We start from the raw sequence: 144,179 nt of genomic DNA on the forward strand, positions 1-144,179 counted from the left end.
ACTCAACCTCCCCTCACCACTCACTAATCACCACTCACAATCGCCACTCACAACCGCCCTCACCATTATATTTTTGCCCCAGTCAACGCCGGATATTTCCCATTCGTAGCAGTTTATATCAACTCTATAAGCAACTTATATTAAACAGGAAGCGCGATCCTAAAGTAATTTACAACCTTCGATTAGTCCTTTGTGCGATTCAAAGAATCGATTCCTGGCATGTTGGGGGTTTACATTTTGAATGATAGAGTTTCATTTTCATTGTTCTTTTTTTCAGGAGTTTTTAATTACATTTTTGCCCCGGTCAACGCCGGATATTTCCCGTTCGTAGCAGTTTATATCGACTTTAAGCAACTTATAGTAAACGGGAATCGTCCGAATCTAAAGGAATCTACAACCTTCGATTCCTTTGCGCGATTCAGAGAATCGATTATTGGCGCGTCGGGTTTAAAAGTAATTACACAGTTGTTTTTTCATTGGTATGTAATGTTTGAAAGTTTTCATAAGCTTTTAAATGTATTTTCCCCCCGGGCAACGCTGGGTATATGGAGTTTATACCACAAATGCGTGCGCATATTTTTAACGGGAATTAAAAATGGCGTCCACCCGGCAGCGAATGCGTCGCTACCCGTTGCCAGGGGCAACCGCCGTCCAATGAAACTGCGTATGGTCCGGCGACACACAGACACACACACAGACAGACAGATTTGCGATTTTATATATATAGATGGTACCACACCTACTACTGGTATGCTAATGTGACCGCTCGTTCATTTGCAAATCACGCATACCATTATGTTAATTTTTTCCTTCCACCACGCCCACTATTTCGGCTCCAAGCAACATCCGGGTGCTCAGCCACGGGCGGACGCCCCCCCCCACAGCCTTTCCGGCATCAACCAATCACGTCAAAATCTGCTACCCCCTGGCCCTGCCCACCGCGGTGACGTCACCGCGAGGAGGCGGAGTCTGGCTGAGGAGGGGGGGGCGGGGCCGAACGGGTCAATGATGGCGGACGTGGAAATGATGGCGGGAACCGAGGCGAATAAACAGCGATCGATGGACGAGTTGAGCAACCCCGACGGCTCTGGCGACGAGAGCGTACGTGTTTCACCTCGCCGCGGTGGCGTTCGCGGGCGCTTCCCACGATCGTCGCTTGCGCCGAGAGAGGTTTTAAAGGACCACGCGAGGGGTTATTTAACACGCGCACCCACGCGGTCTCGAATTGCCTAGTGCGGATAGGCGACCCCGTTGTTTTCTGCGCTTCTCGTTGGCTCGCTGGGTCACGTGGTGGTGCCTCCGCGCGTCCGCGATTGGTGGAGCTGCTGGGGATCCTACCGGTAGGGGTTTGTCCCATGTACGGAATGTAAACACACGGGGATCAATGGTCGCGTTCTGTTGGCGAGTCAACTTTAATTCTTTGTGAGCATTAAGCTGTTGTTTTATTAACTGTTTTAATAAGGTGTGTAATTTGTGCAAACGTTACCGAAGTTATACGGAGTAATTTGTCCCGGTAGCCCATGGCATGCAATTGCTATTAACATCGCTCGCGTGCAGTAGTGCATTGGATAGAGTGGCATTCCTTTACACATTTAATGGGTTATTTAAATAATTTTGAATCATTACGTACATTGAAATGGTTTCCAGCTTTACACGCCGCCAAACTTGTGAACTCTGCCGTATGCGCCGGTCTATACACCGTTTAGTAAATGAATGGGGGAGCGGTGGTGCGGTGGTTAGCGCACTGCGTTACAGTATAAAACCCAGCCACTCGGGTTCGATTCCCTGCCTCGGCTATCGGCGAGTGGTATTTGATCCGTCCCCCCCCCCCCCCATACATAACCCACTGACCAGCGTGGTGAAGTATGGTCAAGCAATCCACGTAACCGACACGGCGTGGGGAAGCCACCGTTCAGCAAGACTTAGGGCTAAAATGTACTCAAATGTTTGTTGTACTAAGTACCGTATTCGTTATCTACGTCTTTGTTCCCATGTCTGCGCTCCCTACCTTCAATGCGCACTCACCAGAGTGGTGAAGTATGGTCGAATATACTCGTGTCCGGACCGATATGGGGAGGCCCTCATTCAGCAGTGGATGTTACATGGGCGAAATCCCGACACAATACGTGTGGAATTTGTACTACCAATGTGAATCTTGCATATTAAATGTTGATGCTGTTAAATGTAATATTATGGGTCTTTAAATCTCCGACTAAAAAAAAATAAACATTTGCCACACGTAAATGCCATTGAACAATCTAAATTACGTTAACCACCGTTATTGATTTTTTACAAACTGATACATATTTTATCGACACTCGAGAGGCGATGGTGATGATAGGCAGAGTTATAACGGTTGCTTCTTTACCCAGGAGAGCTACACTTGAGGCAGATTATTTTTTCTCAGAAGCTTCCTGTATTTAAATGTTTGGCCAACACCACTCACATTTTGTGTTTTAGATATGAGAGTAAACCAGTCAAAGCGGAGGAAACCCATACAAAACAAGGAGTGAACATACACATTCCACACAGATAGGTGCCCGAGTAGGAATCGATCCCAGGATCTACTTTGTGAGGCACAGAAAATTAGGCACAAGTCTTACCTGTTTTACGTGGCAAACCTTACCAATTGGCTCAAATATACAGTATATATTTATGTTTAAATGTATATTTACGTGATCTAACCCGAAAAAAACCCCGATGGACAAGTGCAGCGGTCCCCAACCTTTTTGGCACCAGGGAGCGGTTTCGTGGAAGACAACGTTTTTCACGGACCGGGGGGGGGGGGTCATTATTGGGTCTTTCCCCTTTTCAAAGAAGCTCTACAGCGACGTTTGTTTTTTTACTCATTTTGGCTGGGGTCAGCTTGTGGGTTTACCAAAACTGTGACTGTGACAAGTGCGTAGTGCGGGAAAGAGGCGCGGACGGAAGTGGTAAATAATAAAATGATGGGCGGGCCACGCGCGGACTCGCCGCGGCCCGGTTCCTAACAGGCCACGGACCGGCCCAGGGGTTGGGGACCCCTGGACAAGTGTTACCACTGAGCCACCCTGCCACCACCCTACAGGGCTTAGAACCCTTCGACTTCCCATTCACGCGTCGACCGTCAGAACGTCCGCTCGTGAGTCGACCGCTTTAACCGCAGCACTCCTCTCCCCCGCCTCCCTCGCCTCCACCTGTCGCTGGGCGAACGAATGTCCACCTCCGCTCACCGGCAGCCTCTTTGTCGCACTCGCAGGACGACGGCGTGAGCACGGGAAGCGGAGCGAACCCCGACCGGCCGGACACTCCGACCAACACGGCGTTTGCGCCCGGGCGCAAGAGCTGGTGCAAGGGCAAGTGGAGAGCGAAGAAGTGCAAGTTCGCCTTCAAGTGCGTCAACTCGCTCAAGGTGCGGAGACGCGCGCGGCCCGGGTCGCCATGCGCTCGCTCGCTCAGACCGCACGACAGCAAATGGCGGCCGCCGTTCACCACTGGTGGACGCGCTTCAGCCAGCAGCAGCAGAAATCGCAGGGCAATTTTCTGTCCCTATAATTTTAACTTGTAACGCGCCGTGCAAAATGTTTGCTCGCTCACGAACAGAGAAAATTTGCTCTTAAGCAGCGGGGAACCGTAGGACAAGCGGGAAAAGGCAGCCAGGCTGTGCCGGTGCCAAATTCCCCCCAAGCGCTGTCATCCTTCATATATTAAGATGTTGGCTAAATAATGAGTGCCTCCTTTGTATTATCTCTCGTGTACGGTTTTGTTACCTCAACATAAATGTAACCTCGTATAATTTTCATTGAAATAGCATAATTGCGTAAAGACATTATTCTTACACAGAGCTGAACGCATGCATCATGAGCATCATAATCAGGAATGTAACTGTTCATGAAAATATCTCCTTGATGATTATTTATTCAATTATTGCAATTCAATTCAACATTGGATAATTTTTTTTGGTACAGTCTTGCTCACTGTTCACCATTATCTCGACCACTATATTACATACAATTATTAAATAGTGCCTTTGAATATAGTGCTATTTGAATAAGGCACTATTTAATGTATATAAGATAAGTGTAACATCGTTTGCATAAAACAGGCACATATTTACATAATCCTGACATGTATGATTTGAAGTATGTGTTGTGAACTTAAGAATCTTTGTGAAATCTATTTGCATGCCATGAAAGAGTTATAGTCTTCTTTGCTAGTTCGCATACCTGTCCGTGCCTACCTTATTACAGACCAATTTCGACCTCACTGGTCACCCCGTGCCCTTATCAGTCTCAACGTTTATCCCATCACAAGGGACACACAAACAAATATACAAAAAAAATGTTGCCCGTATTGAAACGGCTGTACGCTGTATGGACCTGAAAACTCATTTCCCTATACAAGAAACAGTATGGGTTGAGGGGTATGAATTCGGCACCTTACTAACTAGTGTAGTCAAAGATGATCACGCTCAAGATGGTCTTTTAACATTAAAACTCTTCAATAATAATGAAAAATGTGAACAGCCACCAGCGCACAGCCTCGCTCCGACTCACACCATAGCTCTGCCTCCCCGTCCAAAACACGGCGGGAAGAAAACTGCTGCACCCCTTTTAACATGACGACCAAATGCAAGTATTCTACAGAGTGAACCTTTTTTTGACACGTTAAAATATCATCTTGTGTTTGCAGTCTGCCAGTGCGGCCCACTCAGGTTTCTCGTAAGCTCCTGCGGCCTTGTTTGTACTCACAAAACGTACTGATGATAGACGGACTTTGACATGCCCCCTTGATGTTTCGTCTTCATCGTCCATGTTACCCGCCACCTGCCGATCGTTGATTTTTATACGTCGGTGGCCGTGTGGTTATCGCCCGCCGGATGCACACGTGAACTCTTAATGAAACCAGGTAAATTCGTAAAGTTGTGTGTTTTTTTGTGCACAGGAGGACCATGGGCAGCCTCTGTTTGGGGTTCAGTTCAACTGGCACAGCAAGGAAGGAGATCCTCTGGTGTTTGCCACTGTGGGGAGTAACAGGGTAGGTACCATGCTGTGCATCACACCACCTTCGCCACGAGCAAACGGCACTAAACACATAACCGCTTTCAGCCTCGGTCGAAAAGCGTGAAAAAATATAGCATCACGGTACTTGTTGTAGTGGTCACCAGGCTAAGACCACCTCGCTGGATACTGCACTTACATGGTGACTGTGTTCCTTCCAGGGATCAGGATTGTTCTGCCGGTGTTTAACGTAGCCTGGCTCAATATTTAAATAGTCCCCCGGACAGTATTAATGTACATGTCATTTACTTTTTGTGAGTTCTTAAATGTATGCAATTGTTATCGTGATAAGTAACGGTGGCGAGAGGTTAACTACCTCGCCTGGTATACAGGAGGTCGTGGGTTCGATCCTGACCCTGAACGCCATGTATATATTTGGAGTTTGCATGTTCTCCCTGTGGTCGTGTGGATTTTTTTTTGATCGTCTTCGTCTGGTTTTTCCCTCCACATTTAGAAACACGCGTGTAGAGTATTTGGCTGCTATAAATTTCCACGTGGCAAGCCATGTCGTCGAGCTATCATTTGTGGGCAGGTCACTTCTGAAAAAAAGCTATAGAGCTCAGTGGGCCTTATCTGGTGAAATAAAAAATTAGTTTTATAGTTGTTGTTTTAAGTTAACAAACATCTCTAAATGTCTGTGCTCTCCGGTTGCCGGGGTAACAAGTTGGGCCATGTCCTTGCCCAATCCTGGGCCAGCGAGCTCAAACATTCAAAGAACGAGATAATGGAGAACCCGGCTTCATCACGGGTGGCTGAAATCCCAGATTTGAACCTGGGATGCCAGTGGGACAGGCCCAGAGGCGCCTTCGTGTGTGATTTCTAAGCACTACTCTGCTGTTATCCGAACAGTAAACACGTGTAATCCATTGATTTTATTTAGGAACGTGTATACCCGTGTTGCCCGTGACTAAACCAGCCGGAATGTGCCCGAACTTGTTCGCACAAGCTAAGTAGTGGACGCGCCTGGGTAGTGCCTGGATGGGTGACCACCATGCACGCCAGGTTGTCATAGGCGCTGCTACCCGGTGGACAGCAAACCCTTTCGTTGTACTCAATTCCTGTGCGCTGTCTCTCTCTACACCACCCCGCACCTTTGCCGATCGACACTCACCGGCGGTGGTGAGGTATGGCGATATAACCCGGATGGTGTGGGGAGTTCCTCTTGTACGTGCCTTTGTATGTATATATGTATGCGTGCGTACATCTGCATCTCTGTAATCCCCCCCCACCCCTCTCTGTTCCAGGTCACGCTGTACGAATGCCACTCACAGGGTGAGGTGAGGCTCATGCAGTCGTACGTTGACGTAGAGGTGAGTGGTGGACCCGGCTGCCTGACTTTAATCTTTGCGCGGGTGCCTTCACTGCTGCTGAAATGCCACTGCCAATGTCGTCATCATCGTCGTCGTCATCGCACACGCATCGTCTCCATCGATGATTGTGATCGTGATTGGCAGTCATTTCCGCCATTATCAGTCCATCGTCGTTATTGTCGTCATCATGGTAATGACATCAGTTGTCACTTTTTGATAATAACACCAGGGTTGAGCGATGGCGTGTTGGATACTGCGCCGCACTACGAATCTGATGACACGAGTTCAATTCGTCGCCAACACGAACATCAGTTGCAAGTCCATTGTATATAGTTCTGGTTGTTTATAAAATTCCCCAGCCTCCATTCTTTTCACCACCTGTAAACCTTCTCTTTCCCATGTAATGTGCATGTTACAATATCAGCCTTTTTGGCACTCATAATTTGAGTTCATATCTATATTGTAATTGCAATTGACCCCCACTTCTGGCAAAACTGATATTTATTATTATACACCCACACGTGTGTGTTCACGTGTGTGTGTTCCACTGATTGGGAGAGTGTTGGTGCAGCATTTAACGCACTGCGCTCCAAACCAATTCACCCGAGTTTGATACCCGCTCGTGATCAATAGCAGTGCCGAATATTTGAACCTGTCCTGGGCCTCCCCAAAGGTCGACTGAGTTGAAGATAACGAGTACCCGGTGCGGTGTATAAAACACCACCACTGCGGGAGACAAAGGCAGCCAGGCGTGGTGTTGGCCACCCAGCCCCCTCGTGTGCAATGCCTGCCTTCCTAGGTGCTGCTCGCTACAGCAATTGTTAGCGAGCAGCTAAAAAGTGTTCTTCGCACCTCATTGCCTCCCTAGTGACGACGTCACATTTATCCCTCTATTTAAGAACGAAACAGGAGGAGTTCTCCACAAATGTGACTGTCGCCTGATGATGCTAATTGTAATTACTGGCGAAACGTCATACTCAAATTGTAAATGTAGTGGGTTTACTCTCCAACCCATCGGTGTGCTGTACTCGCACGTTTTGTTTACGTGACAAACCTTACTAATTGGCTGTGTCTGTTGGTGGCGGGTTTAACGGCACATTTATATTTACGCGATCCAACCCAAAAAAACCTCTTCTGGATAACGGTTCTCTCCCCGACGATCCGTTAAAGGCTGCACGGGCAATCTTTGTCTTTGCGTCAGCGCCATTGCACCCGCGCGTTTGGCTTCGCGTTCGTCTGCCCGCGCGCCGCGCGTTCGTAACCGACACCGAGGGCGCACGCGCCGTCGTTTGCCCGTCGCAGGCGGACGAGAACTTCTACACGTGCGCGTGGACGTACGACCGCAACACGAGCCACCCCCTGCTGGGCATCGCCGGATCTCGCGGCATCATCCGCATCATCAACCCCATCACCATGCAGTGCGTGAAGGTGAGCGTATAGCGAGCGCCCCCCCCCGCCACCGCGTGGAGTTTTGAGTCTCACGCCGATTTTGTTGGGCCACGTGAGAAGTCGTTTGCAAGGGCGATGTTTGCCGGGTCGCGAAAACGATGAAGGAAAAACAGATAAAAGCACGGCAGTGAAGCACGATAGAAATCGGAGCAACAAAACAAGCGTGTCACATGAGAAATAGAAAATATTGAGCAAACGTAAGTCGGTGTTAAATAGTAAATTTGCTCTTGCGCAACTTGACTCGGGCAGATTATTTGTATTTTGATCGTTGCACATTCCAGTTTACTATTGTACGAATGTGTAAAAAAACCGAAACTATATGATATGAAATGCGATTGCAAATTAACTCCTAAAAAAAGTGACGGCTCCGCATGAGAATTCCAGGTGTTGTTTTGTGCCATCACCGGTGACTGTGTGTGCGTGCCACCGTTTCATTGTCGTGGGGAGCGGTGGGAGCAATGGTTAGGGCACTGCACTAACCCGGCAACCCGAGCTCAAGCCCGCTTATGAGCAACAACAGCAGCAGCGGCAGCGATATTTGAACTGGATCTGGGCCTCCCTAAGGTCGATTCAGCCTAATTTGATGAACCAGTGAAATGTGTAAACATCAGTACTTGGGAGACAAAGGCGGCTGGGCGTGGTGCTGACTACCCACCCCCTCATATGCCGTGCCGGCCTTCATAGGTGCTACTCACTAACTAACTGCACTTGCCGCGACAGTCAGTAGGGGGGATCTTTGTGGGCGGTACTGGTTGCACAGTGGTTAGCGCACTGCGCTGTGGACCAGACGACTTCATAGATTGATTCCTGGCCACGGCCAACAACGAACGATGTCGAAACCGGTCCTGAGCTTCGCCTAGGTCACCCTAGCCTCAAATGAGTACCTGGTGCGGTGTGTAAATCTCAATACTGGGGAGGTAAAGGTGACTGGGCACTGTGCTGGCTCACACGACCCTCTCGTGCACTGTGCCAACCTTAAAAGGATCCATGCTAACAGAACGTGTCCTCATGGTGTGTCATCGGTAACACATGCTCAATGTTTGACTGTATATTGTGTCTCGTTACTTTTCGTCGCGTATTTGTGCATCATTTTGCGTGTTTTGCGCGTGTCCGCACGGTTGCGACCAGCCGCCTCGCTTGCCCGTTTGTAACCGGCCGATGTAATAACCGACGCTCAATAATCCCCCAGCACTACGTGGGCCACGGCAACGCAATCAACGAATTGAAATTCCACCCCAGGGACCCCAACTTGCTCCTCTCGGTCAGCAAAGGTGAGCAAACGGAGGCGGTGGCCCAATCCCAGCGGCAGGTGGTTGCAAACCTTTCCATCGCTCGTCTTCGGGGTCTTTTCACCGCTCGCATAATTTTTGCCGCCATGGGAGACGCTTGGCTCTTGTTTCTCAACAATCCGCGTGCGGCTCTGAAGAAATTAGTTTCTCGTCTCTGTAGAGCTGCTTTTTTGTGCGTTCACTGGTCCTTCCCCCGCACCTCCGATCAGCACGGTTGCCTATGTACGGTGCGAAAGAAGTTCAACATGCAGTCCATACATATGAAGGGAGAGGGGGAGGGCTCCTCAATATTTTTAAACTCCACGGCGCGCGCACTTCCAAGCCAGCATGCGGTCCACGCCGCACGCCGTTTGCCCAGCTGCGGCGCACGTGCGACCGAGGAAGTCGAGAGGTCCGGCGGTGGGGGCTGACGGCCGACCGCTTACCCTGCCGCGCCAGGGCCACCCAATGGAGAGGGGAGGGGGCTGGGTGGGGGGGCGTGGGATGGGGGGTGGGATTGACCGCTGGCCGTCACGGAGGAGGGGGGAGTTCGTCTGCCCTCGTGAACAGTGGGGGTTCTCTCCTATACTTCCAAAACACGGCGGCACGTCAGGGAGTTGGGGGTGGGGGGGTTGCGATACGGTGCTGTTCCTCGAGGTTGGCTGCCCGACTCGCTCAGTGGGTTCGTGATGGCCATAGCAGCAGCAGCTGCTGCATATTACCAATAGCAGTAGCAGCTGCGTTATTAACGGAGCAGTTGCAATGTTACTTTCGATAGCAGCAGCGGTAGCAGCAGTGTTATCGTGAGTAGAACTATTTGTTATTCTTAGCAGCAGCATAGCCACAAGCAGTGTGTCTGAGCATAAGGATCGGTTTTCATAGATGAATTTCTACGTGCCTCTGATTAAAGGTCTACAAAGCGAGTAGCATCAGTATTACTAACAACGGTGGCGGTAGCAGTATTTTTTATCAGAGGCAATAACACGGATTATCAGTGAACGACAGTCGGAGCATCGTCGGTGTTGTCCCGTAAGTGGGTATCGGTGGCGGCAGCAGCCTTGGTCGGCGGAGCACTGACGCGTTGGGCTTTGTGGATGCCGACAGACCACGCGCTGCGGCTGTGGAACATTCAGACGGACACGATGGTGGCCGTGTTCGGCGGCGTGGAAGGACATCGCGACGAAGTCCTCAGCGCCGTGAGTTGTCGCCCTTCCTCACCCAGCGTGTGGCCCCTCCCAAACCCCGCTCGTGTCTCCCCCCCCCCCCCCCCCATGAGTTCACTCGCCAACGGCATGGTTCCCCCCCCTTCATCGCTACGCACATTCATAGTCCGCCTGGAGGAGTGGCACACGCTCGCTCGCTCACTCGCTCCTTGTTCACCCGCTCGCTCCTTGTTCATTCGCTTGCTCGCTCCTTGTTAATTCGTTCGCTCATCTTTCCACTCGCACGCTCATCCTTCCACTCGCACGCTCGTAGGTTCACACCCCGACTCAAAGAGCCACTCACCAAGTCGCTCGCTCACCCGCCCGCAAACCTCTGTAACGAGCGGCAAATGCGCGACCGCGAGGACGTGTCCGCCGCTCTCCAAAAGCGGGACGCGCGAGCGCGAGCGTTTGTTTCCACAATGCCTGCTGCGTCCGTCTATCTTCTGCGTGCCAGGACTTTGACCTCTACGGAGACAAAATCATGTCGTGTGGCATGGACCATTCTCTGAAGCTGTGGCGCCTGGATTCGGAGAGGATGCAGAGGGCGATACGCGGCTCCTATGAATACAACCCCAACAAGACCAACAGGCGAGAGCGGGGAGCGGGCCATCGCGGGGCATGTAGCGCAGTTGGTCGGTATCATGCGGTGGTGGCAATTGCTCTCGGTGTTCACCATGGCCCCTTGTCCCACCGCGGGCAGTGTCCAAACGTGGGCGGGAACCTTCGCGTATATGCCACCGTCTGTTTTTAACGGGCACTCCTTCCTATTTCCATACTCCGTAGAATACCCTCGCGGAAACTTTCTCACCAGAAAGCTACCACTGTGCCCTTGCTATCGCACACGTTTGTGGTCGAGAGATAAAATGCTTCGAGGAAATCATTGTCAGGATTTGCCACCCTGGGTGGTACTGATAAAGCAGTGTTTGGGTCCCGTGGCTCAATTCTGTTATGGCTGGCAATGGCGCCACGGTTAGCACAGAGGTCACCGGATCGATTCTGTATCTCCATGCGGAAATTTAAAACTGTGGTGAAAGTTTCTTACCCCCCCCTCTTTCCCCCCCCCAACACCGACCGTCTTTGTTTACCCAGCAGTATAAGTAGACCAAAGTCTGTCGGCAGGTTGTGTGTGGTGGGGTAAAGTATGGGTACTCCCACCTCTGCCAAGATGCCTAGCTAGCTTGGACAAGTAGGCCAAATACTGTCGACAAGTGGGGAGCTCTGTTGAGCTTTTTTAACGCGCAGTTGAGTTTTTTTTCTTCTCACAATTATCATCAATCTTGTTATTCCACTTGTTTGCGTTGGCAGGCCATTCCCGTCGCAGAAGGTTCACTACCCCGACTTCTCCACGCGAGACATCCACCGCAACTACGTGGACTGCGTGCGCTGGCTGGGTGACCTCATCCTCTCCAAGGTGCCAAGGGGGGGGGGGGCTCTCTTTTAGCTTCCCCACGAGTGGAGGCCTCTCCTCCGGCAGGGGCACGAACGAGCAATTGCAGGGCTGCACCTTTAACAAATTTTTGTTGTTGTCCATGAAGTGGCTACACTTAGGAAGCGGCTTAGGTGGTTGTGTGTCAGCCTACGCTCCCACCCGTCTGTGCTTGTGTGCGTGCGTGTGTATTGCGCTGCTCTACAAACCCGGCGACCCGAGTTCGATTCCCGCTCACGGTCAACACGAGTGACCATTATCTGAACCAGTCCTGGGCCTCCCCTCGGTCGACTCGGCCTCAAATGAGTACCTGGTGCGATGTGTGAACATGGTCACTGGGGGAGACAAAGGCGGCCGGGAGTGGTGCTGCTGGCCATCCACCCCTTCGTGTGCCGTGACAGTCTTGAGAGGTGCTGCTCGTTAACGGCACTTGCCCCAACAGTCTGTTAAGGCCACACGGATGATCTTTGTCTTCGTGTGTGTGTGTGCACGTGCGTGCGTGTGTGTTTCTCTCAGTCGTGCGAGAACGCCATCGTGTGCTGGAAGCCGGGCAAGATGGAGGAGGACGTGGACAAGATTCGTGTCAACGACTCCAACGTCACCATCCTGGGGCGCTTCGACTACACGCAGTGCGACATCTGGTACATGCGCTTCGCCATGGACTTCTGGCAGAAGGTGAGAACCACGTTCTGGCCCGTAACCCTCCCATTTCTCTGCAGACTGGAAGAATTTGCCAACCAATATTGATATATACGTGAATAAAAGATTTCCTAATTCCGGGCGCGGATGTTGCTTTTCACCGCGGGCGTGCGACAAGCGAAGGGAACGTTCACAGCGAGTTCAGTGTGCTCCTGCTGCCAACGTGAGCATCGGGTTGTCGCTGCTCACCTGCGTACAGTCGGGATGAGTCCATCCACAGGGCTGACATCGCTTTTGTGCGGTTTCCAGAATATGTGGCCAAATTCACTTCTACCCACATTTTGCTCTCTTGTGCGGTTTGAATTCATTCGACATGCGGTGGCTATGCGGTCGGACGTGGGACAGCATTGTGTACTGTGTGTGTACTGTGCGTGTGTGTGTACTGTGTGTGTGTACTGTGTGTGTGTACTGTGTGTCTGTACTGTGTGTGTGTGTACTGTGTACTTTGTGTGTGTACTGTGTGTCTGTACTGTGTGTGTGTGTACTGTGTGTGTGTGTGTGTGTACTGTGTGTGTGTGTGTACTGTGTGTGTGTGTACTGTGTGTGTGTACTGTGTGTGTGTGTACTGTGTGTGTGTGTGTACTGTGTGTGTGTGTACTGTGTGTGTGTACTGTGTGTGTGTACCGGCCTGTTTTTGATCGGAGCGCAAACTTCCGCAGAAAGCAAGGGGACCCATGCCCCCCACCTCAGTCAGGATTTTAACTCGAAGCATCCCGGGTCTCCTAATCCCCCCACCCCCCCCCCCCCCAATGGAATATTCAAGAAGAGGCAAAACAAACCCAAAGACTTGCTGATGTAAAAGTTTAGTAACTTCCACGTATCGGCTATGACTGGGCTTGTGGTGAATCTGACAAGGCGCACTCAATCTAGGCCGAGTCATCGGGTGAGTGATGCTTGTTGTCGCCACACGGACTGGCTGATGCCAACCTCACACCCCCTGCCCCCCCGTTCAGATGCTGGCACTCGGCAATCAGGTGGGCAAGCTCTTTGTGTGGGACCTGGAGGTAGAAGACCCTCACAAGGCGAAGTAAGAATCAAAATTTTTTTTTTTATCAAAGTCACAATCTTCGCTATGCTGAGTACTGTGCTTGATGACCGTAAATTATGATGAATTGATGGAATGAATGGGAAATGAGTGAGAGCCATACGATGAGCATATGAAGAGGGGACAGGAGCGGTGGCGGTTGTGAGGGGGGAGTTTTGAGTGCGGAGCGGAAACCAGTGAGGGATGGTGGCCGTTTAATGTGGAGGGGGGAGGGCAAGTTTGAGTGAAGGGAGGCAAGAAGGTGGGCTGGCGGCGTAACGGCGTCGTGAGACAAACCCGTTCGGAGCGCCTGCGGCGCAGCGCACGGCCCCCTTCCTTTGAGGCAACAGGTCTCCGGAAGCGGATCCCACAGAGCTCTTGAGCTGCGAGATCCCGTCATGTGATCTCTGGTCACGCAGCAGCAGAGGGCAGCGTTTTTCGCACCTGCTCTGCCCGCCTGTTGCGTGACCGTCAAAGCAATGTTTGGTTTTCACAGCTGGGATTTAAGCAACCGAAGTGAAGAAGCAACCTTCAGGCGGTGTCGGTGTTTTCCGTGCAGTCTTTGGTGACCTTGCCGAGACCATTGCCCCGCCGCTTTGAGGATGTGGCTTCGGGGGCGCCGCGGTGGCTAGGAGACGTTAACTCCCTCGCCTGATTGACCCTGACGCCTGCTGTGTATTTGAAGTTTGCTTGTTCTCCCTGTGGTGGCGTGCAGTCTCCTCCGGGTCCTCCGGTTTTCCCCTCTGCATTTAGAATCGACGTGTCACGCGTTGAGAGTATTTGGCTGCTATAAATGTCCACGTGATGATCAGCCGCCACTTCGTTGCGCTATCATTTGTGGCAGCCAGCCAGGTCGCCTGTGAAAGAGAGCCACGTAGCGGCTCAGTTGGGCCTCTTACCTGGTCAAATAAAATAAATAGTTTTGTAAAGTTCATCCACAAGCACCACTGAGATCTTGGGATGAGTGCTCTGATCTCTGAGCCACCTGACCACCTTCCTCAACAATAATAATAATTATTATTTCAACTTGTAACGCAAAGTGTTCGCTCGCTCTCGAAGATGGAGAACGACTCCAGAGCGGCGACGAACCGCAGACAAGCAGGGAAGGCGGTCGGACGATGAGTCGGCACCAACAGTTGCCCAGCCTCTGCCGTCCTCTGTGTATCCAGATATTTCAGCCAGTTGGTGTTTATACACGTGGGAGGAAAGCCATGCATGCGAGGGGGCCAGCACTACCCCGTACAGATGGAACGGATGGAGATCAGTCCGCACTTTTCTGAAACCGCATTCTCCTAGCAAGCCAGGGCATACCACCTGGGTGCCGCCGGGGAAGAGAGTTCCACAATAACCGTACGGTCCGCCAAGCCCTCGCTGCCGCCTCCACAGCTGCCACCGCCGTGCGGACGAACTTCCGTCGTAACCCCGTGCGCGCCACCCTCCCCCGTGCGCGCCCCACCAGGTGCTCCACGCTGGCTCACCCCAAGTGCATCTCGGCAATACGGCAGACGAGTTTCAGCCGAGACAGCTCCGTGCTGATCGCGGTGTGCGACGACGCCTCCATCTGGCGCTGGGACCGTCTACGGTGAAAGCCGCACGCCGCACGCCGTGACACCGCCCCACACCCTCGTTCCCCTTTCCCCAAACTGCCCCCCCTCGGCCCCCCCCCCCCTCGGCCCCCCCCCTCGGCCCCCCCCCCCCCTCGGCCCCCCCCTCGCCCCCCTGAGTACAAATCGTGCCACACCTTCTTAACGGAAGACGCAACCCATAAAACAATATAAACCGTACACGTGTACCCTGGTCGGGGTGGTGCATTAACACCTCGCTCCGAGAGCCAATCGTCGCACCTCCCTGCTCTGTGGCGTTGCCAAAAGACGCCGCTGGCGTCTTGCAGACCGTGCTCACGCATCGCGCGCCTCTCTTGTAAAAATAGCCGGGCAACCGCCTAAACGGGATTGTCCCGTGCACCGAATAAAATTAACTTAAACTCGTCGGAACGTCGCCAGGCCAATGCGCGCATCTCCTTCACGAATGGAGAGTTAAAGACACAAGCGACAGGAGTGTGACCGGCCATGCAACCCAAACTAATGGACCGTTACAGTAAACCCACTATAGTGCACTCCTTCAACGGAGAAGGAAGAGCAAAATGACAACGCTCTCTCTCTCATCTGATGAAGCCCTCTCGGCGTGGCCTGCAGGCCTTGACATTGGCTTTCGAGCTCCTGCTGCCATCACGCACGCAAGAATAGATGGAATGTCGAAAAACGATTTAGCTCATTGCAAGTGAGAGGGAAAGCGAGCAATGTTAACTGAATTGCTGCTGAACGTCACAACGCGCGTTCATAAACAAACGCGTCACCGAAATGACGTCACTTCAGTGACCTCATCTCCTGTGATGTCATACTTTTTGGAATCCTTCTCTAAATGTTGTGTCTGGGCCCAATTTTCAGATAAATTTTGATTATTCGGATAAATCGGGAACATCCCCACCATCCGCTTACCCACCGACCAACGTACCCACCAGACAACCTATCTAATGACTTACCCCGTGTATCTCTCCTCCCCCGTTCACCGTCGCGGCAATCTGCCACACGCTGCCCCAACCCGGCTCTGTGCCTCGAGAGAACTTGCAGAGTCAAATGTTGCCAGAGCGGTTACTCCCTAATGTTCCGACTTCTTACATTTACCAACCTCGCCAAGTATTTCTGATTGTCATCTTACCATTTTCTTTTTTATATTCCGGTTTAATTTATGATTTTTTTTTTTTATTTGCCTTGAAGCCAAATATTGCCTTAAAGGAAGAGCAACAAATACGCTGTCGGTCTTGTCGAGCGTTAATCGGTGTTTTCATTTCGCTGACAGCTTAACGTCCTTGTAATTATTACTAGAAACTGGGAGCATCTCCGACGTTAATAACGATGGGGGTTTTTTTTACACAAGACTAGGTAATCGACTTTGTATGCGTGTTAAATAATTTTGTCACTCCACTGCTGGATGAAGGCCTCCCACACGCCGCGTGGGTCGTGAGGGTTATTTGACCGTCACGCCGGCCGGTGCGGGTTGGTGATGCCGGGGACCATAGCCCGCTGGAGCGGAGTGCAGTACAACAGTGAATGTTTCTGCACGGCCCTCCGCTGACGGTGTAGCTCCGTAGCAGCCGACAACACCTTGTTTTGCACACGGCCGCTTTGCATACAACTGGTGTGCAGGCTCCGTCTTGCTTAGCTTTCAAGATTCCGTGCAAGCGATGCCCGCGGTTAGCGATTGGTGCGATTCCGCGAATCCGGAGTGGAACGCCGAGCGCAGGAACGGGCCTCTCTTGAAAGCGTGCAATCTGCTTCCTGCCGTTTGTAAAAGATGGGAATGAGCCGATTCTCTTTTTCTTTTCACATTAATGGCCATCGACCGGCCAATATTGCAGGGAGTGATGAACGAAATCCCCGTTCCTCCTACCATTACCACCAATCTTTCCTAGCCGGTTTAGTAATTTTTCAGTCTCAGTCTTGGAGATAACTCGTGTTGCGAAACTGTATAAATATTCCTCACTTTCAAGGCTGCAACGGGTTTTTATGAACATGTTTTAAAATTCTTGACGATACAAAGTTGTGCGTGTGTACGCGTGCGTTCGTGTGGGGAGCGGTAGCGTAGTGGTGAGCGCGCTGCAATACGAACCTGGCGTCCCGAGTTCGATTCCCGCTCACGACCAACACCAGTGACAATTATCTGAACCGGTCCTGGGCCTCCCCTAGGTCGACTCAGCCTCAAATGAGTAGCTAGTGCAGTGTATACATTGCCACTAGGGAGACAAAGGCGGCCGGGCGTGGTGCTGGCCACCCACCCCCTCGTGTGCCGTTCCGGCCTTCACAAGTGCTCGCTTACAGCACTCGCCCCAAAAGTCTAAAAGGCTATCCGGGGATCTTTGTCTTTGTGTGGTGCTTTAACGCGGCTTAGAAAGGCTGGCTTATGAAGAATGTTTTGATATCTGTGTCTGGCTGTCGTAACGATTGTTTTTAAGAGAATGATGGAAGAAAGGACTTTGTGTGTGTATGTGGTCGTTTTCCATATTTCTATATAATACATTTTCCAAAAAAAATCCAAACATTTCTACAGCTCACACCTCATAACGAATTTCGACTCGAGACTTTGATGCCCGTTTACACGTCAGAGACAGTCAAAACAATAACAAACTTTAAAATTGTTAACCACAAAGCAGACTTTCCCAGTGTTTTGGGCCAAAGTTCTTTGCGTACATTTGAGTGTCCTTAATTTCACAAAAGGTTGTTGTTTTTTAAATCGTACATTGTAAATACGTCACGTCATGAAAGTTGAAACTAGCTGTCGTTTGAAATCTCGGTGTAATCGTTAATGCAGGGCCACTATTGTTATGCATCAAAGCGGTCTTTCTCAAGTGGAAATATTTCTAATTCGGAGATGCTAGCGATTGCCTCAAACAAAAAAAGAGATGTGTTCATGAAAATGTTTGAAGTTGAGTTGAAAACATTTGAGATGGTTAGGACTTCTCAGAACAAGTGAAGCTGTTGTTTGTAATGTGTTTTTCATAAGTATCGATGTTATTTTGTACAGAAAAATAAAGCCATGCTGTGGTTATATTTTGCCTCGAGCGATTTTTATATTATCAGTGTTGGTATAAATTCCACATTCCCATGGCGGTGCCTGACTGGAGAATACAACGAGCCAAGGAGAGCAGCCATCGCTCATCATAATCATCAGCCATGGTCAATCCACTGCTGGATGAGGGCCTCCCCAATCTGCTGCCGTATCTCACGGTCTTGCCGTGTAACAATCTGCCTGACACCATCCTGGTCTACCGATTCCACTCGCTCACCCACTCGCTCACCCAGTCGCTCACCCACTCGCTCACCCACTCGCTCACCCACTCGCTCACCCACTCGCTCACCCAGTCGCTCACCCACTCGCTCACCCACTCGCTCACCCAGGGTCACTCTTGCACGTCCTGGCCTCTCACCTCGTTACTCAACATCGCCCCGTGCGCTTCACCGTGACGCAGAATGCCTCGGAGCTCTCGGCATCGGACCGTGGGCGACCCTGGGGAGGTGCCGGTGGAGCTCGCGGTGGGGGTCGAGTGCAAGGAGTGAAGCACCCAGGCCCACCGAGCTGAACCCGTGGCTGCTCTGGACGTGTGGGTAACGCGTGGGTAATGCGTGCACGCAACACGGCGTGTCAGGAGGCGGGGGTAGAGAGGAGTGGCCACCACCCGACTGGCCGCTGCATCTTTGTGTCGAGGGGGCCACGGGGACACGCGGAGGCTGCGTGGGTGTGAGCCGTAGTGTGCTGTGCAACACGAACCTCCAGCGAATGCGAGTTGCTAGTTCGACTCCCGCTCACGGTTAACGCCAGTGACGATTGTCTGAACCCCCCCCCCCGCCTGGGTCGACACGGACTTGCATGGCGCGTTGTGTAAACATCGCCACTGGGGAAGACGAAGGCGCCCGAGTGGCTCTCGACACCCATTCCCGCGTGTGCCGTCCCGGCCCCCAATGGGTGCCCCTCCGAGTCTTGTGAGGCTGCACAGCAGAATCGGCGCTATGCACAGAGAGAGAGAGAGATGGTAGATGTTGGGTGAAATGTACTTTGCCTTTATTCAGAAGCCATGCCGCAGTGTCCAAGTATAAAGAGTTGCAGGTGTATAAAAATATCACATCTCGTAAAGTAGTTTTTTTAAATCTTTACACTAAAGCGATTTTGGTCGAGCAAAAATAATAATTACATCGATTCATTTGTTTTTTGCGTGACCGTACCCGCACTCTACATGACACAGAACGTCCACAATGAGCATCATCCCTTTAGCAGCTGGCAAAAAATTACAACGGGGGAAAAATAAAAAAAATATCGCGGTGCATGCAATGCAATTAAACATGCGTTGAAGTCGACATGGAGGGTCCGTTCGAATGGGGACGCTAAGAGAGAGTAGCAATCCTTGTTAGCGGACAACTTCACAGAGTCACCGGAGGTCGGGGAGTGAGGCGGGCGAAACCTCGTGCGGTCCGAGAGGGGAAACTCCATCCCGTGCACGCACACGGTGCCAAAACCTGTTCTCTCTCAGCGCTGTGCGAGACACACGGATCCCCAAAACCGTTTCCTGAACCGAGTGGATAAGAAATTAAAAACCGCATCTTCAGTCTGCTGTTATTAATCCACACGAAAGAAGCCGTCCGAACAGCCTCTCAAAGCCGGTCTCCCTGTACTCTTTTCCACCGTACATCTGGGCCAGAACGAGACTCGGATGTCTTGAGGCCAGCATGGCACGGTTATGCGTTGTGGCTGCTCTGCAAATGCTCAATGGAAAATTAAAACACCACCCGTTCTGCGAGGAAACCCACGTTGGCTCGGTTCGGATGTGGCAGTGGAAAAGGTGTGCTCTCAGTCTTAGCATATGGATCTTAAAATAAATTTCCTTGATGTATCTGCTTAGGGGGGGGGTGTCTTGTGTCCAGTTTTTTTATTAATTTTTTTTGCCAGCTGTAGCAATAACAATAACCAAATGAAAAAATATTAATTGAAAAAAAAACACTTTCGTTTGCCGATGCAGCAGCATAACATTAAATCTTGCTTACACCATTGAGTCTAAGAAAATGTACACTTCAAAACAAGAACATTCTGTACATTGCATTTTTTTACTTTCATTTTTCATGAGCGATGGTCTTTCTTAGCGTGCGGTGATGGACAACGTGCAGAAGAACCCTTCATCAGAGATGCTCGGGACGACTTTTTACAACGTTTTAACAGTAGAGATATGCGAGTAGCAGATGCTGTTTTGACATTTTTTTACGAGTAATTTTTTTTAAGTGAACCTTGCAAAATAATTTTCCCGCTGAGGTCAAAAAGGCAGTCATTAAACAGTTATTTGCAGAGCTTCGATATTTTTTTTCCAGGAAAGCCTCGCTGAGTCTCCATTTTCCAGGAGGGCCCTGCCTTGGAAAGTTTGTCTAATTCATGGACTTTACTCGTTTTATTTTATTTCGTGTGGGGTGGAAACCGGATTATCCACAAGACAACGATCCCCCGTGTACCCTCAACAGACTGTGGGGACAAGTGCTGTTAGCGAGCACCTAGTGAAGGCCTGCACAGCACAAGAGGTGGGTGGCCAAACACCACTCCCGGCCGCCTTTGTCTCCCCAGTGCTGATGTTTACACACCGAATCAAGTACTCATTTGAGGCCTAGTGAACCCAGGGAGGGAAACACAAGACCGATTCAGATAATCGTCACTTGTGTTGGCCCATGATCGGGAATCCGATCTCAGGTTGCCGGTTTTCTCAGCGCAGCGCGCAAACCGCTACCAGACAATACACACGCGCATGCCGTGACACGAACGCACGCTTTTTTATGTACAGGGAGGTTAGCAAACCTACTTGCTGGTACTGCCACCCACCTCTCTGCCCTGCAAGTCACGGCCTTGTGTGCGCGCGCACACACCGCGTTATTCCCGTCGACAATTTTGACGACCGATGTTTGCGCAAAGTTCTTTGTCGCAGTAGATTGGGGAGATGTTGCATTCTCGATGCCAGAGCCAGGATTGAAGGTGAGCCCAGAGAGCGAGAGAGAGACGATGGCTAAGGAGCGACAGGCGGCGACTACAGGCACATCGAAAACCCGCCACCATTTACAATAAACCTTTAACCCAAAGCTTCACCACAAGTTCAAGACATTTTAAGAAATGTACACAACCATGCTCGGCGGTACACGGGTGCGTACACGGGAAAGAGTACAGACTTGTTGTTGTGTTGTTGTTGAAATTGTGCCGCTGAACGAGTGGACACGCTTCCCCCCCCCCTCGTCTTCTTTAAAAACAGACGCGACGCTTTGTAACGTGCTATAAAAACACTTAAATAAAAACCTAACTACGAACAACCACAAGTACGGATACACGTTTCAATTAGACGTTTTGCTTTCAGTGGCCACCCCTTTTCCCCCTCTCTCTCTTTCCGATCGCTTTGGGGAAGGGTGCGAGACGTCGCCGCCGTCTCTCTCGACGTCGTCCGCGTCTCATCACCGAGGCGACTTCCGCCGTGACGCAGCAGCGCCACCGGGGGGGATTACACTTTTATTTGTTTTAAAGCATGGGCACCAAACTTGTAATCATTAAAAAAAAAAAGAGTTATCCCTGACAAAGCGAGCATCGACGATGCTCATCCATTGGTGGAAATTCCACGTTTCCATGGCAGGAGGCGCAATCTGTTATCAGGATTGACCACGGGTTTCGTCATAATTCAGGACAACCAACCGCATGCCCACCCGCAAGGTGAGATTTACGTGGCGAAACAATGCGGTTAATTTTAGACGCAGGCTTTTTTTCTACGACCCCGTGTGATGATTCGAAAAGAGTTTTCTTTTGGGCGAGAGAGCCGAGCTGCTGGCCGTCTTCTCCAGCCTGCTTCTTGAACATGGCACATTTGGCGATGACGTGACAACTCGCTTTGATCGGCTCTGTCTGGTGGTGGCAGGCTACCGTGAGATGTGTGACATTTACAGAACGCCAAACGAAACCCAAAAGACACTAACCGTGAACCAAAAATAATACGGCGTAAAATAAAAACATTTCCTCATCACTTTAATAAAATAACCCTAGAAAAAAAATATGAATGTGACATTTGTTTTTTTTATAAATACAGTATTACATTTTGGTCAGTACCTTTTTTTTTTCGTCAACCATTGCAATCGCGTTCTGCTCACCACTCTGCTCTTACGTCTGTGACAAAGAGTGCCCCCCCCACCGCCCCCGGCGCAGTGCTCGCGTCTGGAGGGCGACGTGGCCTGGTGGTGCCTCGCGTCTGGGCCACTCGGCCATCTCAGGCACCTTCACAATTCCGCGTCACTCCAAAGAAAACCCACGTCGCCATCCACAACAACGAACGCACATTCAAAGGCATTAAATAGTAAAAACAAATCAATACATAACGTCATTTAAGCCATCGATTTACTCCCGTCGTTACATACTCGTATGAATTCAGTTTCAAATTATTATTTTTTATCGGCGGAGATTGTCAGTTTTTTTAATTTTTTAATTTGGAGGTGGAACGCCCCATTAACTTCAACGCACAGAGTAAAAAAGAAAACAATGTGGCCACATACGCGTGGGCCACAGGACGCCGTTCATCATCTATTGAGTCTCCGGTTTGGTCTGCCGTGCGTGGCGATGTATTTATACGCGGCCTTCGGTCGGCCTCCACGCGCCGACGCACACTCGCCAACCAGCCCGACGCTCCTCATTTCGTTCAATTGCAACTTGAGCAAAAGCGAAATGTTCAACAACAACAAACAAAAATAAACCCTTCTGGGAGCCGACCGTGCGTGTGGACAACGTGCGATGACGTCAACGCCGATTGGCCTGTCGAGACTCGCACCCGCGACGAGAATGTGGAAATTCCACCACTGCTTCAGTTCGGTGCGACCGTCGAAACGTTTCCCGTCTGCCCGGGTGAGCGCGCTTTTGACAGCAAACGAGGCCCGCGCTTCCTCCACCTCCTCCTGCGCCGTCCGGCATAGGAGGAGGTGGAGGAGGTGGTGGAGGAGGTGGTGGAGGACGGGCGGACGTCGTCGTGGACGCCGCGCGACGGGCACAATTTGGCGAAGCCCTCCAGCACCTCCTGCCCCCGTGCCGTCGGCGACCAAAACGTCCGGCCTGTGACGCGCCGCCCGTCCAAAGGTGTCCACCACCACCGCCACCACCACCACTACCGCCACCACCACCGCCGCCGCTACCACCACCACCGCCTCCGTACTGCTCGGTGGCCAACCGCGGCGCAAACCCCCGCAGTTGTTCACGAGACTTTCGCAAGACAACTTCCACGCGGTCACCGCAAGACGATTTGGCGCAAACCACCACCCCCCAAATAATAATACAAATCCCCATGTGGCCCAGCGGCGTAGCAACTGAGTCGTGTGCAGGCAGTCCAACTGCACTAGGGCCGTGGACCGGGCTACAAAGAGCGGAGGGGGGGGGGGGGATTTGGACTTTTAATATCTCAAAGAGGGGGGTGGGGGGAGCTGTATGTTCTGTACATGCATTGCCTCGAGTGGTGGGTGATTCATTATATTATTCCGAGTCGGAAACTGACGACTTTTAACGTCCTGGGGCAGACTCACAGATTTCCGGGCGATAAGCGGCTCGCTGTTGCCTCGCCCAAGAGGGGGCATCCCCCCCCCACCCACCGGTGCAAGATGCACGCAAACCCCCCCCCCCCCCCACATCGGACCGAGCACGTGTATTTTAGCACGAGCATGAGACACGTTTGTCAATGCCTCTCCTGTTTCTATGAACGCCAATAACGGTAGGAGTTAAGTGTTGGGCAACAATGGATTTATTTTCTTCAAGATTAGGATATTAGGGCCACAAGAAAGCTGAGTTTAAAAACAAGAACATCTTAGTTCTGCCCATATATAGAAGCCACGTGGAAGGCGACGGTGTAAGCCGAGTGACACGCAACTGAAACGCTAGACTTGAAATGAGTGGGCTACGACTTGAGTCTTACACGGGTAACAACGAACACAACACGAGGGGATGTGCGCACGAGAACGACAGTGTTTCATCTGTACACACGAACATATGCAAGTATACACATATACAGAGTATGTACACAACGCGCCGCATTAGCGCAGTGCGCCAAGAACCCGGCGACGTGAATTCGATTCCCACCCACGGCCACCATCAGTGGCAGGAGTCCCTGTGCTGTGCCTCCTGCACAACCACGCGTGGACCAGTGTGGTGAAGAAGAGCGAAACGCACCCGCCCCGCCAACCCCCTCCACCTCCCTTTCATCCAGCAGTGGATTGACAAAATGGCTGTAACTTATTCTAATGTATTGTACACACACGTGTGTAGAGCGTACACAGTACTGCATAAAGGTACGTGTACACGTGTTGTATTGACACCCCAGGCAACAAACACACACAATGCTGTTACAGGTCTTCACGGCGACCCTTAGTGCATTCATCTATGGACGCATTCAGCCGCGTGTGTACGTGCTGCGAATGCCACAATCGGAGGGGGAGCTACGTCACTCTTTAAAGCCTAATCACCCTACACAGCCCACCGAATACTCACACACACAGGTGTTGAGACGTTTGCATATATGTCTTCATTAGTCTGAGACGGGATGCGTTATAATACAGCAGCACTTTGCAAGTGTCCGTTTGAAAAGGACAGCATCGGTTGGATTCCTGGATGGCATCGGCTGGAGCCCCACGGTGTGGCTGGTGGGGGCGGCTTTCCTCCTCCGCTTGCAGTGAAATGGTGGAGCCCCCGTCCAAAGTAAAGAGATGATTGGAGTAAAAAAAAAAAAAACTATTTAGTTTTCTGAAGTTTCTCGAGTGCCCTGCACAGGATGGCCTCCAACAGGTCACGGAGTGTTTGTCGTACGAATAACCCAGAACACGCTCCGCCGCTTTGAATTGTCCAGGAGCTAAAGCCAACGTCGGGGTGTGCTGCTGCTGCTGCTGGCCACGAGAGGGCTTCAGGACAGAGCGAGAGAGAGAAAGCGCGTCGTTTCGCCGCACCTCCTCCTCCTCCTCGTCCCACGTGAAAGGAGTGCAGACGACCACAGTGGGGGGTTCACCATACGGCCAGTCGCGCCATTGTGGCTCGTGTCATTACACTTTCCGTTCATAGAGATGTCCGCCGTGGCCTGTCCATGTTCCGATGCCGTTGACGGTCCCGCCAGCGTCTTCGAGAAGCTATGTCAGAGCCAGGAGGTGTGAGACTTTTTGGGAGGGGGGGGGGTCTCGACCGATGTGTTGTCACGACGTCCCAAAGCCTCTCCCCCAGGCACGTGCGGTACGCACCGTGCCATGCGGGCTTCGGGAGTGCCGACAATCGACTTGATTCGGACTCTTGTGGATGCTGTCGGAACACTTCCGCCATCTCGGTAACGGAGCGAGAAGCTTTGCCGAGGTTCCGAGGCCTGCGGCCGCCCTCGTTAATACCGCGAGGTGCATTGGACCGTAACATCCACGGCCGTCTGCATCGCCAGCGGACGTGAAACTACCCCCCCACCCCCCCGTGACGCAAGTTAAAAGCAGCGCCCGTAGGTCACGCGCGTGCATGCCGGCACCGCCGTCAAAACTGTTGCATGCTTCAAACTGCCTGGTCGTTAAAACCACGAGATGCTGGGCATTTTCGACAAGAGATAGGAATGATTGTAAAGTGACAAATGAAACAAAAAATAAGGTCGAGTTAAAGCATTTTCAACCCTCAGGCTTTCGTGACCGATTATTTTGATTCGCAAATGGTTTTGGGTCGGGTTTGCCGAGTAGGGGAAAAAAACGTGCCGTGCGCCCTCCACCACCCGGCAACGGCCAACGAACCAATCTGCCGCGTGACAAAACGAGTGTCACCAATGTGGCGAGCGCCACCGGCGCGGGCGGGCGATGGGCACGCGCTCCGCGAACGTCTCCCGCCGGCTTCAGCCGCAACCAGCGTCGTCAGCTCCAAGTATCCTTGACGGCGCGCAGTGACTTACAACGGAGGCCACGGCAACAATTGACCGATGCAACGTGAACGCCGACAAATAGTTCTCAACTCGACTTAGACAATTACTTAAAGCTACGACGCTTTAATGTCCCCCCCCCCCCCGCATTTAATGCGATCAGCCGCTCCCAACTGCAGCCGTCGGCGTTCAACAAACCATCTCAAACAAATGTGGCAAACGTGAGATTGACTTTTGCTAATCACGGCCGATGAACTCTCAAATATGAAGCGAAACGGACTTCCCAGACTTGGTCGACACTGGGGATCAAGCGAACTACATTATGGCCGATGCAGATGTCATGACTTAAAAGGAATATGGCTTCGAATGTATTTTATGAACGTTAATTTATTTTGTAATATGGTTAAAAAAAAAAATAGTGGTAAGCTTCACTGAACTGTCTTCAGGTATAGAGTATCCAGACATACACACACGCACGTACAGCGGACACAGATCTATAATATACGAACGCACGTGCATATATGTACACGCGTATTCGTAAAACGCACACACACACACATTAACGCACACATGTGAAAGTTAACATATACTACGTATGTATTCTTATGGGCCTACGACAATCACTGTCAGACCTCGAAGCTGAAAAAGGTTGAGCCAGGACAGTATTTGGATGGGTGACCTCAATTCCTAACAGGTGTTATAGGCTGCGGGGCTACATTGGTGGGCCAGAATAGGGTGGTAGTGCAAATGCCTGGGATTTACTTGGCCGTCCTTCACCACGCTGGTCATACGGGCTGAAGGGAGTGGCGGCTCTACCCTGCTAGTCCATGGGCCGGAGTACACGTCTGTACCACTTAAGTTGGTCAAACGTGAGCGGTACCCATGTATTTGTGCGGCTAATAAGAGCGAATCATTTCGTAGCCCACTCATTTGAAACGGTTGGCACGCTATTCACTGTTATTGGCCCGCAAAAAGAAACTGAAACCACTGAAGTTATGCCACCCTAAGTGAAGTATCTGGCGTGGGCTGGTGGACTACACGTGGTGTATGTGGCACCAGATGGAGACTGAACAAAATCCATCGGTGTGTTTACAGAAACTTCCTGTTAAGGGTCTCCGTCGATTGCCATCTTTGTCAGCAGAGGTCTTTATTTGGGAACTCCGCAAAAAAGCAACCTCCCGTTACAATGGGACTCGTTATTTTTATACGAAATAAAAATGATGCATCCGCAGCAACACCACGGGGAGGGGAGTGGGGTCAAAGGTGTTAATGCACGGGCGAAGAAGGGGACGGGAGGGGGACGGAGAGAAGAGGATGACCGGGAAACGGGGATGTGAGGAGCCGTTCGGACACAAGTCCCCAGGACGAGCACAGAGGGCAGGGATCAAGATGTCTGTGATGAGAGTTTCAGAGACAGAGGGTGGAGCAGCGTCTGTGTCCACACGGGGGTTGTGGGAGGAGGGGGGGATTCTGAGGTGGGGGTGTCCACAGAGGCCACGTGATGTACGGGAGGCTGGAGTTTATATCGAGAAGTGGTTCTTAACCTTTACCGCAGCCTTGCAACCCCCCTAAGGTTCTCAGTCGTAAAAAAAAATGTACAATGTTAATAAATACAGAGGTTTGATGAAATAAAGTAGTTGTACTTACGTGCCCGTGCTTCTTAATTTGTGTTTTCGATTATTTACCTTCTAAAAACACTCTGGCCACCTCTCGCACACCCAGGGGGTGCGTGCATCCTAGGCTAAGAACCGCTGATCTAGAGAAATATGTTCAGGTCCTACATCTGGTAAGGGTGCCTTAACTTGGCTCTGAGCCTGAGGCACTTCCATGAATCCTGGTAAATCCTGAGCATCCTAAGCTTTCCCAAATCCTTAATTTTTTGAGCCGCAGTTTTTAATGAACTTACATCAATTTGCATCAATTATATATCTGGCATGCAGATGTGCGTTAGCATTCACCGCATATATATACACACACAGACGCACGCACGCACAACAGGCAATGGAAACGGCAAAAGCGCGCACACTCAAAACTGTCCTGTGTCCGACTTCTATAGAAAATTGGGGAAGCACATTTCTCCTGAATTTGTACAAAAACATCCTCAATTTAAACCCATCACAGCCACCCACCCCCCCCCAACGTCTCCTTATGGGCAGCACTTTAAACCGAGTTGGCGATTTAGACCAGGGTCACTTTGGCGGTGTTTTTAGTCAACCTGAAATCGTATCCCACCACCCCCATCACCGCCTCCCGCCCACCCCCCCCCCCACCAAGACCACGTCATACAAACGACCCCCCAACCTCCTGCCTCATTAAATAAAGCTTTGTAATATTTTTTTATACAAATACGAACAATTGATGATAATTCAATAGAATAAACATTTAGCCCATGTCGGGTGGTCAAGTCCCAGGTGAGAATTGAAGGCGCTTGTACAAAAAGAAAGGAAAAGACTTCGCTGCGTCGTGCGTAAACATTCGCGCCTTTCTTAAATCGTTCGTGAATCAGCAGAGGAAGGCGGGATGTGAGCTATGGGTGGGTGCTTTTGGAAGAGAGAGGATGCAGCACGGCGGTTTGCGACCGTTCCTAATTTACGTTCCGCAAGGCTTCGCGAGAGCCGGGACATGGGGGGGGCGGCCTCCATCGGGGTCGTAGCGGAAAAAGGGAAAGTTGTACGTTGGGCGGTCGGTTCCGTCTCAACCGGGCGGTGGCGCTCGGCCCGCGTGCACTTGACCGGACGTCGCGTGTGCGCCGGTCCGTCGCGCGGCATCGCCGCCACCGACGTGTCCGTCCCGGTGCGGGCTGCACAAGAACGCAATGCGCGTGGCTCCGCCTCGGCTCTTGACCACGCGCCCACCGACGCAGCTCGATCCGCGCTCTTTGCTCACTCGCTCGCTCCCCCACGCCCACTCCACGCCCGCTCCCCACGCCGCTCCCGCTCCCCACGCCGCTCCCCACGCCGCTCGTTTCGTGACGCGGCTGCCGGAGACGTTCACGTCCCAGCGGGGGAGCTCCGCGGTGCGGTACCACGCTCGACGTGTCCGTGCGCCCCCCCGCGGCGGAACGTTAACGGTGGCCGGGTCCAACCGACAGCACCGACCGCGATGAGGAGTCCGGGTGCGGGTCGTGAGCCGCGCCGCTCTCTCTGCGCCCGCCCAGGTGGCGCTGCCGCGATCTCCACGACCGCCCGGGGCGTCCCCCTGCCCGCCGCCACTGCCGCGCGCGCGGCACGGCGCGGCGTGCCGTTCTCGCCGCGCGTTGCCCGGTCGGCGCACCCGCCCCCCCCCCCCCCGCCCCCCCGGCGGCCGATCGTCGTTTCTTTGGCAGCCTCGGCGTTCCGCGTCGAGCTGGGAGGTCGGCGCTCTCCACACCCGCGTCCCCGCAGAGACGACGCCCGGGGAGGAGGGGGAGGGGGTGGCTTGCTCCCTGCGGTGCGGCGACGGAGGAGGGGAAAGTGGCGCGTGGGAGGGGGGAGGGGGGGAGGGAGGAGGAGGCGGTGGTGCCGCCGCCGCCTCACAGCGCCGTCGACGAGATCTTCTTGATGCCGCGGCGCTGGGCGAGGGTGGAGGAGCCCACTGGCTCCAGCGCCGGCTGGGCCAGCGTGTGGTGCAGGGCTGAGTAGGTGGCGGCCATAGCGCCCTGTGGGAAGGGCGAGGGGGCGGGTGGAAGAGGGAGCGTTTGTGAATGTGTGTGGCCGACTGTGGTGTGATTCTATAAAGTGGGTTTGTTCCGTGTGTGTACGCTGCGCGTACGAGACCCGATTCCCTCTCGCGGCCACCAACACCAGTGACGCTTATCTGAACCGGTGCCGGGGCTCCTCTCGGCCTCAAACGAGTAGAGTATATTCTCCTATAACGCGGTAGTTGCGTTCATGAAAAACACCGTATTATGGAAAAATATAGGGTAAAGCATAGTCCGCAATAACCACATGAGATGCATATGCAGGCCGTACAACCGCTAATTCCTACTCGCGCCACGTAGTTCTGCTCGCTCAATCGCGTTATATCCAATTCGCGTTCTAGGAGAACAGCCTTTACCTGGTGCTGTGTGTAAGCCTCGGTACTCGGGAAAGGAAGGCTGCCGGGCGTGGTGCAGGCCTTCATAGGTGCTCACCAACAACACTTCCGCCAAGTGTGTTAAAGTGTGGGGATCTGGGTGCGCGTACGCATGTGGGTGGGATCTCCTACCTTGTGGGGAGCAGTAGCGTCGCGGTTAGCACGCTGCACTATGAACCTGGCGACCCGAGTTCAATTCCCGCTCACGGCCAACACCAGTGACAATTGTCTGAGCCGGTACTGGGCCTCCCCTATGTCGACTTAGCCTCAAATGAGTACCTGGTGCGGTGTCGAGTAAACATCGCCACTGGGGAGACAAAGGCGGTCGGGCGTGGTGTTGGCCACCCACCACCTCTCGTGTGCCGTACCGGCCTTCGTAGCTGCTCGCTAACAACACTTGTCCCAACAGTCTGTTCAGGCTATGCGGGGGATCTTTGTCTTTGCCTCCTACCTTGACAAGCGCCGCGTCCTGCCGAGTCAGCTGGCACTGGGGCAGCGTGTCGCGCAGCGCGATCCACGGGTGGCGCAGCACCTGGGCGGCTGTGAAGCGCTGGTGCGGGTCCACGTGCAGCATCTTCTTCACCAGGTCCTGCAAGAGTGCGCGCCACGCAAAACGCGCGTCCAAGTCGGACGCGTTGAACAATGGTCAGGCACGCGCGCAGTGTGGACCGACGGCCCAGGACCCTTCCCGAAGGAGCCGGGAGACTCGCCACGGCTTTCCTGCGACAACAATCGCGTGCGTCTGCTACCTTGGCGGCCTCGGACACCGTGTCCCAGTTGCCGCCGGACAGCAGGAAGCGTCCGCTGCCGATGCGTGTCAGGATCACGCCCGGCGTGTCGTCGGGCCCGTTGGCGAAGGGCGTGTGCCTGGTGCCCGCCAGGAGAGGGGGGAGGTGCAAATGCAGAGGAAGACAATTCGAAAAATGAACTCGCTACATTTGTCAAGAAACAAATAAATGATGGGTGATGCTCGTAAAAAAAAGTAGAGCGATTCCATTTCAAGTTCACGAACAACTTCATTGCAGCAATGTTTAATATAATTATTATTGTTGTCGTTGACATACTTCAGCAATTTGTACTTATATACGTTATTCGTGTTTGGTATTGTTGGAACTTTCTGACCCGCCCCAACTGGACATCTGCAGTCTAAATTAAGAATCTGATGATCGTGATTGAGAAAAATCGCTGAGAGAGTGCCCAGTCTGATCTCAGAAGCTAAGCAGGGGTGAGCCTGGACACTGCGTGGATGGATGACCACCATGCACAAGCTGGGTGTCACAGGGTTGCAGCGTTCCTCGCTGGACACGAGGTACGTCTCACCGTTCTACTTCTGTCCTCTATAGTCTCTCACCGCTACGCTTCCTCCCCCGCCCCGCCTTCATCAACCTGCACTTGACCAGTGCGGTGAAGTATGGTCAAATAACCGCCACTGTGGGGGGGCGGCCTCATCCAGCAGTGGGATTGACAAAGTGACTGTAATGAGCCAAGATAGTGGAATCGAGTTTTTTTATTCCCACTAACACAACTGCATGGTGCTATCAACACGGACCGCCCATTGCGTGTGTGTGTGTGAACGCACATTATTTGGCTGAACACCTTTAATGTATAGAGGATTGCAGAGCTTGGGCGACTGTTGGTATCAGCTCATTGCCTGGCTGCTGCCTGTTATAACAGTGGCCAGGATCCACAGATAGAGCGATAATATCGCTCTATCTGTGGATCCTGACCATAATATCGCTCTATCTGTGGATCCTGGCCACGCCGCCCAAGTTGCTCCCTCACTCGAGTTGGTTGCAGTCATCGTTTACGGTTGAAGCCACTGCGGTGATGCGGTGCGAGGTGCGAGCGTACCCAGCCAGCATGGTGTAAAGCAGAACTCCCAGGCTCCAGATGTCGCACGCTGCGTCGTAGCCCTGCCTCTTGAGAACCTACACAGACAAAATACCCACGCGTGCAAACAAAGTAGTACAATCAATGTATCCATATCGACTGCAGGGGCAACTGCTGTCAGTACGCAGCTATTAAGGTCAGCATGGCAACACGGGGGGGGGGGGACAGAACTAATCCCAGCCACCGTTGTCTTAGGAATGCCAATGTCCTTACACTGCACCAGGTACTCATTTAAGGTTGAGTTGACCTAAGTGAGGCCCAGGACCGGACCAGTTATAATTCTGCACACCACTGATGTTCGCCAACGCTGCGAAATGAACTTGGCCCACTGGGTTTGTTGCGCGAGAACCACCGCTCTCCACCATAGTTCCATGCAAAGACAAAGATCCCCCGTGTAGCCTTAACAGACTGTTGGGGCAAGTGCTGTTAGCGAGCACCTATGAAGGCCGGCACGGCACACGAGGGGGTGGGTGGCCAGCACCACGGCCGACCGCCTTTGTCTCCCCAGTGGCGATGTTTACACACCGCACCAGGTACTCGCTTGAGGCCGAGTCGACCTAGGGGAGGCCCAGGACCAGCTCAGATAATGAATCGTCACTGGTGTTGGCCGTGAGCGGGAATCGAACTCGGGTCGCTAGGTTCGTAGCGCAGCGCGCTAACCGCTAAACCACCGCTCCCCATAGCCTCATACACACATTTGAAGAATAGGGCATGGGCATCGTGGTTCAAATTTGAAAAATTACTCTCAAATTGAGAGACATAGCAACAGTTGCCCTGACTGGCTAACGCTCCGTTGCAGGCCAATGCTTGTGCGTTATGACAGCAGCAGGGCATTGGAAGGGTAAGGGGCTCCGTGCTTGCCCAGACATGGCAGCCACACATGCCAATCCTCGAGTGGAAGCCACGAGTGAACATCAGCTGGCTACGCGCTCTCTCACCTCGGGCGCCACGAAGTTCGCCGTGTAGCACGGCGTCATGAGCAGCCCGTTCTCGGCACGCAGCTGCTTGGCGAAGCCAAAGTCGCAGATCCTCAGCGACTCCGGGTTCCCCGACTCGTCCACATACAGAATGTTGCTCGGCTTCAGGTCTCGATGCACCACCTGGCAGAGGAAGAGGGACAAGAGGAGGAGGAGGGAGTTGCAAGGCGGGATGAGTGGCTGTGCGCGTGTGGTCGGCGCGGTGTTGCTGTGTGTGTGCGTGCGTGCGAGTGGTTTTTGTGTGTATGTGCACGATTGCTTGCTTGTGTGTGCGTGCTTGCGTGAGTGGTTGCTGTGTGTGCGTGCGTGAGTGATTGCAGTGTGTGTGTGTACATGCGTGAGTGATTACTATGTGTACATGTGTGAGTGAATGCTGTGTGTGTGTATGCGTGAGTGATAATTATGTGTGCGTGCGTGATTGCTGTGTGTGTGTGTGTGCGTGAGTGATTACTATGTGTATGTGCGTCAGTGGTTGCTGTGTGTGTGTGAGTGCGTCCGAGAGAAGTGCACCCACCCCCTGCGAGTGGAGATACTCCACGGTGCGCGCTATCGTCTGCAGCACCGCGCTGGCCTCGCGCTCCGAGAAGAACTTCTGCCGCAGGATTTTATCCAGCAGCTCCCCGCCCTTCATGAGCTCTGTGACGAGGTAGACACTCTTCCCATCGTCGTACACCTAGAGATGACGAGGTACAAGCTGTCATGGTCATCGTAGACCTAGAGATATCATCATCATCATTATTTTAATCATCACCATCCTAGAGCTACATCACTGAGAATTCAAGATTGCAATTCTCACCAACCATGAATTGGCCAAAATAGCAGCCACGTAGTGGGCTAATGTTGTAAATTACACCATCATTGTCGCCTGGAAATTAATTCCCGTGCACCTGCGGCAGGAATCGAACCATCGGATATGTGCAAAGTGCTTTTGGTGGCGAGTGCTCCGACCGCTGGGCCATTGTTCAGCAGCCCGTACACCGTGTACATACAAGTAGGGAGAGTTAAAAGCCCTTTCAGGGCATCCACTCACAGGCCATTACTGACAAAGGTGTTGTCACAAGCGCTATTTACGACTGGGGCTAAGAGAGTTCATGCGTGCGTGCGAGTGTTTGGAGGTGTATGTGGGGAGCAGTGCCGCACTGATTAGCAAGCGTGCACTAGGAATCCAGCGACCCGAGTTCGATTCCTGCTCACGCCCAACACTAATGATGATTCTAGATTTGAAGCTTTCGTGACTGCAAGGATTCATATTCTTAGGTTTTTTTCGGTAAAGTCACGTAGGTAAAAAATTTAAATAAATTTTAATGTTTTACCTACGTGACTTTACCGAAAAAACCTAAGAATACTAATGATGATTATCTAAACCGGTTCTGGGCCTCCCCTAGGTCGACTCGGCCTCAATTGAGTACCTGGTGCAGTGTGTAAACATTGCTACTAGGGAGACAAAGGCGGCTGGGCGTGGTGCTGGCCACCCACCCCCTCGTGTGCCGTGTCGGCCTTCATAGGTGCTCGCTAACAGCACTTGCCCCAACAATCTGTTAAAGGTTATACGGGGATCTTTCTCTTGTCGGTGTATGTGGGAAGCAGTGCCGCAGTGGGTTAGCACAACCGCACTATGAACCCGGTAACCCGAGTTCGATTCTCGCTTGCAGCCAAGATCAATTACGAATGTCTGAACAGGATCAGCCTTAAATGAGTAACTGGTACAAGTGTGTAATCCTCAGCACTGGGGAGACAAACACGGCCGGGAGTAGTGCTGGCAACATCACTCCGTCGTACACCGTGCCAGCCTTAATAGGTGCTCGCTAAAAGCATTTTATTGTAGGCTATATGGGAGATCTTTCTTCTTTTTGTAGGCGTATTCATGGATGTGTGTATTTGTACTTGTGTTTATGTGTGTGTCCGTGACTACGTACGTGTGTGCGCACTGTCTTATGACAAGCACCTCCCACTGTAGGTCTACTCAGCCTGAAATGGCTAGATCCCGCGTACGCACGTGCGTGTGTGCGATGTTGCCCACCCAGACCCTTTGCAAACTCGTGTCACGCCGACCCCAATATGCACTTTGCCAACAGCACCTGCAGGCACAGCCCCTTCAGCCGCGAGAACTCTTTGGCTCGTGTCATCGCCTTGAGCTCCCGCTGCTCCACGCATGCACGTGCGCGCCCCGTGTACGCGCTCCCCATGTGTATTTGCGCTCCCGTACATACGCGGTGTGTACATGTGCTCCCCATGTACACACATGCCCCGTGTACGCACGCTCCCCGTGTGTACGTGCGCTCCCCATGTACACACGTGCCCCGTGTACACGTGCTCCGTGTGTATTTGCGCTCCCCGTGTACACACATGCCCTGTGTACGTGTGCTCCGTGTCTACGTGCGCGCGCCTGTTTCCCCCGCGCTGCTGTGGCAGCGTGTGGCCAGCCTAAGCCAATTAGCGTAAAGGTCGCGCGCGTGCGCGTAATGGCCCCAAACGGTCGCCGAGCCGCGACGGGGGTTTGTAAACGAGTTAACGAGGGGCCCAGCCCGTTCGATAAATCTGGAAGAGGCCGAGTTTATTGAAACCACAGCCGTGTTTCTCGCACGACAGTCAAATATTTGTTCATTCTGAAAGCGAGAATTCAGCCGATTTAAGTGCAAAAACTAATTTAGTGTCATGGGTTTTGTGTGTGTGCGGTCATTGGTGAATGGGCTGAGACCAACAATTCACGACACTAGAGAACCCGGTTTAATCACAGGTGGGTGAAACCTGGATTTGAATCCAGACTCTTAAAGCAGTTGCGCTCAGCACCCTTCCAGTAAACATCCAACGTTGGTCGACGTTGGTCGACGTTGGCCCCGACGTTGGCCCAACTCTGCACGTTCACCGTTCTGACACGGCCATGTAAAACCCTCCAGGCCACCTCGCAGGCCGAGCATAATTTATCAGAGACGAACCTACGGCAATTTGCGGATTTTAAAGCGAGCTTACGTCTTTTAACGTGATGACGTTGGGATGCTGTCCGTAACGGAGAAGGATTTCTATCTCTTCCGACGGGTCTCGTTTACTCTTGTCGATGATCTGTTCAGCAAAAATAAAACAAAATAAACAAAACATTAGAGAATGTAATAGTTGGCGTGTGGATACCACGTCTCTAAGGCATGCTGTAATATTTAAACTAAATAAGATAGTTCATTCATTCATTCGTAGATTTCCATCTATTTCTTTTTTACATTTAAAAACAGGATGCAAACCATATATTTAAAGGAATCCACAACCCAAAAAACACAAACAGACCTTATCTGTTAGATACACGCCTGTTAAGTTTGCGCAGGAAAGGGGTGATGATGTTGCCACCGCGTGCGATCCCAATTGAGTCATTTCCAGGTACAGCATTGGAATGCTTTTTGGCAACATTTTGTGGGCTTTTAGCTACGGGAGAAAACCAGAGAACTCGGAGGAAACCCATGCACACGCACACAGGCACACACGCACACAGGCACACACGCACGCACGCACACACACACACACGCACGCACACACACACGCACGCACAGGCACACGCGCACACAGACCTTGACGGCGTACTCCATGTTGGTGGTCTTGTGTATGCAGCGCTTGCACACCGAATAGGAGCCCACACCGATGTCCTCCCGCAGCTCATAGCCGTCCGAGAACTGCACGCTGTTGCCGTGCAGCTGCTGTTGAGAAACAAAGCTTTAGTACTCAAAGCTAAGTCCGGGTTTCATAGCTGGCTGCTGCCATGCTCCACAGTCGTTTTTTATCCCCATCGCCAGCAGGACCCAGCGACAAGATCCCCTGCCTGTGCCACCACCGTGCCGCTACTGTCGGTCGTCCACCGTACCGCTCCTCGCTCCTGTCACTCCGCCCTGCACTACAGCTCATGGTGGAACTCTTTGCAGCAGCAGCAGCGACTCACAACCCCCTCCTCTTGTCTACACAGAGGAGCGGGGGCCGTGGTCACTGCTGGGCGTCGTTTCTCCGTGGCAGCCCCCGCCGTTGTGACGCGGCCATCATCACGGCCCCGCTGCGCACTCGCAGCAGTGGCAGCGTTCAATCGACTCCGACTTTTAAGGCCCCACCCCTTTCTCCCAGCGTTTGAGTGTCACTGAGTTTGGCACCTCGCCTCTTGAGTCGCGGTCATTTACATCCGTCAAATATTGTGAGTGTTACAGATTGCGTTATAATAATTATAAAAATTACTATTCTAGCAGAGCCTGCCAAGACGTAGGAAAAAACCTTGACAAAGACTCCTAGGTATGGCAGTGGGCGAATATCCATTGCATCGCTGCCTTCTTCAGCCATGTGATCGAACAGAGGCAATGAGACCCTGCAGAAGGCAGCAACACAGCAGCATACCCTTCACCCACCGCTGAACCGACTCGTTAACTAAACACTTGTGGGCCGGCTTTGTACTCTTTAGTGGCGTGGAGTTGCAACTAATCACGCATCCCGCTGAGGTACTCCTAACCAGGGAGGATAACGTCCTCTAACTGCAAATCTCTGTAACGAGCGACAAGACGCGCTACCGCTGCACCACCTCCCAAAACTCTATGTTTTTCCTTGATTTTGATGAGGAAGAGTTTGACCAGGATGAGGTTGTTACTTCGTATTCGTACGGCTGATGTTGGTGTAGAGCAACAACGTATAATTTAACACGGAGATGGTTGGGCCAGATAATCGCGTCGGGAGTGGCGGGAGGGGGGCGGTGAATCGGTCGGCCGTGTTTGTGCATCGGGCATCTCGTCGTCGGGGCGTTCCCGGCACGAGCGATCGTAGCGCTCGGCTGCTCCACCTGCACGATGGGGTGAAGCTGCGTGGTGGCCATCACGAACGTCTCCTCCACGTCGCCCAGCGGCGTCGCCACGAAGCTGAACCCGCGGAACAGCTGGTGAGCGTTGGCGCTGGGAGGCACGCCTGGGGAATCTGACAACAAATAAACCACAAATAAGAAATGTTCTCTTGATGTAAACTTTAAACGTACGTTTATGGAGCCAACACAATGATCCACATTTGTCTTTTAGGTTCGGCCGCGTGAGAGTTTTACTCCCGAACATTCTCGTTATTAACCCTCCGCCGCCCGACAAAACAAGTCACGTTTACGGAGATATGATTTTTCTTTACACGTGCCAACACATGGACCGAACTCCCACCAATAAGCTCCTCCTCACCGCCGGCCTGAGAGAATTTCACGGCCGAATTGGACGTCAACCCACGACGCCGTTTTGCTCAAACCGCTTTGTATGCACGTACGTTGTATGCATGTTGCACGTATGCATGTTGAACTTCTTTCGCAGCCACGATAATCAATGGCGCGGGGAAGGACAACAAACTAAACACAAAAAGCAGTTCTAGAGTAATAAAGTTTGTCAATCTAGAGGATTTAAAAAAGTGCATAGCTCCAGTGGCTTCCTAATATCGGAAAGCGAGACAGTCTCGAGATGGCCGCAGAAGCGCGTCTGAAAGCGCGCGATGGCGGTGACCATCTTTGTTCGATGACGAGCCAAAAGCCGCTGCATCGGGTAGCGAGCTCGGATCACAACGTGAGGCCGCTTCAGCTGCCCATGCTGTTCTTATGTTGTACAGACACACATATCAAGCGAGGGCGATGTTCAAGATGTTCATTAATCAGAAAAATCTTTGGATGACCCAAATCATTTCGTGCAATATTGACAAAGTGTGACGTCACTTCCGCTAAAAGTGTGTTGCGTGATCTCATGTTGGCAATACATTTAGTAACTTTAGATTAAATAGTTTAAATATAATAATCCTTACATTCAAATCATCGATTTATTGATGGAACTTTAGAAATATGAAAAATCAACGAATAAATATTTAACACCTTAGCCATACTTATCAGATACGAGAGATAATTTTTGATGTCAAGGCTATAGCACCGTTTCTAATTTTATCGTCGAGGTCAAAGACTTCTGGCACTGCAAAAATCTCTTTATACTCAGTTGACGTGCACTTTGTGTGTGTTTGTGTGTTTTCGTCTTTGTGTGTTTGACTGTTAATGTGTTGGTCTTTGTGTGCTTGTGTGTGCTAATGTGGTTTTGTCTTTGTGTGTTTGTGTGTTAATGTGTTTTTGTCTTTGTCTTTGTGTGTTTGACTGTTAATGTGTTTTTGTCTTTGTGTGCTTGTGTGTGCTAATGTGGTTTTGTCTTTGTGTGTTTGTGTGTTAATGTGTTTTTGTCTTTGTGTGCTTGTGTGTGTTAATGTGTTTTTGTCTTTGTGCGTTTGCTTTTTGCCATCAAGAGTATTTGGAAGTCCGATTCGGCCTTCTATCGCAAGGGTTCCTCCCCGCTACCGTTACAGGGAACCCGGTTCTCACCTTTTGGTGTTTTAGCCGTGAATTCGGGGTCGAAGTAAAACGTGTCTTCCGGTCGGCCTACGGCAGGCTTGAATGGCGGGTGAATTTCTTTCCGATAGAGCTTCTGTAAAATAACACGCACGGTGCAGAATGAGACGTCGATCCTCCGAGTGGCTACACAGGGGGAGCGGAGGCACAGTGGTTAGCGCATTTGCGTGCTTTATCAACTCGGCGACGCGAGTTTAATTCCTAGCTATGGCTAACATCGGTGGCGAGCGACATATGACCTGGTCCTGGATCTGCCACCACCCTTTACTTACGTGCGCACTGACCAGTGTGGTGAAGTACGGTCAAACAAATGCCAATACCCACATTGTATGTCTTCATCCAGCAGTGGATTAACAAAGTGCTGTAATATATTTTATTTACATATTCATGATATGGCTGTTCAATGGCCTACATGATAAGCATTGAATGTCAAGTTAACACAAGTCAAAATGCCTCTGTTCAAATGAATGTATGGGGGTGGCACTCATCTCTGCTGGCAGCCCTGAGCCAGTGGTGGAAATTACACATTCCTGTGACAGGGGCCAGTCTGTTTATCGGACAACCACTGATCACTCTGCACAATGTGGTGCTCATGATGACAGGCTGCATCAATCTCCAGCCAAGAAATGCACTAAGTTATTCTCGCTCACTCAGTCAGCCAACCGATCACTCAAGCACCCACCCATGACTGCACTCAATCACCCACGCATCAATCCACTCACCCACTAGCTCGCCCATCCACTCTCCTTCTAACCTACATACCCCACCCATTCCCCCATTCACCATCAGCTAAATAAAGTAAAACGTATACAAAAACTTACGTTCCAATCAATAGTGGAAAAGAATGGATGTCTTTTGATTTCTTCCACACCATCAGAGCCAGCTCCTGAAAGTAAAGTATAACACTGCACATCAGGACAAACACGGTGGGATTTCTAGGTAACAAAACCACGTGATTGTAAGCACATGATCGCTCCCTCCCATCATGCCTTGCATCTCATGTGACACCACCGCACCGCTTGCACACAGCCTTGTCTAGACCACCGACTCACAAGGCTAAACAGTGTCACCAACAAAGCATTTTAAACAGCAGCAGCAACAGGAGGACAACGAGACAACTGAGTTTCACCCTCGTTGGGAATCATCTGCACAGTATAGCACTTGCTGCCTTCTACTGCCTTGTGTCACAGGGGCGCTGTGGGCGAGCTCTCGCTGGTCACTGCGGGCGACAACGAACGACTCTCAACACTTCCATAAAACTCTCGACGGGTCAAAGTGTCTCCTTGCTCAAACAAGCGATTGGTCGGTGCTCATACTCCATTGGTGGCCCTAAATCAGTGGTGGACATTCCACATTGCCATGGGCTGTGGCAAGTCTCTTTAGGTCAATCAAAAGGTTATACAGATTGTTACGAACCCTGGATGGATGCGTGTGCCGAGTGGACCCCTAAGAGAGGTGATGTGGATTGGAGGGTCGAGGAACGCGTCCGTGATTTCCAAGAAATCTGCCCATTTCTCGAGCAAGTTCCTTGTTTCGGAGGAGGTTTCGTGTTCCCGCACTGGGACATTTTTTTCTAATTTTAACTTTTCATTTTATTGCAATCTTATTTACAATGAAAAAACAAACCCCGAGTAGGTTAAGATACGCGATACGATTGTGATTTTTCCTTCTTCCCGTTAAGACGCCGTTCGAAGACGCTGCCGCGCTCGTGCCCCGAGGGTCTGGCGTGCTGGACTTGCAATCGAGGGGAGGGGGGCGGGAAACCTCAACCACGTGTTTGTTTTTTAGCTGTCGGAGGAAACCGCAGAGCTCGGGAGGAAACCCCATGCAGAACATGGGGAGAACAAGTACAGTGTGAAAGAGTAGGCCAACATACCACACCCCCCGCCCCAAGAGGGGCTCCATGGTGAATCAGGAGAGTGATAACAGAATGATGAAAAAGGAATCGGGGGCTTTATTCTTTCCAGCACTAATACAGGTGCATTGAGCAGATATAACTGCTCAACACGCAAGCTATTAATGATTTGATATCGTTCGTCTTTGGGCGTTGTTCTCTGATCCGACACTGGTGGTGAGACAAAGCCATAAAGGAGGCCGTCTCTGGAGTAGGCCAATCAGTTTAAAATACAATGTGTACATGGTCATCGGAGCACATTTGTCTGCATGTTTCACCACAAGCATGACGTGTGGTTAATGCAGACTTGATTATGCCTTGTGCCCTGAGAACGATTGTTTAAGGGCGCTTTATACATTCAAATAATGATTAAATAATTATAAGGTATCTATTTAGTGTTTGAACATCTGAACACCGCCTGTATTATTGTCGTACAGGGTAAAGCTTATTGTTTGGGTCTTTCGGTAAAGTCACGTAGAACAAAAATCTTAACAAAAAGCTACGACGTTTCGATCGCAACACGAGCAATCGCTATCACAAGGGAAGGAGGAGGGGGAAAGCTGCTGAGGCAGACTGCCTTTGTTGTTCTACGAGACTTAACCGAAAGTCCCAAAGAATATAAATTCCTGCAGTCACGAAAGCGTTAAGTCAAGGGTAGCTTATTGTTTTTTTATCACTTTCATATCGGCAAAAAAAGGGGACCCCGTATAGATGATAACAGATTGGCGGGTGAAGTGTAGAGGCTGTGAATTAAAATGTTGCTTTCTCTACAATTCGTCACTGTTATTTTAGTGGGGTATCAATGAACGGATCACCACACTGCAGCGCCTAAACTGATGCAGACTATGGCCAAACCACGCACAATGTCCCTGAGCTCATCCGCCCTCGAAAGCTAAGCGAAATTGAGCCTGGATAGCGCGTGGATGGGCGGCCACAATGCATGAACGGTGTTAGCGGCCGCAGGGCTATGGTGTTGTTGGAAGCAAATGGCAATTTAGCACAAACCGTTGTTGTACTGTAACTATATGCTTCCATGCCTATGCTAAAAGACTTCGCCCACCGGCAATGACCAACATGGTGAAGTGTGGTCAAATAACCCCCCCCATGACCTGCATCGCGTGGGGGTGCCCTCGTCCAGCAATCGATTGGCAAGAGGGCCGCACATGTGACATGTACCCGATGCATTTAAACAATGGCATCATCATCAGCCACGATCAATCCACTGCTGCATTAAGGCCCCCCGAGCCGTCGCCATCTCTCAGTGCTGCGGCGTAACGATCCGTGCGGCGCCCGAAGACGAGCCGATTTCATCGCTCCATCTCCACGGAGGACGAGGGGCCCAGCCTCGGGTACGGTTCTCTCCTTTGACTGCCGCTCCGTTGTTAGTCTCGCCCATGGGCCATCATCCCCGCGAGGAACGTGGCCCGGCCCGAGCCCACGTCACTATTCTTAACAGTCGTCTTTAACCTGCGCCCGTTCTCTCAGCCACGTGTGCGTCGCTCCGTCTCTCGAGCGTGGACGAGTGGCATCGGTCCACACCACCATTCACGCTCACGGCCAACATCAGTGACAAATGCCTTAACCGGTCCTGGACCTGGCCTAGGTCGATGGAGCCTTAAACGCGTACCTGGTGTGTGAACATCAGCACTGCGGGGACACAGGTGGCCATGGGGTGGTGCTGGCTGCCCACCAAATGTTTTGCCGTGCCTAACTTCATAGGTGCTCACTAACTGCACTTGCTCCAAGAGTCTGTTCAGGCTACACGGGGCCTCTTTGCCTTTGTGCGCACGTGAAATTCAAGTGCCCATTCATCAGTGTGCGGTGTGTCATGTGCGGGACAGTCTGTTATGGTTACAATCGCCACAGAACAGCATCACAACAACCACAAGGCGCGCACACAGAGACACAAAGATAAAGATCCCCCGTATAGCCGTAAAAGACTGTAGGGGCAAGTGCTGTTACCGAGCACCTATGAAGGCCGACACGGCACACGAGGGGGTGGGTGGCCAGCACCACGCCCGACCGCCTTTGTCTCCCCAGTGGCGATGTTTACACACCGCACCAGGTACTCATTTTAGGCCGAGTCGACCTAGGGGATGCCCAGGACCGGTTCAGATAATCGTCACTGGTGTTGGCCATCAGCTGGAATCGAACCTGGGTCATTGGGTTCATAGCGAAGCGCGCTAACCGCTACACACACACAATGACACGCACGCACGCACGAACATACAGAACACAAAGAGTACCCCTCAAGCCTTGTATACCGCTGGGGCAAGTGCTGTTACTGGGTGAACGCCGGGACACGGCACGCGAGGGGGTGGTGTGGCCAGCACTACGCCACATGTCCTAGGTGAATGCCCATTCCCACAGTGAAAGAACGGCAGGCGCAGATTACAGATGTCCAGCCAATCGATCAGCTCCAAAACATTAGGTCCTGCTGTCAAAGACAAGGGCTCCTATTTGCTGCTCTGCCATTGCTTAGTCCAGCAGACGTTCTTGCTTTGACCCGACACTCACCCAAGCTGCACCATTGACAAAAAAAAGACAAAGATCCCCCCTACCAGTTAGGACAAATGCTGTTCGCGAGCACCTATGAAGGCCAGAAAGGCACGCGAGGGGGTGGGTGGCCAGCATCACGCCCGGCCGCATTTGTCTCCCGAGCGACAATGGTTTTACACATCGCACTAGGTACTTATTTGAGGCTGAGTCGACCTTGCGGAGGCCCAGAACCTGTTCAGATAATCGTCCCTAGTGTTAGCGGCCATGAGCAGGATTCAAACTCAGGTCGCTGGGTTCGTAGCGTAGCGCGCTAAGTGCTACGATACCGCTCTCCACAGTCACAAACACACATACGCTCACACACACGTGCACAAACAAGACAAAGGCACTCACCTAGGCGATTGCCTGGGTTCCTCTTGAACAGCATTCGCAAGAGACTCTGCGCTTCTCCACTCAAGAACTGCGGCATTCCTAGCTTGGCCCTGCAAAGCACGGGTCACAACAATACCAACAAGCTGAAAAAAGCCAGTCCAGAAAGGGAGTCCGTATTTTGTTCGGGGGTTTTAACCGAATTCGGTTTCTGAGCAATGGATGTGGAGTTGTAAGGAAAAATACAAGTTGGAGAGCTACAGAGCACATCCGCGAAACTCTTACACACACAACTTAAATAAGCCGCTAACCACCCCAGATATTCGCAATATCTGGGAGGGCGATCAAACTCACTTGAGAATCATAGTCATCGTCTCCTTGCGATCTTTGCCCTGGAAGGGGAGCGTTCCCGTGAGCATTTCAAACTGTAAGAAGAGGAAGGCGGGAAACGGTGGTCATTTAATTGATAACGTTCATACATTTTTCACATCTGGAATCTGCGCCGTTCTTATAGCGCATGGGCTGTCAAGGTGCTAATGTTTCACAGATGGGTAGAGTCTGCAAGTTAAGGGGTGATGTTGTCAAAGTGGTTGTACCCAATTAAAAACAAATAGGACATTTCCAGGTAATTTCACGAGCCTTGCAAAGTTTTCGCCGTGACAACGTGGCCGACTTTTTTTCTCTAAAGACGTTGCAAGATCCCTCACTGTCCACCGTGAAGCTGATGGAGCGTGGTATTTTTGTTGGTTCATACGGCCGGTATTATTAACCGGGGCGGTCGGCGGGCTCGAACCACGACCCTCTGCGACGAGTGGCGAACGCGCTGCCGCCGGCCCGGCCGCATCGTGTCGAGAGGGCAGCGTTTGTTAGGGCTACGAACACCGGCAGAGGAGCTACACTCACAACAACGAGCGGAGTGCCGGTCGGCTAAAAGGCAGCCAGGTGGCAGAGTGTGGAGCACAGCAGGTGCATCTATCAGTCATCTCAGTATCAACAAACACATGCCACCTGGGTCTGTCCCGTGACCTCCTGCATCTAGCCTGGCACAGCTAGCCTGGCACAGCAGTCAAACCACGGAACCTGCGTCTGTCCCGTGACCTCCTGCCAGCGAGCCTTCCACACTTCACGCGACGGCCTCAAAATGCACCCAGCCTGGCACAAAGCGCCGTGGTGATGTCACCGCCACTTGGTGGTGAACGGCAGCGGTTGTTGTTGTGTACGCGTGTATGTACGGTGTACGCGTCGCGCTCGTTACCATGAGCACCCCGAAGGACCACCAGTCCGCCGAGTGAGTGTGGCCCTTGCGATTCACCACCTCAGGCGCCATGTACTCCACGGTGCCACAGAACGAGTAGGCCTTCTTCTCGTGGTCGATCGACTCCTTGCTCAGCCCAAAGTCTGAACACATTCACACACACACACACACATGCTTGCACACACGTGCTCACAAAGACAACGATCCCCCAGCCACATAGCCAACACAGACTGTTGGGTCATGTGCCCAGTGTTCTTAGCGAGCACCTTTGAAGGCCGGCACGACATACGGGGAGAGGTGGGTGGGTGGCCAGCACCACACCCGGCTGCCTTTGTGTCTCGAGTGGGGATGTTTACTACAAACTGCACGAGGTACTCATTTGAGGCCGAGTTGATTTAGGGGAGGCCCAGAACTGGTTCAGATAATCGTCACTGGCGTTGGCCGTGAGCGAAAAACAAACTCGTGTCACTGGATCGTAGTGCAGCGCGCTAACGCGACACTACCGCTCCGCACAACACAAACACATGGGCATGCACAAACACTGAGACACACATACGTAGACACATAAACACACAAACTTACAGCAAACTTAAAAGGATACACACAAATAGAGACAAGTACGTTCTCATGCTACAACAATGACTAGAAGGGTGAATCCACTTCATACAAAAAACTCACCCGTGAGTCCAATGTGTCCACTTTCATCCAGCAGAATGCTGTTGGGAAAAGAACAAAAATTAAATCAATTTGGCAAGCCACTGCATTAAAGGAGCCTCCTTTTAGTTTAATAATAGCAATAAATAATGTTGTGTTTTCATACAGCACGAAGGTTTTGCACAGAACCGCAAGGAAAAACCAGACAAGCAGGAAGGCGCCAGAAAAGTTCCCAAGCTCTGTGGTCCTATGTTTGGGGTTTCCCCCCCCCCCCAATTCCATTCATGAGTGGAAGGCGATTCGACCGCGCCAAGCAATGCACGCACGGAAACGCGCGCGGGTGCGTGCGTGCGCACAGACGCACGTTTTAGGAATGCGCACCGCCACCCACGCGCACGTTCTTACTGACGCAAGCTAATCACGCCGATAAGCGGCGTTACATTCCATTTTTTTGTTAAAATGGAAACTTTTTTTGTAAGTATTCCCTTGCTTATCTCTCCCGCAAACGACACACATCTCAGCATTGGTAGGTTGACAAGCTGTGCGGCAAGCTTAGCAGTGTTTGGTTTCAGGGTTTTTCGTAGTTTTTGTCAAAGCACGGCGTGCAGTGACCTCGGACGAACAGAAGAGAGATGGATCCAACGATTCACCGAGTAGACATATCGTTGGTGTTCCGCTTGTTTTAACCAGGAAAGCTCCGATGAAGCTTTAAAACTTGTTTTCCGGAAGGTCTTGCCAAGTGTTATCGCAGTAGGAGGGGCGATGTCGCTGTGTGTAATGTTGTTGCTGTTGAGTAATTCGTAGGTACATTTTCAGCAATCGGGATGTCTTGGGCAATATCGGTTACACGGTATGGTTTAAGAAGTAGCTATGGAAGGAAGCCCATGCAGAACAGGAGAACATTCAAACTCCACACTTACTCACTCTCTGTAGACCAGGGGGAGAACACACAAACTCCACACACACACTCTATAGACCAGGGGGAGAACACACAAACTCCACACACACACTCACACTCTGTAGACCAGGGGGAGAACACACAAACTCCACACACTCACACTCTATAGACCAGGGGGAGAACATACAAACTCCACACACACTCACTCTCTGTAGGCCAGGGGGAGAACACACAAACTCCACACACTCACTATTTCGCACACACACACACACACTCTCACACTTTGCAGAAAATAGGGAAAATGTATAAACTCCACACAGAAGGGCACCTGAGTCAGGTATTGAACCCAGCACCCCCTTCTTGCTGTGAGCCACTGCGCTGCCCTGCCCCCAATATTGACGACTTACAATGAATACAAATCTACACAGCTAGTGTAACCTTCGAGCTCTTAACAGACACAGGACAGGAGCATGTGCAGCAGAATAAAACGAGACCGGTAAAAAAAAAAACGACACTCACAAAAAATTATGAATTGCCGAATCAAAAACGTACCCACAAGTTTGACAATAGGGGTCGAAACGCCAACTAAACCGCTACCTGCGTCTTCAACAGGTACACAAGCAAGGTGAGGTTCATTGTAATATGGTGATTCAACGAGGGAGCAAAGCTAAGGGGGCGGCATCTGGGTAACTATTTTTCTGCGGGGAAGATTTGGGAAACGCGATTAACCCTCTGGCGGGGCGTTGGTTCGGTGAGAATAATTGTTATGCTGGTCGTAGAGTCTCAGCCAAGTTGACGACACCGCGTGGGGTTTAAAGTCAAGAGCCTCAGTCGTCTGTGGATTTCACCGAGTTCATCTCTTCGTCTGGTCGACTCGAGCGGTCAAACGTTCAGGCAATCGCTCGCAGTGATTAGACGTTGGTGTAAAGGGCGAGCAATTCCACCCCCCCACCCCCTCCCATGTGATCAGATCAGCCAATCAGTGAACTCAGGAAATGTTTTCATGTTACACATTAGCAAGTAGACTAATCGCCATCTGTACGGGGATCGTGTTGTGGCTCGCTGGCGTGTGGGTTTTTCTCTGGGTTCCACCCACATGTACGAACACAATCATTAAGCGGATGAAAACATCTCAATATATGGATATACACTCAGCTTGCCTAATAGTTAGTAGCACCGGCTCACCGCCTCGCCGCTCCCTTCCAGCTCATCCGCTTCCTCAGCGGTTGTGAGATGCAATTTGCATAAACGATGACACTTCCCAAAACTAAACCAGACTCAAACAACACGCAAATTATCCCCTTCGTTAGGATTTCATGAACGAAACCAACGGTGCGACTCACTTCTCAGGTTTGAGGTCGCGGTAGATAATGCCGAGGCTGTGTAGGTGGTCCAGCGCCAGAGCCAGTTCCGCAAGGTAGAACTTGACGTCCTCTTCCGTGAACATCACCTGCGGGGGGCACGGGGGGGGGGCAAGCGAAGGGAACCATGGAAACGACGACAGAAACAGTTCCGCGATGACAACGATGGCGTCATCTTCAGGGCGGCTCTCCGACGCGTGTCAGGTGATGCTGCTCTCTGCGAGACCTCTGCACGAAACTTCATTTGTCCCGTGGTAGGACGACGGCGTGGCCTGGTAGGCTGGAGATGGTTGAGTTGTACCTGTATGTGTTTGGGTGATTTGTTTACCTTGCGTGTACTTGGCACTGCTATCGTGTGTTTGTACTGTTTGTTGTTGTAACGTTCTTACTCGCGCAGACTGGACATCTGTGAACAAGAGCTTCATGGATAATCGGATTCCTCCAGTCTAAATAAATATTCAGATTCTGCCTATGTCTTTGTTGTGTCGGCCTTCATAGGTGCTACTCGTGAACAGCACTTGCCCCAGCAGTATGTTACAGGCTACATGGGGGATCTTTGTCTTTGTTATGCACTATGGGGAACGGTAGGGCTGCGGTTGCACTCGACAATCCCGGCATCCCGAGTTCGAATCTCGCTCACGGTCAACACCAGGGACGATTATCTGAACTGGTCTTGGGCCTCCCCTAGGTTACCTCAGCCTTAAATGAGTATCTGGTTTCATGTGTAAGCATCACCGTTGGGGAGACAAAGGCGGCCGGGTGTCGTGCAGACCACCCACTCCCTCATGCGCCGTACAGACCTTAATGGGGGCTCACGAACAGCGCTTGCTACAACAGTCTATGAAAGGATATACGGGGAATATTGTTCTTCATGCGTGTGTGTGTGTGACATGTGATCCGCACGTACAGCTGGGCCTGCTCACCTCCTTTGAGAGTCGAGTGAAGAGGTCTCCTCCCCTGAGGAAGTCCAGAATCAGGTAGAGCTTCCCTTCTGTCTGGAATGCTGCAGCACAAACAGAACGGGGCAGCTGAGCGGGTGATTGGGCAGGTGGCATGGCGAGTGGTTGCAATGGGCGGTGAGCAATTTGTTGTACTGCTAGTTGGGTGGGTGGGTAGGTCTGTGAATAAGTAGGTAGGTGGATCGGTAGTTGATTAAGTAGGTAGGTAGATCGGTAGGTACGTGGGTAGTTGGGCAGTCGGGTAGGTAGGTGAGTGGGTAGGGAGACAGCTAGGAGGGTAGCTGGATAGGTAGGTAGGTGGGTAGGTGGGTAGGTATGTGGGTGAGTCGGGAGGTAGGTAGCTGTATAAACAGGTCGCTGGACAGGTAGGTAGGTGGTTGAGTAGGTGGGTAAGTAGGTAGGTGGGTGGTTGGGTGAGTGGGTAAGTCGGTAGGTATGTGTGTGGGTAGAGAGGTAGGGAGGTGAATAAATAGATAGCTGGATGGATAGGTGGCTGGGTAGGTAGGTAGGCACATGAATGGGCAAGATAGGCGTGTGGTTGGGTGCATCTGTCAATACGTTGGTGGGAAAGTGGTTGGTTAGGTGCATAAATGGGTATGTAGGTGAGTAAATAGGGAGAGAGGTGGGTGGGTGAGGTGGGTGGAGGAGTGGGTAGATGGGAGGGTATTTGTGCGGGAAAATTATAAATCGTAAGTATGGGCTTGTCAATCCACTGATGGATGAGGGCCTCCTCCCTTCTGTGCGGAAACATCGCAGTGTCCGTTCTGGAGTGCCGGTAAACGTGTTCGGTGTTGGGAGACGTTGCTGGCATGGCGTGCTGTCATATCGCAGCACATTCCTAACGCCGCGGTGCACTGGTGTGGTGTGTTACGGCAAGGTACGGCGGAGGATTTACCATAGTGAAGCTTCACTATGAAGGGGTGGTTCACCTCCACCAGGATATCTCGCTCCATCTTCGTCCGCACGCGATCACGGACTGGAGGGGGCACAGCGCACGAGCAAAGTGTCACAGCAAAGTGTCACAGCTATGCAACTCTTAGCCCAGGACAGGCTGCGCGAAACATCTCAATGGAAGACAGAACCTGAAAACCAAACGGTGCGGGTTGGTAGGTGGGCAGGTTAACGAGGTAGGTGAGTAAGTAGTTGGTGGGTGCTAGGTATGTGAGTCGGTAGGTGAGTAGGCAGGCGTGTGGGCAGTGTGTGTGGGCAGGCAGGCGAGTGGATCAAAGCTGCGTCTCAATGGCAGAACGTCAGCATTGCTGTCTCACCACGGTCATCGCAAGGCCCCTGCCCTGCGAAGTCGACACTCGGTCATCACCGCTACCGTCGCAACTGCCGCCACCGTCACCGCCACCACCCTCACCGCCACCAACCTCACCACCACCACCGTCACCACCACCACCCTCACTGCCGCCACCACCCTCATCGTCACCGCCACCACCCTCACCACCACCAATGTCACCACCATCATCACCACCATCATCATCACCACCGCCACAGCCACCACCCTCACCACCGCCACCAACGCTAACACTGCTACCACCACCGTCACCGCCACACACTCACCCTTCAGCGTGGCTTTCTTGAGCACCTTCATGGCGTACAGTTGCCCAGCATCGGGACCCTTGATTTTCCGCACCAGAAACACCTACAAAGACAAAGGTCCCCCGTGTAGCTTTAGCAGACGTCTGTGGCAAGTGCTGTTAGTGAGTAGCACCTATGACCAGGTGACAACCTGGACAGGCGAGGCCCAAAGCAGGTGAGAGACTGGACAGGCGAGAGCCGTGAGCTGCTGCTTGAATGTGGATGATGGTGCCTGGATGCTGCACACGGGCAGTGGGAGAGGGTTCCTGGCGGCTGCTGGTGCAGCTTAGCCACAGGGTTGTGGGTTGTGGAGAAGAAAAGAGTTTTCCAAATAAGATGACCACTTTTGATTTCCCACACAGTGGTATGAGTTGTTTATCCACCCCAGAGGAATGATGATGATGAGTGGCTGAGTTGACCTCTGACCAGGACGTGAATCGCTACCTTCCTGTTGATTCGCGCACGACGAACACGGCCGTAGTCTAAGCGCCAAACGCTTTGCATTCAGTGGCAACCAAATCTGATGTCAATTACAGTTACGAACGCAGCTGCATTTTGACCGATTTTTTTAATTATATTTCTTCCGATTATACCCCCGGGTGCGCAATCTGCGTTGTGTCACGAGATTAACAATGTCCACTTGAAACTGCCACTTTGAGCGTGTGTCACAGGACGGCCACGTCCTGTGACACACGCTGATGAAGTTAAAGAATTCCTGAACTTCTCAAGCCCCTTCAACAGCTTCTCATCCACGCTGCGAGCACACCGTTCATATGCCCTGTAAAGAGTGTCCCGTTCCATATCAATCAGTCAAACAAAAGTGAAAAATCTCAGGGAGCTCTGCACGAAGCCGAATTAAGGATTTTTCTTTCGTATGGATTAATAGCAGCAGATGTAATTTTAGATATGTTATCCACTCAATTGTCCGTTCAGAAACTGTAAAGGTGTGAACGCAGCGGCAGCAGCGGAGTGTTTACGATGTGGTTGATGGTTTGGGATTCGTGGCCGCGCTACTTGCTGGCCGCTGCATCGTTGTCCATCAGGTGGCCGCATCGGCCACGTGGCCAGGTCACGATTCGGTTGATGGTCGACCATTGGCGGCGTGGACGGTTGAAACCGGCAGGTTCGACGGTAGGGTCCTGTATGAGCTGTCGATTTTGACGTCGGCAGCAGCCCAGACTTGCTTCCATCTTTCTCGCCTTAATTTGTATTTGCGGCGTGGAGTGAATAAAGTCAATAATATTTACAATTAATCTGGTTTGCGCTTTCCATTGCCATTGGTGATCGGGTTGGGGCCATCAACACACTGTACTTGAGAAACCATTTTAACCACAGCCGGTTGAAGCCTGGACACAAACCCAGGTTTTCAGCGGTAGCGGCCCCAGTGTCTATGCCGCACGGTATGAACCCCTCCCCCCACCCCCGGTGTGTCACCTGGCCACCCACGTACAAAATATCGTTAGTGTTTTACGTTTCAAAACTGAAACGTAAAACACTAACAATTGTTTTGTTACTTACTCCGACAGCACGCAGTGTCCAATGTGTAAAACATAAATAAATATTCCCATAGTTCTGTGGGCCACCACCAACCACTGCTCCGGATCCAGATTAAAAGCCTTCTATTTTTAAACACAAGGTCAACCTGCACTTGGGAAAAGGACATGGCAATATATTTTATAATTTTTTTAAATTCCCCCACCAATCTCCACCCACCAAATTTCGAGTCCAATCAATCGTTGTGGGGACGCAGCTCGGCACTCCGCCCATGTTCGGGGGGTGTGGTGCAAAATGATTTCTCCCGATTCAAATTCCGAAAAGAAATCGCGCTGTCATCGGCTTTACGCCAGCGAGGAGATTATGACGTTTCTTCCATGCCACAGTCTCGTGTCGTATCGGCGAACGGGGACCTCCCCCCAGGTAGAGCGTACGTGCTTTCGGATGCTCCATAAGGAGCGATCGGGGTGTCAGCAAACCTAACTCTTGGAAGCTGAGCAAACTTGAGCCTGGATAGTGATTGGATGGGCGACCATTGTGCATAGCAGGTGTTGCATGCCACGGGGTCACGTGGTGGTCAGTAGAGCACAGTCCGTGGTTGAACCATGTGTGCTGAGCACAATGCCCCAAAACGTCCAGCGACCAGCAACAAACAGAAACCAGCGATGACAATAAACGCTAATAATTATGATGACTCTGCTGCTAGTGCTGATGATGATGATGCGCAGAGTAGAGACCCCTAACTGGGACAGGCATGCATTGCTTATAACTACACCGCCACTCAAAGCTAGATAATTATTTGTGATCAGACTGCGATGGAAAACTTAAACTGTGAAACGTAATCTCTGCATCCCCACAAGTCCATGGGCAGCGATCTCTGGGCCTTCACTCCCGTGGCACCCAGACTGTGGAACTATCTGGGCCTTCCTTCCCGTGGTACCCAGACTGTGGAACTCTCTGGTTCGACTAAAAATATTTATCTGTCAGAAGGCATTTTCTATTTTAATTGGCCCACTTCTTACCCAACCACCCCGCTCCCTCCGCCCTGCTCACTGTCATTGATGTAAAGTACCTTGAGATGTTATGAAAGCCAATATACAAGCAGCAATTATTGTAATTATCAGATGTGAAGCATTAACAGAGATTAAGAGGCGGCGTAGATGTGAGTATGGCTGGGTGAAATTGTACCTTTCCAAACGAGCCCTGGCCCAAAACTTTGAGCAGCTCAAACTGTGATGGGTCGGCCTTCTCGGAGCCCTCCTTCACGTGATGGGTGATGTTTATCTCCTTGATGTGACCTTCATCTTGGCTCTGTGACGACGAGAAACGCACACAAACACGCACGCGCACGCAAACACGCACGCACGCACATAAAATAACTCAAAACAATTGTTGCTTTAACCAGGAACACATCTGGGGAAAAGCACCGTCAGAGAGTGCCTAACATGGGCGTTGACAAGGCCAGGTGGTGGCCGCATTGACCGCTCGCAGCAGAGGTTCGCAGGTTCAAAGCCCAGCGGCCGCTCTGGTTAATACTGCGGGGCTGTACGTACCAAAAGGACTACCGGTGGACGCTAAAGATCCCATGGGCACATTCGAAATGTAAGTCCAAATTTGAAAAATTCCCTATCCTTGTCTGTGAAATAGAAACGCCCGCATGATAGCCTCGGACCGCAAGAAAGGCACAAATACCAAACCAGAGGCTGGCGTGTCCAGTACCAAGAAACGTCCTCCTTTGTCTCCCCACAGCACTGCCCTTCACATACTGTATCAGGTACTCATTTATGACTGAGTCAACATAGGAGAGACCGAGCGCTCTCTTGAGTTTCCCCTCGAGTTAGGCGCACAAACGCAAGTGGCGGCCGGAGCAAGTTACTGCAGGGCCGCACCGTTACCAGCCTTCAAGAGTGTGCCGACATAATGTAACAATAATCCAACGTGCGATTACGTATGCAAATACCATCGCTCCTCGAAGTACTGAACAATTTGCACAAGTATAACATTTTATATATATATACACGACTTAAATACAAGCCGGGAATTAATTTAACACAATTAGACCCTGCAATGGGATTTACACTGCGAGGAATTAAGGGGCCATCATTCAATGACATTCGTGTTTGGACAGCTTGTGATTTAGCCCAGAATAGTGCACATTACAGCACTCTGCTAATTGTGTGCGAGCTTGAGAGTGTGGGCGTGCAAATATGCGAGCGTCCGCGTGTCTAAATGCGTGCCCGTCGGAGATATGTAATGGGGGTGGCGGCAGCGTTCGCGGTCAGCACAATGCACTACAAAACGGACCACACAAATTCAATTAACGGCCATGGCTAACAAAAGTGGCGCGTATTGGAACCGGGTCCTAAGGCTGCGTATCCCCTAGGTCCACTCGGCCTTGATTGAGTACCTGGTGCGGTGTGTAAATTTCAGCCGTGTGTGGAGACAAAGGCCAGTCGAGTGTGGTGCTGGCCACCCACCCCTGCAGTGTGCCGTGCCGGCCTTCATAGGTGCTCGCTAACATCAACTTAGACCAAGATAAAGATCCTACTCCCCTCCGCCCCCCCCCCTGTAAAGCCTACACATCCGTTGGAGCAACTTCGTATTTGTCTCGTGTGCGTGCGTGCACGACGGCCACATGCACACCGTGACCAAGTGACCCGGGATGCGCTCGATCTCGAAAAGCTAAGCAGGTTTCTTTTGTTCAGCCTGGATAGTTGATTTGACGGGTGACCACCGTGCCAACAGCAGGTTTGCTATAGGCTGCTGCGGCGCTATGCAGTCGGCAGCAGAGGACAGAGCAGCGACGACTGCTGCAGGACTGTGCCCCGACGCCTTCGCCGAACCCGCACCGACAGGCGCGGTGAAAGTACGGTCAGACGACGAGCACGAACCGCGCGGCATTGGGAGGCCCTCACCCAGCTCTGAACTCGCACTGAGCCCAGCTTGATTGGCGGCCGTAGAGACGCTCCCACTTGGTGGCGTTCAAGAGTACGGAGTCGATAAACTATTTAAAAAACTAAAAACTATTTTTTATTTTACCAGGTAAGGCTCGCCGAGCTATACGGCTCTTTTTCAGAAGCGACCTGGCTCTCACAAATGATAGCTCAACGAAGCGGCTTATCACGTGGAAATGTATAATCGTAGCCAAATACTCTTAACGCCGGTTTCTAAGTGTGGAGCAAAAACACCGGAGGACCCGGAGAAAAATCCATACAAGCACGGGGAATGAGAACATGCAAACTCCAAATATCGAGGTGTCAGGGTCAAGATCGAACCCACAACCTCCTGTATACCAAGTGAGGAAGTTAACATCTCGCCACTATTGGAGTGTGTGTCATACCTGTCAACCCATACGGTTTACCCATATTCTTGTACAGGGAAATTTCGTTTTCAGGTTCATAGGCTGTACAGCCGTTTCAATACGGGCACATTTTTTTCAATATTTGTTTGCGTTTCTCCCTTGTGATGGGATTTTGTAGGATGAACGTTGAGATTTATAAGGGCACGGGGTGACCAATAAGGTGTGAAATGGTCTGTAATAAGGTAGGGTCCTGATAAGGGGTTGACAGGTATGGTGTATGCACGTGTTGAACTTTATTCGCACCGTACATAGCCAGCCGTGCTAATCGGAGGTGCAGCAGTGTGTCGGCGATCGCCGTGTGAGCAGCTGCACATCGCCCACAACGCTAACGTCCCGGCCTTGAAGCACGGCCCTATTCCCGAGCTGTCAGTTCCGGGACAAAACCGCTGTCCAAATCATGCAACTCAATCATCGCCTGCAACTGCTTTGTCCGTCGCCTGAGCGAGTAGCTGCACTGCAAGGTTCCCGCGTTGAAAAGCACGCGCATGGTTGTTTCTGGTAATGGCGCGGTCAGTTCTATTAAACGGACGCTTCGATCGTCACCGACGAAGGGATGCCCATTATAGTCGCCACATCCTTCACCCGTGTTCAGTGGCTAAGATGTTGACGTACACCGAGGCGACGCTGCGTAGACGCTAGACAGGACGGCGATCGAAGCATCCCCAGAAACAAGGGCCATATCCTGCCCTTGTCCATGAGTAACCCAATGTTTAGAACAGGAAATTAAACGACAGCTCGTAGTTTTATGCACCAAGTTTATGTTTTCTAACAGGGTGAGAACTCTAGAAGCCAGTATGAGTCTCAATTGTAAGAGTGACGTGCAGCATTCATTAGAGTATTCTGTGGGCGATTTTTTTTATTTGGCAAAATTAGTTGGAAAATGTGCGAGCGATGGAATGCTTCGCCACAAACCGCACAGTCTGCCTCTACTTTCAGGCGAGCAACTAGTTGTGCCACTGCTTGCAACCCGGTTGCAGAGGCGTCCGCGTGCAAGCGAGTTGTGCAGCCGATCATTCAGGTGCAGGTCCAGCTTCAGGGCTAAGCGGGCCAAGTTGGCACACGGACACCAAGGCACACACATGGGAAGAGGATGCCCACTTGCCAGGCGAAAACAGCTCCCCATCACCTCTCACTCACCGGCCAGCCACCGCCAGGGTGTGATGCCGTCATGACAAGTGGGGGGGGGTGAGGGATCGTTTTACCAGTGGCCGAGTGCCGCGGGCCTCTAATAAAGCGACACCGACACGCAGCAGAGGCAGGGTTGCGCGGGGAAAGTCCTAATTTCTCGGGGGACTGAGCGGAGTGTGAGAAATGCTTTAACGACAAATGGCCGGCGAGCTGGCGTAGGATTGCTGATGGCTGCTGTTACGAGCGACGTGTGAAAGAGTGTATTTGTGTCTTTGTGTGTGTGTCTGTGTAGTCCTGGGCCTCCCCAAGGTCAACTCAGCCTCAAATCAGGAACTGGTGCGATGTGTAAACATCGCCACTAGAAAGACAAAGGCGGCCGGGCGTGGTGCTGGCCACCCAACCCCTCGTGTGCCGTGCCGGCCTTCATAGGTGCTCGCTAACGGCACTTGCCCCAACAGTCTTTGAAGGCTATACGGGGGATCTTTGTCTTGTCTGTGCAGTGTAACGGTTAGCTGGCTGCGCTACGAACCCAGCGACCCAGATTCGATTCCCGCTAACGAGTGATAGCAGTGACGGTTATCTGAACCAGTCCTGCGCTTCTCCTCGGTCGACTGGACCTGTCCTAGGTCGACTTGGCGTTAAATGAGTGTCTTGTGCTGTGTAAATATCAGCACTGGGGAGACAAAGGCGGCCGGGCGTGGTTCTGGCCACAACAAGCCCTCTTGTGCCATGCCGTGCCAGCCACAACAGGTGCTCGCTAACAGCACCTGCCCCGACAGCCTGTGAAAGGCTCTACTGGGGATGTGTATCTGCATATGTGCACGTGTGTGTCTGTATTTATTTACGAGGGCGTTGACTTGGCCTGACGTTCACGAAGCAGTGACGCTGCTGTAGAGATTCCATTCCGTTGGCCACGCCACCCCTGACTATTCCTGCGGTGCAATAACCCTGACAACACCACTCCTGCGCACGCCAGCTTCCTGGTCCAAGTTAACGATCCGTTGACGTCAGTGCCAGGAGTAGGCCATTGTGTGCCGCCGTGAGGGATTCAAATTTCGTCCCCAACAACAGGCTAAATGCCCTCAGGTAACTCTTGCAAATGAGACTCATCCTGGTCTATTTTCAGTTGTCACCTCGTGAAATAAAATAAACTTTTTCATTGAACCAAGAGAGCGTGTGTGTGTGTTCATACACAGTTATGACTCAAATGAGTATACCTGGTGCGATGTGTAAAATCATCGCATACTAAGGAGACAAAGGCGGTAGGGCGCGGTGCTGGCCACCCACTCACTCATGTGCCATGCCGAACTTCATAGGTGCTCGCTAACAGCACTTGCCCCAACAGTCTGTTACAGGCTATACGGAGGATCTTCATTTTTGTTGTCATACACAGTACTGTATGCACAAGGCATGTATTGTACAACAGTGGTTACGAAAAGGACAAACTCTTTCCATGTCACAGCATAACAGGAGACGTTTCGGGTAAAACGCCCTTCTTCACACCAACAGAGGAGGTGCATCTGAGCGCTTTATCACAGATTTACAGTCAGGGCAGGTAAGAATTTACAACAGTACAACAACACGATAGTAGTACAACGTACAGGTAAGGCAAACAAAAATCACCCAAACAAATACAAATAAACCATCCCCATCCTACCAGGCAAAGCCCACTGTGGTATTCACTTGTTTTTCAGAAGCAACCTGGCCAGAGTGGCTTATAACATGGAAATGTCGAGCAGCAAAATAATCCAAATAACTGTCATGCATATTTAGACACCTTAGGTACCCAGCAGAGAACTGGGAGAGAAAGGAGACACGTCTGCTTAGGAAAAAAAGGCGAGTGGGCTTGGCCAGGGCACGTCGCCAGAAGGGACGCAGGCCGGTGGCTCGGCATCACGGCCACAGCCGGGCTACAACCCCCCCCCCCCTCGTCGAGAGGGCGTCCACCGTGGCCCACGACCACGGCGGCAGCGGCCACGGCGGCAGCGGCCAAGTCGGTCGGTCGTGCGCGAACCAGGCAGGGCTGTCTCACTGCGAACCCGCGATGGACGGTGACGGCTTGGGGAGGGGGGAAAGGCCTTGATCCAGCAGCGGATAGAGCACGGCCCCATGATAATAATAATAATCATGATGGTGGCGGTAAAGCTTAGCAGTCTATACCGCGGTAGACACAACGCTGTAATTAGGTTAATTATATATTTGCTGAGAGCAATTCTAGTGCCGTTCAATCAAATCCATTAAGCGTATTAAATCGGCTAAATTGCTTTTCAATAAAAGCTTTATCGGACGCATTAGAAAGAAAGGCTTTCCTTTATAATGCATATGTATACACACAAAGTTCATAGCTTAATACAATAAATATGGATGCAATTGTGATGGGTAAGGTACATCCATAAATGCACACATGCATGTGTGTACATAGAGCAGTACATATACTGTATGTGTATGTGCATAAACACATAAAAAGTGTACTCTTAGTAGAAAAAAAACCTTTACCCAAACCAGCTGAAGCCTCCAGTAAGCCACGTGACTCCTGTGTGGTCACCCCCCACTCTGAACCCCGCCCCTCTCCCCGCCTACTGTGAAAACGCACTCCGCTCATCCTCCTCCGTACAGCAGCAGCAAAGTCAAGGCCCTGATGCAGCCCACCCCTCCCCACCGCAGCCCACCCCTCCCCACCCCTCCCCACCCCTCCCCACCCCTCCCCACCGCAGCCCACCCCTCCCCACCGCAGCCCACCCCTCCCCACCCCTCCCCACCCCTCCCCACCCCTCCCCACCCCTCCCCACCCCTCCCCACCCCTCCTCACCCTGTGCTCCCGTTCCTCCACTCCTTTTCCATCCTCCTCGTATTCCCCATTCCTTCTCCCTCCCCATCTTACTTCCTGTCTTGTAGTCACGTGTACAACAGTTCCCCATTAAAGCCATGCCAAGTCAAAGACGTATTCGTCGTGATAACCAAATGGGTGCATGCTGTTAGCGAGCACCTATTAAGGTCAACACAGCGCACGAAGGGGTAGTGTGGCCAGCACCACACCCGGCCACCTTCATCTCTGCAGTGGTACAATTTGCATTCTGTGCTAAGTACTATTTTAATACTGAGTCGACCTAGGGGAGACCATGGACCAGGATTAGTTAAGATCATCACCACTGATGTTAGGTGTGGCCGGAAATTTCCAACTCAGGTTGTTGTGTTTGTAGCACAGTGTGCACAACCACCTTGGTTTCCCCAGTGCTGATGTTCACACACCATACTTGGCACACATTTATGGCTGAGTAAACCTAGAAGGGGGCACAGTGCTGGTAATGATTGTATTTGTCAGCGATTTTTTCCGTACACTCAAACAGCTACACAACTCACAGGCCAGACCGCCTCTGTCTCACCGGTGCTAAACTTGAACCACCATGCCACACACTCATTAAAGGCTGAGTCAACCCAGAGGAGGCAACAATGCTGGTACGGTTTGCATTTGGAACACTCGCAGAGCCTCCTACCTTGGCTGGTATAGAGGAGGTCGTGGTTTCGATCCAGACCCTGACGCCTGTATATTTGAAGCTTGCATGTTCTCCCTGTGGTCGTGTGGATTTTTATCCGGGTCCTCCAGTTTTTTCCTTCCACATTTAGAATGGTGTTCAGAAGCTTTGGCTGCTAAACGTTTCCACGTGATAAGCCAATTGGTTGAGCTATCAGCTGTGACCAGGTCACTTCCAAAAAAGAGCTACACTGTTCAGCAGGGCCTTACCTGGTCTCCCCAGTGCCAAAATTCAAAATCCATTCCAGGCACTCATTCAAGGCCGAGCCAACCTAAAGGAGGGGGCAACCGTGCCGGTACTGATTGCATTGGGAAGGGCTTCTTTGACACGAAGAACAACTACACAGCCGGGACACCTGCACGCTTTTCAGTGCAAATTGGCGGCGCATTAGGAAGCGTGGGGACGCACGGGAGTAGAAGTGGAGGGGGGCCCATTCTGTTCCGGAACAGCAGCAGCAGGACGGCCACTCAGAGAGAGAGTTTATTTTTAGCGCGCACGCGGCGGCTGAATTCTAAGCATCGTTACTTGAGTGCAAGAGTAATTGTGCTCATGCACACGCGGGCAGATTCAGAACATCACCATCGTCACCAGAGTAAGCTGCGTCACCGCCACCACCACCATCATCATCGCCAATGGCAGCGCTGTCATGATAACCATCATCAGCAGCACCATCACCGCCATCATCATTGCCGCCACCACCATCATCAACAGCACCATTGTCATATTGAGTAAACACTGTGGTCATCATCATCATCAAAGGCAGCGCTGTCGCAATAATTATCACCAGCAGCACAATCACCATTGTTATTAACACTCTCATCATAATCACCACTACAAAGCGTCACCATCAGCACCCATATTCATGATGGTTACCTCGAACTCCACCACAGTCCACCACAGCCACCATCACCATCAGAAGTACCGTCATCTTGATTACCACGACCACAACAATGATTATCAACTAGGGGTAGATACAAATTATTTCCACTTTGTGGGTGGTCAACAACAGTTATTCGTTCGGCTGCCCATGTCAAAGTAATGTGGAGTTTTCATCGCCGAGTCAGGATTGACAGGAGAGATGAGTGCAACATAATGCTCGTACGGATGTCGGGGCAATTTGTAGATCACCCACACACAAAGCCAAAGATCCCCTGTGTAGCCGACATCGACTGTTCTGGAAGGTTCTGTTAGAGAGCACCTATTAAGACCGTCGCGGTGCACGAGGAGGTGGTGTGATGATAATGTTTACACCCTCCACCAGCTACTTATCTATTGCTGAGTCAACCTAGGGGGGCCCAGAACTGGCTCAGATATAATCCACTGCTAGTGTTTGTTGTGGCCGGTTCCCAGCGCAGTGCGACTAGCCACTATGCCACCAATCCCAAAACAGAGACAAAACTTATCTCGATAGCCTGTAACAGACTGTTGGGGCAAGTGCTGTTAGCGAGTAGCAGCACCTATGAAGGCCGGCACGGCACACGAGGGGGTGGGTTGGCCAGAACCACACCGGCCATCTTTGCCTCCCGAGTGGCGATGTTTACCACACACCGCACCAGGTACTCAATCCCGACAGATACTCTTCCACACACTCTTGCTCCCAGTATACTTGCACACATGTAATATCCATGTACATTCACATGCAAAAGCGCAAAAAAACAACCACACACACAAGTATACGTACTCGTAAAAAATAACCCATACACACACTCATGATTTGTGGCATCATCACGGCGCTCATGCCAGCCTAAGTGCACTTTGTTGGCCACATGAAGCGTGGAAGACTCACTGGGAGTTTGTCACAGAACAGACCCAGTTGTTACCTGCTAGCAGACGAAGATGACTGACAGATGCACCATTCGGGCCAGCTTGTTTTATCCACCCAGCACTCAACTTATTGATGTAAGCGTCGCTCCTCTGCATTCTGTTGTTGTCGGAGGGTGACTGCCTCAAACTGGCGAGTGGTCTCGTCTACAATTTGGTACCAGTAAATGGAAATTCTAGTTAGCTCCAAATTCTCCTGTACTACATCATCCCATTTCATCTACTGCCCGTGTCGCGTCTATTTAGCCCCCTCTATGCAGCCAAACAGAAGCTGCTTGGGCATGTGGTGGCTGGGCATGCGGGCTACGTGACCCAGCCAACGCAGCCTCCTCGCCTGTCCGAAGAGCCCACTGATGGGACTGTGTCCAGACATTTCAAGGATCTGTAAGCCTTAATATGCAATATCAGACATTAACACGCACAAGACACGACACCCTCCATAGTGCTGTTAGCGAACACCTATGAAGACCGGAACTGCACGAGAGGATGGGGCCAGCACCACGCCCGACCACCTTTGTCTACCCAGTGCAGATGTTCACACACTGCACCAGGTACTCATTTGACCTAGGGGAGGCCCAGGACCAGTTCAGATAATCGTCACGAGTGTTGACCACGAGCGAGATCGAACTCGGTTCGTAGCGCAGCACGCTAACCGCAGCACTACCCTTCTCCGAATGCACTGACACATTTTAACAAGCACACACACGAAGCCACACACTCAAACCACACACACGCACGCACGTGTAAACAAAGCCAAACAAACTAATCCATGCGACCACCAATGTGTTGCGACACACCATCGCTTCCACGACGCAAATGCTCACGCGCGCCAATGCCCCCACGGATTTCTAAACCTCTGTATCCGCAGAGCCCTCTACTGTACACAAATCAGCGTTTCCCCGCCGATCGCAGCGGCGCACAGCAGCTACTTATCTGCTTTAGCTACTGCCCCCAAAACCCCAGGGCCGCGGCAGGGATGGCCCGGGCAGCGTTACTGCTACGCCCATCAAACATTAAACGAGCCGAGCCACTGCTATTATGGCCCGGCGGTCGATCAACGCGCAGCGAGGACTACCGCAGCAGCTCATCGATTCGGACGCCGCAGCGGCCTCTGGGTAGCGGGTAGTGTGGCCGGAGTGGACGGGTAGGTTTGTGGGGAGGTGGTGATTAGATATGCAGATGGATGAGCAGGCCGATTTAGGCTCGTGGTTGGGTGGATGGGTACGAAGTTATGTGGCTCGGTAGTTGGGTGGGTGAGTTGGTATGCAGGTAGGTTGGTAGGTAGTTGATTAGGTCTGTAGGTAGGTGTCGGGTTGGTGAGTATATATACAAGGAGGTAAGACATTAAGTGGGTAAGCACGTTTTTAGGTAAGTGGTGCATAGATAATTTGGTGGGTGATTAGGGATGCAGTTATGTGTTTGGGTAGGGAGGTAGTTGGGTGGGTGAGTAGGAATGCAGGTGGGTGGATAATTCAGGTATGCAGTTAGGTAAGTGGGGAGGGAGGTAAAGGAGTGGATGAGTGTGTGAGGAGGTATGCAGTGAGGTGTGTACATAGGTCGGGAGGTAGTTGGGTGCGTGCGCAGGTATTAAGGTGAGTAGGGAGGTAATTGAGTAGATCAATATCAAACCGGCAAACATCAACATCAGAAAAATCACACAATATCGATGCTTTCATTGATAATTAAATAACTACTTTAAATAAAAAAAAGCATTCCTTTGTCAAACTACTGCTGCATAAAGGCCTCCCCACGCCGTGCCCATCATGGGAGTTTGTTTGGCCATACTTCACCAGACCGGTGAGTGCGGTCTGATGAAGGGCGGTCGCAGACCCGGTCCAGACACGGATCAGCCCCGAGGTTGCGACACGGCCGGAAACCCGTTGGGGCTCATCGCGGCGTGGCGTGGAGCGACGGTGCACGGGCGGTCAGCACGCCGCGCGCTGTGAACCCGCGATCCAATTCCGGGCCACAGCCTCCGTTCAGTGGTGAGAGAAACCCGAACGGGTCGCGAGCCCAAGCCACCCCGCACCCCCTGACTTTGGTGACCTGCAACTGGCCAGCGTGGTGAAGTATGCTCAAACAAGTGTCCAGACTGACGACACGGCATAGGCTAGGCCTTCATCCAGCAGTGGACTGACAAAAGAAACAACCGATTACCAATATTACAATAGAAACCAAACAACAAGTTCGTAGCGAACCTATTGCTTTTAAGTTTGCTAACTTCATACAATGGATCACAAATCCGACCGTCACACATCCACCCTGACCGATAAACTGCCCACACACGGCGCAGGCATTGTTATCTGCGCATGCCGCGACTGTCATTGCCTGTAAATGTTCGCACATCTGACCTTTTAATATCACCGATAACGTAAGTCCCCATCGAGTCGCACATGCGACGTTGGAATGGCAGTCGTCGTTAAATCCCAAACATAGGGATTACAAACAAATCAAACCGACACTCCAACCGGCAGAGCCTCTTGTCAGAACACTTCACTCACAATCGATTACGAGTGCCACCACCACCATCACCATCGTCATCATCACTCCACGGTCGATAAAATAGAATACAACTACTTAGCGCGCAATCAACAGCCGTCGTCCTATATTTATCACGCGCCCCCCCCCCCTTCACGGCAACGTGGACTTTACGTGGCCCAACGAGACACAATCACACCGCTCTAAGCCTCGTTTTTGAGAGGCAAAACTTTTGACTTAACCGGCACAGCCCACGAGGAGCATTTAAAAATAACCAAGCCGTGAGTCGGCGCGACCACAACGCCACGAGGCAAGTAAAGCCGCATCCTCCGCCTCGGTACTCACCATGCTTTTTTGCACCGCCGATCTTAACAGTTGTGACATCCTGTATTAATACACCGGTCGCGCGCAGCCGGGCAGCCTCCTGCGCTGCCCAACCAAACTCGATCAATGTCGCCCCCAAAAACAAAAAAATAATTTAAAGTCACCCACGTGCCGTGGACACGCCAACAAACGGCCAGACTTCTTGAAAGCGGAGGAGCGGAGCAGACCTCGCGTAAGCCGCCTGGGATTATTGATATCGGGCCCGTCGATAAGGCCCCGTCGTGTTGCTCGGTTGAAACGGGGGTTTTAAACCGCACGCACAGCGACGGCGGGCAGGCGGGGGGGGAGCTGGCAGGATCTGCGCGCGTCTCGCGTGTGCGTGCGCACTATAAGCCTGGCACGCTCTCGCACGCTCTCGCTAATTCACGCACTTCCGCTTCGGCGTAAACCCACAAAACGTTAACCCCTCCTTTGCCGCGAACAGTCGCGGGGAATTTGCGTATCCTCCGATGCACTTTTAAAAGTTTTTTGTTTGTTTCTGCTCGCGCTGCTCTTTTGCACTGCGGTGTGTCAACCACTTTCCCCCCCCACCATGCCCCCCACCATGCCCCCCCCATAATTTGTTCTTCCCCCCCTGTTGTGTGAATGGAAGAACGGCCCAAGCCTGCGTGATATCTCAGCGAGACCTCTGTAAGGAAGGACGCACGCCGAGCTGTAACACCGGGCCATGTGCTCATTGTAGCAGTGTCCTGCGTCGGTGGAATAACTGAATCAAGATAAATACAACACGTAGTAGGCTTTCGTGGCCAATATCATCCACAACACAGGTTTTTTGGGTTAGATCGCGTGAATATAAATGCATCGTTAAACCCGCCACAGCCAATTAGTAAGGTTTGTCCCGTGAACAGAACATGCAAATTCGTTACGAGTACAGCGCACCGGTTGTGTGTTGGACATCAAATCCACAATCTGTGTCGGGTGGTGGCGGGTTTAACGACACATTTATATTTACGCAATCTAACCCAAAAAAAGTCTATTAAAGAAAATTATTTTCAAGTAGACAATCTTGTTGCTGCCGTGGTGTAACGGTACATCTCTCCTCATCACCAACATCATTACAGCAGAAAGCCGTTGAATAGTCCGACGTTTCAGGTGATGCCCCTTCTTCAGGGCACAGAGGAGGGCAAAGAGAGAGAATGACTTCCATGTGTTGAGGCTCCATTTTTAGAATGCAGACACTGTACTGGGACATCTGGATCAAATTGACAAATCAGTTTCAGATATTGATTAGCAGACTAACTTTTGTAAAAACGATTCGAGGAAAAACTGTTGGTGTCAGCTCTCTCCAAGCGTGTCAAGTGTGACGTGCGATCTCCGACTATCAGTATTGCCCGCCCTCTGATACTCCCCCTGAAGAAGGGCCATTGCCTGAAACATCAGCCTGTTACGTACTTTACCGCTGTAAATCAGAGTTAATGATGGATGAGTTAATGACAAAGGTCATTAACTTCACGTCATCAAGTTAAGATAATAACGTTTAAATGTCATTACACGAGTGTCATCAAGTTCAGCTAATTATTAAGTTAATGGGGAACGTATTTGGCCACTAACAGGCTGATGTTTTGGGCCACTGGACCTTCTTTGTGACAGATCAAGAGGTTTCGACACTCTGCCTTGATGAGCGTCATTGCCTTGCTGACAGGTACTTTACTTTGCGCTTGCTGGGCGTTGGCGATAAAAACGTTATCACGAATAAAAAAAGAAGCTCTTTAATCACCACCGCAACGTCAAAGCACTCAAATTGTAAATGCTGAGGGTTTGGTTCTCCAACACAGCGGTATGCTGGAATGGTAACTAATAGGCACGTTCCACTCACGTCACAGACCTTACCGATTGGATGCGTTGGATGGAGGTGGGTGTACGACACTTCTACATTCATGCGACCTCAACCAAAAAACACGTCATCACGAATAAAAAAGCTTTTGACGTCAGCCAACTCGGCCAGGCTTCTCTTAAGAAGTCTGAAACATTCTTGAGATGCGTCCAGAGCTAACTCGGGAGAAGCAGTGCCTCCAAAATGCTTTGGACAAAGGCGCCGGACTGCCTGGTCCTCTGATGTATTGTGCCACAAGATTGCCCACGATTTGCCGGGACCTCGAGCACGGCAGCAAGGTGGAGATGCCGATGGTGTTCGACGTTGTGGCATCGGTGTGGCGATGGTGTGCGATGGTGTTCAATGCTAATGATGACCGAGTCGAATGTTCCAAGCCATCAAAGCACAAACGATGCCAACGCCACAACTGGGACCCCCCACAACTGGGACCCCCCACAACTGGGACCCCCCACAACCGAGACCCCCACGTGTTAGCCAGACGGTCCTTGTCTGCAACATTGGCAGTTCACCCAGCACCGATTCAAATGACCAGCCCTGCTGATGAGACACTGCGTGTGTCAAAACCGATACAGAGTATTGCTTGCCTTGAAGCTCTGCTGCTTAAAATGAAGTGCTCCCAGAAGGCCATGCGGCCGATGGGTTGTGTAAGAGATATTTGTATTGCTGGTTCGTGCACAGACGGACGTGTGAAGGAGGTGTACTGTCTGCTTGTTTATTTTGTTGACGCTACAGTTGCAGTATTATATAATTTCTCATCTCTCGGCTGTTTAAAATTAAGTGCCTTCTGGCAAGACAGAAAAATTCAACACCAGCTTTTTGCTTGCTACTGTTGAATATTTTATACGTGTGCAAGGGCACACACACATATAACAACCGCCATTTGCCACTAAGTGGCAGTGACGTCACCACAGCGCTTGTGCCAGGCTATGTGCACGTTAAGGCCACATGTAGTGTTGAACGCCCACTGGCAGGAGGTCACGGGGCAGACGCAGGTGCCATGGGTCGACTGACTGAGATGACTGGTCGACGCACCACCTGTGCCCCCCCTACTGTGCCAACACACGGACACACTCGCACACTCACAAAACAACAGCAATTACTAACACTGGCCACTAAGTGGTGGTGACGTCACCACGGCACTCGTTCCAGGCTAGGTACACCTTGAGACTAGAGTGCCAAATGCTCACTGCCACACTGAATACAAAGGACACCCTCCCCACATGTAACTGACCACTGAGGCACGTGGAAATTCTACATTACTATGGCAGGGGGGAGGAGGACGGAGAGGAGGGGGGGCAGACTATGCACAGAACAATCACTAGTGGGACCTTCCACAAAGTGGTATATATTTTATCGACCATGAAGGAATGATGATTATGATGATGGGGCCGAAACGACACCCAACTGGGAATTAAACTTTCGACCTTCCCCCAATGTGGGTTGAGTGCTCTGATCAGTGCTGCTGGTTTATTTACGAGTATGATCTAATTTTCTGAAAACCGTATCGGGGGGGGGGGGGGGGGAGAGTTATATGACCATACTTCACCTCAACGTGCTGTGGGGGTGTCTCTTAGCCACACGTAAGTACGTTGTGGGGTACACGCACACCCACGACACACACAGCAGCTGCGTCTCTGGCTCATGGCTCAGGAACCCCGCGACAACGGTTCCGTTTATCCTCTCCGACACGGCCATCATGAGCTTGCCACTCCCCCCCCCCCGTCACTAGACACCAAACCAGCCACCACCGCTGCTTGACCCAAACGCTGGAGCGCCCAATGAGATATTTACGGCACACTTTTAGGTCATTAATTTTTAAAATGTTAAAGTGAAACTCTCCCTTTACAACTCCCACACCCCCATCATCACCCCCCCCATGACTCACTCACTTAAAAATGTAACAACTCGAATAGGCGGGATGGGACGCACCGCAAAACGTGCTTATCTTTCGGGAAAAAAACCCTGAGTTTAATAATGAAAACGTAGGAATGGTGCAAAAGAAGACCGTTTTCTAATCGGTACACATTACCTCTGTTGTGAGCCCAATTGATCATGAAACAGAAACAATGATGGAGAGGGGGGGAAAACATAGAACTCAAGCCGAAAAGCGCGCAAAGAAGCGCGGGCACAGGCACGCTTGGAAGTCGCACCGAGCAACAGAAAGAGGAACACAGGGACCAGAAAACAAACGCTTCTTCCAGTTGAGGACGTCGTATTGCTGGCGAGAAGAAGTGGAGTGGGTGGACTGGGCCAGAGGGCACGTCGCCAGACGGGACGGCGGCGGCTCGCACTAAAGAGGGAACCAAACAGTGGGGGTGGCGGCTGCCGGCGGTGGGAAGTCACCTGAGAGAGAGGGACACGTCCACCGTGGAGACGGAGCGGCAGAATCGGCTCGCGTGTGAGCTGGGATGCATCGCTACGTCACGCGGACTGGGGGCTATGGCGGAAGCGGTTTGGTGAGGCTTTCATCTGGCAGCAGAGAGAGACTGGCCGATGATGATGAATACAATTTGGTCCAAACATTTTTTTAATGCAAATTTTTCATAAAATTTCTCTGCTCTGTTACTCGATTTGGATTTACAAATTGGAACCATCGTAACTTACTTCGAATGCTTGGCAGGACCTTCCCTGAACAAGTAATGAAACTGTGAGGCTTTTCTGGATGAACAGGCTAAATAATAATGATATTCCAGTCTGCACTATGCGTGGTCACCGCTGACATTTATAATTAACGATCCTTGAGCAATTGGCCGAAAAATATTCCCAAGATACCACCCTGGCTGGCAAATCGTAACAATCGCTTTCTTGAATAATTTGTATGTAAGATCGCATGATCACCATTACAGCTTTTTCAACGTGGGAGTAGGTTGCCTGGAAAATACAAATTTTGGGGTAATTTTTTCTACGTCAAATGAAACAGGGGAGAGATTAACTTTTGCTCACATCTGCTGATGCGAGCTGTAATCTCCAGCGAAACTTTAACCAACATCGTACAAGTTGTGCTTGCTCTTCAACGTAACTGGTTTGCCGACAACTTGATTTGAGTGTTTTTTTTATCAGTGGTAGCGGGTTAAAGTTAATAAATTATTGACACAATAGCTGCATCATCTAACCCAATAATAAATCAATGATAAATCAGATGAAACTACAGAATGAAAAGTAACAGGATTTCACGAGTATAAAAGTCGGTAAGCTAAGCTTTCTGCCTGTGATGATGGACACTACTCAAAGTGGCTCATGGCAGACACTGCTAGTGTTGGACCTTGCTCACGGTGGACACCGCCCATGGTGACACTGGCCATGGTGAATAATAGTTGCCGCGTCCACCCCCAGGCAGTACCTACCCCGTGGTGAACCCCGCTGGCTCCCGCGCCCGGCGCCGAGTAAACACGACCTTTCATCTCCTCTCCCATCGGCGTCACACAGAGCCGCGACCGCCGCCGCCGCCTCCGCTGCTGCTGCTGCTGCTATTGCTGCCCCAGAATTTTACGACTCACGGTGTGGTCAATTTTTATTTATCGCGAGACGGGGGCGGGGGGAATTCCTAACCTACACATTACTCCAAACGACTTTCGGGTAAATTACGTTAAAATGCGTACGTTTTACCACGAGACTGTGACGCGGTGAAAATGCACTTGAGCAGTGTGTGTCGTAGTGTGTGTGTGACCAGGAGGGGAGCGGTGGTGTAGCGGTTAGCGCGCTGCGCTATGAACCCGGCGATCCGGGTTCGAGTTCCACTCACGGCCAACACCAGTGACGATTATCTGAACCGGTCCCGGGCCTCCCCTAGGTCGACTCAGCCTCAAATCAGTACCTGGTGCGGTGTGTAAACATCAGCACTGGGGAGACAAAGGCGGCTAGGTTTCACGTGTGCTGTTCCGGTCTTCATAGGGTGATCACTATAGCACTTTCTCCAACCCTCTGTAAAGGCGATACGGGGAATCTTTAGTCTTTGTTTTGTGTCGGTGTGTGTGTCAAAGTACGTGGGGGAGTGGTAGCGTAGTGTGTATGTGACCAGGAGGGGAGTGGTAGCGTAGTGTGTGTGTGACCAGGAGGGGAGTGGTAGCGTAGTGGTTATTGCACCGCACTACGTACCCGGCTACCCGAGTTCCAAACCCGCTCGCTGCCACAATCACCACCACCGTCACTACCACCATCCTCATCAACATCACAAACCAGTGCTACAACTATCACCACCATCATTCATGCAGTGCCAATAAAATGAGCATCACTCTGGCAGAAGCTGGCTGCCCTATAAGCAGACGGACTCCTGCCATGACAATGTGGAGGTTGCCATTAAATGAAGAAATGTGATGCCACGCCATGCCCAACCTTTGAGTCGGGAGTCACCAAGCCACTGCCATCACAATCACTTTTGAACGTTTGTTGAACGATGAAAAAAAAACAAAAGAACTAAACAAGAACAGGCATTTCCGGAGTTAGAGGAAAAGTGTCCGGGTTGCATCAAGGCGGCGGAGGGCGGAAGGAAGGCACGGGCCAGGCGCAGGTGCTTATCAGTGCCGAGGGGGAACCCGCACACGCACAAACACGCGAATGCAAGCACACGTGTGCATGTAAAAAGATGAATATCTTCCGTATAGCCTTTAACAGACTGTTGGGGTTCATAAAACTGAAATGTAATGAAAAAAACAAAAAAATGTAAGACTGCATCGAATTTATTTCATCGAAATGTCTCTATGTAAACCACTTTGATCGTAGCGTCGTGAGAGCTGTTTGAGTTATCTATCAGGAAGAAAGTAAACGAAATTTTTCAATCAAAATTCTCAACTAAATTTTTTTCCTCAGCTGAGACAAAGTGACTTATGCTTGTTACAAATGTGCAATTGCCGTGGGAATGCTTTCATTATTATTATAAGCCTCGACTTACTGGATTCTCTGTATTGACGTGAATACAAAAAAAATAACGATTTATAAACTAGAAGGACAGGGTCTTTGTTCGCTAATTTTCAAATCTTCGCATAAAATGTGAGCCGTAGGTCGCTTTTACCAGAATGAATTTGACCTCGGTTACTATAACTTCCTGCATTCTGAATTGATGTGAATTTGAAAAAAGTTACGATTTGTTATTGATGTAAGGGGAGAGGTCAGTGTTCACTAATGTTCACAAGTTGTCACTATAATTGCGAGCAAAAGTCGTAAAAGTGAAACTGCACCGAGTTCAAATTAAAAAGTGATTTCACTTCTTTATTTCAATGTCCAAAAAAAAGTATTGTCACACACAAATTAACTGAATAGATGATTTATTATTAGTATTCTGTAATGGCGTGCAAAAAGAAAAGATAAAATCCGAAACGGGGGCACACTTGGCTTTCATCAAAAGCGGCGCTGGTAGAATTTTGGATAAAATGTATTATTCTTGTGACTAATAATTAGTTACAATTTTAATATAAGCCTTTCATGAAAAACATATCTATTTTCATTGCATCAAAATCCACGTTGCCTACCCAGCGTTACATACAGCGTACAGTGTCAGGCGTCAGGCACAGATCACCACAACTACATGTATAACGGGGACCGCCAGGACATCCTTACAAACCTGCGCAGCCCATCTTGTGGACCAGGTGGCTTGCAATGATGTCACATAGGGCAGTCCGCACAGAAACGGCAACCTCCATCAGCAGTTCACTTGAGAGGTCATCTCCATCTGGCGCTTTAACCTAGTTTCAACCTCTGGATCGCGCTTCCTCAACAGATGGCACACGCCAGACAACCACTCACAGGGAGTGGCTACTTCCTCCAAAATGTGAGGCACGGCAGCTCCAGCAGGTCACCCCCAACCTTGCCCAATATCATTTGAGTTGAGGGGTTTCCCCTCCCCCCAAACCCTCCCAAAAATTATCAGTAAAACCTGGAAACCTGTGCATGGGGGTCGGATCACTGTTTGTTCCCTGAAGGAAGACGATAAGTGTGGTGCTGCAGGTTACTTTTTTTTTCTTAAAGAGCGACTTGTGAGCATGAGCTACTGAGGCAGTTTCCATCTCCTCAGCAACCCGTGACCACCACTGATCCTTGCATCACCGTACGGCTTTCTGAAGCTCCGATCGAAGGGTGCGGTAAACCTCCTCATGTTTCAACAAAGGGTGCTGTCGACGGCGGGAGTGGGCCTGCCGCTTTATCTCAAGCCCCCTCCGTCGGCCAGGGTCTCTGAGGAGGTCTGGACTGCGTAACTAATGTGGCAGCCGTATGAGCCAGTGCGGAGCCACACCTATTTCCCTTCGGGGATGATGCCAACCCCAGCTGCAAGTGATGGAACTTTTTTCTTGCAGCCTTCACCAGCTAGCTGAGACCAAGCAATTGTGGGTTTCACTGGGGACCCGAGGCGGGACGCCGCCACCACTTCAGTGGAAGTGTGGAGGGGACGCATCTTACAGATGACAAGCCAAAGATCAGTGGGTAGATCAGCTCCGTGGCAGGTCCTGGTGTCAACGTCAAAGGCCCGCATCCACTCTTCTGTCACCATATAGTCCAGCAGTTGTTTCTGCTGGAACCCGGCACGGATCCATGAGTTCACTGTTATTACAATGTGTGGATTCGCTGATGCTGGAACAGCGTGTTGGTGATAACAGGCTCATGGGCTGCACGGAATTCTAGCAGCCTCATACCGCTGTTATTGAGCACGCACGCACGCACACGTGCCAGCCGCAGGGCCAAAGTTTAACCCGTACCAGTCGCCATGGAACATACCAGAGTACAGCTCCCCTATCCTCACCTCCACATCTTCTCTTACTTTCCTATGCGTTCCCTCACCTCCACTCGTCTTCACTCACCTACCCCTCAAGCTCACCAACCTTCCCAACACATCTGGACTCACCCTCAGCGAACACATTATCACTTACCTCGTCTCAAACTCCCTCATTTCCCCCCATCTCCACTTACCTTCGCTCACCCCTCTGATTCTTTAACAACGCTCACCTACAACCTTCACTCACCTCCCCTCATCTTAATTCACCTCACCTCCCCTCGCTTCCCCTCCACTCATTCTCACCCCCCCCTCATCACACCTTCACCCACCTAACTCCCCGACACATCCCCTCACCTGACCTTATCTCCCGTCGTCCCCACCCTCCCCCATCCCCTTCTATCTCACCACCCTCACCTTCCTTTCACCCCCGATGTTAATAATAATTTGCAGCAGCTCATTCTTCCATTCACTCAAACTCGAGATAAGCACTGACCAATATGGACCTTTGTACAATCACACAAAGCCTTGTGGAGCAGCAGTGGAATCTGGTGAAACTGAGCGAGAGGGCATTGCACATTCCGCCCATCCGCTGCTAACGAGCAGCTCAAACACACCACACCGGCAAGGCCGGCTAGCACACTTAACCTGCCCCTATCTTTACATTGTCCTCGTGAAAGGCCACACACACACACAGGGAGAACAGCAAATATTACATCATTCCCTTTCACTCATTACCCACTTCAAACAGCAAGAAAACACAACCAAACTTAATTCGCACCCATGTGGCTGTCTAACGCGCAAGTAAACTCGACTGGCCGCCACCACAGGAACGTGGAATTTCCGCCGCCGCGGTTTCAGCTTCACCGACGGGGGACGAGCGCCGTCCATGCTCGTTCGAGCGGAGGTGGTTCGCCTTGACACTGCGTAGTAATCACGACTCGAGTAGCTCGGAGAACCACCCCTCGAATACACAGACGAGTCATCGTCGTCATCATCGTCGTCGTCATCGTCGTCGTCATGAGTCAATCTGCCGCTGGATGTAGGCATCCCGAAGCTGCCGCCCACCCAGCATGGCGCTGCGAATGTTAAAGTCCACCCAGCATGGCGCTGCGAATGTTAAAGTCCACCCAGCATGGCGCTGCGAATGTTAAAGTCCACCCAGCATGGCGCTGCGAATGTTAAAGTCCACCCAGCACCTACGTGCGAGCTGATTTCATCGCTCCATCTCCTTGGTACACGTTCCACGCCTCGGCTGCAACTCCATTAATTATCAATCTTGACCCGTCGTGCATCAGCCCCTCAAGGCGTGACGTGTCCTGCCCGAACCCACAAGCATCACTCGAGTTTGGATGACGTCATTACCCTGCCGCAAATTCTCTTATCCGCGCGTCGCTCTTTGGCGTCTCTCGACGTAGCTCCAAACCGTGCATATCTCCACGCTTCCTTGCCGCATGATTTTTACATTCGACGTTATTTTTCGTTAATGATCCAAGCCGTAAGAACGGTACGTCACACAGCAGGCAGCGCGCGCTTTAAAACAGCAGACGTAAAACAAAATTGCAGCGTCTGCGGCTCCACTTAGCATCGATTTTTCTTTCTGCCCCCCCCCATCCCCCCCAAATCTGATGCCAACAAGAGAGTGCAGGCCAAACCAAAACACCCAGGCATGCACCTCTGCATTGTCCGTGTTATTGGAATGCATTGACAGTGGGTTTATTAATTATTTAACAGGCCACGTGTCCCTGACGAGCGCCGTTATCTCGGGACAATGCGGCGCTCTTGGTCAGGTGCCCTCTAACCAAGGACATTCCCAGTTATAATAAGAATAATAAGAAACGGATTTTATTTACCCGTTTGACCGCCGTCCCTAAGAATTCAACCTAAAGCCTCAGCGTGGACTGAAGATCCAACGCTCGTCGATTCGAAATCGTCACTCGATCGCCGCTCGCCGGCAGCCAGTCACCCCCTTGTCACTCTTCTATCGCTACTACCACGGTTACCGTTCCCGTGAATGTCACCCATCGATCCCTCCACCCGTGGTCGAGTGCTCGTGGTCAACCAGACACCGACTGCTTCATCTCATCTGCCCCACCTCTGTCCACCCAGCGGTGTAAATGGGTTTCACCAGTTAATCGATCGACAGCTCGCGTGCGGTGGGATAAAGTCCCGGCAGCATGGAAGAGGAGGCCAAAATACCCCCTTATTGACCCTCTCTGGAGCCTTCTACAGTAGAGGCACTACCAGCAACAGTGGTGTGAGTAAGCAGTTTCAGGGCTGCGCCTTTACCCGTAAACAGACTAGCAGGAACGAAACAAGGTGTCGAGATTCTTAAATCTCCCCACTTCCGGAAATTCAATATTCCCATTGAAAGGACCAGTCCCTGCCCATAGGATGCCCACTGTTATCTTCTCATACAAAGTGGTACTTATCTATCCACCACAAAGGGATGGTGGTGGTGGCGATGATGATGATGACGATGGGCCGAGTCGACCTCCGAGTGGGATGTGACCCCGCGACCTTTCGATTTCGAGTCGACAGCCGCGACCACCGAAACGGCACGGACTGATTAAATATGTTCACATCTATCACTCCCACGATGGCATTATTAATGTTTAATGCCAAGCCATACATCACGCTAAGCGGCAAGTGCTGCTCCCCCCTTTGCCAATGTTTGATTCAAATGAAGTCGGTCGGTTTGAGGAAGCCGCTTGTGAAAAACGACTGCAATTACCCCGGGCGAGTTGCTGCTACATTCAATAGAGTTGTGCTATCCGTGTGAATTATGCATAAGCGATAAGGCTGCTTTTACAATCACGCACGGAGAAATATGATATCCTGAAGCAGAGCAGCTCGAAGCGTGAACGACTCTTAAGACATGTAACAATCTAAAGATTAAAATCAATGCTCGTGCTCAGGACACAGGCGTTGAAGTGCGTATGCGAAAATCAATTATTTATCATTTCTGCAAATGAAGTGCTAAATGTTTGCCTTGGACAAAATGGAGGAAGAGGTGGGCCGACTGGATCCGGAGATCAGAGAGCTGAAGCCGCGTTCCGACCCAGGTGCGAGCGCCACTGCCTGCATCCGATTACAACTGGGCTCTCAATGGGGCTGAGTTAATGGTCTCAAGCACCGGTCAACAATGACTGCATAAATAAATAATAACAAAAAACTCCTGCACAAATTGCACTGAATTTGGATAAACTTCGGCTTTGAGAATTACAAATATTAAACATAAACACTGTGGAATAATTGCACGAGTGTTACTTTTTAATGTATTTTAGACATTTCCTTTTGTTGTTATCAAAATGGGACAAACAAGAAAGTCAAGGTGTCACCTCCCTGCTCAAACATGGCAGTCCTGAGCCAGTGGTGGACATTCTCAGCTCATCGTGGAAATTCCACATTCCTATGCTGGGGGCAAGTCTACTCACAGGACAACCCACTGCCTAATTCATAGGGATGATAAATGATTATGATAATAATTGCACAGTCACTGGTTACCAGGTTGAGATCATCTAAGTCACTGACAACACTTGAGAAGCTGGTTTAATTACACGCAGATGACACCTGGACTCGAACTCAGCTTTTCAACAGGGTCAGTCCAATGACTGACATGTCATCATGAACTTTCTAAGCGAAAGAGACAGAGACCCAGCCCAATGGCTCAGGCTAAGGATCTCAGCGATGGCTGGCTCAGTGCGTCTGCCAAGGCCATTATGAACCCACTGACACACAGTCCCAAGGCTTAACCCAGAATCTCAGATGTGCCAGTCCAATGTCTCTGATATGACCATTCTAAATTTACTGAGCTATCTTGCCTCAACTGCTGACACTCACCTGCAATAAAATAGATCAAATATTACGTTTTTAATAACAAGTGTCCGTTCTCGGGAGTCCGGGATTCACGATATCCAGGTGCATGTCTCATCAGATCGCCAACAAGCGCGAGTTAATGTTTCAAAGCCTAAACATCTTCAGAGGGTGACAGGCATCCCCGTAGATTGATTCGAAACAACTCGCACAATGTCAGTGTCTTGGGTCACAGGGAAACACAGAAACTGGCAGAGCATCTGTTCGAAGAGGCAGTTAAAACACAACCGCAAACTACTTTTACAAAATACACACACGCACAAAAGGCAAAGATCGCCCGTTCAGGCAGGAACTGTTAAGCAAGCACCTATTAAGGATGATACACCACACATGCCAGGCGCCTATATCGTTAATGTACCATGTGTTAAGGCTGAGCTGACATAGGGGAGGCCCAGAACAGGTTCAGATGCCACTTGCACTTAATGAACATCAGAAATGCAGAGACAAAGGTGGCTGAGCGTGGGGCTGCCCACACCACGACCTCAACTGCGATGCCAGCCTTAATAACGGCACTTACCACAATGAAACCCTTGCATTTGTGTGAATTAAAGGCCTGATGGGACCGTAGCGGCAAGTGCTGTACTTCTGTCGAACACAAAGCGAAAGACATCCACGTGTAGCCTTGACAGGCTGTTGGGGGCAAGTGCTGTTCGCGAGCACCTATGAAGGTTGGCAAAGCACACGAGGGGGTGGGTGGCCAACACCATGCCTGGCTACCACTTTTGTCTCCCCAGTGCTGATGTTTAGACTCAGCACCAGATACTAAACTTGAGGGTGTTTCGATTTACGCAAAGGCCGAGGACTGGTTCAGAGAATTGTCACTGGTGTTGGCCGCGAGCGGGAATCATGCTTAGGTGGCCGGGTTCGTGGCGCGGCACGCTAACGAGGCTCGCAAACACAACGCTGCTGCTCTCCGACAGTCCGGTGAGTGTGCCACAAAGGTTATTCACTCATTACATTCGAAGTGGCGAGGAGAGATGGCAGTACAGTCAACGGGTTGTGAACGTGTACTTCATATGTGCGGGTCGTCTGTGGGCAACTCTGCTTTCATCCCAAATGCAAAACATTAAAAATTAAGTTTAGCAAATAGCTGGGTGGAAGTGTTTTGAGCTTTTTTTCCCATTATCCTCGTGGGATTTGTGGGCTCTCCAGTTTCCTGCGTTATGTAAAGCGCTCCCAGAAAAAGTAACTTTTCCCAAGCCTCCTCGTGCAGGACCCTCCTGACAACAGAGTTGAGACTCGGCGAGACCTTCCTGGGTAAACGTACAACAAAGTGTGTGCCAGTGGTGGCAATACCACATTGGTATGACAGGGGCAAATCCATTCACAACACCACCACAGCTGATTCCCCCCCCGAAAGCAGTGATTATATTATCTACCCAGGGAAAAAAAATTATGGACTGGATATAGATAATATAATCTTCTCAAATAATCTATTGCTCTTCTGACATCTTTTGGTAACCTTTGAAAACCAAACCTACAACACCTGGTATTCCCAGGCAGTGTTCCAACCAGGTACTATCCAAGCTCTATCCAGCTTAGTATCCGAGATCTGTCAAGATGAGGGGGGCCATGAGAACAACGCAAATACATGGAGTAAAAAAAAACACTCACCTGATTGAGCTGCATATCATCTCCCATTGGGTCGTCAGAAACCACGTTTCCATTCTAGACAGCAAGCACACACAGGGAAGTCACAATCTTTGGTGAGCAGAAGACAGCGTAAATAAATAAAAAACTATCAGGTTAGATTCTTTCGTTATGAGCAAAATATCAATTCCCGGCAGAGCAGCTTGGGACATAAATCCACTTTGCGTTAATGCAAAACGGCAATCTCCCGACTCCTGCCTACAAGCCCGTGTTGCAACTGTACATGTCGATGCAGAGCCCCTTTGTCAATCCCCTGCTGGATGAGGGCCTGCCCACACCTCGTGGGCCGTGGAGGCTACGTGGCCGTGCTTTGCGCACCCTTGCCAGAGTGGGCCGGCGAAGCCGCCGCACAAGATTGGTTCAGATATCACCCGCCGTGGCCGGCTGCGAGAACACGAGAGGGAAGCATTGGCTAGAACCACGTCTGGCCACCTTTGTCTCCCCAGTGGCGATGTTTACACACCGCACCCAAGTGCTCATTTAAGGCCGAGTCGAGCTTGAGGCGGCCTAGGACCGGTTCAGACATTCGTCTCCGATGTTGGCCGTGAGCAGGAAATCGAACTTGGATCGCCGGGTTCACAGCGCAGCGTGGGAACCACCACCACTCTACTAACATACACTCACCCATACTCGCACATATACAGCATACCCATACAGCAGCAGCGAAAGAGTTGCATTGTAATGCTTAATGTTGTGTTGTTCCACTGCTGGCTTGCCATGCACTACCGCTCCCCACATTATTATTTGCCACTGACGTTGGCCGTGAATGCAACAGGTAGCCGGGATTATTATTCGCAGTGTGTGAACCACTGCAAAACCGCTGCCCTCACGCATCATTCTGTAAGCGATAATAAATTGGCAACGTATATGTTTGGTAAAAAAAATTCAATTTTCAATTTAAAACGATTTAACGACCGATTTAATCTAAAAAGTTTGTTCTCTCTCTCGAGTGGTCTCGGCAACAATCGGCAACACCTGGACAAAAAAACTCACAACTTAAAATAGAATTTCCACTTAGTTCAGCTCATATGGGCCTTGAACGTAAAAAAATAAAAATGTCAGTATGACTGACATACGATAAACACTCTTGGCAGAGGACATTAAAGTGAGGATGAGTGGCTTGTGAAAGGCCAACAGAAGTAGCTCTGTGACGTCATCTCCCACGAGCTGTTTCCCCGACGCGAAAAGAATAATGGTTTATAGAGCACATTTGGTGTTTGTGCTCTTCTTATGACGCAAGGACTATCGCCAAGGAAGGCGCTGCTGTGTTCGCAGGCGCAGCCTGCAGCGGCTTCACAGCGGGGAGCGACGTTTAAACGTGTAAATCCCGAGTCGTCTGCCCTGCGATTTTCCGAACTTGACACGTGTGGACCGTACGACTCCACCACGCAGTGGCTTTGTCTCCTTTTGAATGATGTCAGGGGACCTTCAACGTCCCCTGCAAAGAAGAATAAACCCGCAAGGAATAGCCAGGGCGGGATTCGAACCGCAAACCTCTGCGCCAAGCGGTGAACGCGCTACTGCTGGGCCAGGCTGCCGCTCAAATGTAATAATACTCTGGAAGGAGATTTCCACATCTCGAAAAATGTGAGACTGAGAGCAGAGCTGGGTGAATATTGTCAGGGAAAAAAAGATATAATGTTATAACGATTCTGTTTGAATAACTGTAGCGTACATTGGATATTTCACGAGCACGGGGAAAGACGTCTTCCAGCAGCAGAGTGACAAAAGCACATGGTAAACACTTGCAAAGCCAGACGTCTTCGAAGAGGTGGGAGTACCGACACTTTACTCCACCGTACGCCACCTGTTGATCGACCAACTGTGGTGGAAACCATTTACACCGATGCTGGATGGACAGGGGCGGGGGAAGGAAAGATTAAGGAAACGCGCACTCAGAGATGGAACTGAACCGGAGATCTCTGGATCGCAAGTTCAGGGTGCCGACATTAAACCCAATGACAAAGATCCCCCGCAGAGAGCCTTAATGGGCTTTTCGGGCAAGCGCTGTTGGCGAGAAGCCCCTATGAGGGCTGGCACGGCATACGACGGGGTGGGGTGGCCATCACCACGCCCGGCAGCCACACGTGTATACACACGCCACACATGTACGCATACGCAAGACAAAGATCTCCCGTATAGCCTGAACAGAATGTTGGGGCAAGTGCTGTCAGCGAGCACCTATGAAGACCGGCACAGCACACGAGGGGTAGGTGGCCAGCACCACGTCCGACCGCCTTTCGTCTCCCCAGTGGTGGTGTTTTTTTACACACCGCATCAGGTACTCATTTGAGGCTAAGTCGACCAAGGGGAGGCCCAGGACCGGTTCAGATCGTCACTGTTATTGGTCGTGAGTGGGTCACCGGGTTCGTTCGGTGCCACCAGGTTGGTATGAACCCGCTCACGAGTGCTACGAACCCGGGTCACCGGATTCGTAGCGAGACGCGCTAACTGCTCCGCCACAGCTCCCCATACACACACGTGGACACACACACACTACTCAAAAAGAGATCTTTGTAAATGTAATCTTGATGCTGTTCTTCGTTTAATTAACGGGCTTTGAATCACACTTTCCAGGTAAGTTATAGAGCGAGGGAATCCCTAATGAATTTATAATCAATATGGTCCCTGCAGAAAAAAAATCTATCTCAAAATCAATCACACAATTTAAACACACGGCCCGCATACATCAAAAGCGTGAGACTGACCCAAACCTACGCAACCCTGAAGACTCTCAAAAAGCAATATGGTATAGATATTTTAACTCTCCACGTTTCGTTTCCACTTTCACTTTCTACTAAAGTCAAAGCACCATCCCAGCTCAAAAGGCAATGGGCTGATGCTAATGTCTCTTGGTGGAAATTCCACATTCCCATGGTGGTGGACTCAATCTATCCAAACTACAAGCATGCTTAACTTCCTACAAACTGGTACGAATTTTACTGGCCCCTTAACTACAAAGGCCTGGGGGAATGATCATGATGGTGCAGCTCCTGATAATGTGTTAATTCGGATGATGATAATGATCCTGAAGATACTAACAATGGTGATGCTGTTGAGTGGAGCTTCTCATGATGATGCCGATGATGAGTATTAAGATCATGAAGGCGATGATAATGATCTCAAGATAATGATGATGATCATGATAAGTAGTGATGCAGATGATGAAGCTGATCATGGTGATAGTGATGTTGAGATGGCGATTAGGCTGTTGATGACTGAAACATCATCCAATAGGTCAAGCCAGCTGTTCAATTATCTCCCTAAAATACATATGGAATTATTTTAAACATTAAATATGCAACTCGCAGCATGGAAAACATGTGCAAAATAAGCAATTCAGGCACAAATATAGAAAACAAAGTTACAGATCCCCTGTATAGCCTTTAACAGGCTGATGGAACAAGTGCTGTTAGCGAGCACCTATCCAAGCCAACACTGCACACGAAGGGGTGGATGGCCAACACCACGCCCGGCCACCTTTGTCTCCCCAGTGCTGATATTTACACACCGCACCAGGTCATAATTTAAGGCCGAGTCGACCGAGGGAAGGCCTAGGACCAGTTAAGATTATTCACCACTTTTATTGGTCGCGAGCAAGAATCGTTGATGATGATGGTGGCGGCAGTGGTGGTGCTGATGATGGTATTCGTTACTGATGTTGGCCGTGAGCGGGAATCCAACTTGGGTTGCTGGGGTCGAAGCGCAGTGTGCATACACCACCGAGCCGGCCGCTCGCCGAAACACCAACGTGATGTCAGGCACAATATTCACACCGGATGTTGCCCATCAAAACAAAAAAGTCTGAGCCCGAGTGAGAGTGTTGTGAAATTAATAATGAAGTTTTAGAAAGGGAAATGCAGGTGAACCGGTTGTTTGACGTATACAGCACGACTGGAGACGGGACAGTAGGCACACACACTCTCTCTTGCCACGCTAAAACACAAAGCTATATATCGCTTTACACGCTACATCGTGCAATGCGCCGTCAAGCGGGACGCCCCTTTGAGGCCCAAGTAACATAGGCTGTGGTCGACAACACTTGCCTGGCCGTCTTTGTCTCTACCCCCTCCCACCAAACGGTGCTGCTGGCTGAGACCAAGCAATGTCAAACAAAGTTTATTTTTTAAACGGCAAAGTGAGTTAGGTGGGCCTGGTGTCAAGAGGTCGAAGCGATGAGCTGGTAAACCATTGAGTTCCTGGGTTAGAATCCAGGCCAAGGCACCCATGATTAAAACAAGAAATAAACCTCAATACATTAGCCAAAAACACTGTCGTCTTAAAATTTAAAATATATAAACGGTGACGCTGAGGGCCAAATTAATTGTCCACCACTGGCAATGCGGCATCACCAAATAGTTTAGTTGATGGTGATTAGAACGGGCTCCCAACACCAGTGAGTCAATGGTCACCAAAGTAAAACCAATCAGACAAAACGAACTTATGTACTTTATGTGGCTACAAATTCCAGCTCTAAATTATACATATCAGCAACCACGCCTGGCCACCTTTATCTTCCCAACGGTGATGTTCACACACGGCACCGGGTACCCGTTCACGGCTGAGTCCACCTAGGGGAGCTACGATATACCAGAGGCAGAAAACTAGCTGAGGTGGCTGGGCCCATAGCACGGAGTCAGCAGCAAACCGCCACACGTCACCACAACTCCCACACACTCCCACACAAATGCGTACATAGATCCCCGTCATATCCTACAAAAGGCTATTTGGGCGAATTCAAGTCGGCGCACACGTATGCAGGCCAGCACGGCGCACGAGTGACCGGCGTGGCCAGTACCATGCTGAGTTGGCCGCCACTGTGTCCCCGGTGCTGTATCAGATACTCATTTAAGACTGAGTCCACCTAGGGGAGGCCCAGAACCGTGTGCTGGTACCACTTGCCGCACCGACGTAGCCATGTACAGGAAACCAAATGAGGTCTCTGGGCTCATACCACAGTGTGCAAACTGCAAACCACTGCCCCACCACTCATCCCACACACGACAAAGACAAAGATCCCCTGCAAAGGCTACATAAGCTGCTGGGGCAAGTACTGTGGAGGGCACCATCGGTACACATATATACACGTGTGCACACAACAACAGCAGCCGCCATTCGCCACTAAGTGGTGGCGATGTTACCACAACGCTTGCGCCAGGCCAGGTCCAAGTGAAGTGTTGAAGGCTCGGTCAAAGGAGGTTATGGGACAGACCCAAGTGCCACCGGTTGACTGTCTGAGATGACTGGCAGATGCAAAACCTGTGCACCCTGCTGTGCCAACTTGCTGTATCCAAGCTGCTCCGCTCATTGTTGTGAGTGTCCTCCTCTGCCCTCCACTGTTGTGGAAGGGTGCCTGCCTCCAACTGCCCAGTAACGTCTGTCGCGAGCCTCCTCCATAGAGGCCGATCTTGACACCACTGGTTCTAGTCTTCGGGAAGTCCACTCAGCTTCCACATTCTCTTATACCGCATCAGTCCATCTCTTCTCCAGCCCGTGCCACGGCCGTTTAGCCAAACTTTGGCCGCTTGGCCATGCAGTGGCTGGGCATGCAGGCTACAAGACCCAAACAACGCAAACTTTCAAGGATTGCGAGTTCCTCACACAATTCAGCCTGATATTGGATGATACAAAATACCCAGGCAGGTGCTTAGTTTTGGTGAGGCTGATGGTAAGGCCCTAACTACCTCTTAGTGGCAGGCTCCAGGTTCAGCAGCAGAGCCTACAACTCCTTAGAGTGAGCAACAACCGCCAGATCATCAGCATACATAGATAGCATTGTTGGACCAGTAAGGGAGCCATCCCTTAACAAAAACCCGGGCGTCAATCAGCTACCCATTGTACCTGTACTAGATAGTAATTCAACTGGTATAGCCATGGCAGGCTTCTCGAACAATGTGGTGAAAAATTACGTAAAATAATGTGAGGGGCCAGAAATAATTTGACCGCTCTATCATTTGTGACCAGGTCACTTCTGAAAAATAACTAATAGCTCAGTGGGCTTTACCTAGCAAAAAAAAGTTGAGTTTTTATTTACTTATAGTGATTTCCTTACATTTCCTATACTTTGTGGTTTTATTGTCGTAACTTTCTGACCCACCCTACTGGACATCGATGTAAAAGAGCTTCATAGCTCATCAGATTTCTCCAGGATAAATATAGATTCTGCCATCCCTGTCGCACCCCAACATGAACAGGGAATGGCTCCGACTCACAGTCACACAACTTTACCCGGGCGTAAACACCCATCATGATTGTGAGCAGAGTCAGGGACCCCGAAACGTATGAAGAACAACCCAGAGCCCTGGCCCCCCTTATGGTATCATAGGCCTTGACCAGGTTAATAACTCAGAGATGTAGGTCCCTTTGAAATTCCTGAAACCTCTGCTGTAGCAGACAGACACAGAATATGGAATCCATGCAGGACTGCAATGTGCACACTACAGATGCACACACATTACAAACGCACTCACATACAGAGACACTACAAACACACACGCATACAAAGACACACACTACAGATACACACAAGCATAAAAAGACACACACTACAGACGCACGTAAACATACAAATACAAACGTACCGACTGTATGTTTTAGAGTGGGTATATTTTTTACAGGACTGTCAACTGCCAGCACATTGTACCACGGGTGCGAGCAAACTGCCGATTGTGTAACACGCAGGTCACGGTACGCTGCACCGATTTTGGCTTTTCTTCAGACTTTGCTGGGAAATGGGGGGGGGGGTCTTGGAAAGTTCACAACGACAGTGTCTGACGACAATGCCGAAGCGACCTGGGTTGCAATCCGGGTTTTCAGTCACGACACAAAAAGACCGCGGGGACTCCCCTGGTGCGTTCACGGGGGGGGGGGGGGGGCGGTGACACGTGTGAGGTTCGGCACATTGTCAAGACGTTTCGAGCTTGGGGGGAGGGGGGGGGGGCTTTTTTCGGTGATCGGAATTGACATTGAATTTCGAATTTAGTTGCCCGAAGAAGCTCTGGGCATGCTGGAGAGACCATCACAGAGCTACAGAGCTCAACGGCGCCAATCCACGCAGTAAGTGATCAAAATGTTTAGTTTAACAAATTAGGCTATGACCAAATGACCGAAAAGAATGTGCCCAAGCTCATGATATTTCAGAAGCTAAGTAGGGTTGAGCCTGGATAGTGCTTGTATGAGCAACCGCCAGGTGTGGTAGGGCTGCATTGCAGCACTCAAGATAATTGTTGTGCTGTGCTCTGCGCTCTGCTCCAACATCTATCTATGCTTCATGCAGTCAGGGTCCAACTTGGCCAAACTGGACAATAATTCGCACGTTATTTATTTGGGATGTATTGTATATACAGCATTCACCGCTCTATAACGACAGACTTGTGCCCCAGGTCTCTCTTGCAAACGAGTCTTAATCTGGTCATTTGAATTCTCACTTGGTTAAACCAAATAGGTTGAAAAACTTAACCGGCACCGACTGGAACGATGGTAAAACAACAAGCTGCTTCACCAATATTGCATGGATAAGTCCTTTCTCTGGCAATGGATTGATAAATAGCCACACACACATTCAAACCACATGGGAACATATTCATTGTACTTAACATGCGTGCCATGCAAACTCGTACATACTGAGGCAACTCATACACACGGAGGCAACCCTTACACACCAACACAACCCTTACACACCAACACAACCCTTACACACAGAGGCAACTCGTACACACAGAGGCAACTGCAGATTGCACAACGTTGCTGATTAGTAATAATGGATAAGTGGTCTGGCGCAATTGATTTTTATATATTATCATTTACGGGGTTAATCCTTAGTGCATTCACCTGCCCTTTGTACTTTGAATAGTTTACACATTAAACCAGCAGTCGTGCTGTCGAATTACAAAGAAGCAAGCTGCCGTATGTATGCAGACAGGGTGGTAGCTATTGCTGAATTGTTAACGGTGCTCATACTTATTCATTTTGCCCGAATTAGCCAGACTGTGATTCACAAGTGGTTTCTTTCTGGTTAGATCACGTCGGCATAATGTGATTTATTTTGTCAATTTTCGCTTGTTTTTCAACACTCGAGTTTGCTGAAAACCCAAATACATTGCCACATTTTCCCGTGCCATGTCGACTTCAATTGACTGGCTCCGTCGCTGGGTGATGGAGGGGTGGAGTTAAAAGATTGACATTATAACTCCCAAAGTAAAGAATTATTGATCCCAATATTGGTCGTGAAAGCCCACATGGAATTACCCAGGATGCGCCCCTTGGAAGCTAAGCATGTGCCGCTACGTGACAAACAGCCATGCACAATACACGTGCCATAGGCCACCGTGAGACTATGCTGTTGGCAGCAGAGGGCAGAGAAGCAAAATCTGCTGTTGTACTGTACATCTATGCTTGCCGCCCTCACCAAACCACACTGACCATCCTGGTGAACCAAATCACCCGTGACCCACACGGCATGGGGAATCTCTCATCCAGCAGTGGATTAACAGGACGGGGTCCAGTCTCTACGTAGAAACACGGCAATTGATAACATCAAACGAAACGGTCCCCATTTCATCGGCCACAGCGAGAATGACAAATGATGATAGGAAGTTTGCAGGAGTCGTGCTAGTGTTGTGACCGGTGGTCGTGTTTGTGAAGGCAATTCTAGTTTTGGGTGATTGCGGTGACGATAATGATGAAGACGACGGTGGATTGAGTTGAGATGTAGACTTATCACCCTGCCATTACAATATGCACGCTCCGTGCAGTTATCGGTGGCTGCATTCACACGCGAGCCGGGGTGCACGTGCCGCTTGTCTGCGTGACTCACGCCGACTTAAGCTCTCTGCAACAACTCACGCCTCCCACATTCCGTGCTCAGCTCTAATCTTCCGATTTAATTCACACGGCCCCTCAACTCACGGAGGCTACGATGGCGATGATGGCTATGATTCATATTTCCCAGAAACACGAAAACGTAGAGCAACACACAACATGCTCTGCTCGGCGCTAAGTGGCACCTGCCAGTGAACCCCAGTGGGTCAGCCTATATGTTTTTTTTATGACCCTGGCCACAGGAATGTGGGATTTCTCGCTACCTGGTTCAGAGGTTTCCTTTTTGCTCACTCGACCCGGCAGTTTGACCTTATGAAACACAAGTCATTATTCGTATAATACTGTAATGTCAAATAGGGGAGTGGAGTGGTGGTGCTGCGGTTAGTGTCCTATGCTGTGAACTGGACGATCCAAGTTCAATTCACAAACGTGGCCAACATCAGTAGCGAGTTTAATATATAGCCGGACTGGTCTTGCACCCCCCACGCTCACCTTCACCAAACTCCACGTTCCTAGGCCAGTGATCAGTCTCTCTCCAAAACACATTCCCACAAAATGGGACGAATTTATCCCCTCCCCCAACAAAGGGATAGGCCGCATCCCAAGAGCACGAACCAATGCCATTAGCTAAAAGGTACTGCATATAAAACAAGGTACGAGTTAAGATAGGGTGATACAATTGTGTTGAAACATTCTTTGGAAATGACAAAATCACCGTGAATGATTTCAACCTCATCAGATCTTGGTTAGTATTTGGAAGGGAGACTGCCTGGGAATAATTTGAGTTATGCTGCAAGGTGGCGAGGTTATGGCAGTACAACAATGAACCCATCCACACGGAGCTTTGAATGCTACCCTCTGGTATCTGTGGGTTTTTGCTGGGTACTCCGATTTCCTCCCACATGACACCAATATTAATTCGTGGAGCTGGCCAAAAATCCATAAAGTAGCCGGACCGTAATAGAGTTTTTTTTGGTTAGATTGTGTAAATATAAATGGGTCGTTAAACCCGCCACCACCCGACATAGGCAATTAGTACAATTTGTCACGGAAACAAAACATGCCAATTCGCTACTAGTACAGCACACCAGTGTGTTGGAGAGCAAACCCACAACATTTACAATTACTCGAACTGTACTCGAATTGTAAATACTACGGGTTTACTCTCCAACACACAGATGTGCTGTACCGAGTCAATAATTGGCATGTTTTGTTAACATGTGGTGGCGAGTTTAACAACATTGATATTTAAGCGATCTAACCCAAAAAAACCTCGATTATGAATATAGGTCGTGAAAGCCTACGTGTTAATCTAGCCGGACCCTCCTGAACAAATCCTTGACACTCAGTGACGTGTTCCTGGGTGAATGAAGGACATTACTTTTACAATGACTATCACACGGGCAACATTCGACTTCTGTATTGAGATCGGGTGTTGTAAACTGGGAAAATTACTCAGAACAAAAAAATGCAATAAGCCACGCAAGGTGGTGTTAAGTGAAAGAGAAACATCATTCATTTGAGTTTTTGATTCTCAGGCGGTGGAGTATATTGCACATCATGTGGCGAGGGACCAGTCTCATTACTCAGGCGCAACACGGCATCCGCTGCTGCTATCGCATCATCAACCTGTGCAGCAACGCCAGGTGACAATGCTGGTTGGTGGTGCTGAAGATGCTGACAATGACTGATCATAAAGATTGATGATAGTGGTTGTGGTGATGACATATATGTTGAACTTCTTTCGTACCGTAAGTAAGCCAACCGTGCTAATACGAGGTGCGGGTTGTGTTTGTGCGGGTGACAACAGTGGTTGCCGATGTGGCGATTGTGATGGTTGTGGTGGCGATGGTGAAAGTAGTTTGTTGGTTCAGGTGGTGATGGTTTGGTGGTAGTGGTTATGATGTGGTATTGAAAGTGATCATAATAATTAAAGTAGTGACTGTGAATGTGGAGATGATAGCCATTGGTTGAGACACTCCATCCCATTGTTTATGATGATGATGACTGTTTAAATTCACTAGCTTATAAGACCAGTGTTCTACTGAGTAAAATAAAATCGTAAATCAGCATACAGTACTCTATACAAACGACTGGCTAAAGAGGTACAATTCCGGTTAATTATTTAGCTAGAAAATGCCAAGCAATGGAAAATGAAACCGAAGCCAAGCCTGTGACTGATGTCGCTGATTAAAATGTGAACAGTTTTTTTCTGTTTGGTTGAGGTAAAAAAAAATATTCAAACCAACTTTCTGGGTTCATAATGGTCAAGTCTGGGGCAATGAGCCACCCATGGAATGCCCTGTGGGGATGAGAGAGCGAGCGACAGAGCTTGAACCCAGGTCGTGAATGGATGTGATGGCCCAGTGTCTCTGATACACAGCCATTGTGTAAACCTCTTGCCGATGACCACATCACATGCAATGCGTCAGATCTCGTCCGATCTCAGAAGCTAAGCAGGAATGGGACTGGATAGTGCTCGGATGAGCAACCGCCACCATTGTCGTTGCCGTACGAGCAGTGGTGGCTATGCAAGTTGCCCATGATCCAGTACTGTGGTGGCTGCAGCGAGGGTTGGTGGATCACCACACTGATGTTGCGAAGCTCCCTTCCCCCGTGGGCGTCGAAGTGCCATACCCTGGCTCACCAGGAAAGGGAAGTACTGCAAGTGGACTAATCGTCAACCGTTTCCTTCTGTATGGGGATAGAGTGTTGCCCCCTCGGCTAAAAACATCTTAAAATAAAATCCCAGGACCCTGCCGTAAACGAGCCCCAAGACTCGGTGTATCTCTTCTACTCTTCACAATCTCCTGCTGCCTCTATCGCATCTCTTCCTGTCGTCCCATTCCCCACCTGCATCCTTTCCTCTTCACTCCCGTCAGCCTCCACTGCATCCTTAACGTCGCCCATCTGTCATCCGACGTCATCGCTCGATATCCTTCCCATACCCATTTAAGTCGGTTTACTTTGTAAATCACAGTACAGCTGGTTGCCATAGTTTCAATTCCCAAATCTCTCGTTTCTAATTTCGTCACCTACTTTTACCATATGTGCCACCCACTGCCAAAATCTACGTGTTTCTTTCCAAAACTGCTCCTGTAAAATGTAAGTGCTCAGATTTGTGACACGTTGGGCAAAGTGTGGGTAACTGCACGCCATTCATGAGCAAAAGGGAGGCTGCTGGTGGTGATGGTCTATAACTATTACTTTGGCAATGAGGCTCTGATGATGATGCTGACAGTGATGTCCAAAATGCTGCTTCTGATGATGCTCATAATATTGTGATGGAACAGGTGATGATGTTTATAATGGTGGTGGTGATGCTTTCGATCATTTTAATAATGTTGAGTATTGCTATAATGACGGCGAAATTATGATGGTGGTGCAATCATATTAATTTCGAGGATGATTATCTTGATTATGTTAATGCAGTTGCTGCTAATGCTCATATTGATGATGGTGGTATATTTTTTATGCTGTTTATAATCATCCCTTCGTGATGGCAACTATTCCGCAGCTGCTGCTAACAAAGCTGATTATTGTTATAATGCAGTTAATGATGACAATGATTATGGGCTTTACCCAGAGGGTAATGTTGATACATTTCAAGAATTAATGCAATGTTGTTGGTAATGATGGTGATAGTCAGGATGGAGATAATGTTGAAGTTTATAATGCGACTACGAATGATGATTATGCAACTGATGATGCTGAATCATGATGATGGAGCTGATGTTGCTAACGAAGATGATGCTAAAGATGTTTATTGTAACAGCATTATTGATGATGTTGTTTATACTGCTGATGGTTTCAGTCACAATGATGTTGAACCTAGAAGATGAACAACAACTTGATACTGCGAGTGATATTCTGGTAACAATGATGATGACGAATGTTGCCTGATAATTACAATTCTGGTGATGCTGTGGATTACGGTTTAGTGATCATGATTGTAATTTCAATAATAGCAATGCATTGCAATTCTTACTGTGGTTATCATATCGCTGCTGCTAATGGCGATGGAGATTATGATGACGATGCCAATTTACGCTACTAATGATACTGCTGATAGCAAAGCTAAACTGATTACAGTACGTCACTGATGACTGTCCTGATGATGATGCCTGTCAACCCATACGGTTTATACGTATTCTTGTGCAGGGAAATTGAGTTTTCAGGTGCATACGACGTACACAGCCGTTTCGATACGGGCACAACATTTTTTTGTGTCTATTTGTGTTTCTCCCTTGTGATGGGACTTTGCAGGATTAAGGTTGAGATTTTAATGGCACGGGGTAACCAATACGGTCTGTAATAAGATAGGCGCTGATAAGGGATTGACAGGTATGATGATGCTACCGACTATAGTACCGACGTTGCTGCTTCTGGTTTTATATTTCTGATCATGCCGCCGATTATAATAATTCTGAATTGATTGATGCTCATGATGACGCATGTGGCGAAATAAGTTCAACATAAGATGACGCTCGCTGGCAATGAAGCTCTGATGATGCTTATGGAACTGCTGCTGATGTGATGATTTGTCGGTGATTACGCTGCTTACCACCACGACACCGACACCACCACCACCGGCATTTACAACCAACCCCGATCACGCCGGTGATGTTTAAGCCACGGCACCGCTGGCACCGCATGGTATTAATAGCCTCACCTGCCTCCAGCGAACCTGTGGACCAGTCACGACAGACACACGCGCCAGCCATGGGAGCAAACGAACCGAACGGTGATACATCGACAACGACGACGGCAAAACTCACCTCACTGTCCGAGTGAACGTCCATCTTAGGCCAATGATCTGAGACGCACGCCAAAGGCATGGTGTTACGGCCGCATCAAGCCACGACGAAACAATCGACGACAACTACGAAGAAGAGAGCGCAGCGACCACCGCCAGGACGACGAAGACGACCAACGCGGCTACACCGAGCGCAGTGGCAGGCGACGGGCGCGGCACTGTCGCCCTAACCCCCCGACGACTCCGAGCGCCACCGACTACACCGAGGGGCGAGCGAGCCGCGATGAAGCGAGCCGCGATTTCTCCACAGCCGCTCTCGCTCGTTCTCTCCCCACTTCTTCTCCAACTAACAGGCGCCAGTCACCGCGGTACGCGCCGTCCTACAGGCGGCTCTAAGGAGGGTTTTTTTTCTCTCTCTACCACAGCAGCAACCTCACCACCATCACCGCCACCACGCCGCTTTGCCCGCCATCTTACTAAGGGGGGCGGTAACTGAGTGATGGTAGGGGGGGGTTAAAATGTGCGTGACGTCTTCGATGACGTCACGCGCGTGTGTGCGCAAATTCCATTGGCTTTGGTCGCTTCAAGATGGCGGTTTTGGCTTCCGAGTGTGTCTCGCCGCCCCCCCCCCCCTTTTCTCTCGCTGGCCTCGCGCGCGCGCGAACTATACCGCTATCTTGGTACGGGGGGTATTACGTCACAAGCGTCACGCCGTGTTTGACGTCACTTTGACGTCACATTGTTTAACCCCCCTCCCCCCATGCTCACATTGACAAAGTGAATCGTGTGGTACGAATGTGTAATTTTTCGATTTAAAGCTTTCGTGACTGCAGGGATTCATCTTCTTGGTTCTTTCGGTAAAGTCACGTAGAATGGAAATAATAAAATAATAAAATCAAACATTATAAAATAAAGATTTTATGATGAAATAATAAAATAATAAAAATAAAACATTATAAAATCATTATTTTATAATTCGTTTATTATTTTATTATTTCCAATCTACGTGACTTTACCGAAAGAACCAAGAAGATGAATGTGCAATTATTTAATATTTTGATGCAAACCTGTCAACCCTTTACTAGTGCCCTACCTTATTACAGATCAATTCAGACCAATTATGAATCTCAACGTTCATCCTACAAAGTCCCATCACAAGGGAGAAACAAGCAGATGAACAACTCACGTTTTGTGTGCCGTTATTGAGACGGCTGTAGGCCGTGTGGACTCAATTTCCCTCTTCAAGATTACGGGTAAACCCTATGGGTTGGCAGGTATATTAATGTAAAACAAGAAGAAAATTACGTACTTACTTTAATTCTTATCGGGCCCCAGTGTGTAACAAAGGCCATTGCCCCAAACGTCCCAAATCATTCTTATAAATGTAAAATTTAAATAAATAAAATGCAACGTCGTGATTTATTTTAATTAAATTTATAAAAATTTTGTTGTATTTCTACATACGTGATTTTACCGAAATGTTTTTATTTCACTCATAGTTTTTTTCGGTAAAATCACGTATGTGGAAATAAAAGAAAATTTTAATAAATTCAATTTCGTCGTTTCATTTTATTTATTTAAATTGTATTTTATTTCTACATACGTGACTTTACCGAAAACACCAATGAGTATAATTTCTACAGTCACGAAAGCTTCAATCCTATATTATATATTTCTCTATTTTCAGACCACAGCAGCGTTAATAATAACGAATGTGTTGAAATGTCCATTCATCAAATTTCCACGTACTATTGCCATTGTTTTCATTCGCAGGACCGCAGTAGTTCTGATTGACCGCCAATTCCTCTGCTTCTCCTGTTGACGCCCTGGCCACGAGAATCCGGGCGACTCTGGCTCGCGAAGGCAGGACGCGTGGCTTGGGGGAGGGCGGTGGCGAGATGTTAACGACCTCGCCTGGTACACAGGAGGTCGTGGGTTCGATCCCGGCCCTGAAACCTGCTGTATATTTGGAGTTTACGTGTCTCTCTCTCATCATAATCGCGGTGGCGAGATGTTAACGACCTCGCCCGGTACACAGGAGGTCGTGGGTTCGATCCCGACCCTGTAAACCTGCTGTATATTTGGAGTTTACGTGTCTCTCTCTCTCATCATAATCAAGGTGGCGAGATGTTAACGACCTCGCCTGGTACACAGGAGGTCGTGGGTTCGATCCCGGCCCTGAAACCTGCTGTATATTTTGAGTTTACGTGTCTCTCTCTCTCATCATAATCAAGGTGGCGAGATGTTAACGATCTCGCCTGGTCGTGGGTTCGATCCCGGCCCTGATGACGCCCGCTGCTGTATATTTGGAGTCTGTGTGTCTCTCTCCCCGTGGTGGCGTGGATTTTTCTCCGGGTCCTCCGGGATTTTCCCTCCACATTTAGAACCAACAACATCACGCGTTTAGAGTAGTTGGCGGCGATACATTTACAAGCGATAAGTCACTTTAGTTGCGCTGTCATTGTGATAGGTCGCTTCTGAAAAAACAGAGCTATGTAGCTCAGTGGGGTCTTCCCTGCTAATAAATAAATACATAATGCTGAGTGTAATTGAAGGGTCACGCCTGATGGGTCTGTGACGTCAGAGCTCCGTATAAGGGCACGCGATGCATCGCGCTGACTCAGCAGCAGCAGCAACAGCAGCAGCAGGAGCAGCAGCTGCTCCCACAACGAGGCATACTAAGTGGCTGTGTTGGGTGGTGGCGCGTTTAACGACACGTTCATATATTTACGCGATCTAACCCCACTAAAAAAGCAACCTGTATTATGGAAGATATTGGTCGCGACAGCCCTACCACGTGTAAAACAACAACACAATGCGAGCACCACGTGTCCTGGCTAGCTGCTGGCTGGGGCGGGCGAGCTCCTCTCGAGCCCAGCAACAACTCCCTTGTTCTTGTTGTTCTAGTTGTTGTTGTTCTTGTTGTTCTAGTTGTTGTTGTTCTTCTTCTTGTTGTTGTTCTTGTTGTTGTTCTTGTTGTCCGTGGTGGCTACTGCGGACCGTCGCCACCCACACGGGCTGGGTGACTGGCGAAACGGGATTTCCCGTGTCACAAGTAAGCATTGCGTTTGAGTTGAAAGAGCCGACAAAGTTCGGAAGACGTTGAACGGCAATAATAATAATGCTCATCACGATAGATTGCGACGCCGAAGAGGTGGGAGTAACAAATACTGGACACTGGCACGGTTCATTTATTGCAATTCTTTCGCATGCAACAGATTTGCATGAAACCCAAGTTTAATTATTTGTGTTGTTGCATGCAACCGATCCATGTTTGCAAACAAGTCGTACGAAGCCAAGATGCAAGTTGGGTGCAACCGATCGAAGTTGCATCCCAAGTAGCATGCAACCAGGTTGACCGATGCAATTGCATGCAACGTGGTTTCATGCGAGTGATCGCTCAGCTGTGGACCCACCCGGCAGTACGTACAGCTTCAGCACCAGGGCCATGCGGACTGCACGTGTGTGGTGTGTAAGGCTGCAATTACTACCAATAGCCACGAGATGGCACACATTCACCGTGAGTGGTGCAAATCTGCATCTTTGAATGCCCTTTTCTTTATTTCTTCCAACGAGCAGCCCCGCACCGAACTTTGGACGTGACCGCCCGTCCCTCCCTCCCTCCAGCCAGCAGAACTCGTTTTCTGTGATAGTATGATATGATCAAGTTCCACCTGTGCTTATCGGCATCATGTCCCGAGACAATAATGTCTCCGCAGCAAGCCATCGAACAAACCCGCTTGTAACGTAACTAACTTAACCATTTTTATTTTAGCAGGTAAGGCGCACTGAGCTGTGCGACTCTTTTTCAGAAGCGACCTGGCCTAAAATGATTGCTCAACGAAGTGGCTTATCACGTCCACGTGTTTAGCAGCCCAATGCTCTACACGCATACTTCTAAAGAATGTTCCAATTAGCCTCTAACATTATCAGCACTGGTGCCCACGTGTATTATATGCCCTGCAAAAGGCGTTAATTTCCAAATTAAGAGGTACCCCCCGATAAAATATTCTAGCTTTTTTGTTCAGACATTGGCGATTGCGCTGAGACCATGAACTTACATCCCGGGTTCACCACTGGCGGATTGAGACCTGGATTCGAACCCAGGCTCTCAGAGATGCCAGCTCAATGCTATGACCACGAAGCTACGCGGCCACTTACAAGTTTAAATAACGATCTTGGCAATGAATTGTGCAATATTACCAATGATCTCTTAAATTATGTCAACGGTTTTTAACAAGGAATACGTGTAATAGACCTAAGTTTGTAATTCTGCAACAGAGTTGCGTTTTTTCACATTCAATGCTGACTCATATAAAGTACAACTAGACTTATTAGCATGTGCAGAGCTGTCGGCTCAAATCGAGCCGTAAGGCAGGCAGGCTTCTTATTAAGGAATCCGATTCAAGAGGTGCAGTGGCATCAAGAACCCACTAGGGGGCACTCTTGCTAAGCGGTCCCACTGAGCATAGCCAGAGGTCACGTCAGAGTCTCTCGCACTGCGAACAAACTCCCAACTCGACAGTCCAGTGCCAGGCCACGTCTCTGTGCGACCATGCTGGGTGAGCAGGCCTCTCCTCGTGTGTATGTTGAACTTCTTTCGCACCATACGGAGCCAACCAGGCTGTGGAATTTACTTCCCTAGCGGACAGTCGCTCCGCTGAATCTCCCCCTCGCTTTATTCAAATCGCGCCTTAAGACGCAACTGATTTTTAAAGGGATTTTTATATGTATTAAAGCCTTTGTCTTGGGGGTTGTTGTCTGATTGGCATGAGGCTAGCTGTGTCTGTGTGTTTTGTACTGCGCCTTGTGACCTCCGGGTGAAAGGCGCTTTAGAGGTGTAAATTCTTATATTATCAGTGTAGTGGTGGAAATTACACATTCCCATAGTGGAGGCATGTGTCTCTAATATGACCAACAATTCTTACTTGTTTTAACTACACCAGAGAGATGATGGGCTGGGTTGACTTTGCGATTGGATTATTTGCCACTCGAGGTAATACCGTGGGAGTTAGGATTATGAAACGTGATCCCATTGAATTTGAGACTGAAAAAGAAATTCCCAAGAGAATTTGACAACTGATAGTTTGGGATCGCTGGTCAAGTGAGATGAATCAGTGGGATTGAAGGCCAGGACACATTATCCCGTGGGATTCTCGATTATGAAACTAAACCTCACGGCATTCCCAATCGACACATTATATTAATATATTAATTAGAATATCACCTAAGACCAAATAACCCAGAACGCGCCCGATTTTGTCAGATCTCAGAACCTAAGCAGAAACGAGTCTGAATAGTGGTTGTATACACGAACACGAAGTACAAACAAACAGGTGCTATAGGTTGCGGTGGGACTACATTATCAGTAGAGGGTAGTGCAGTAAATTCCAGCAATCAGTTCTCCTGGCCTTCACCAAACATCGCAGGCCAGCGTGACAATGTTTGCTCAAATCGCAACTGCGTAACCCACACGGCGCGGACAGGACTCCATCCAGCGGTGGACCGACAAACGGCCTGTGACGATGTCGGTCACTCCCATGCGCCACTTGTGCAGGGAACAGTGCGTCCCTTGGCCGCTACCCAGTAAACAAGACAACGTTGACTCAACGTTGACAAGTGGTTGGAAGGCTGTAGCCCGACTGGAGGGTCACGTCATCCGCTGGCTCGTGACCACACGTTTTTGACAAAGCCCTTCGATCACCGCGGTGGAGATTCAATCGCAGGACAGGTTCCTAAGCGCAGCACAACCTTACACTCAACCTGACACTCGTGTTCAATCTTCGATTTGAAGCTTTCGTGACTGCACGAATCCATACTCTTGGGTTCTTTCGGTAAAGTCACGTAGGTATAAGATGTCTTCATATCGAATTATCCTTACGAGAGTCACCGTGACCCCCCCCCCCCCCCCGCTTCCCGAAACAGACAGACTGGCCTAATGCAAAACTTTAGTTGGGAAGCGTTAATAAATAAATAAACATGGCCCTATAGAATTTACCCGTCGCCGCCGTAAGATTCCAGGCTGCAGCGGAACTTCTCATGAACTCGCGTCTGTGCGCTGGAGTTCGTTGGCAGAATGCCGATGCGTGGATTAGCGGAGTGGGTTCATGGCGGGTGCTTGGATTAATGTGCTTACAAAACGACACGTTTTGCTTCACTTTGCCGGGTGACATTTTTTTTCCACGACAGTTTGTGTCCACAGCTTAACGTGCGCAGGGCGACTCACATACTCATCCCATGCAACCCGCACACATACAACCCACAGCGTAGCACGGTGCCACGCGCTCAGGGCACATTTGGTAGACAAAGATCCCCCGTATAACCTCAACATATTCAAAGGGCAAGTACTGTTATCGAGCGCCTTGACTTCTCTATATTTGATTTCGTATGTTCTCCCCGAAGTCGCGTGTCCTTCCCACCTCCAACTAACGCGGCTGGCTACGTACGGAGCTCTACACAGGCACATGCACAGACTGTTGCATGGGGGGGGGCAGGGGGTGGGTGGCCAACACCACCGCCTTTGTCTCCCTAGTTGCACCAGGTACTTGTTTGAGGCTGAGTCGACCTAGGGGAGGCCCAGGATATTTGTCGCTGATGTTTTGTGCTGGGGTTGGCCGTGAGAGGCAATCGAACCTGGATCGCCGGGTTTGTAGTGCAGCGTGCTAACCGCTACACTATCGCTCTCCACTACAAATATAAAGATCCCCCATATAGCCTTAACAAACTGCTGGGGCAAGTGCTGTTTGCGAGCACCTATGAAGGCCAGCACGACACACGAGGGGGTCGGTGGCCAGCACCACGACCGCCTTTGTCTCCATAGTGGCCATGTTTTTACGCACCGCACCAGGTACTTACTTGAGGCTGAGTCGACCTAGGGGAGGCCCAAGACCGATCCAGATAATCGTCACTGATGTTGGCCGTGAGCGGGAATCTAACTCGCGTCGCCAGGTTCGCTAGCGGTTACCGCTACACTACCGCTCCCCATAACACCCACTCACTCACCCACCCACCCACCACACTGCAGCGCACCTCACTGCTCTCTCTGCTTCTTCACTCGCAGTGATTCACTTTGGAATCCCTCCCCCCCCCCATCGTTTCCTATCCCAAGCTCCTCCAATCACAACCTTGCTCAGCCCACGGAACGTAGTCAACTCCGATCTGTTACATCTTCAATAGTGCTGCGTGTGTCTGGCCGTTCGATGCGCTGTCACTTTGGGCTTGCTGCTCAAGTAACCGTGTTAAGTAAATGCACAATTCACCACGCTGGTCGGTGCAGGTGCAGCTTGGTGAAGGTGGGGAGCATAGTCGCGAGAGTATTGTACATCATCATCAGCCATGGTCAATCCACTGCTGGATGATGGCATCCCCACTGCCACTGATCGCTACTCACGTCACTTCGCCGTCACCAGGAAATGCCTCCCCCCAAGTGATTCTTCAACTGCGGTGACACGTGCCGCAGACACCTGTTCCCTTTGAGTGAGGGTGGCCCAAGCTCTGGGTGGCATTGCTTAGAGTGAGTGAGTGAGCGAGCGAGGCACAGAAGAGGGTGACAGGGACGCGAGGTTCGGGTGGAAGTGGCCAGGGTGCCGTTGCCCTGCGTCTCGGCGTCCGTCCGAGCCGAGCATTGTTGGCCGAGCCACCAGCAAATCATTCCGGCATCAATCTCACGCCGACAGAAGATTCCTTTTATCTGGGCCAACACAAACGCCTCCTTCCTGCCTCGATTCCTCCTCCTCCTCCTCCCATCCTCTCAATATTCCTCGCGGCGTGATGGGGGGGGGGGTCTAAGAAGGAGAGGGGAGGGAAACAGCGAGCGATTGTGCGAGGGGCCCTCTCGGTGCGCGGCTGTGGGAGTCTCCGGGACTCGTCGTGTGGAGCGCTGTCAGGACGCGCACGATGATCGATCTAAGAACGCGCGAGGGTTTGTCAATGAGAGGGACTAAAGTTCATTCCGATATATTGACTCGGCACACGTCACAACGCCATCAGAGTCGCCCCCCGCACCTCCCCCCCCCGCCCCACCTCACCCTCAAACGAGCGTGCAGCGTTGGTGGTCCCGAGCACAGAGGTGGAAATTCCACATTGCTATGGCGGGGGCAGTCTCTACCAAGGATAACCGCGGGAGACTTGGCACAAAGTCTTAGCTCGCTTTATTGACACCCTCCCCTCCCCTAATAGGGACCGTGTTGATGATGATGGCCTGAGACGAACCTACGACCTTCATTTGAACTTTGCAGTAGGAAGTTAAGTGACCCCTGTGGCAATGGGATGCTCGCAGTAACTAGGCAGCAATACCACGTTTGTGTCGCTACATGTTTAATTCCTCTTGCCTTGGTGGCCTCGCAGTGAACACGCGCTCATGTTGGGCCAACGTCGGCAAGTGGTTGGAACCGTTGGGTCCAACGTTAGCCCAACGTTAGCCCAACGTTAGCCCAACGTTAGCCCAACGTTAACCCAACGTTAGCCCAACGTTAGTCCAACGTTAGCCCAACGTTAGTCCAACGTTAGCCCAACGTTAGTCCAACGTCAGCCCAACGTTAGTCCAACGTTAGTCCAACGTCAGCCCAACGTTAGTCCAACGTTAGTCCAACGTCAGCCCAACGTTAGTCCAACGTTAGTCCAATGTTAGTCCAACGTCAGCCCAACGTTAGTCCAACGTTAGTCCAACGTTAGTCCAACGTCAGCCCAACGTTAGTCCAACGTTAGTCCAACTTTAGTCCAACGTCAGCCCAACGTTAGTCCAACGTTAGTCCAACGTCAGCCCAACGTTAGTCCAACGCTAGTCCAACGTTAGTCCAACGTCAGCCCAACTTTAGTCCAACGTTAGTCCAACGTTAGTCCAACGTCAGCCCAACGTTAGTCCAACGTTAGTCCAACGTTAGTCCAACGTCGACCCCAACATTCCACGTTTACCGGGGTTTCACTTTGGCCACAAACGCAAGCCTGTGGCTTGTCTTCAATGCGTCTCTATGGATCTTCAATGTGTCTCTATGAGTCTCGAAGTATATCTATGAGTCTCGATGTATCTCTATGAGTCTTCAATGTATCTCTATGAGTCTTCAATGTATCTCTATGACTCTCGATGTATCTCTACGAGTCTCGATGCATCTCTATGAGTCTCGATGTATCTCTATGAGTCTCAATGTATCTCTATGAGTCTCGATGTATCTCTATGAGTCTCGATGTACCTCTATGAGTCTCAATGTATCTCTATGAGTCTCAATGTATCTCTATGCGCATATCAGTGGTTCACTAAAAGGTCCACAGTCGCACTTCCTGCGGCTGGCATCCTTCAGTTGTAAATCTGTGAAGGAGCTGTGCGCATTGCCATGCTGCTGATGTTCCCATGATGTGGTTGATGGTTCCACCACTACCAGTGTCTTCGAGGAGGAGGATGGGAGGAGCATGAGGATGTGAAGGAGGAGGATGAGGAATGTCAAATACGGGAGGTGCAAATACCAACAACAACAAGCACCTGTAACGCATTACATATTGTGATGCATCACTCAGTAGCATGGCGAATGCGACAATGAATGCAAAGAAGGGGGCGCGTTGGGGGGGGGGGCTCTATGACCATGCCATGATCCGCATGCGGGGGAGAGCCGCAGGTTTGCACGTTTGTAAACGTGAACACGTGCCCCGGGTTTTATGCGTTCCCTCGCAGACCATTTAGCCGCCGCGTCTCATCCCCGGGGCCGTTTGTCAAGGGCGCCACGCCGCCCTCCGTGTCCGCGGCGCGCCAGCGGCAGCGGCAGCAGCGGCAGCAGCAGCGGCAGCAGCAGCAGCAACAGCAGCGGCAGCGGCAGCAGCGGCAGCAGTAGCAGTAGCGGCAGCAGCAGCAGCGGCAGCAGTAGCAGCAGCGGCAGCGGCAGCAGCGGCAGCAGTAGCGGCAGCAGCAGTAGTAGCAGCAGCAGCAGCGGCAGCAGCAGTAGCAGCAGCAGCGCGCACGACGCGGGACGTGGACGCGCGGCTGCCGCTTGGCTCCGTGCGTCTTTGGAGCCGCGCGCGTTGTGGTCAGCGGGGAGCGGTGGCGCGGCGGTTAGCGCTACGCTGCGCCACGCGAGGAACCCGGCGACCCGAGTTCGATTTCCCGCTCACGATCAACACCGGTGACGGATTATCTGGACCGGGACTCCCCCAGGTCGACCCAGGCTTAAATGGGTACCTGGTGCGGTGTATTGTAACGTCGCCACGAGGGAGACAAAGGCGGCCGGGAGTGGTGTTGGCCACCCACCCCCTCGTGTGCCCTTTCGGCCTTCATAGGTCCTCCGAGCATTTGTTCCGAACAATCTTTGGAGCAGAGGAATCGTTGTCTTTGTGTGTCTGAATCTGTTCATTGTCTGCCTATACGCGTGTGGAAATTGGTGGTGCAGCGGTTAGGACAATCACGCCACGAACGCCTCTGTCAGCTGTGGCCGGGAATCGAACTCAGGTCGTCGGGTTCGTAGCGCAGTGCGCTAAGCACTCCCCCACCGCTCACCGCTCCCCAAAGACACACACACAGATCAATTCCTGTAAGAATGTTAGCACCAATGCTGCTGAATTCATTCTCTCCCGGTAGGCCGTGAGGATGACGGGATGTGTCAAAAACAAACTTTCATGCAATGGCGGAACCAGGATTTTTTTCAGGTAGGGGGGGCAACCCCTCCAGCAATAAAAATGATAGAGGACTTGTTAGTGAGTAAGGAGTTGTTAGTGAGTAAGGAGTTGTTAGTAAGTAAGGAGTTGTTAGTAAGTAAGGAGTTGTTAGTGAGTAAGGAGTTGTTAGTAAGTAAGGACTCGTGTGCGGCGATCGCACAGCCATCGATCGAGGGTCGAATTCGAACCGCGTCGTGTGATCGGCATCGCGCTCGCTGAAGGTGTTGATGTCTTCAGGGAAGTCATGGACTGTATACGCAACTGCGCACAATTCTGAGTCACTTTTAACCACTGTGCCGTTACTTATTGCCAATTATGGACTCAGACTATTGTCCTATCATCTCATAGAGTCCCTGGCACGTAATAACATGCTACACAGTGGCAGTGGGGGTCGCAAAATGCCGATTTATTACGAATAAACCCCAATGATCTTATCGAAATTAGGGATTTTGATCGGATCATTGGGGGGGGGGGGGGGCACGTGCCATATAGACCCCCCACTGGCTCCGCCAGTGCTTTCATGGATTTTTTTTCATGCGGAGGGACAGATATCGGAAGGAGGCGAATTATAATTTGCGTATTTATTTTGTCGCTTAAATTCGTCAATGAATTGGAGATGATGCTGTTGATGACGTTGGTGGTGGTGCACGTGGTGACGATGATGGATGCTGAGTGTGCAGGCGGTGTAACTGCGCCAAGGCCCACATGGGCCAGGCTACAAAGCGGGCGAAGGAACGTCGGACAGTGGGCCCCATTGAATTCCTTGGGCCGGGGCCCACACCAACCACGCAACGCCACTGGGTAATCATTACGAGTTTATTGCTGCTGATACTGCACCTTGATTACAATAACTCTGCTGCTGCTGATACTGATGATAATAACAATAATAACAAAACTGTTGCTGCTGATGATAACGATGCCGTTGCTGTCGACGGTAATATATTCTTCCGCTGCGATAAATGTCTGCCAGTTATGCCAATTGCTGCTAATGTGATGGCGTCTGCCGGCGGTGCCGCTGCACCGCAGATTTCCGATTGCACGGGTGCTGCCGCGGATGTCCACGGGTGTGCTGCGTGGCCATCTGTCCGTGCGCGCGCGTCAGCCAGCGCGGACTCGTGATGGCCACTCCCAGGGGCAATGGGGCAGCGACGTGGGCAGAGGCGGCCTGAGCCCTGAAAACACAAGTCGCTGTCTGGCGGCCTCTGTCTCACCAGGTGATGCGTCTTCGTTGGTAGCTAGGTAGCTAGGTAGGCGAATGGGTTAGATTAATAGGTTTGCGGATGTGTGAGTGGGTAGGTTGGTGGGTGGTTTGGTAGGTGGCTTGGTAGGTGAGTGATCAGGTGGGTTGATAGGTAGGTGGTTGGGTGGATTGGTAAGTGGATGGTTTGGTAGGTAGGTGGATTGGTAGATGGGTGAGTTGATAGGTGGGTGAGTTGATAGGTGGGTAAATTGGTAGGTGGGTGAGTTGGTAGCTGGTTGGTTTGGTAGGTGGGTGGATTTACAGTTAGGTATACGGATAGGTAGGTAGGTGTGTGTGTAGGTGTGTGTGTAGGTGGGTAGATTGGTGGGTAGGTTGGTAAGTAGATGGATGGGTAGATAAGTGGGTGGTTTGGTAGGTAGGTACAATCTATGAGAGATTGGGTGGGTATGTAGGTAGGTTTATGGATGTTTGGGTAAGTGAAGAGGTAGGACGGTGGTGGCTGGCATTGGTTGTGTAAACAAACCCCGTCACCAGCTGCTGTCCACGCCAATCTCTCACTGCTCAAGGTGACTCCGCCGCTCTTCCTCAGTTGCCACGGGCAGTCCACCAGAACCCCTACCCTGCTCACACGATACCATCCACTCCCCTTGATAAACCCATTCCTGCCGCTCATCCAACCTCATCCTAGAATCTCACCCAGATCCGGAAGAGCGCTGGAGAAAAAAAGAGTAGAACACCGCAGACGTCCAGAATTAGCGCCTCGATCAAGACCCAAACACCGCACCTTCTGTCTTCCTCCTCATCCTCATCCTCCTCAAATGCCCCTGGTGAAACCATCAACCGCACCAGATCATTATCAATAGGCCGGTGCACACATCTCCTTCATGAATGGAAGATGAAAGACACAGGCCACAAGTGTATTTGTGACCTTGCAACCCAAACAACGGGCCACGGAGTAACACCGCTGTGGTCTGCGCTCCTTCGATGGAGGAGGAACGTCAGAAACACGAGGACGACGACGTCTCCTGAAGCTCTCCTCTCGTGGCCAGCAGAGCGAGACGTTGCCATGCAGCTCCTGCACACCTTTGCTCCCGTGTGCAAGAGTAGACTGAATTGAACCTCACAACTGCCCAAGCTGGCAAGTGGTAGAGACTGCGGGGCAATAGCAGGTGTCACGGGCTGCGGTGGAAAAGGTGGCAAAAGATGACGGCACGGGTTCTTGACACGTGTATTGCTTCGCGAGGTATCTCTTCGTATGAGCAGCCTTTCTTTGGGGGCTGTCGTTTCCTCCCACGCGAAGGCGAAACTCTCGACGTGCCGGAGTTGGCCAAACGTCGCGACCTCGAGCGGGGCCCTCTGGCGAGCCCCATAGAGGCCGGCGTGACATTTTAACCGGCAGGCTGTCGCGACCAATAACTGATGAAATACAAAGGTGTGTCGTAAACCCTCCTCCACACGACCACAGCAGGACCCTCGGTGAAACTAAAAATATATATATATAATGGAGTCTCGGCTCGGACTTTCCTGAGTTAACAAAGGGCATTATGATAAACTCGAGTAGTAAATTCCACTAAATCACAGAGTCCTCATCCCAGGCCAGCATCCATCTGCTGGCCTGGCCCTGGTCCTAATCAGGCGTGATACATGGCTGTGGTGCACCCACGTGCCTCCTTACAATTATTAGTGCTTTGTGCCTCTGTCCATCTGTCTGCCGATCTGCATGGTAACTGCGCCCGTGATTGGCACCATCTGATGCAGGCCATTCCCTCGTGGCGGAATATATACATTGGGTGGGTGGCTCTGGACCACCGCTTTTGTCTGAACTACCGAGCAACCTCGGGGTCGGAGAGTTGTGGGTTTTAAAAGTTAATTCTGTCTGTATCGTTCACGCTTCATTTAATCATAATCGTCATCATCCGACATGGTCAATCCACTGCTGGATGAAAACGACGGATGCACTCATAACACAAACGCACATGCGACCAAGACCCACTGACACTCTAACACAAAGATCCCCCGTATAGCCTTAACAGACTGTAGGGGCAAGTGCTGTTAGCGAGCACCTATGAAGGCCAGAACGGTACACGAGGGGGTGGGTGGCCAGCACCACGCCCGACCGCCTTTGTCTCCCCAGTGGCGATGTTTACACACCGCACCAGGTACTCATTTAAGGCTGAGTCGACCTAGGGGAGGCCCAGGACCGGTTCAGATAATCGTCACTGGTGTTAGCCGTGAGCGGGAATCGAACCTGGGTCGCCAGGTTCATAGCGCAGCGCGCTAACCGCTACACTACCACTCCCCACCGTGACCAGTATCACGCTCGGCCGCCTTTGTCTCCCCGGCGGCGACGTTTACACACCGCACCAGGCACTCATTTGAGGCTGAGTCGACCAAGGGCAGGACCCAGCACCTGCGCAGATTATAATTCGTCGCCGCTGTTGGTGACCGCGAACGGGAGTCGAACTCGGGCCGCCCGGGTTCGAACACTCGCACGCCTCGTCAGGTCCCACGCGCTCTTCACCTCGCCACCTCGAGGCAGCGCTCCGCGCTCTCTGCATTTGCAAGCGAAGTGGCGTAACGAATGTGAGAGGCGTTAGAGAAAGGGGCGGGCGGGAGAAAGTTAAACCGAATCCGCGCGGCGTTTACTGCAGGAAGCAATCAGGGCAATTAGAGCCGTGACTGCGCGCGGGGTGGCGAAGTGCCAAGCGGTGGCCGAGGGTTGGTGGATTGCGCGGAGATGGGAGCCATTCGCAGTCGCTCGCCACGGCGTTCGTTGTGATTCGTGATCGTGGTCGTTGTTATCGTTGTTGTTTTGAATCCGGCCGCGTTGTAGGAAGTTGAGCCCTCCACCACCCGGCGTGAGAGAGGTGCTTCTTGTGACAGAAATTGCGGCGGATTTAACCAAAATAGCGATTCTGTAATTATTATTCTACAACGTCTGTTATGTTGCGGTTGTTAATGCTGTACCTTTGGTACGGAATGTTGATGAACTTTTCAACTGCTCAGCATAGGCCTGCGAAGAGTATGGAGTATAAATATGCATATACTCATATTATATATGTCATGTATTTTAAATAATGTTTGAATATATGTCATATATATTATCATTCTATTTATATAGTTGAATATATATTACTGTATATTTATTTCAAAATAAAGTTTTATGAATATTTTAAATACTCTCTATGGTTCATTTATATATATGTTTGGCGTTTAATAATCGCAAGTTTATTACGCAATCCATGATTAAACGATGAACACGATGACGTCATAATACAATAACTTTATTTCGGAAGACGTGAAGAAAAACGATGTCATGTCACGTGTATCATCTCGTGATGCAGAGATGTCATTACTTTATTGCCATTTAGTTTTTCCATGATAGATTTTGTCAGGATAAAACATGCTACATATATGTGATGTTACACAGTAACCACGATATGATTATGTGTTGCCAATCTGACGCTACGATAATCGCGGTTATCTTGTACAATCTACGGTATCGTGACTCTCGTCATATCTCTGTAATAGCTCACTCCAAGCTAGGGTTGTTCTACAATAACCGGTAACCACTTTAAAATCGGTTACCGGTTCGTTATCTTGAACCGGTAACCGCCACAGAGCCACACCACCACCCCACCACACCACCACACCACCACAGGGGCGTCATCTCGCTGCGCTTCTCAGTCCGACAGAGACTCGCTCACATTGGGATGATGTTTGTGGCTCCAGACGTTGAACCGGTCGCCGGTTTTACCGGGGTTTGTTCCCCATGCGGTCACTGGTAAAGCAAAAACACGATCACAACAACAACAACAAACTCCTCAATGCAGACAAAGGTCCCCCGGGTAGCCTTAACAGACTTTTTGGGCAAGTGCTCTTAACGAGCACCTATGAAAGGCCAACGTGGCACACGAGGGTGGGTGGGGGGCGGCAATCACCACGCCCTTTGTCCACACAGTGGCGACATTTACCCACCGCACTATGTTGACCATTAACTTAAGGCCGAGTGAACCTAGGGGAGGCCCAGAGCCGCGCGAGTTGCCACGCCACCGTGGCAACTAGCCAACCTCGATTCCATCTCCCGCCCCTCCCCAGCCGCCTCCCTCCACCCGGCGGTGTCGATGGGCACCGCCGCAGTTCAGTCGACCGACCGGCGGGCGGGTCGGCAGGTTGCGCGTGGTGGGGTAGAACTCGGGGGTCGTCTCGCCTCTACCGAGACGCGCGTGGGCAGCGTGGACAGACGCGCACTCTCCACGGGGCCCTCTCCACGGGGCCCTCTGCTGGAGGCCATTCTCGCCGGTCGTGGCGTGAGCGCTTCTTCATCACACCACCAAACACTCATTTTACGCAATACAGGTTGGTTTTTTGGGGAGGTTGGATCGCGTAAATATATAAATGTGTCGGTAAAGCCGCCACCACTCGACTCAGCCAACTCGTAAGGGTTGTCACGTAGACAGAACATGCCAGATTTGCCGCCTGATAATGCTGGTTGTAATTACTGGCGAAACGTCGGACCCGGATTGTAAATGTTGTGGATTTGCCCTCCGACACACAGCCGGTGTGCTGCTGTGCTAGTGACGAATTGGCACGTTCTGTTTACCTGACCAACCCCTTGCTCATTGGCTGTGTCGGGTGGTGGCGGCTTTAACGACACATTTATATATTTACGCGATCTCACCCCCAAAAAACCTCTATTCCGAGTGATATTGATCGCGAAAGCCCTACCACGCGTTCAACTCATTTCCCGGTTCGGAACGTCGTAAACCGGTAACCGAATCGACATTGGTTTGAGAGGAGCCCGCGCCCTTCGTGAGCGCCAGTTCCAGACCTCACGTCCACGCGCTTAGATCGCTCGACGCAGTGCCGAACGTGCGACAAAACGGTAACCGGTTATTCACAAAACTAAAAACCGGTTTCCTATATTTTTTGCGGTTACAGCGCCTACGATTTTCACGGTTGGCTTCGTACGGCGGGATAGACGTTCAACATACATACACGATGGAGTAAAACTGTTTGAACAATCCCAGTTTATATAGAGGCGAGTTGTTAGTGGGGAGGTGATGGGTCTCAATTTTCGAGTTATTTTTTGCGATGTCTGTTTTAAGTTTAATCCATGCCGGTGTTAGTCGTCGTGGTGTTCGAAGTGAACAACTCCGGCAAAACTACAAAAACATCCGATAAAATGTGACAGTGACATGAACCCAGCGATCTGCGTTTGGCGGAGGGGAAAAACCGGTTTCTTTATTTTTGGGGTTAACCACACCTCCAATGAGCACGTTTGGCTACGTACGGCGCGAAAGAAGTTCAGCATACAGCACACGATGGACTCCAGCTGTTTGAATAGCGCTGGTGTACAAAGGCGAGTTGTTAGTGGGGAGGCAATCGAGGACGTATAGTGCGGCGAGTTCTTCCGTTGTCGCGCTGGTCGAATAGTCAGAACAACCCTGAGCCGCGTGGCCGCGCTGTGGACGCGGGGAGGCTGGGTTCGCCTCCACTCCACGTTCGGCCTCCGAGGGGAGCGATGTCTGAACTGGTCATGGCCTCTCTAGTGTATCAGTCTGCGCTGACCAAAGTGGTAAAGTATGGTCAAACAACCCCCCATTGACTGCTTAACTACAACTACTCAACTTTTTTGTATTTTACCAGGTAAGGTCCCACTGAGCTATGTAGCTCTTTTTCAGAAGCGACCTGGCCACAAATGATAGCTCTACAAAGTGACTCATCATCACCACGTGGACATTTACATAGCAGCCAAATACTCTAAACTCGTGTTTCTAAATGTGAAGGGAAAAACCCGGAGGACCCGGGGAAAATCCACGGGACCACAGGGAGAGAGACACGCAGACTCCAAATATACAGCAGGCATCGTCAGGGTCGGGATCGAACCCACGACCTCCTGTATACCAGGCGAGGTAGTTAACATATCCTAGCCACTGTGATGATGATGAGAGAGAGACGTGAACTTCACATATACAGCAGCAGACATCAGGGTCGGGATCGAACCCACGACCTCCTGTATACCTGGCGAGGTAGTCAACATCTCACAGCCACCGTGATGATGATGATGATGAGAGAGATACGTGAACTCCACATATACAACAGCAGGCATCAGGGTCGGGATCGAACCCACGACCTCCTGTATACCTGGCGAGGTAGTCAACATCTCACAGCCACCGTGATGATGATGATGAGAGAGATACGTGAACTCCACATATACAACAGCAGGCATCAGGGTCGGGATCGAACCCACGACCTCCTGTATACCTGGCGAGGTAGTCAACATCTCACAACCACCGTGCTATTACTCGATGACAGAGGCGGAGCCAGAAGCTCCCCAAGGGGAAGTTGTTCCCGACATTTCAAGCTTTCTACAATCGGGTCCTACATTAATCACAATATTAAGAAATAAATAGAAATCACTCACGAGGAGAGAATCACTCACGAGGGAGACTCACTCACGAGGGAGAATCACTCACGAGGAGAGAATCACTCACGAGAGAGAATCACTCACGGGGGAGAATCACTCACGGGGGAGAATCACTCACGAGGGAGAATCACTCACGAGGAGAATCACTTACGAGGGAGAGAATCACTCACGAGGGAGAATCACTCACGAGGGAGAATCACTCACGAGGAGAGAATCACTCACGAGAGAGAATCACTCACGGGGGAGAATCACTCACGAGGGAGAATCACTCACGAGGAGAGAATCACTCACGAGGGAGAGAATCACTCACGGGGGAGAATCACTCACGAGGAGAGAATCACTCACGAGGGAGAATCACTCACGGGGAGAATCACTCACGAGGGAGAATCACTCACGAGGGAGAATCACTCACGTGGGAGAATCACTCACGAGGGAGAGAATCACTCACGGGGGAGAATCACTCACGAGGGAGAATCACTCACGGGGGAGAATCACTCACGAGGGAGAATCACTCACGAGGGAGAATCACTCACGTGGGAGAATCACTCACGAGGGAGAATCACTCACGTGGGAGAATCACTCACGAGGGAGAGAATCACTCACGGGGGAGAATCACTCACGAGGGAGAATCACTCACGGGGGAGAATCACTCACGAGGGAGAATCACTCACGAGGGAGAATCACTCACGAGGGAGAATCACTCACGGGGGAGAATCACTCACGAGGGAGAGAATCACTCACGGGGGAGAATCACTCACGAGGGAGAATCACTCACGAGGAGAATCACTCACGAGGGAGAGAATCACTCACGAGGGAGAATCACTCACGAGGGAGAATCACTCACGAGGGAGAGAATCACTCACGAGGGAGAGAATCACTCACGAGGGAGAGAATCACTCACGAGGGAGAGAATCACTCACGGGGGAGAATCACTCACGAGGAGAGAATCACTCACGAGAGAGAATCACTCACGGGGGAGAATCACTCACGGGGGAGAATCACTCACGAGGGAGAATCACTCACGAGGAGAATCACTTACGAGGGAGAGAATCACTCACGAGGGAGAATCACTCACGAGGGAGAATCACTCACGAGGAGAGAATCACTCACGAGAGAGAATCACTCACGGGGGAGAATCACTCACGAGGGAGAATCACTCACGAGGGAGAGAATCACTCACGAGAGAGAATCACTCACGAGGGAGAATCACTCACGAGGAGAATCACTCACGAGGGAGAGAATCACTCACGGGGGAGAATCACTCACGAGGAGAGAATCACTCACGGGGAGAATCACTCACGAGGGAGAATCACTCACGAGGGAGAATCACTCACGTGGGAGAATCACTCACGAGGGAGAGAATCACTCACGGGGGAGAATCACTCACGAGGGAGAATCACTCACGGGGGAGAATCACTCACGAGGGAGAATCACTCACGAGGGAGAATCACTCACGTGGGAGAATCACTCACGAGGGAGAGAATCACTCACGGGGGAGAATCACTCACGAGGGAGAATCACTCACGGGGGAGAATCACTCACGAGGGAGAATCACTCACGAGGGAGAATCACTCACGAGGGAGAATCACTCACGGGGGAGAATCACTCACGAGGGAGAGAATCACTCACGGGGGAGAATCACTCACGAGGGAGAATCACTCACGAGGAGAATCACTCACGAGGGAGAGAATCACTCACGAGGGAGAATCACTCACGAGGGAGAATCACTCACGAGGGAGAGAATCACTCACGAGGGAGAGAATCACTCACGAGGGAGAGAATCACTCACGAGGGAGAATCACTCACGAGGAGAAAATCACTCACGAGGAGAGAATCACTCACGAGGGAGAATCACTCACGAGGAGAATCACTCACGAGGGAGAGAATCACTCACGAGGGAGAGAATCACTCACGAGGGAGAGAATCACTCACGAGGGAGAATCACTCACGAGGAGAATCACTCACGAGGGAGAGAATCACTCACGAGGAAGAGAATCACTCACGAGGGAGAGAATCACTCACGAGGGAGAATCACTCACGAGGGAGAGAATCACTCACGAGGAGAGAATCACTCACGAGGGAGAATCACTCACGAGGAGAGAATCACTCACGAGGGAGAGAATCACTCACGGGGGAGAGAATCACTCACGAGGAGAGAATCACTCACGAGGGAGAGAATCACTCACGAGGAGAGAATCACTCACGAGGAGAGAATCACTCACGAGGGAAAATCACTCACGAGGAGAGAATCACTCACGAGGGAGAGAATCACTCACGAGGGAGAGAATCACTCACGAGGGAGAATAACTCACGAGGAGAGAATCACTCACGAGGGAGAGAATCACTCACGAGGAGAATCACTCACGAGGGAGAGAATCACTCACGAGGGAGAATCACTCACGAGGGAGAGAATCACTCACGAGGGAGAATCACTCACGAGGAGAGAATCACTCACGAGGGAGAATCACTCACGAGGGAGAATCACTCACGAGGAGAGAATCACTCACGGGGGAGAATCACTCACGAGGGAGAATCACTCACGAGAGAGAATCACTCACGAGGGAGAGAATCACTCACGGGGGAGAATCACTCACGAGAGAGAGAATCACTCACGGGGGAGAATCACTCACGAGGAGAGAATCACTCACGAGGGAGAATCACTCACGAGGGAGAATCACTCACGAGGGAGAATCACTCACGGGAGAGAATCACTCACGAGGGAGAATCACTCACGGGGGAGAATCACTCACGAGGGAGAATCACTCACGAGGAGAGAATCACTCACGGGGGAGAATCACTCACGAGGAGAGAATCACTCACGAGGAGAGAATCACTCACGAGGAGAGAATCACTCACGGGGGAGAATCACTCACGAGGAGAGAATCACTCACGAGGGAGAATCACTCACGAGGAGAGAATCACTCACGAGGGAGAATCACTCACGAGGAGAGAATCACTCACGAGGGAGAATCACTCACGAGGAGAGAATCACTCACGAGGGAGAATCACTCACGGGGGAGAATCACTCACGAGGAGAGAATCACTCACGGGGGAGAATCACTCACGAGGAGAGAATCACTCACGAGGGAGAATCACTCACGAGGGAGAATCACTCACGAGGGAGAGAATCACTCACGAGAGAGAATCACTCACGAGGGAGAGAATCACTCACGAGGGAGAATCACTCACGAGGGAGAGAATCACTCACGAGGGGAGAATCACTCACGAGGGAGAATCACTCACGAGGAGAGAATCACTCACGAGGGAGAATCACTCACGAGGAGAGAATCACTCACGAGGGAGAATCACTCACGAGGGAGAGAATCACTCACGAGGGGAGAATCACTCACGAGGGAGAATCACTCACGAGGAGAGAATCACTCACGAGGGAGAATCACTCACGAGGGAGAATCACTCACGAGGGAGAATCACTCACGAGGAGAGAATCACTCACGAGGGAGAATCACTCACGAGGAGAGAATCACTCACGAGGGAGAATCACTCACGGGGGAGAATCACTCACGAGGAGAGAATCACTCACGGGGGAGAATCACTCACGAGGAGAGAATCACTCACGAGGGAGAATCACTCACGAGGGAGAATCACTCACGAGGGAGAATCACTCACGAGGGAGAGAATCACTCACGAGGGGAGAATCACTCACGAGGGAGAATCACTCATGAGGGAGAGAATCACTCACGAGGGAGAATCACTCACGAGGGAGAGAATCACTCACGAGGGGAGAATCACTCACGAAGAGAGAATCACTCACGAGGGGAGAATCACTCACGAGGGAGAATCACTCACGAGGAGAGAATCACTCACGAGGGAGAGAATCACTCACGGGAGAGAATCACTCACGAGGGAGAGAATCACTCACGGGAGAGAATCACTCACGAGGAGAGAATCACTCACGAGGGAGAGAACCACTCACGGGAGAGAATCACTCACGAGGGAAAGAATCACTCACGGGAGAGAATGACTCACGGGAGAGAATCACTCACGAGGGGAGAATCACTCACGAGGGAGAATCACTCACGAGGAGAGAATCACTCACGAGGGAGAGAATCACTCACGAGGGAGAATCACTCACGAGGGGAGAATCACTCACGGGGGAGAATCACTCACGAGGAGAGAATCACTCACGAGGAGAGAATCACTCACGAGGAGAGAATCACTCACGAGGGAGAATCACTCACGAGGAGAGAATCACTCACGAGGAGAGAATCACTCACGGGGGAGAATCACTCACGAGGAGAATCACTCACGAGAGAGAATCACTCACGAAGAGAGAATCACTCACGAGGAGAGAATCACTCACGGGGGAGAATCACTCACGAGGGAGAATCACTCACGAAGAGAGAATCACTCACGAGGAGAGAATCACTCACGGGGGAGAATCACTCACGAGGAGAATCACTCACGAGAGAGAATCACTCACGAAGAGAGAATCACTCACGAAGAGAGAATCACTCACGGGGAGAATCACTCACGAGGAGAGAATCGCTCACGAGGAGAGAATCACTCACGGGGGAGAATCACTCACGAAGAGAGAATCACTCACGAGGAGAGAATCACTCACGAGGAGAGAATCACTCACGAGGAGAGAATCACTCACGGGGGAGTATCACTCACGGGGGAGAATCACTCACGAGGAGAGAATCACTCACGGGGGAGTATCACTCACGGGGGAGAATCACTCACGAGGGAGAATCACTCACGAGGGAGAGAATCACTCACGAGGGAGAGAATCACTCACGAGGGAGAATCACTCACGAGGGGAGAATCACTCACGGGGGAGAATCACTCACGAGGAGAGAATCACTCACGAGGAGAGAATCACTCACGAGGAGAGAATCACTCACGAGGGAGAATCACTCACGAGGAGAGAATCACTCACGAGGAGAGAATCACTCACGGGGGAGAATCACTCACGAGGAGAATCACTCACGAGAGAGAATCACTCACGAAGAGAGAATCACTCACGAAGAGAGAATCACTCACGGGGAGAATCACTCACGAGGAGAGAATCACTCACGAAGAGAGAATCACTCACGAGGAGAGAATCACTCACGGGGGAGAATCACTCACGAGGGAGAATCACTCACGAAGAGAGAATCACTCACGAGGAGAGAATCACTCACGGGGGAGAATCACTCACGAGGAGAATCACTCACGAGAGAGAATCACTCACGAAGAGAGAATCACTCACGAAGAGAGAATCACTCACGGGGAGAATCACTCACGAGGAGAGAATCGCTCACGAGGAGAGAATCACTCACGGGGGAGAATCACTCACGAAGAGAGAATCACTCACGAGGAGAGAATCACTCACGAGGAGAGAATCACTCACGAGGAGAGAATCACTCACGAGGGAGAATCACTCACGAGGGAGAGAATCACTCACGAGGAGAGAATCACTCACGGGGGAGTATCACTCACGGGGGAGAATCACTCACGAGGGAGAATCACGCGCTCTGAGTCGTGGAGCTGCGAGTGGAGTGAGGAGCGAGACGCGGAGTTTCTCTGCACGTGGAGGATTCACGCCTTGGAACATCGGTGGTGATGATGATGATGGCGATGGTGATGATGGCGATGATGATAATGATGGTGATGATGGTGATGATGGCGATGATGATAATGATGGTGATGATGGTGATGATGGCGATGATGATAATGATGGTGATGATGATGGTGATAATGGTGACGATAATCGTGATGGCGATGATGATGATGATGATAATGGTGATGGCGATGATGATGATGGCGATGATGATGATAGCGACGATGATGATGATGGTCATGATAATGGTGATGATGTTGGTGATGTTGATGGCGATGATGGTGATGATGGTGATGATGGCGATGATGATGATGGCGATGATGATGATGGTGATGATGATGGCGATGGACCGGTTTGCAAGCGCACTGCAAAAGAACCATGTCGAGCGAGAGAGAGTGGGAGACACAGCTTGACCAAGGCCACTCGCCGCTCCCCGTGAGTGTTGTGACACGCACTTTTCTGTCACCCTGGCATGACTTATGTCCATCATTAGTGTTCAAAGGGAGACCTCCGCTGCTTAATTCGGCGTAAACTCCCATTGTCTGTGCGTGTATGGCCGAATTTCTGGTCTCAAAACTGGGGATTGTTAGGGGTAGCCAACCTCTCTGTATGACTCCACGCACACTAAGAGACAGTGATTAATGTTGGTATGAATCAGCGTTGAGCGTTTGCATTCGCACAAAGGCCTAACATGTGTATGGCACTGAATGCAAATGTGGCATTTCACAAATAATTGGATGTTAATATCGGGGAGGCTGGATGGGGGCGACTCGTGGCTGCGTTTGGGTCGTGGCGGCTTTTTTTTGTGGCAGGGAGAGATGCGATCAAAGGTGCCTCGTCATCATCGTGATCGTCATCATCATCAGCCATGGTCGATCTACTGCTCGATGAAGGCCTCCCCAAAGACAATCAAAGTCTCTCGCCACTCGCACCACCGTGGCTCACGTCTTTATTTCCCGTCCATGAAGGAGATTGCGTGCATCTCGGCCTGTCGTTGGCGATCTGATGTGGTTCGTGGTTTCGCCACCGGTGTGTTCCAGGAGGAGGAGGCATCTCCAGGCCAGGAGGTGGTGGGATGATGTGTGAGTCTCCAACGAGGACGTCTTCATTCTTCTGGACGTCTGCATCGTCCGACTCTGTTGGCCAGCGGTTGTTTTGTTTGTTCCGGATCTGGGTGGGATTCTAGGATGGTGGCAGCAGCAGCAGCGGCGCGATCCGAGAAGGGGGATCGGGGCTTGAGTAGTCGGTGGCGTTGCTGAGGTCTTGGGTGATGGGTCGGTGGTTGCCGATGGGAAAAAAAAAACGTGAATTTATTTCCCTTCACCGCGGGGTAACAATTGTAGAATAGAACCCAGAGGATAATGGGATACAATTTCCAATACGCATCTTCTTATCCGCGATAAAACGCGGATAATCGGAGCAACGACAGAACGTGAAACTCCCCGCGGGAGCTCGGAGTCGATCCCGCGCGACTCCTCCTCTCGTCCATAGAAGCAGCTGCTCCTGCTGTGCATTGTGGGTATAATCGCGGGTAACCACGGACCATTGGGATCAATAGGACCGCTGATGAATTGGAGTTTCCGTGGCGCCTACAGCCGCAGCGGATAATAGGAATCGCGGTGGGATTAATAGGGCCTCGGATACATGCCAGTTATCCTGTATCATCGGATCTCCGTCGGCACACATCCAATCCATGGCACCCCCGACATGCAGAGACGCCAATTGCCGCACCGCGCCGCCGGGTCAAACACGGACGGGGGGGGGGGGGTGACGATGCGTCGTCGAGTCGTGATTTCTAAACCGGTTTCTAAATTAACTAAACCGGTTTATAAACCGGTTCTTTGACGAGACGGGAGTCAAGGATGTAACCGATGTGCACGGAAAAGGGAACCGTGAGAGAGGAGAGAGAGAAGAGAGAGAGACTCCAACTAAACTAAGTTATTTAGCAGGTAAAGCCCACTGAGCTCTTCGGCGTATTTCAGAGGCGAGCTGGCCCATGCACAACGGTAGCTCACCGACGTGGCGTGTTTCCCTTCGTGGCGATTTACAGTCGCAGCCAAAGAATCCGAAGGCTGTTTCGGAATGTGGAGGAGAAGACCGGAGCAAGGCGACAAGAATAAATCCACGCGACCCCCACGGGGAGGGAGAGCACGCGGGTGAGGCGAGGGAGAGAGCCGCGAGGTGGTTTTATCTCGGAAATACGAGGAAGGGGATGGAAAAGGAGCGGAGAAACGTGAGCACGTGGTGAGCGGAGGTGAGCAGAGGTGAGCAGAGGTGAGCAGAGGTGAGCAGAGGTGAGCAGAGGTGAGCAGAGGTGAGCAGAGGTGAGCAGAGGTGAGCAGAGGTGAGCAGAGGTGAGCAGAGGTGAGCAGAGGTGAGCAGAGGTGAGCAGAGGTGAGCAGAGGTGAGCAGAGGTGACAGCGGTGAGCAGAGGTGAGCAGAGGTGAGCAGAGGTGAGCAGGGAGAAGCTGCATCAGGACCTCGCCGCTGCTGCTGCTGCTGCACGGAGGAGGAGGAGGAGGAATGCGGCGTCTGTTTTCACAGCAGGCGGGGAGAGGGGTTCAGGGTGGGCGTGGTCACACACACAACGCCACGTGGTTTACGGGAGGCTCGAGCTGACGTCGATTTGTTGTGCTCTGTACGGTGTGGATGAGGACACATTCATCTATTGGGCAGCATCCATCGCAAGACGAGATGATGGCCAGTGGACAAGACGGGCGACGGAATGGCAGCCCAGGGACAGACCGCGGCCAAGGAGATGGAGCAACGGAATCAGCGCCTCGCGTGACCCGGGGGATAATCCTCACGATTATTATTATAATCGTGAGAATCGACGTCGGCTTGGGGAGGCTTTCATCCAGCAGTGGATTGACCATGACTGCACGTGTCACCAAGAGGAGGGACGTGATGATGGTGTTGATGACGAGAGAGAGAGAGAGGGGGGAGCAGAGAGAGGTTGATGTTAGCAGAGAGCAGATCGGAGATTCTGGCTCTCTCAATCATTCTCGCTTTACGATGTGACCCCAAGCCCCCACCAAGATGCTTTACGGCGAGTTGGTACACAGAGTACAAGCTGAACACAACACGCACACACTCAACAGCGTGTTTTATTTATACACGAAGACAAAGATCCCCCATGTAGCCTGAACAGACTGTTGGGGCAAGGGCTTTCAGCGAGCACCTTTGAATGCCGGCACGGTATACGAGGGGGTGGGTGGCCAGCACCACGCCCGGCCGCCTTTGTCTCTCTAGTGGCGATGTTTACACACTGCACCAGATACTAATCTGAGGCTGAGTCGACCTAGGGGAGGCCCAGGACCAGTTAAGATGATTATCGCTGGTATTCGCCGTGAGCGGGAATCGAACGCGGGTCGCCGGGTTCGTAGCGCAGCGTAGCGCTAACCACTACACTACCGCTCCCCACGAAGACAAAGAGCCACCGTATAGCCGTAACAAACTTTTGGGGCAAGTGCTGTTTGCGAGCACCTATGAAGGCCGGTACAGTACACGCGGGGGTGGGTGGCCAGCACTACGCCCGACCGCCTTTGTTCCCCCAGTTCCGATGTCTACACACCGTGCCAATTACTAATTTGAGGCTGAGTCGACTTTGGGGAGGTCTAGGACCGGTTCAGATAATCGTCACTGGTGTTGGCCGTGAGCAGGAATCGAACTTGGGTGGCCGGGTTCATAGCGCAGCGCACTAACCACTACACTACCGCTCCCCACACTAACGCGCGCACAGACAGGCACACACACACACTGACACACACACACACAGACACACACACACTCACACACACACTGACACACATACACAGACACACACACTGACACACACACAGACACACACACTCACACACACACACACTGACACACAGACACACACACACTCACACACTGACACACACACAAACTGACACTCACACACTGGCACTCACAAACACACACAACAACAACAACAACCGCCATTCGCCACTAAGTGGCGGTGACGTCACCACAAACACACACACAGACACTCACACACACACACTGACACACACACACACTGACACACACACTGACACACACAGACACACTGACACACACAGACACACACAAACTGACACTCACACACACACACAGACACTAACACACACACTGACACTCTCACACTGGCACTCACACACTCACACACACACACACAGACACTCACACACACACACTGACACACACAGACACACACACACTCACACACACACTGACACACATACACAGACACACACACTGACACACACACACAGACACACGCACTCACACACACACTGACACACACACACTGACACTCACACACTGGCACTCACGAACACACACACAGACACTCACACACACACACACTGACACACACACACTGACACACACACACTGACACACACACACAGACACTCTCACACACACAGACACACAACACTGACACACACACACTCACACACTCACACTGACACTCTCCAAGCCCATCATCCTTCACCAGGCGCGCGTCCTCTGCCTCCGACGCCAGCCCCGCCACCACCCTCGGCACTTTCTCGTGCAGTCCACAGGGAGGCAAGGGAAGCCAACACAGCTCCGATATGAACTTCGCGTGCTGTGAAGAATCAGGGCCCTTTGCCCGAAACGTCGCCTATTATACATTTGTCCTCGTCGGTTCGCACAGTGCATGAATATTGTGGGTTTCTTTGTCGGTGGTTATTTTGTGATTTGCCACTGCTGCACTGCTAAATAATGCATATTGTTGAGTGCTAAACCAGGGCTGCTGCGATGTCATTTTTTCACGATACGATCATCATATTCATACGACACGACGATTATTGTCATACCGGTTCCCCCCCCCCCCCATAACTGTGTACTGTGATTATATTTCAAAGTTGTATCGTGCTGCGTGTCGCTTAAGCTGGTGTGCGTGTAAAGATTATTCCAAAAGTTATTCAGCTGCAGTTACACTCAACAGAGGCCTTACCACGAGCATTTGAAAATCATAGCATCGGCCAAGCCCTCGCCGTCTGAAATCTAGACATCCATTTTAATGTACTTCTTTAACGAACTTAGAAAACGAAGTGATTTGATCAGGGGAGCCATTCTAAGTCGTGGGACTCTTTGCTGGAGGGTCCTGTCCCCCCCGTGTTTATTCTTATTCTTCTTCTTCATCACGTGAGCAGGACGCCCGAACACGCAGAGGAATCCCAACGCCTTGCGCGAGGGGGCAACGCTGTAGCCCTCCCGTACAGATGGAAACCAGTTGGCGATGAGTCCACTTGCCGTGTCGCCGCCTTCGTGGCGAGCCAGGGCTGCGGAACCTCCATGGAGGCACACGGGTAGAAGGGAGTTTCACAACAACACCTGTGCTGCGGTGATCCACCAACCCTCGCTGCTTCCTCCGCAGCGCTGCGTTTTGGTCACGTGGCCCGACTCTTCTGTCTGACAAAGGGGACCCCACTGGGACCCCACTGAGGACCCCACTGGGACCCCACTGAGGACCCCACTGAGGACCCCACTGGGACCCCACTGAGGACCCCACTGGGACCCCACTGGGGACCCCACTGGGGACTCCACTGGGACCCCACTGAGGACCCCACTGGGACCCCACTGAGACCCCACTGAGGACCCCACTGAGACCCCACTGAGGACCCCACTGAGGACCCAACTGGGACCCCACTGGGACCCCACTGGGACCCCACTGGGGACCCCACTGAGGACCCCACTGGGACCCCACTAGGGACCCGACTGAGACCCCACTGAGACCCCACTGGGACCCCACTGGGGACCCCACTGAGACCCCACTGGGACCCCACTGGGACCCCACTGGGGACCCCACTGGGACCCCACTGCTACCCCACTGGGACCCCACTGGGGACCCCACTGAGACCCCACTGGGACCCCACTGGGACCCCACTGGGACCCCACTGGGACCCCACTGGGAACCCCACTGAGACCCCACTGCTACCCCACTGGGACCCCACTGAGACCCCACTGGGACCCCACTGGGGACCCCACTGAGACCCCACTGCTACCCCACTGGGACCCCACTGGGACCCCACTGGGGACCCCACTGAGACCCCACTGGGACCCCACTGGGGACCCCACTGGGACCCCACTGCTACCCCACTGGGACCCCACTGGGGACCCCACTGAGACCCCACTGGGACCCCACTGGGACCCCACTGGGACCCCACTGGGACCCCACTGGGAACCCCACTGAGACCCCACTGCTACCCCACTGGGACCCCACTGAGACCCCACTGGGACCCCACTGGGGACCCCACTGAGACCCCACTGCTACCCCACTGGGACCCCACTGGGACCCCACTGGGGACCCCACTGAGACCCCACTGGGACCCCACTGGGACCCCACTGGGACCCCACTGGGGACCCCACTGAGACCCCACGTGCTACCCCACTGCTACCCACATGGCGCGAAGCAGACGTGGGGAGGAAGTTGGCGTCTCAAACAAGAAGCCAGGGAACTTCCCTGGCGGATTCAACTGCCGCGCCGGGAGGTCGAAACGGCACGCATACCATTACACCATCACACCATCACACCATCACCATTACACCATCACACCATCACACCATCACCATCACACCATCACCATCACACCATCACCATCACACCATCACACCATCACACCATCACCATCACACCATCACCATCACACCATCACCATTATACACAACGGCAGCGGCATCCCCGTGGACCAAATATCGTGCGATATATCGTCATATCGTCATATCGCTACTATGACTCGTACCGTTGCGGTGGCTATGAGATGTTAACTGCCTCGCGGGGTCTACAGGAGGTCGTGGGTTCGATCCCGACCCTGACGCCTGCTGCTGCTGTGTATTTGGAGTTAGCGAATATCTCTCTCTCCCCATGTTCGCTTGGATTACTCTCCGGCTCCTCTGGGTGTCACATCTCGAAGACGACTTTAGAGGATTTGGCTGCTGCAAATGTCCACATGACGAGAAGTCACTTTGTCCAGCTCTCGTTTGTGATTGCCGGGTCGCTTCTGAGAAGGAGCTCCGTGGCTCGGCGGTGTCTTACCTGGCAACAACAATAAATACAACACGCAGTTTGGTTTAGTTTAACTTGTGTCTGCCCGCATTGAAACGTGCGAGCATGCGTCACGCCACTGGGCTGACCGAGCACAGCGCAGTGCCCTGCAGCTGCTTCTCACGCCGCCGCTGCTGCTGCTGCCGGTGCCTTCCACACACTCGAGACGTCGAGAGAGATGGGGCGGGGGGTCCAGAGCGGGATGGTTTGGCTTGGCTTGGTTTGGCTTGGCTTGGTCTGCTGTTCCGAGCGCAATATCAGGCGGCCGCGTTCTTGCACCACGCTCGACACGATCCCCTCGGCCGGCTCGTTTGCTTTGACGAGGCTGGCCGTTTAGCCATTCGCGGCTCGCCCTCAACGCGTTCTTAACCGAGGCCCGTTTCTTCTCATTGTTGTTGCTGCCCCACGTGGAAGAGTGGCCGCAGTCGCGAGCCGCTGGTACTCGCGTGACGGGCACGGTGCGACAGGGCGGCGGGTTCGAGTGACGACACCCCAACTGGGCCCCCCACCCCGACTCCTCCTGCCCCCCCCCCCGTTGTAGCATCTGTTGCATTGTACGGGAGGCTGGCGTTTATAGTGGGTTGGTTTGACGAGCTCGCTCGCTCATTGATTGATTGTCGTTTTTATTTAACCAGGTGAGAACCCCCCACTGAGACTCGTTCATTCGCTCATCTCGTCTGACCCTAGGGGGGTCCTGGACGCAGCCGTGGGGGAAGAATATTGCACGTTCCTATGGCGGGAGCCCGTTGTTTCTTGATCGCTTTTATACGGGAACCACCGCGTACATATAGTTATAACAATAGCAGCGACAACAACAGCAACCGTCATTCGAGGCGCGTGTGCCAGGCTAGGTGCACCGTGAGGCTATCGCGTTGCGTGTGGGAGGCTCTTTGCTGGCAGGAGGTTACGGGATGGGCCCAGGTGCCACGGGTTGTCTGGCTGAGATGGCTGGCAGATGCACTGTGCCACCTGGCGCGCACACACGGAGACAGACACAACCGCACATATGCGCGTATAGACACAAAAGACAAATATAAAGATCCCCTGTATAGCCTTAGCAGACTGTAGGGGCAAGTGCTGTTAGCGAGCACCTATGAAGGCCACAACGGTACACGAAGGGGTGGGTGGCCAGCACCACGCCCGGCTGCCTTTGTCTCCCCAGTGGCGATGTTTACACACCGCACCGGGTTACTATATTTGAGGCTGAGTCGACCTAGGGGAGACCCAGGACCGGTTCAGATAATTGTCACCGATGTTGGCCGTGAGCGGGAATCGAACCCGGATCGCCAAGGTTCGTAGCGCAGCACGCTAACCTCTACACTATTGCTCCCCACACACACACACACTGACACACACACACTGACACACACACACACAACATACATGACGGTGATGATGATGAGGATGATATTACGATGGACTGAATTTCCACTGAATATTTTTCGGGTTGACGGCACGAGACCAGTTGTAGCCACAGCTGTAGCGAGGGCTCCCATGGGTGTCGGGTGCCGGGCAGTACCGGATGAAGCAACCGCGGGGCCTGTAGCACGATGTTGTTATAAAGGGGCCCTAAATAAAAAAAAACACGTAAATATTAAAACACAAATTTTTTACTTGCATAGTAAAGTAATTGTATTTTTAATTTGCTATACAGCCAGATAATACGACAAATCACTAACCTTAAACACCCAGTCATTCATAAAAATTGAAGGCGGTATAGTACTATAGTAATAGAGCAAGTGCAGAATCAATGAACCGGAATTGATAGATTGAAAGCATTTTGCGCAGGGCCATTAAAAGTGCGGGGCCCGTAGCTACTACACATGTAGTAGCTACTACATGTATAGTAGCTACTACATGTGTAGCTACTACATGTGTAGCTACCACTTGTGTAGCTACTACATGTGTACTAGCTACTACATGTGTAGCTACCACTTGTGTAGCTACTACATGTGTACTAGCTGCTACTTGTGTAGCTACCACTTGTGTAGCTACTACATGTGTAGTAGCTGCTACTTGTGTAGCTACCACTTGTGTAGCTACTACATGTGTACTAGCTGCTACTTGTGTAGCTACCACTTGTGTAGCTACTACATGTGTAGTAGCTACTACATGTGTAGTAGCTACTACATGTGTAGCTACCACTTGTGTAGCTACTACATGTGTAGTAGCTACTACATGTGTAGTAGCTACTACATGTGTAGCTACCACTTGTGTAGCTACTACATGTGTAGTAGCTGCTACTTGTGTAACTACTGGGAGAATCCGGTACTGGTGCCGAGTGCGGACACATTTCCCGGGTCGCCGACCTGGACAGACCCTGCTACAATGAACTCCTAGCGGTGATGTTATAACTGTAACAACAATACTACTCGCGATAACGGGTGATTTTTGACTTGGATGGTGATGATGATGGTGCTCATGATAATAATTATTCGGATAATATTTGTGATGATGATAAGAATGTTGACGATGACCCAATCACGAACAAGCGAAGGGTCGAGAGTTCAATTTCCAATCGGGGGGTCGATTTTGCCCATCATCAATCATCTCTCCGGGGTAGATAAAATATCCACCATTGTGTGGAAAGTTCACAGTGGCTGTCCTTTAGAGAGACGTCACTTAACATTAAGGGGTCTACTCACACACACACACTGCCTGATAACAACACCCACTCACTGCTCGTCCGTTCGGGCTAGATTTATAATGAATCACGGCACTTAATAAGTAAACATGTGCGCGTATTTTGTTGAACTAATTTCTTTCAAAACGCATTTTTTTGTTAAGTTTTTTTGTCCTCACCCCGCACCTCCGATGAGCGCGATTGGCTACGTACGGTGCGAAAGAAGTTAAACATAAAATCACACGTATATATGTATATGTATGTTTATATATGTGAAAAGCGAAACGATGATTGGTCGCGATTCGGGATCGCCTGGAATTGAAGAATCGAATGAAGTTTTTGTTCGAGTGTTGCATTAAATATATTTACTTTGCGGTGACGGTGGCGGTGAGTGCAATAGGCCATGAACCCACTTCACTTATCACAAAACGGTACGAGTTTTATCGACTCAGAAATAAATAATGATTACAACAGCGCCCGTACCAATGAAATACCAATTACCATCATTGACAGCCCTTCATCATCCCACCGCTGGATGAAGCGTCTCCCCAATAGCGTGTTTGTCGCGGATGCTCTGTGACCATACTTCACCACGCTCGTGTCGGCGTGAAGGGGAGCGCCCAGGTGCCACCTAAATATCACCACCCGAGCCACCGGTGCTTCGGTAGCGCAGTGCGCTAACCGTTGCGCCACCACTCCGCGCGAAGTGATGATCACGGGCCCGTGGGGACTCGTTCATCACTTCTCAAAATAACATGAATTGATTCATAGTTGCGAAGCGGAGCGGTGGCGCAGTGGTTAGTGCACTGCACTACGAACTGCACTACGAACAGCGCAGCGAGTGACCTGAGTTCGATCCCAGGCTGCGGGTAACATCGGCGGCGAGTGATATCTGAGCTATTATTTATCGCATCATCATCATCAGCAGCAGCAGCCATGGTCAATCTACTGCTGGCCGAAGGGCTCCCCAAGCTCGATAATACATTTCCGAACCTATCATCTCGCAGGGGGTGGTCTAAACAACGGAACACCGCTTGATATAGATTCAGCAGCGAGTTTCACATGCATAGAACCGGTTTCTGCCATAGGAACGTGGAATGTCCACCGCTCGTTGAAGTATTCGACGGAGCACAACCTGAATTAATCTCTTCATCGGATCGCTAATCGCAGAACACAACTCAATGGAAATTCAAACTCCATCAGTCGCAGTTATATGTAGACGCCGAGCTCCTGCCGCAAGAATGTGGAATGTCCACTGCTCGTTGGAGCGAGTGTCCGATGTAGAACAACCTGAATCATCTTATTTATGGGGGTCGCGAAACGATGAACACAACTCCAGACGCCAAGCTCCTGCCGCATGAACGTGGAATGGCCCACCGTCTGTTTGGAGTGTTCGCACGAAGCAAACGAGCGAGCAAGAGCACCCCCCCCCCCCATTATTCTCTCTCTCCTCCTCCAGCCATTGGCGCCACTGAGCCGACCAGAACACAAAGAACCCTAAGGGGGGGGGGCGAGAGAAACAAAATCCATTGTGGGGTTTTTTTTGTTGTTGTTGCTGCTGCCGCCGCTGCTGCCGCTGCCGCTGCATTGTGCAGCCCCGATAAAGACTGCGGAGGCACTGGGCAGAGCAGCGACTTCTACGGGAGAGTCGCTGCAGCAGCAGCAGCGAGCGGCCACGCAGAGCCCCGAGCCGACGACTACGCCAGCTCACCCACCCGCCCGCTCGCGAAGGTCTCCCTTGAAGCTGCCCAACACCGAGACGCACACGCGCGCACACACACATGCAGACGCGCGCACACACACATGCAGACGCGCGCACACACACATGCACACGCGCGCACACACACACGCACACGCGCGCACACACACATGCACACGCGCGCACACACACATGCACACGCGCGCACACACACATGCACACGCGCGCGCACACACGCACACGCGCGCACACACACATGCACACGCACGCACACACACATGCACACGCGCGCACACACACATGCACACGCGCGCACACACACATCCACACGCGCTCACACACACATGCACACGCGCGCACACACACATGCACACGCGCGCACACACACATCCACACGCGCTCACACACACATGCACACGCGCGCACACACACATGCACACGCGCGCACACACACATGCACACGCGCGCACACACACGCACACGCGCGTGAACACGTTCACTGCTTAGCCACACGCGTACCCACACACACACACGCACATGCACACGCGTGAACACATTGCACGTTCACTTTTTTACGCATCGTCTTCCTGCACACGTACATTCGTACGCACGCCGACACTTGCCTGGCACGTGTACTCTCACTCATTCGCATATTCACGCAGCAATCCGTGTAAATGTACAGGCGAGTTTGTATTTTCACGCAGCATCCGTGTAAATATACAGGCGAGTTTGTATTTACAGTCGAATCCGTGTAATTGTACAGGCGAGTTTATATACGCATGCAGCAAAGGGTATATGTATATATAGGTACAAGACACGTGCAATGTTTGTAGATATGTATATATATACGTAGAGCATATATATAGATATGCACTGACACACACACTTTCACGCAAAGATCCCCCGTACATACTCTTTGGTTCTTTCGGCAAAGTCACGTGGGTAGAAATAAAATAGAACAAATCACGACGTTTCGATCGCAACACAAGCGATCTTCATCAAGTGGAACAACCGCAGCAAGAACAGCCTTTACAGACTGTTGGGGCAAGTGCTGTTAGCGAGCGCGCGCGCGCACACACCCACACGGTACATATCTCGTGGCCATTGAGCACTGGGTCCACGTTTGCCTGGTGTTGAATGAACGTTGTTCCGGGATGGTTCTTGTACACATTATCTCGGTAGCTGGCTACTTATTCACACACACACACACTGGATTACACTCGCTATGCCGGTGTGTGGCTCATTGATTGCATTACGCGCGTGTTCGCCGCTCTGAACGTTATGACCTCTGCTTATATACGATGCGTGCATTGGTAAGACACACATCGAGTCACGGTTTTCGTAATAACACATTGTATCTCTGCTAATCTTTACAATGGCTGCTGATGATTATATAATGTTTATTTCATGACATAATGTAGACGTGAAATAACGGATATGGAATGCGTTCGTGTAAGCGCAAGAAGAAAGTGTTCCATAGTGCTCGTAAGAAGTCACCGTGATTGTATCAGCCATCATCAATCCGCTGCTGGATTGTACCCGCAGCTAGAGCTTTGAGTGGGGGGAGCGGTGGTGCAGCTGTTAGCGCACCACGCTACCGACCCGGCAGCGATGTGCTCGACTCCCAGCCACGGCGCACATCAGTGGCAGAGTGATAGCTGCGCCGGGCAGAGCGTCTTCTCCCACCCACGGCTGTCTCACGAACCCACACTGACCGGCTGTGATGGGGCATGGCCAAACTACGCCCCCGCGAGCGCACGGCGTAGGTAGGGGCATCCATTCATCCAGCGGTGGATAGGAGGATGCCTTCATCCAGCAAAGGGAAGTGGAGGCCTTCATTCTAGATTTGAAGTTTTCGTGACTGCAAGGATTCATACTCTGAAGTTTTTTCGGTAAAGTCGCGTAGGTAAAAAAATAATTTTATTCATTTTTAAAAATGTACCGACGTGACTTCACCGAAAAAAACAAAAAGTATGGAGGCCGTCATCCAGCCGTGGTCTGACAGATGGCTATAATATCGCGCTAACTTCTCTGTAAGTATGTCGCGCTAACATCTCCCCCTCCGTGCCTCCATCCGCCAGATGGACTCGGACAACAGCTCGATGTCGAGCAGATCCTCCTCGCCGGAGCTCGACGTCTTCATCGGCGCCTCGTCCGACCTCCAGGGCCTCTCGTCCACCGTCTCCTCCACCACGAGCCGCGCCGCCGTGTCCACCGCCTACACGGCGGGCGCGCCGGGCAAACCTCGAGGCACCCACGGAGACCACCATGCTCAGGGTCGGGGAACCTCCTCTTCCACCACCAACACCACCAACACCACCGCCACCACGAACACCACCGGCGGTAGTTCATCGGCGTCGTCGTCGATGATGAAGATGAAGAGCTTGGGCGGAAGCGGGGGTGGATCTCGCCCCCGGCTGTCCAAGGAGGACCTGGACAATCTGCAGCAGCAGCAGGAGGAGCAGCTCGGCGAGCCGTGCGGCCAGGAGCTCAGGCTGAAGATCAACAGCCGCGAGCGCAAGAGGATGCAGGATCTGAACGTGGCCATGGACGGCCTCAGGGAGGTGATGCCGTACGCGCACGGGCCCTCGGTCAGGAAGCTTTCCAAGATCGCCACGCTGCTCCTCGCCAGGAACTACATCCTCATGCTCAACAGCTCCCTGGACGAGATGAAGAGGCTTTTGAGCGAAATCTACGGCGGCGGCGGCGGAGGCGGAGGCGGCGCCGCCGCCGTTGTCGGAGGCGCCGCTGCGGCCGCCGCCGCCGCCGCGGCCGCAGCTGCCGCTGGTGGCGCCGGGAGCGGCGGCGGCGGCGCTGCCGGTGGCGGAGGCGGCGGGAGCGCCGGCGGCCACAACCACCACCACCACCACCACTCGGCCTTCCACGCGTGCGCGCCCATCGGGAACCATCACCCCCTGCACCACCACGCGGCGCTCACCTCCTCGCTGGCAGCCGGCGTGGCCGCGGGCTTAGCGGCGGCTCCGGGCCCTACGGGGGCCGCGAGGCACAGCCACGGGCCGCTCAACCATCACCATCACCAGCAACATCATCATCACCATCAGCAGCAGCATCATCACCATCAGCTCAAAGCGCCGCCCTGCTCCTTCGGCTCCGTGTTCCACCCGTGGGGCGGCGGGCTCCCGTGCGCCTGCGCGCTCTGCCTGCAGATCCCCGCTCACATCGTGGCGCCGCGCATCCCCGGCGACGCCAAGTGAACAGCCGAACCCCCCCGCCCCCTTCTCTCTCGCGCGCGCGCCACACGGGTGAACTGTTCGTCACATCGAGAGACGTCGATGTTGTTGCGTGTGGCTCGCCACGTCCACCAGCGACAAGAGTGTCCGTGGCGACAAGAAGTGTGGGTGTGTGTGTGTGCGCGCTTTTTGAAGTGTCCCGTTGTGTTCACGTTGGTTGATCGACATCTGAGCGCGGGTTTATTGTCGCCGCTGCGTGTTTATTTGTTGTGCGTTCGAGGCCGTCCCCACAAATTAATCCCAAATAACGTCAATCGGCCAGCAACACACAGCACTGTTAGAATAGTGACAGATACGAACTTTGACAGGTTTCTTGAAGTGACAAAGGTTGATGGGACACTTGGGAAAAGAAGGGGAGGCTGATGAGTAGGGGACTGTGCGCTGGCCTTGTCCCTGGTGCACACACATCTCACATATGTGTAACATGTGTGTAACACGTCTAACATGTGTGTACCATGTGCAGGCCGTTTTGCTGGACGAGAACCTCTCCCAGCCACGACTGTTATGGCCTGTGAGGGTCACATGACCCGTAGCTGTCAACCCATGCGGTTCACCCCGTGTTCCTGTAGAGGGAAATTGAGTATTCAGGTCCACACGGCGTACAGCCGTTTCAATGCGGGCAACAAACAATGTTTGTGTCTATTTGTTTGTGTTTCTCCCTTGTGATGGGACTTTGTAAGATCAACGTTGAGATTTATAAAGGGCACGGGGTGACCGATAGAGTCTGAATTGGTCTGTAATGTGGCAGGGCACTGATAAGGGGTTGACAGGTATGATGACCATACTTCCCCACGCCGGTCTGCGTCGGTCGAAGCTGGGGAGGGTGCAGAACAATGCGCTTGTCAGCGCTGTGCACGAGTTTGCTTTACTTGGCGGTCGCCCATCCACGTTCCTATGCCAGGGGACAGGATAGCAAGGCACGCGTGGGACATCGTCCAAGGAGTATTCCTGACGCCCTTGCCTGTTGCTGGTAGTGGTGGAAATTCCACGATCACATGGCCAGGGACTGGTCAGCGCACAGATGGGAACCTCTCTTTGTCCGCAGTCTTAACCCTGCCGATGCAGATTTTGATTTTTACATTTTAAAAATGTCGCGTCACCTGCGCGAATGCATTGCAACGTCGCATATCCGACCGTCACGTGTCCGCCCCGACCGACGAATGGCCCAAATCCGGCGCAGAGATCGCGTCTCCTGGTGCCACCGATTCACTTCTCTCGCGATGTCCAACAACTCGGACAGACGCCTCGTACGAGGTGTTGCACTGTCCCTCTCGACATCGACCGTGCTGAATCATTCTCCCATCATATTTTCACAAGTACTACTTGCATTACGATAATGCAGTGATTTCACTTTAAATGATGCATGCATGCAACGTTCGTATCTGAACTAGTTTTACAACACACATGCCCACTCCCCGTGACTGGTCGTCCCAGACAAATATATTTAAAGATTACCCCCCCCCCCTTCTCCTCCTAAGGCACTAATGAATGACCAACAAAACGAATAAATAGCGTTTTGCTAATGTCTATAAATGATCGTGACGATAATATCGAGTTCCCCATTCTCTCCGGATTATGAGACGCGTCAGAAAGGAAGACGCACGCCCACATGTGTGCTTCCCCGGTGCCAATGAAGTTCTCTAAAACGTGGTCACTCGTGCAAAGAAATGACGGCCACGTGATTATAATCTCTCTCATCTCACTACTATGAAGAAGGCACATTGCCCGACACGTCGCCTATTGTATATTATATAATTATATATTAATTCTGAGGCCACAGTGTTGTCGTTGTTGTTGTTGACAAATTCGTCGAGGTTGCTGGGTCATTGTGATTATGCTCCACTTCCAACGGCGCATCGCAAACTTTGCTTTAAAATGCCGAGTGGGGTGGTGGGGTGGAAGTGCGTCCTCTAATCTCGTGGCGCTGCTGTTGTGTGTGTGCACGTGGTTGTTGTGTGTGTGTGTGCACGTGGTTGTGTGTGTGTGTGGGTCGTGTCTGTGTGTGTGCACGTGGTTGTTGTGGGTGTGTGTGGTTGTGTGTGTGTGTGTCTGTGTGTGTGTGCACGTGGTTGTTGTATGTGTGTGTGGTTGTGTGTGTGTCTGTGTGTGTGTGTGCACGTGGTTGTTGTGTGTGTGTCTGTGTGTGTGTGCTGCTGCTGTGTGTGTGCACGTGGTTGGTGTGTGTGTGTGCACGTGATTGTTGTGTTTGTGCACGTAGTTGTTGTCGTGTGTGTGTGTGCTGCTGTTGTGTGTGTGCACGTGGTTGTGTGTGGGTGTGGTGTCTGTGTGTGGTGTCTGTGTGTTTGTTTGTGTGTGGTGTCTGTGTGTGTGTGGTGTCTGTGTGTGTGTGGTGTCTGTGTGTGTCTGCACGTGGTTGTGTGTGTCTGCACGTGGCTCAGTTTCTGCCTCTGGGTAGACCCACCCAGGTGAACTTTCTTGTGTTAAACAAAGTTGAACAATACACAAGCTGCTGGTCCGACTCTTAACGCGTTGGCAGCGGTGCACAAAACACAAACAGCACAAACAACAACAACAACACTCAACGCATTCATCATCAACAGCACGGTGTGGCCACAATATTTTTTTGACAATAGCCGACGTTTTGGGCAACGGCCCTTTTTCAAATGGGCAGTGTTGCTGGTGAATTTGTTGGTGTTTCATTTTCTCGGTGTAAATAGTATGGACCTATACGTGTTCTTTTTTTTAGGCTGCGACATTGACGCGCGTGTGTGTATATATAATAATGTTTTATGGAATAAAGTAAACACGCAGAGATGCAGATATCTACACGCGAACGTTGGGCATCGTTCGTGCGTGGTGTGATTCATCGTGACTATTATCATCCTGATCACGTTTACCATCAAAGCTGACGGATGGAACTTGAACCAGATCTCACTTGACATCATACAATAAATAACTGGTTCATTTAATAGAGTGTATGGCTTCCTTGTTGCATACGTTGATGATGATGATGGTGGTGGAGGGCCATTCGGGGATTATATACTGGTTAACGTAATGATTATGTTTGTCGGAAATAGTTTTGACAATGTAGCGCCTTTCAGTGTTGGCACGAGGCCATGGTGCAGGCCAATCAGTTTCAAAGACGACGCCCACTTATTGTTGCCAGAGCAATGATTGTTCACATGTTCAGCACAGGTACTGTGGGTGGTTAGTGCAGACTTGGTTCCTTCCAAAAGGTTTCTATTTGGCGTTTGGACATCCTAACACCTCCTGTTTTAATTTTTCGATTTAAAGCTTTCGTGACTGCAGGGATTCATCTTCTTGGTTCTTTCGGTAAAGTCACGTAGAAGGGAAATAATCTGTATATTCACTATACAATTACGATATCTCAAAGTCACGAAAGCTTTAAATCGAAATTTAACCGCCTCTACGGGGAGGGATTCCACATAACTTTGACATATCGTAATTGTATAGTGAATATACAGATTATTTCCCTTTTACGTGACTTTACCGAAAGAACCAAGAAGACCTCCTGTTTTATTTCCAGAAAGGGGGAAACCTAATCTTGTTTATATATATACCTTGACACTGGCAAAACGGTTCCATGATAAAACAAGAAGTATATTTTACACATCTCATCAGGCCAATCGGCCATCCGTCAGGCAAACCGAACCAGTGGTTCCTCGTGTGTCAAGCATCAAGGGCCATTGCCTGAAACGTCACCTGTTGTGTGTATGTGTTTTATTTTAATGCCACGGTGTTGTTGACGAGTGTGTTGAGTTTGTTGTTGTTTTTAGTTGTGCTTGTGCAACCAACGCAGCAGCATCACCACCAGATGAAATGTTTTCATGCTCTTCAATGTGGAGGTTGTGGATGCGGGGGAGGAGGAATTGTCGGTCTCCTCCACCTGCACGGCCTCTCCACGCGACGAGAACTCGATGTTTATTTTGGGTGTCGTGTGTGATTTTCATTGCGAATGCTTTAGGGGTTTAAAATGCCGATGGGAATAATATCTGCGACTGCAAAGAAATAAGGCGTTACGTTCACAGGTTTACGAAACGTATTTTTTTTTGTTTTTTACAAGATACACGAAGACACATTCACGTAGATGGACACAGGCCGGTGCAATAGTCAAACACACTGTTGGGGCAAGTGCTGTTAGCGAGCACCTACGAAGGCCGGAACGGCACACACGCACACACACACGCACACACGCACACGCACACACACACTCACACACACGCACACACGCACACATGCACACGCACACACGCGTACGCCTGCACGCACGAATGTGTTCTAATGCTGCAACTGTGCGTTAATGTGGACACGACACGGCATCCGGAGGAAATGTAAAATGTTATTTTTGTACACGTTGTAAGCAATACGGCGATTCTATTTAAGCAAAAAAGATGGGACGTTGGAGACGGAACGTTTTAAAAGAGCATTGTTCAAACAAAAATAAAATCTGTAAGTTAAAACTTAGTCTCACGATTGAATAATTTGCTTCGCTTTGCGTTTCTGCACTGTGGGAGAAATTGTGCGGGAAACGGCGCAAGACACATGCCCCCAGGTAGCTCGCACGGGCTATCGGGGCATGTGCTGTGCAGAGTATTGACGCTTGCACGAACCGCACCACGTGCCCATTTAAGGCTGAGCTGACCTCGGGGAGGCCCAGGACCGGTCGTTCAGAGATTCGTCACCGATGTTGGGAGTGAGGTGGAAAATCGAACTCGGTGCGCCGGGTTCGTAGCGCAGTGCGCTAACCACTGCCCCACCGCTCCCGTTATGTTGTACCTTGATCTCTGTGCAATGGACTGCGCATTGGCGGTGGCAAGATTCGGCCGCTCCTTTCACACGCCAGTATTTCGATTTAGCAAAAGATTGATTGTTAAAAGTTTGTTTAATGTTGTGAATGTAGCGGCCACTCGTGGCTGCAGAAATCACGTGACCGTGTCACGGGCAACAATTCAAAGCAAAGACCCCCCGTATAGCTTTTACCAGACTGTTGGGGCAAGTGCTGTTAGCGAACACCTATGAAGTCCGGCACGGCACGCGAGGGAGTGGGTGGCCAACACCACGCCCGGCCGCCTTTGTCTCTCCATTGGTGGTGTTAACACACCGCACCAGGTACTCATTTGAGGCTATGTATGTATGTATGCGTGCGTATGTATGTGTGCCTGTGTGCGTGTGTGTGTCTGTGTGCGTGCGTGTGTCTGTGTGCGTGTGTATCTATGTGTGTATGCGTGCGTGTGCCTGTGTGTCTGTGTGCGTGTGTATGTATGTGTGTGTGTCTGTGTGCGTGTGTCTGTGTGCGTGTGTGTGTCTGCGCGCGCGCGTTGGTTCGTACGCGCGCGCGCGCGTGTGTCTGCGCGCGCGCGCGCGCGTCTTAACTTGGAGCGCTGTGTCATCACATTTGTCACGGGCGGAGGCCACAGAAAGCGCGAACAAAGCGTTAATGAAGAAGGATGCGGGCTACTCGCTGACACTTCACTGGAGTCACTTGCCTCGCTGTCCGCTCGTGTTTACCTTGCGTGTCCTCACGCCCCCTGGCCATTGTGAGGGCCCCTGTCACTCAGAGCGCTCAACCCGCAACTCGCCCCCTTCCCACAGGCCGCGGCCTCGGCCCCTTGTCAGTCTGCCCGTCAGGGAGAGCGCCCCAGCTGTCGGCGCCCCGCTTGTGGCGACGTCTCTGTCTGCCCGTCTGGGTTTGCTCGCTCGCAGCGAGTCGGCCGAGATGGTGGGGAAGTCTCAAGGTGAAGCTTCGAGCGAGTGGTGCCAGCGGTGAGCGGGTGGATCAACGGGGTCCAATGTTGTGTTTCAGGGGGAAGCGGCCACTGGGTTCGGTCCTAGGGACTGTGTCAGTGGGCTCACAATGGCCATGTCAGGCACACTAAGCTAACACTGCTGAGATCCTGCCTTAGTCCAAGGGACTGTGTCAGTGGGCTCACAATGGCCATGTCAGGCACACTAAGCTGGCACTGCTGAGATCCTGGCTTAGTCCTAAGGACTGTGTGTGTCAGTGGGTTCATAATGGCCATGTTCATAGCGCAGCGCGCTAACCGCTATACTACCGCTCCCCACAAACACACATGCACATACACACACGTGCACAGACACACACGTACACACACACGTGAACACACACACACATGCACACACACACACGTGCACAGACACACACACGTGCACAGACACACACGTGCCCAGACACACACGTGCACACACACGTGAACACACACACATGCACACACACACGTGCACAGACACACACACGTGCACAGACACACACGTGCACAGACGCGTGAACGCGCGGTCGCCCTCGTGTCGGCTACATGGGCTGCACAATCGTCACCCCGCGCTCTGCGTAAGCAGCAGCATCATCAGCTGCTGCTGCTGCTCTCCTGCCGTCAGCCCTTGCCGATCACAGCCGCCGCGAGGGGAGCGATTAATCATCTCTTCCCCTCCCTGCAGCAGCCTCCGTCTCTCCCACTCCGACCGCGCGTCCCGCTCGGCTCCTCGCCATCCACTCCCATCCAGTCTCTCCCCCACCCTCCCTTCCTCCCTCGCTCCCTCCACTCCCCTCCACCCTCGACTCCCCCTCTCGCGCCTCTGTCCGAGCGGGGCTGAGAACGCGGCCCGCGTGCACAGATGGACAACGCGTGGGATGAGAGAGCGGCGTCCGTCCGCCCGTCTCCCGTTGCTTCGACGCGATTGTTCACTGCCGAGCGCTGTAGGTGTGTCGCGCGCAATTCGCGAGCGAAACGTAGCGCGGTGTGTATATATGTGTGTGTGTGTGTCCGTGTGTGTGTATACCCGCTTGTGTGTGTGTCCGTGTGTGTGTGTCCGTGTGTGTGTGTACCCGTGTGTGTGTGTGTCCGTGTGTGTGTGTCCGTGTGTGTGTGCCCGTGTGTGTGTGTACCCGTGTGTGTGTGTACCCGTGTGTGTGTGTACCCGTGTGTGTGTGTGTGTGTGCCCGTGTGTGTGTGTGTGACCGTGTGTGTGTGTGCCCATGTGTGTGTGCGGTAGTGTAGCGGTTAGCGCGCTGAGCTCCGAACCCGGCGACCCGAGTTCAATTCCCGCTTACGGCCAACACCAGTGACGATTATCTGAACCGGTCCTGGGCCTCCCCTATGTCGACTCAGCCTCAAATGAGTACCCGGTACGGTGTGTAAACATCGCCACTGGGGAGACAAAGGCGGCCGGGCATGGTGCTGGCCACCCACCCCCTCGTGTGCCGTGCCGGCCTTCATAGGTGCTCGCTAACAGCACTTGCCCCGGCAGTCTGTTAAACCTCGCGGGGGGCGAGCGAGCTGCAGCACGCGGCCTGGAGCGGTGGCGCCGTGGCTCGCGCAGCGCTGCGCCGTGACGTCCGCAACCTGAGTTCAATACCCCGCCACGGCTAGCATCAGTGGCGACTTCGTATCCGAACTGGCCGTGAACCCCCCCGGCCCTTCCCCAACCTGCACTGACCAGCGTGCTGATGTATTGGTCAGCTAGCCAAAAGTGCATGGTTTGGGCCTTCATCGAGCAGTGGATTGACAGCGAAGCTTTAGATGTGCATATATATACACACCGTGTTTCCACAAATACAAACAAGTATGTGGTGTAGTTAATCGGCCTATTGGCTTACCAGGCCAATATTGTTGTCCTGCAGAGTTTTGTTTACGCGAGCGAAGTTCGTGGTTTCGACCAGAGTCCTATTCCCAACAGCGTCTGGTGACCTGCGAGGCTTTGTTAAAGAGCCCCACTCTGCTGATGAGACCCAGCCAGGCCGAAACCAGGACAGGGCTTTCTTGCTAAAACGAATTGCTGCTGGAGAATATTTAGCCTCGGAAAGCCAGGAGGCTCGCAGACGAAACGATGTCGTTTATTTTTGTATGTGGTGACACAGACCGTAAAGTTCTGCTTATTATATAATCTACATTATGTCATATTATAGATATGTAAAATATAAGTCTGGCCATAATTCTGCATAACGTCACAATTATTTACTGATATTTCATAATCGATGTGTGTGTGTGTGTGCATGGGATGAGTGGGGAGCGGTAGCGTAGCAGTTAGCACGCTGCATTACGAACCCGGAGACCCGAGTTCAATTCTCGTTCACGGCAAACGCCAGTGACGATTAGCTGAACCGGTCATGAGTCTCCCCTAGGTCGACTCAGCCTCAAATAAGTACCTGGTGCGGTGTGTAAACATCGCCACTGGGGAGACAAAGGCGGCCGGGCGTGGTTCTGGCCACCCACCCCTTCGTGTGCTGTACCGGCCTTCATAGGTACTCGCTAACAGCACTTGCCCCAACAGTCTGTTACAGGCTATACGGGGGATCTTTGCCTTTGGGGTGAGGGGAACGGGACCGGGCACGTAATGATCTGGCCACATGAGTGTCGTGATCCCCTCCACCACCCGAGACACAAACAACCGCAGTGCCACCGCTCGCCGCCGCGAATGCGATGACGGCACGCCGACGACGAATCTCGCGAGTGACGATTTTCGTTTTTTATTATTTGTTCTTCTCTCCGATGATTGGGGCGAACAACAAGTTGGCCAAGTTTTTTTATCGATTTAGCGAGCTGCGGTGGCACAAGTCGCCACGAAATCACCGCCGGGGCTCGGGCCACTCGAGTGAGTTGCTGATGAAGGGCCTCCCACCCCCGTGTTTGTACCGCGTGGTGCCCAAGGACCACGCGGCCAGCTGGGGCCTGAGGACCACGTGGCCCAGCTGGGGCCTGAGGGCCACGTGGGCCAGCTGGGGTCTGCCCGCTGCCACCTCGCCCTTCCCCGCAGCCCGCAGCGGGGCGAGACGTCCTTACCACGCGCACAATGAGGCCTCGTGTGGTTATTACTATTGTTGTTATTGTTGTCGTGGTCATTATTATTGTGAGTTTAACACGTAGGCTTTCGCAACCAATATTGTCCATAATAGAGGCTAACAAGTGACGACATCACAGTTTACCCGCTGCTCTATTTGAGACCGAAACAGGAGGAGGATTTCTTCAACAACTCTGGCTGCAGCCTGATGATGCTGGTGGTTGTTGTTGTTGTAATTACCGAAAAACGTTGTAGTGGGCTTTACTTTCCAACACACAGCCGGTGAATGCTGAACTCGTTACGAATTTGCACGTTTTGTTTACGTGACAAACCTTACTAATTGGCTGTGTGTCGGGTGGTGGCGGGTTTAACGACAAATTTATATTTACGCGATTTAACCCCCCAAAAAAACAATATATGAGCGCTGCGCTTTGACGCCACTACCCACGTGCTCATTGTTATCCGGTGTGCGTGTGTGCACGTGTGTGCGTGTGTGTGCACGTGTGTGCGTGTGTGTGCACGTGTGTGTGCACGTGTATGTGCGCGTGTGTGCGCGTGTGTGCGTGTGTGCGCGTGTGTGTGCACGTGTGTGTGCACGTGTGTGCACGTGTGTGCGTTTGTGTGCGTGTAGCGGTTAGCGCTACGCTGCGCTACGAAGCTGGTAACCCGAGTTCGATTCCCGCTCACGGCCAACACCAGTGACGATTTTCTAAACCTATTCGAATGAGTACCTGGTGCGGTGTGTAAACATCGCCACTGGGGAGACAAAGGCGGTCAGGCGCGGTGCTGGCCACCGTACCCCCTCGTGTGCCGCGCCGACCTTCTAAAGTCCTCGTTTTAAGTCTGAGTCGACCCAGGTGAGGCCCAGAACCTGTTCAGACTATTCGTCACCGACGTTGACTCGCGAGCGGGAATTGAACTCGGGTAGCTCGAGTTCGTATCACAGTGCGCTAACCACTGCGCCACCGCTCCCCCCTCCCCACAAGGCACAGACGCACACTTTCCCTTTTTTTTACGAACTCTCTCCCCTCCCTCCCATCCCCCCGTCCCCCCGTCCTACCGCCACCGCCGCCACCACCCCCCGTGTCCCCCTTGTGCCCCTGTCTCCACGTCTCCCTGTGCCCGTCCTCTCTGTTGCCGGCCCCTCGCGTCCCAGGGAGTTTTTGTGCCCGGAGAACATCCTCTGACCCCCAGTCGAGGATCAAAGAGGCCGCCAGGGGAAGCGCTTTGTTCCTCCGAGACGGCCTTCTCCTCCACATGGACCCAACAAACGCCCCCGGGGCACCTTGGAACTTCATCCCTCTGCCAAATTGTCCCTTTGTGACCACCTTCTCGACTGACTCGTGGAGTTGGTGCACCCGTTACAATTCTGTATGAAGATTCGGAATCGGTGGGGTTTTTTTCGTTCTGTTTGGGCGGTAAAGGCCACGTGTTATCATCTGACCCACGTGTGTTTTTGGTCTGTGTGTGTGTATTAGGCCTGAGTGGGGAGCGGTCAGTGGAGCGGTCATCGCTGCGCTACCAACCTGGCATGCCCGGTTTGATTCCCGCTCACGGCCAACACTAGTGACGATTATTTGAACCTGTCCCTGGGCCTCCCCTAGATAGACTCAGCCTCAAATGAGTAACTGGTAGGGTGTGTAAACAGCGCCACTAGGGAGACAAAGGCGACCGGGCGTGGTGCTAGTCACCCACCTCCTCGTGTACCGTGCCGGCCTTCATAGGTGCTCACTTACAGCACTTGCCCCTACAGCATGTTAAGGCTACACGGGGGATCTTTGTCTTGGCCTGAAGAGACATTGCATGTCGAAACCGGCCCAGAATTCACTTGTTTTGCAGAATCAGTGCTGGTGGAATGATGCGACAAAAACAACAACAACGGCAGCAGCAACAACAACAGCCGCCGTTCGCCACCAAGTCGCGGCGACATCACCACGATTAGTTGGAGACGCGAGGAAGACGTCGCTACCCCGACTTACGTTGGCGCGACGTAAGTCGAAGCGAAGTCTATGGCTGTAGCAGCTGGTGGGGTGGTGGTGGAGGCGAAACGCAGTGGCGACGGATATCGAGGAAGGAACGGACGGACGCTGCTGTCAGCGACGTGAGTGTGGGGGCTGGAGGCGACGCACATCAGCGAGCGGCGCTGATAACAAAGTGACGACGTAATCGGAAACGACGTAAGAGGGGGGGTGGTGGAACGACGTAAGTCGGGGAATGACTGGACTTCTCTTCATATTTAGTTTTGAACGTGCAGAGACGGATACACGGCGGAGGCACGCTACATGCCTATCACACGTTGTTGGTTATAGTCCACACAACAATGGTAAAATAAAAACATTTTCATCAAGTATTTTGACCATCATTACACGTCGTGGCCGGACGCAATGAAGCAATGATTCGATCTATCGGCTGTGAGAGCGTGCGGCGCGTCAAGTCTCTGTGATCTAAACCAGACACAACCCACCTGTTGGGACGTATTCCGAGGGACCCCGTTGTGATCACGCGCATTGCGAGCGGGGTTGTGAAACGGTAACAACTGGGAAGCGTTTTCAGGTAACCGGTTTAGGTTCGTGGTTGCGCGAAAGACGGGAATCGGCTGAACTTACAAACCGACATGGTAGCCTAAGGCACCGCGTAGCGCATAATGTCCTCGTTTCTAAGTTGAAAAGGTACAAAAAATATGTTAGCAAAACAATGTTGTGTTCCAAGATATTTCTGCGTGCGGGGCAAACTGATCCTCGTTGTTTTCTTTTTTGACAAATATTATTCCGCAACGCAGTCACCCGGCGATGCGACGGAGTCGGGATGATGATCGGCGCAGGAGTTTGCGCGGCGCGGCTGCCCCGGGTCCCATTGGAATGCATCGAAATGTCGTGCACGTGGTCTTTGCACCTGAATGGCTCACAAGTGACGACATCACATTCAAGCTCCCCCAACCACTGATAATTATCAATAGCACAGTTATTGATAATTATCAGCTATTGATAATAACATAGCTGTTGATAATATTAATGATACAGTTATTGATGATGATGCAGCTATTGACAATAATAATGCAGCCGTTGGTTGATAGTGAGAGGTCACATTGTGACGATAATGATGATGATGAACGTAATGGTGACAGTCAGGGAGTGCTTCATTTCAGATGGAGCTGTCTGGGTCTAAGCTCCAGAAAGATCTTATCCCCAAGGTGGAGGAGGAGGAGGTGCAGGGAGAGGGCCGGGGGTGTTGGGAGAGGCGGGGGCGTGACGACATTGACGATCAGTTTAACACGTGGCAGGCTTTCGCAACCAATATCATCCATTATTGAGGTTTTTTGGGGGGTTAGATTGTGTAAATATGAACGTGTCGTTAAACCCGCCACCACCCGACACAGCCAACTCGTAAGGTTTGTCACTTAAACAGAACTTTGCCAATTCGTTACTAGTACAGCTCACCGGTGTGTTGGAGGGAAAATCCACAACTTTTGCAATCTAAGTACGACAATGGCGATTTTGAATATTATTTCAGAGAGTTTGGAAACCCAGGTTCCACTGCTCAGGGCGAATGACGGATGGAGCAGGCCATTAGGAGGCCGTCAATCCGTCTGCGTCTGTGTGTGTGTCTGTGTGTGTGTGTCTGTGTGTGTGTGTGTGTGTCTGTGTGTGTGTGTGTGCAGCAGACCCTTGCCGTGAGGGACACGAGTCGCCCCGCGAGGCGGTGGCTCCGCTGCCCCGCCGAGCCGCTTCTTTCCGCGCGCTGACTTCTCCGGGGTCGCGACGCGGCGAGAAACAGGAATGTCGTGGCCGGCGCTCCCACAAAGGGCGGCCGTGAATGGCTGGAACACCTCCTGCGTGAGACACAATGGGGACACGAGCAGCGCGCGCACACACACACGCACGCACGCGCGCGCGCGCAGACACACACGGCTACACTCAACAAAGACAAAGGCAAAGATGCCCCCTGTAGCCGGCGCAGGCTGTCGGGGCGAGCGTTGTAAGCGCGCATCGGTGGGTACGGCACACGAAGGCGGTGCGGTGTTGCTAGAATCAAGTCCAAGCCGCCTTTGTCTCCCCGGTGTTTAAACGTTGGTCGATGTACTCGTTTTGAGGCTGAGTCGACTTAGGCGAGGCACCAGAACCTGCTCAGACATTTAGATCGTCGTCACTTATGTTGATCGCGGCGAGCGGAGTTTGAACTCCGATGTTCGAGTTCACAGCGCAGAGTTACACTCACCAACTGCACAAAAAAAATCCCCACTGCATCATATTTAAACATTTCAAATAAAAGTTTTCATATGTCGATATGCACGTACTACAACCGTACGCACGTGATCACACGTTACAATACTGCATTAAAATCTCGACGTGCGCACGAATATAATATCACCGTGTGTTCGGGGCGTCAGATTGCCACGGGAAGACAGCTCACGCACCCCAGGTCACAAACACGCGTTCGTGTTGGACT

The 144,179-nt window shown here is 51.3% G+C and overlaps 3 protein-coding genes across 5 annotated transcripts; 2 read left to right on the forward strand and 1 right to left on the reverse strand.

The window, feature by feature from the left end:
• The first annotated feature begins 980 nt into the window (after window positions 1-980).
• EED (embryonic ectoderm development) lies at window positions 981-18,648 on the forward strand. The gene is made up of 13 exons (XM_078877380.1): window positions 981-1,101; window positions 3,239-3,391; window positions 4,924-5,016; window positions 6,284-6,349; window positions 7,652-7,777; window positions 8,988-9,069; window positions 10,171-10,262; window positions 10,726-10,859; window positions 11,577-11,682; window positions 12,214-12,372; window positions 13,350-13,423; window positions 14,880-15,002; window positions 18,447-18,648. The coding sequence occupies exons 1-13, from the start codon at window positions 1,006-1,008 to the stop codon at window positions 18,532-18,534; spliced, it is 1,392 nt and encodes a 463-aa protein (XP_078733506.1). The 5' UTR covers window positions 981-1,005; the 3' UTR covers window positions 18,535-18,648.
• A 9,547-nt stretch (window positions 18,649-28,195) lies between these two features.
• LOC144947950 (ribosomal protein S6 kinase alpha-3) lies at window positions 28,196-92,933 on the reverse strand. Of its 3 annotated transcripts, none has more exons than XM_078877382.1 (22): window positions 92,495-92,933; window positions 78,861-78,914; window positions 53,320-53,442; window positions 50,620-50,701; window positions 49,949-50,029; window positions 49,018-49,097; window positions 48,077-48,183; window positions 45,860-45,897; window positions 45,182-45,324; window positions 44,281-44,351; window positions 43,951-44,039; window positions 39,986-40,050; window positions 39,138-39,240; window positions 37,599-37,729; window positions 36,358-36,480; window positions 35,774-35,863; window positions 33,318-33,476; window positions 32,765-32,926; window positions 31,788-31,864; window positions 30,686-30,803; window positions 30,388-30,525; window positions 28,196-29,520 (listed from the first exon to the last, which is right to left on the reverse strand). In XM_078877382.1, exons 1-22 carry the CDS (start codon window positions 92,552-92,554, stop codon window positions 29,395-29,397), a joined length of 2,220 nt encoding a protein of 739 aa, XP_078733508.1. In that variant the 5' UTR covers window positions 92,555-92,933; the 3' UTR covers window positions 28,196-29,394. The 3 variants fall into 3 exon arrangements, with proteins under 3 accessions (XP_078733508.1, XP_078733507.1, XP_078733509.1); XM_078877381.1 differs by having other exon boundaries at window positions 36,358-36,483; XM_078877383.1 differs by lacking the exons at window positions 78,861-78,914; window positions 92,495-92,933 and adding an exon at window positions 64,798-65,072 and having other exon boundaries at window positions 36,358-36,483.
• A 36,855-nt stretch (window positions 92,934-129,788) lies between these two features.
• Window positions 129,789-130,922, forward strand: LOC144947805 (uncharacterized). Its single transcript, XM_078877158.1, has 2 exons — window positions 129,789-130,523; window positions 130,875-130,922. Exons 1-2 carry the CDS (start codon window positions 129,789-129,791, stop codon window positions 130,920-130,922), a joined length of 783 nt encoding a protein of 260 aa, XP_078733284.1.
• Window positions 130,923-144,179: the final 13,257 nt, after the last annotated feature.

This window comes from Lampetra fluviatilis, chromosome 47 (genome assembly GCF_964198595.1).
Source record: "Lampetra fluviatilis chromosome 47, kcLamFluv1.1, whole genome shotgun sequence".
Taxonomy (NCBI): Eukaryota; Metazoa; Chordata; class Hyperoartia; order Petromyzontiformes; family Petromyzontidae; genus Lampetra; species Lampetra fluviatilis.

Coding starts and splice junctions, on each gene's coding strand:
- LOC144947805 (XM_078877158.1), top strand. CDS start 129,789: ATGGACTCGGACAACAGCTCGATGTCGAGCAGATCCTCCTCGCCGGAG. Junction 130,524..130,874: donor GGAGCGGCGGCGGCGGCGCT/GCCGGTGGCGGA, acceptor CTCTGCCTGCAG/ATCCCCGCTCACATCGTGGC.
- LOC144947950 (XM_078877381.1), bottom strand. CDS start 92,554: ATGCCTTTGGCGTGCGTCTCAGATCATTGGCCTAAGATGGACGTTCAC. Junction 50,702..53,319: donor GCCAGGGCTCGTTTGGAAAG/GTACAATTTCAC, acceptor TTGTCTTTGTAG/GTGTTTCTGGTGCGGAAAAT. Junction 36,484..37,598: donor AGCTTCACCCCATCGTGCAG/GTGGAGCAGCCG, acceptor GTTTCTCAACAG/CAGCTGCACGGCAACAGCGT.
- EED (XM_078877380.1), top strand. CDS start 1,006: ATGATGGCGGACGTGGAAATGATGGCGGGAACCGAGGCGAATAAACAG. Junction 5,017..6,283: donor CCACTGTGGGGAGTAACAGG/GTAGGTACCATG, acceptor TCTCTGTTCCAG/GTCACGCTGTACGAATGCCA. Junction 15,003..18,446: donor TGGCGCTGGGACCGTCTACG/GTGAAAGCCGCA, acceptor ACCGTGACGCAG/AATGCCTCGGAGCTCTCGGC.